General features: G+C 35.1%; 3 protein-coding genes and 1 long non-coding RNA gene across 5 annotated transcripts; 1 reads left to right on the top strand and 3 right to left on the bottom strand.

Moving 5' to 3' along the window:
* The first annotated feature begins 26,409 nt into the window (after positions 1-26,409).
* LOC129261209 (nuclear pore complex protein Nup54-like) lies at positions 26,410-58,994 on the top strand. The gene is made up of 13 exons (XM_054899269.2): positions 26,410-26,568; positions 35,778-36,008; positions 38,651-38,773; positions 39,786-39,845; positions 40,455-40,639; positions 41,073-41,260; positions 41,984-42,180; positions 43,862-43,916; positions 49,190-49,283; positions 50,929-51,036; positions 52,077-52,196; positions 54,258-54,368; positions 55,519-58,994. Exons 1-13 carry the CDS (start codon positions 26,478-26,480, stop codon positions 55,624-55,626), a joined length of 1,671 nt encoding a protein of 556 aa, XP_054755244.2. The 5' UTR covers positions 26,410-26,477; the 3' UTR covers positions 55,627-58,994.
* A 3,916-nt stretch (positions 58,995-62,910) lies between these two features.
* On the bottom strand, positions 62,911-83,202 carry LOC129261043 (uncharacterized). 2 transcript variants are annotated; one of them, XM_064114496.1, is made up of 4 exons: positions 82,811-83,202; positions 72,662-72,869; positions 71,815-71,976; positions 62,911-67,109 (listed from the first exon to the last, which is right to left on the bottom strand). In XM_064114496.1, exons 2-4 carry the CDS (start codon positions 72,778-72,780, stop codon positions 64,610-64,612), a joined length of 2,781 nt encoding a protein of 926 aa, XP_063970566.1. In that variant the 5' UTR covers positions 72,781-72,869; positions 82,811-83,202; the 3' UTR covers positions 62,911-64,609. The 2 variants fall into 2 exon arrangements, with proteins under 2 accessions (XP_063970566.1, XP_063970567.1); XM_064114497.1 differs by having other exon boundaries at positions 72,771-72,869; positions 82,811-83,196.
* A 13,030-nt stretch (positions 83,203-96,232) lies between these two features.
* Positions 96,233-97,685, bottom strand: LOC135157768 (uncharacterized). Its single transcript, XR_010296745.1, has 3 exons — positions 97,548-97,685; positions 97,036-97,155; positions 96,233-96,560 (listed from the first exon to the last, which is right to left on the bottom strand). It is a non-coding gene; the product is annotated as an uncharacterized LOC135157768 (long non-coding RNA).
* Positions 97,686-129,511: 31,826 nt separating this feature from the next.
* LOC135157739 (chondroadherin-like) lies at positions 129,512-134,008 on the bottom strand. Its single transcript, XM_064114504.1, has one exon. It carries the CDS (start codon positions 131,963-131,965, stop codon positions 130,229-130,231), a length of 1,737 nt encoding a protein of 578 aa, XP_063970574.1. The 5' UTR covers positions 131,966-134,008; the 3' UTR covers positions 129,512-130,228.
* Between the last annotated feature and the right edge of the window lie 10,171 nt (positions 134,009-144,179).

Below are 144,179 nucleotides of genomic sequence, written 5' to 3'. Positions count from 1 at the left end.
AATCTTTTAAATCAAATTTGGAAATTTTATTTACCAAAATGGCACTGAATAGAATGTTTAATGAAATAAGATTATTGTCAAATTTAAAAGATTGTATTAGTCTTTTTTTGCATGAATCTTCTCATTTAAAAAACAATAAAGTGCAACTTTGATGGTAGCTAGGACATATCTATCGAATTAGTGTATGACAGGCAAACCTAGGCCCCATAGCATACAAATGCAACATGCAATGGATCTTGCATGGAATCCTTGATTTTGATTGGCTGTTGATTATCTTCACGATGGTAGTTACCATTGGATGTCAAAGTTAATTCCCAATTTTTATGCAACGGGGCCAGGCCCAGCTAGGGTGAGGCAGATTCGCACTTTGTGGATTAGTTTCTTCTTGATGTTTATTTGGTATGGAATTTATGTGCCTGATCCCGATGAAAACATGCCTTTAGCAAGTTGCTAAAGAATAGCAAGCCGATAACGTTGCATCTTATGCGTCATATGATCGGTTGTCTCCTATCGGTTATCTCCATTATCTCCTAAACTTTTAGCTAAACCTTCCATATTTTCGATATTTTCAAGTGCACTTTTACTATTGATAGTGAAAACAGACTAAATTGATGCGGTATTAGGAGATGTTGTAAGCCCAATGAACCCTGCATATTTGAAACTCTGAACCAGGGGCGGATCCAGGATTTTCTAAGGGGGGGGGGGGGGGGGTAGGCACATTTTCCATAAGAAAATTTGAAAAGCTCCTCCCCCAAAAAGGTTTTCACCCAAAATTTAAGGCCATTTTGTCCACAAATAATTTTGACAAAAAAAAGGTTTTCACCAAAATGTCATTTTGTCTACGAAAAATTTGGACAATTAGTACAAGACAGAAAAAAGAAAAAAAATGTCCTCGCTTTCAAAGGGGGGGGGGCACACTTGTGTTAGAACGGCATATTTACATTACAACTTTAATTGTGCCTCTCAAAAGGGGGTCCACGGGCAGGCTGTCCCCCTGGATTCGCCAGTGCTTTGAACAACCTTTTTCATTTAATTGTGGGGATGTGGGGGATTAATTTAATGACGTCACATGCGAGCAACATCTCATGACATTATGTCTGATTGATTGATTTGGAAAGTCACCATAACATATATACATGTACAGTAGAATTAAAACAACAGGCTTGTACAGGATGGCCCAAGAAAGCTCGAAAGCTTATTTCCAGTGGGGCCCTCGACATGTATAAAATTACGATAATAAAATCGTTAAATTATACTATTTACACAAAGAAAACGAAGAAAAAAAATCAGGATTTACGATTAGCACTAAATAAGATATATATATACATATATACATAAACTCCTCAAAAAAAAGTTTGGAAATCTGACTTTGATCGATAATCCCTCCTCGGTTTTAGTGAATATCAATGTGTAATTAATAGCTCTAAATAGAACATTTAATTCCCTTTAAAATTATACCCTACATGATTATGGTTCACATGGAGGTGCAGTGCCTTGAAATGTGGGGCAAGGTCAAAATTCAAAAGTTGCAAAATGACAAAATATTGAAAGTCACTGTTCTTTTTCCCTTGGTGATGAGTGGGTTTCTCAGCGTTTTTTTTTACTTTGATCGATAATTCCTCATCATGTTTAGTAAATATCAATGTTTAGTTAATATCAATAAATAGATCATTTAATTTTCTTAAAAATGATACCCTACATGATATGATTATCATTCAACATGTAGGTGCAGCGCCTTGAAATGTGGGGCAAGGTCAAAATTCAAAAGTTGCAAAATGACACAATATTGAAAGTCACTGTTCTTTTTTTAGTGGTGATGAGTGAGTGTCTCAGCGGTTTCTTTTAATTTTTTTCATGCACCTTAACATCAGCATTTTAACATGGAATCAAACACACCTCTACACAAGCAAACACATAACAAACAAACAAACAAACAAACATGCATGGGTATTTCATACCACGACTCAAACCATGTTATCTCACTGAACCATCACTACAGTAGCAGGGGCTTGATTTGAATGGATTTTCATCTCTATTGACACAGACAAAATAATCTTGTTCTGTATTGACCCTTCATGATTATTTCTGCTCGTTTTGCAGCTTTTCAATTCAGACCTCATCCAACACTTTTGAATCCTGCTCTTTTCGAGATGGCATGATCATAACAAACATGGTATCATTTTAAAGAGAATTAAATGATCTGTTGAATGATATCAAATATGCATTGTGTAACATTGGGAGTTGGGAGAAAATAATGGTCAAACCCAGATTTCCAAACCTTTTTTTGCTCGTTTTGCAGCTTTTCAATTGAGACCTTATCCAACACTTTTGAATCCTGCTCTTTTCATGATGGCATGATCATAACAAGCATGGTATCATTTTAAAGAAAATTAAATGATCCTTTGAATGATGTAACCTATGCATTGTGCAAAATTGGGAGTTGGGAGAAATTAATGGTATACATACATATATATATATATATATATAGAGAGAGAGAGAGAGAGAGAGAGAGAGAGAGAGAGTTACCACAATACTACCTACAAAGCAAAAGTTGAAATGGCTGTTTCTTGTATTATCATGATTATAGTTATGTAATTCGGTAACTAGATTAAAGTTTGATTCGATATAATGGTTCGATCTATTGTGATAGATTTTATGCACGTGGTGCAAAGTAAGTTGTTTTGATCTTTTGTTGACTTCAAGAAAACCTGCTCTAGATAGTTCGGTGTAGCCAACATGGGTTCTTGGGCCAGAACAGTTAATGAATTTAACCAGTTTTCAAGTTTTGATCGAATTTGGTTATGCCACTAAACCAAGCAGCAGAGCTAGCACTAAAAAAGCTCTGAATAAAAGCAAAACAGAGAATACGCCTTGATTTCTGATGCACACAATTTTGATACCTGTAAAGAAATTTCAGACGTGCATTCGCCTTTTTTACGATTGATTCTAAGAGATGAAAATGAAACGGAGCTGGTCAGCTCAATGCCTAAATACTTTACAGATTCTTTCTTCTGACTTATCTTATTATTGTATGTCACTTCAAATTCAAATAACGTAGAAGAAAACAGAATGCTTTAATTGTAAAGATAATCTTTTATCAGTCATCCAATCGACACATGTAGACAGCTGTTCCCTAAGTTGTTCCTCAACAAATTTTGAGTTGGAATTTGAACAAAGTAGTATGCTGTCATCTGCATACAGTAATAGTTTACAGTCAGCTTGTATACAAATAAACATGTCATTGATATAAGTTGAAAAGAGAATTGGGCCTAAAATGCTTCAATGTGGAACACCACACGTTATAGGCATGGTTTTGGAACGAATTTCGCGGATAGCCACTACTTGATCATGTTGATGTCGATTTGAAGTAGAACTTGAACCATGCTAAAGTAGCCTGGTTAAAACCCATTATTTGTATTTATTTCAATAAGATGCCATGATTAACAGTATCAAATGCTTTTTGAACATCTGGGAGTACCATCCCAACGAATTGTCCCTTCGGAAATATTAGTTCTCCAAGTGAATAAGACATGTCTCAGTCGAAAAGTCATGTCGAAAACCAAAATGATATTCGTAAATTATATCATTTTCTTTAAAATATTTTTCGATCTGAACACATACATGACATACCACCTTTTTCTAGAATTTTGAATACTATGCAAGTTTCTCATGAAAATTTACTTGTTCTCACTGCTCTGATTATCAAAAACATAAGTAGGAAAGAGTTTTCGTTCATTATTGAATAATTGAAATCAATAAATTTTACATTAGTCCCACATGCAACAATCCCGTACAATATCTTAAGAGGATGAAAAAAATAATCTGGTAGACAAAATGTTCATAACTTTACAAACGGCCGGCATTTGCCTCCTCGCGAATTTGACCCCCAATCAACAACAACAAACAATAACAAACATCTTTCTTAGTGCTTGATGAATTTTCAATAACCCATCACTACTATTGTATTATTATGGTTTTTTTTTTCAAAACCATGCACTTGTCCATTGGCATTCTTTTCCGCCATCAAAATATTATGCTTCCTTTGCTCAGTCGTATAATAATATCTTCGTCAAATTAATGACTTCTTTTGAAAAGGCACCTCTTTGGGCTTCAATTCGACTAGTCGATGACGAATTCTGATAGTATCCTCTTCAACTTTTCACACTAAACAGTCGCTTAATTACAGAGTCCCTCTCCATAACAGACTGTGGAACCGAGGAGGAGGAGGAGGAAGGGGAGGATGGGGGGGGGGGGGCTACTGTTTCAGTAACCATGTACAACAACGTGAAAATGACCATCCATTTGTAACTTTATGCATCTTCAGCCTCATTGCCCACCTCTCTCGGCTCATCCCCCATTTAAATTAATTCCGCTACCCTATATAGAAAGTGCAAATATTATTTTTTTTTTTTTCTTCTTCTTTTAATTCATATTTATCATAAAATATAGAATAATTAAGTGAAATTCTAAATGTTATATATACATCTGTATCAGTATATTTATGTGTATATACGCCATAATGACTTATTACAATACAATATTATACAATATTAAATAATTAACACTTGTGTCCCCTCATTTGCCTGCCACCCCCCCCTCTCCCCCGTTAGTTAGGATTATAATTCCTCTGTTATCCCCTTTCTTGCATTGTGTTTGTTTTGTTTTTCCTGTTGTACGGTAATCAGGGGGATAGACCTCGATAGGCCAATGGCTTTTTGTCTTTCCCCCACATCCGCCGTACAGCGGAAATCATTGTTTATATTTACTGTGTTTTACTATCTGTTTATGACTACTTATACTTTATACTTGTCAATATCTGTTCTGTCGTATAAGAATTTTATTTGTATTTATGTATTTTTGTATTTTAAAGAGGTGTGAAATAAATGAATCTGAATCTGAATCTGAATATACCTGCATGCGCTTATGGAAGGAATGTGTTATACCCAGTTGACATTGATCTGGAGTTTGTCGGGAAAAGACGCTATTGTTAACGTTGCAAGCAAGTTCATCTTGATTGAAAGTAAAATGTCAGCACTAGCGTACCTACGGGGGGGGGGGGCAGGGGGGCACTCTGCCCCCCCCCCCCTGACGAGTCACAACCCATGCAAAAACGTATCTTTGCCCCCCCTGACGGACTTGAAAAACCTTTTTTGCCCCCCCCCCCCTGACGAGCTTTAAGACCTTTAATGACCCCCTGACGAGCTTGAAGACCTTTTTTTTTTTTTTTTTTTTTTTTGCCTGTCAATTTTTTTCTGGAACGAAATCCTTTATTTGTGATCGAAGACCTTTTTTTTTTTTTTTTTTTTTTTTTTTGCTTGTCAATTTTTTTGGCGGACGGTTTTGCCCCCCCTGTGGAAAATCCTAGGTACGCCACTGAATGTCAGACACTATTACAATCTGCAAATCTTCAAAATTATTTGTGCTATTTGATGTGTGTATAGTTGAGAAAAACAAAAGCAAAAGATGAATGCTTTTATAATATGGTTATTGTTTCTAGACTTCAAAACCCGTATACCCCGGCAAAACCCCCACGAATTTTGTTTTAAAGCGAGAGGAGGGAGGGGGTGAAAAGAAGGTTATAACACTACAAAATTATTCATGTACTTAAATTCTCTCTCTTTTTGTCTAAAAATAAATTTAAAAAGAAGATGAAAATGTTTGCAAGCTAGCTCATAATTTCCTTCCCAAAATAGTCAGAAAAGCTATCTATCTTATTTATTTATTAATTTTTTGGGGAGGGGTGTGTTTGACTTGTCCCATCCCTTTCAAGGTTAGCTTGTCTATTAGAGATATTAAAAGCATTACCTCGGGCCAAGAAAATGTACTTTGAATAGTAAGCAGAGGGAATTTCAACTCAAAATGTTACTTGCATGGGATTATTTACACGAATCTGGATTTACATCGTTTTGGTCTGGTTTTCACTTATCTTTGCTTCTTTATTTTTTTTAGCAGGTGTTACTGCATTTATTGATAATTTCAAAGCATGAACCAAAATAATCATAATGCATACAAAGAAATGAAAAAAAATGATAGAATTGCAAATTGTGAAAATTACATAATAGAAGAATAATAGATATACATGTATAAGCAATAACAAATAATCAAAATGCAGTGGCCAGCTATTGTAAGCAAAATGCTTGAGAGAATACATCTTCATTCATAAAGATGTAGAAACATATCGTCACTTATTTATGATTGTGTACTTATATATAGGCACATTCGTACCCTCAATACGATGCACTCAACTTACCCACTTTAATCCCATAAGAAAGACTTATTTATTAAACCACGTAATTTTGTTATTAAAAGAGCTCATATTTCAAACAAAAAAGAAAAGTATATATACCTCCTATTAGCCAAGAAGTGAAAAAAATTAGGATCGAATTATCAAGTTGAGGGAATCTGGATAGCACTCGATCGTATATCTTTACATCTAAAAGAAATTAGAGGCTTTTGATTTCAAATGAATATGGCAAAGTTAACCTTTTTCTTCTTTATCATTGTTTTTCTTCTCTCACCCCCCCTCTCTCTCTCCGGCGTAAATCCCGGGGGGATGGGGGGGATATATCCCCCCACTTTTCGAGGAGGGGGGGATGGCCTGTACAAACATCCCCCCCACTTTTTTACGAAAGAAATGGAAAAAAAAATCACAAGAGATAATTGTTTTATTGGTGAAAATTCTTCCTAAAATACCGCTTAACAAATAAAACAATATTATTAAATCATAAAATGCAAATAAAGAGCCATTTCACCATTTCCAAACGAAATACTTATGTCCTTATTATAACATTGAAGAGAAACCCCTGTTTCTTCCAATTCATCAATGTTGGGGTCTTTGGGAAGGGATTAAGATGGAATGTCAATTTTTTTTTTAATGTAATCTCTAATAAAACCATTAAACCATCATGAGGTAAAAATAAAGATAATAATATTGGAGGGGTATTTGCCATATGGACATACAGTGGCGTAACTACGGGGGGCATGGGGGCACATCCCCCCCCCCATCGGCTGACAAAAAAAACGGGGAAAGGGGGAAAAGGAGAAAAAAGGGAGAAAGGAAGAGAAACGTAGTGGGAAAGAAGAAAATATTATTCATTATAATGTTATATTATATTATAATTATGTTATGTTACATTACAACTTTATGAAACATAATTTGCCCAGGGCCTACGTCTTTTTTTATTGTTCCTGGTGCGCGCATTGTCTGTTTAACGAGATATATAATCCTGTTGTACTAAAACATCCCGTTTTCAAGTCAATATAAACCAAATATATTTCCTAGCACTTGAGTTATCATTGTTTAATGTAGTGACATATGCTTCTTTTTCATGACTCAAAAGTGATTGCCCCATGTTAAGGTCTTCGTATATATGAAACATTTCCTGTCCGTGATTACCTTCGCATTAGTGGATTGGTGAGATATGTCTGCTCTTCATGAATTCCTAAAATCAGTCCTTAAAATGTCCCTTCTTCTGATCTGAATATTAAAAATTTTCAGCTCGCGCTTCGCGCTCGCATCATTTGGTTAATGAAATACGTATGGTCCTAGTTAATTCCTACAAAGAAACCTTAGAATGCCCAACTTCAGGTCTGAATTATCTAGGTTTTCAGCTCGCGCTTCGCGCACGCATTGTTTAGCGAGACAGGTACCTATCAGGATTACACAAATTTGATTATATTGTCCCTTTTTAGGTGTGAATATAAAAAAGATTCAGCTCGCGCTTCGCGCTCGCATTATTTGATCAGTGAGATACATATCCGTTTAATGACATTGTTCTTAAAATGTCTCTATTAGGTCAGTATAACTGGCAACTTAGCGCGCACTCACTTAGTGATTCAAAAATTTTGCTGGTGCCCCCCCCTCCCCAATGCCGTGACCCACGATACGCCACTGTGGACATATCAATGACAATTCCTTGCATATCTAAAAACATGATTGCAAAAAAATGCCAAAATATTTCAGTCATCCCCCCATCCATCAACATGGATTTACGCCAGTGTCTCTCTCCCTCTCACTCTGTCTTCCTCTTCTTCTCTCTTCCCTCTAACATGTCTAATATACTACGTTGTTTAAATATACACTTAAGGGAAAGAGCTTAAAGGGTTATTCCAGGTTGAAAATAATATTATTTGAACAAATAAAGAAAAATCAGACAAACAAAACACTGAAAATTTGATCAAAATTAATAAGGGAATAACACATTTATGACATTTTAAAGATTTGCCTTATTCCCGTGGGAAACAGTTGGGCATGTCCTTGTGAATATTCCATGAACAAACGGATGATGTCATATCTCAACTTGTTCGTTTGTATTATTAGGGGGGCGTTTCTCAACATTTTTGTCCGACAAGTTGTCAGATCTAACAACTTTCCTTGATTCTGATTGGCTGATAGTCACGGTTACTATGGTAAGTCCTTTCATGAAACGCTCCCCGTGTTCATTCAATTTTTCACCAAGAACTAAAAGAATTGGATTGAAAACTGATTTAGTGCATTGGATATTCATTGTTGCAACTTACTTCATAAAAAAATCATTGAAAATTAGTTTAAACATTAATAAGGATCTAAGGAAAAATGGAAAGAAAGAAATGTATATTTTGACAGTTATCTTGGAATTGTACTTCTGAATTTTGTATGTGAAATTGATTATATGGGTGAAAGAAGAAAAAACTTATTTCATAAGAAGGGAGACAAATCATTCGCACATGTATGAAAAAATGAAACAATTAAAATTTCATATAATAACATAAGATAAAGGAAAAGTGGGGATGTAACATCATATTCCTACCTACTGAAAATTTATGACGACGTAAATTGCAGGTTTTCACAATATATTGCTATATTTTTAAAATTCAATAACTTCGCTATTTGTCCTCAGATTTTGATGAAATGTTCAGCGTTTTGCTCTGTGATTTTACTCATTTTATAGGGTGGTGTCGGGTCATTGGTTTTCTGCAGATTTAAATGTTTTTACCCCTCGTAAGTCTCTTTGCGGGGGCTTGCTTGGGGTTTGTGGGTATAGGCTATAGGGGAAGCGGCTATGGTGGGGCCAGAGGGGGGGGGGGGGGGGAGTGCGGGGAGGAGAGGGTCTTTAGGAGAAGGACGGTGTGTGTAGACGTGCGTATGTGGCTTTCTATCTTTATTTTTTTATTCTTTTTTTACTTTCTGCCTTATATTTCATAATCTTTCTTTCAGTGAAATGGAAACATGAATAGCCCAATTGAATTGATTTGAAAATGCACACATTCATGATAAACCTATTTTACTGGTACCTTGATATATTCATCCCAGGCTGACAAGGGTCTTTGTTAGGGCCTTTGTTAGTTATTTTGTATACATACTACATGATATTTGTACTGTTCAATGGTAAAGATCTAACTTCCTTGCAAGAATAAGTAAATAATAAACTCTCTATGCTTTGCATGTGGTTCCAGTCAAATAGGCAATCTGTTAATCCCCGTAAATGTAATAAACAATATGACACCCTGAGTCTTTTAATTATAATTTAATACTATTGAGATTCCTCAAGTTGAATAAAAAGTCTTTGTGTAACCATTGATTCAAAATTAACTTGGAAATTTCAAATACAAGATATATAGAGAAGAAAATATCAAAGAACATCGGTATCATATGGACCATATTAAGTTACTTTTTACCAGTTGATATATTGCGAATGTTGTATTCCACACTTGCGTTGCCTTATTTATCTTATTGTAACTTAGTTTGGGGAAGTACTCTTCAGTCTAACCTACAAAAAATGGTTGCAAAACAAAATAAAAAGTTAGAATCATATCTGGAGCAATCCCAAGATCAAAAGTTAACACACTTTACTTCCCTTAAAGGGGAAGTTCACCCTGAAGAAAAGTTTGTTGCAAAAATAGCGGAAATGATAATTATAAACAAGTGGAGCGCCTCTTGCAGTCTCGCTTTGATAAAATAATTATTCACAAAAAACACTATTCATATAATAATAATATAATACTACGTTCATTGACCCTAAATGACATTTGACCTTGATCAAGTGGAGACTTGTGCCAGATGAGCAAGATACTTCATTAATTACCCCTATGTCCATATTTCATTAAATATATCCATAAACCTTCAAAGTTGTGATGGCAATTCAACAATTACCCCAAACATATGGCCAAGGTTTATTGACCTTAAATGAACTTTGACTTGGTCATGTGACCTGCAATTCGCACGGGATGTTCAATACTACTTGATTACTTATATGTCAAAGTTTTATGAACTAGCTTCAAAAACTTTTAAAGTTACGCTGGTAATTCAACAAATACCCCAAACATGGCCAAATTAAGTTCATTGACCCTAAAGGACATATTTTACCTTGGTCATATGTGACCTGAAACTCAGGCAGGATGTTTAGTAATACTTCATTACCCTTATGTATAAGTTTCATGAACGAGGTATACTTTCTAAGTTATAATGACATTTCAAAAACTTAAACTTAGGTAAATTTTGATGTTGATTCCCCGACATGGTCTAAGTTAATTGACCCTAAATGACCTTTGACCTTGATCATGTGACCTGAAACTTGGGCAGGATGTTTAATAATACTTGATTTACCTTAATATGACCAAGTTTCATGAACTAGGTCCAAATACCTTGATGTCATTTCAAAAACCTAGCCTTGGGTTAAAATTTCAATGATGACGCCGCCGTCGGAAAAGCGGCGCGTATATAGTCTCGCTCTGCTATGCAGGCGAGACAAAAATATTGGTGAAGGTTTGGGTAAAATCCATGAAAGATTTAGAAAGTTAAGGCGACCGCACACCTTACGATTGGTCTGCGACCCGATTTCAGAATAAAATGTAGCAGGATTTGATGCTAACATTGAGACTAGGAATATCTTACTGTGTAATGTTCTAAATCATCGTACGAATATCTATGTTCAAATCTGTGACTATGCTATCATCCTTCTTAGAATAAAAGCGAATTTAATATCTAGTCGTAATGACGTCATAGCAGTCGTACGATTGGCTACGATTTGAAACTAATTTGGCCTTTACTCCAAAATAAAGGCTTGCAATCTTTCAAAATGGTTATATTAGTATTCTTTCAATTAATTTAAACCTCAAATAAAATGATATGTTCCATTCACACTTTCGGAAAATTAGCAAAATGTGATTTGTTCCAAAATCGGATCGCGAACAGTCGTAAGGTGTGCGATGGCCTTTATTAGAATTAAAGTGTTGGATTTGTGACGTCATAAACGAGCAACATGCCCCATATGTTATGCATGAATTTCATTTTTCTAATGATTCCAGACGATTACTTTTGTTTTCTTTTCATGATCAGATGTGAAATTGTCTAATGATATACAAAAGGTACAGTGAAAACCATTTTCAATTTTCAGAGAAAAGGACATTTCATAGATTTTTTTTACCACTCGCTATGGGGTTACATTCGTTATTCCGAAGGTTCGTAATTTTTCAATCAGAAAACGAAATAAGGTTCGTTTTTCCGAAGGCCATTAGTCCGAAAACGAAATCAGGTTCGTTAATCCGGAAGTCTGTTTGTCCGAAAATGAAAGTATTTTTTTGTAACAAAAATGGTGTTGTAATTAAAAAAAAATTATGCAATAATACTTTTAATGAACTCCAGGGAGGTCCTTGGAGTTGCGCTTGTCCTTATGGGTAGTGAGGGCAGATTGAAGCTTATTTGAGGAACTATGACGAACCTCAATGTCGGCTTCTCTCAAAATCCTCTGAATCTTGTGAGAGGCTGCTCCCAGATATGGAAGAACGACTCTCGCCTTGGGTTGTCCTACAGTGAGGGTTCCGCGAGGGGGAAGCTCAGTGCAGATCTTATGTGAGGGGTAGTTGTTACATTCCAAAACACGTTTGATATGCTCAAGCTCACCTCTCAGGTGGATCTGGTCACTAACCTCATGCGCTCGTTTGACTAACGTCTTGTTGATGGATCTCAGCACTGATGGGTGGTGGAATGAACGATAGTTCAAGTACCGATCAGTGTGAGTAGGTTTCCGAAAAACCTAATGGGATAGGGATCCCTGTGCCGTCCTCGTAATCTTTGTATCAAGAAAGGGGGTAGACCCCTCATTCTCCATTTCCATGGTGAACTTGATACACTCGTGTTGAGAGTTGAGGTGCTGTAAGAAATTGCTAGTTTCCTCAGCACCGTGTTGCCAAACCACAAAAGTGTCGTCCACATATTTAAACCACACTTTGGGTTTGTGGGTTGCTGACTAGAGAGCCGTCTCCTCGAAATGTTCCATGAACATGTTGGCTACCACTCACACTGGGGACAGGGGAGACCCCATGGCAGCCCCTTCCGTTTGCCTGTAGAATGTGTCTCTCCATCTGAAAGAGGTGGAATTGAGGCACATCTCAAGCAGGTCATGGATCTCTAGAGGAGACAACTGTGTCCTGTCAGGGTGAGTTCTGTCAAATTTCAATCTCTCAAGGATGATGGCGCAAGCATCCTTAACTGGTACACTTGTGAACAATTATAATATGATTCACCATTCTCTCTTGTTTTGTACGCCACGGTGAATAGGATTTTTGTTATGATTGTGCACATCAGGGTCACAGGTTATTTCGGATTAACGAACCTTCGGAATAACGATTTAACCTTATTTCATTTTCGGATTAACGTACTTTGGAAAAACGAACCTTAATTATTTCGTTTTTGGACTTAAAAAGGAACCTTCAGAATAATGAACCTGTTTTTTTTTCGGACTATATTTACAAATCTTATTTCGTTTTCGGACTAACGAAAGATCGTTTCCGAACTATATTAACGAACCTTCGGAATAATGAACTCTATTTTGTTTTCGGATATTAACGAACCTTCCGAATAACGCCACAAATGTTCGGAATAAAGAACTCTTTTCGTTTTCGGATTAACGAACATAATCGAGATATATATAGGCAATTTACGTGTTTCGGAATTACGAACCTTCGAAATTACGGAGTGTAACCTCGCTATGCATGACGTCACAAATCATAATTAAAATTCTAATAATTTTCTTCATTCTTTGACGGATTTTTCTCAAACCTTCGGCAATAATTTTATATATTTCTGCTACTTTTGCAATAAACTTTTTGTCAGGGTGATTCCCCTTTAAGCTGCTTACAACCTAATACTAGCAATGCTTTTATTTATCAATCGGCTTATATGCTTGTTCATTTTCTCATTTATTTGATACAAATCAGAATTTGTATAATACACGCTCCTCTTCATAAATACATATTTTCCAAGACACAGGACGTGTTCTTATATCCAAATAAAATTTGTTTTACAGGTAAAAAAAAGTTGAACAATTTATCTAAAGACATCTGAGAAATGCGCGATCGTTGAATTACTTTAAGACAAAAAAAACTTACGTCCGGTCCCATTGAGTACGATTTTGGAACGAGTGACGATTTATACTGTTTCATTTGATATTAAATGTTTATGAAGTTGCCTGTTTTGTTTTCATTTTTGTTTTTCTACGTGTTGCTTGTATGAATAAGTTTGTACATGTATTACTGCGTTGTCTTTGTCACGGTGCACTCGATCGTCACAAGCTTTTCTTACTGATGTTTTAATAATTTTACCTTTGGAAGTTAATGTTGAATTGCATTGAATTGATGAAGTCATTTGTCAGTATGTGTGTTTATAAATATTTGAATGCTGTTTGTAAATGTACGTCACTGTATGGAATGATCAATAAAAATGCTTTAGTTAAAAAAGAATTCTTATTTATTCAGTAAATTGATGTATATACATTATCCCAGTGAGCAAAATATATGGGGCCCATATGGGTTACTTGTGGGCTTATCAGGGCTAAAAATGTGGGCCCCATATGGGTTGCCCATGTGGGCTATGTATGGGCCCATCTGGGCCCCTTGTGTTTTTTGCACCGTACACCCCGTCTGGGGCCCATATGGGCCAGGGTTTCGCGTGGGGTAAATATGGGCAGGCCCACATCGTACCCATGTAAACCATATGGGGCCCATTTGGGCTATGTATGGGCCCATATGGGCCCCACTTGGCCAATCTGGGACCCATATGTACACCCTATGTGGGGCCCATTTGGGCCAAGTGGGTTTAGTGTGGGTTGAATATGGGCAGGCCCACATTGCTCCCATATGGGCCCCATATGGGTTGCCCATGTGGGCTATGTATGGCCCCACTTGGCCCATCTGGGACCCATGTGTTTTTTGCACCGTACACCCCGTCTGGGGCCCATATGGGCCAGGGTTTCGCGTGGGGTAAATATGGGCAGGCCCACATCGTACCCATGTAAACCATATGGGGCCCAGTTGGGCTATGTATGGGCCCATATGGGCCCCACTTGGCCAATCTGGGACCCATATGTACACCCTATGTGGGGCCCATTTGGGCCAAGTGGGTTTAGTGTGGGTTGAATATGGGCAGGCCCACATTGCTCCCATATGGGCCCCATATAAAAACAATACTGTGTTTTTATATGGGTCCCATGTGGGCCATGTGGGTCCACGATGTTTTAATCAATTAAAAAAATATATTAATTTGTATCATTAAGGTGACTTTATATACAACCCAATACTCTAATCCTTATCATTTTATCATATCCTATAATCCTACATTCTAACCCTAAATCCTAATCCTATCCTAATCCTATCCTACACCAATCCTAACCACTGAATCTTGTTATTGACTTCTATATATAGAGCGAGTTTGCTATACTTGACAGGCTATGGTTAATAACAATTTTCAATATTTAACCTTGAAAATTTTCTCCTGAAATTAAATGTTTTGATTTTTAATTTTATGGTAATAAATTACATACTTTTCTGAAACTTTTCATGGTGGAATCCTTGCATAAACATAAACATATTAATTGTTGTAGCCGTATTAGCTAAAATTTTGGTCATTTACTGTTGTAATGAATATTCATGAGTGCAGTCCAGATCGATCATCCAGTGATATTGAGCTCAGATGTGACCCATCTGGGTCCCAGAAGGCTTATCTGGTACATATGGTCCCAGATATAACCCAGATGGATCCCACATATTTTAGCCCATCTGGGTCCCACTTGGAAATGCCCATCTCCAGCCCAGATGATATTCATCTGGTACATATGGGCCCAGATATAACCCATATGGACCCCAAGTGGGCCCCATATATCTGGGCCCCATGTGGACCTACCCACTTCTAGCCCATATGGTTTCCATATAGGCAATATGGGTCCCAGATAACCCACATTGGACCCATATGGGTCCCAGATATTTTGCTATCTGGGGTGTTCTCCTTTGAAAATTCAAAATTTTTCTTTATTTTAAGATGCATTAACACGATTAGAACCTAACCTGTGAATTGTAAGATCACAAACATTTTTTTTTATCCGTAAGCTATTTATCATCAGTCGAATTAGCCGTATACATAGGGTACCCGATAAATCCCTAAAATCAACACTAAACATGTGATTTCTAGAAAAGGCAGGCATTTCAAAGCGAACTTTTATGGGGTTGAGTTCTCATCATAAGTGTATCAAAAAATGTGAAAATGAAGAAAATCTTTTTTTTCTTTTTCTTTTTCCCCCTTTTTTTTACCCCTTCGAGATTTACCAACAATGTGAAATATACCTTGATTACTATCTATGTCGAGCTTTAAAATACATGATCGGAATTTAGTGTCAAGAAACAAATGCAAAGGCTAACATACTAATTAACATTTATCAATCAAACATGAAAATAAAGAACGGATTTTGTCAAAAGCTAGAATTATTTATGAAAGATATAGGTTATTCTCATATTTGGGAAAACCTAAATACATTTTCTAAACGACATCAAGTTAAATCAGTGGGTACAGTTTTAGGAAGATAGATACTGGAAGATAATTATTGTAGTAAACTGAGAACGTATATAAAGACCTTAAACGTAGGCCCTACATAGAGAAATATTTATAACTAGACATTGATAATCTATAAGTAAGGAATTATTTGAAGATAAGAATTAGCAATAGTAAATTTATGACTGAACAAGGGCGACAAAAACAACTAGAAATCAATCAACGTACTCGCGCCCATCCTTAACCCGCAACGAGAAAAATTATGATAATATGCCTATACAATAGTGCCGTCATTTAGAGAACTGAGCTAATCAGGTTACTTCTTGTACATCATGCAAATAAAAGTAATGATTACGATATAAGTAAAATTTATGTAACTAAATAATTTGAGTAATTATAATGACTGACTATGATACATTCGTGTTAATAGATGACGCCATGGACGTGTTGTAATGACTTAATTGTAATATCTTGAAATCAGTAAGAGTTTAGCAAAATGTTTAATAATGTATTTTCTTTTCGAATGGACACATATTTTGGCGATTGCTTATATTTACTTGTTTATATATATATATATATATCTCTGTTTTGCCACGTTCATTATTTATAATATTTGACGACAATCCTAAACTGTGGATTTTATTTGAATAAATTGATTTGATTTGTAATTTCAATGTTCTTCAAAACATTTTTTTTAACCAACCGTGTTATTTTGTTTTGAAATCCTCCTAATATAGTGATATACCCCCCCAAAAAAAAAAAAAAAACACAAACAAACAAATTAAACAAAACAAAACAAAAACATACACACATTTTGATAGTTTTTCTTCTTTTTATGAAATAATTCCCCGTGAAGTGATGAGTTAACCATTCCCCTGCACAATATCTAAAAAAAGCGAGTGCGAATTAGCGTGAGCAGATTTTTTCCACGATATAACGGCCTATATTGTTCCCAGCCCCCCCCCTTCGTCTTTTTTTTTAATGTAATAATAATAATAGTTGGGCATTTATAAAGCGCCATTGACTTTCGGTTACATGCAAAGCCCGGTCTCTCTCTCTCCCACTTTATCTTTTCTCTTTTCCTGTCCACTCTTATTTTTTTCCATTTCCTCTTCTTTTTGTTTTCCTCTCTTTTTCCTTCCCCCCCTGATTTTTAGACCACCAATATGGGGGTGGGGGGGGGGGCGGTCCCTTCGGCCCCTGTATCGCCAATGTATACATACAGACCCATTCGATACACAAATGTGTGTGCTACCTATGGATTTATCATGTGTCTATCAGTAGATTAATAGTTCAAGTTCAAGTTCAAGTTTATTTTCCATTTCCATTATCAACATAAGCAAATACAAATCAAACATACATTATAAATACAAACAAATACAAAAGAAATATGATAACAATGATTACAAATCAATTGCAGGTTCCAAAATATTTGTAAAATAGTTTTGACACAATCTGATATGGAAATGAGGGGATCCACTAAAAAGCATTGCTTGTAGAGCGTGGATCCCCTAAGAAAGTATATTAAACATTTGAGAAATCGGACTCATTTGCAGGTGTAAATACAATAGGTTGAAATAGAATATTGGAAATAATAAAAAGATGGTGAGTAATAGCGAGAAATGATAAAAGATGACAGAGATATGGGACGATACTAAAAACTAAAAAGAAAACAAAGACATGACGAAGAATAGAGGGCAGAGAGAAGGAATAAAGCACTGAAAGGGGAGCGAGAGAGAGAGAGAGGGCATATATAAGTGGGGGAGAGAGAGAGAGAGAGAGGAGGAGAGAGGGAGGCACACAAACACACACAGACACAGATTATGTGGAGAGAAAGGGTCGGAAAGAGAGAGATAAGGGGGGGGGGGCAAGAACGAGAGTGCAAACGTGGATCAAAGAGAGTGTGACTTAATAGCGTGCTTACATAATACTAAAAAATATACGAACTAATTAATTACTTTGGTAAGACGGTAACATAATTTTTTTTAGTTTTCTCTTAAAGGAGTGGATAGAGGGGGCCTGTTGAACATCTGTATGGAGTGAATTCCAAAATTTGGGGGCGGTGAAAATAAAAGTATTTTGCGCAAAACGAGTTCTTAAGATAGGCAGATGAAAGTTATCGGCTTGTCTGGTAGGATACCTATGAAAATTGTTATTTTGAGAAAAAAAATGATTAAATGCCAAAGGAACCATACTGTTTTTATACATGAACATAAACTGCCCAAGCTGAAATTGGTATAAGTCTTGAACCTTTAAAATTTTGTAATCAAGGAAAAGCGGATTAGTGTGAGAACGGGGGTGTGAGAATGAAATAATACGAAGGGCTTTTTTTTTGTAAGAATAATATTTTGTTAAGTAGGTTTTGGTGGGTATTGCCCCAAACAAGGATCCCATAGTTGATATATGGTAATATAAGAGAAGAATATAATGTAAGTAGAGAAGTTACAGGAATAAACGTTTTCAACCTATTTATGATGCCTATATTTCGGGATATTGTTTTACAAATATTATCAATATGGCATTTCCAGGAGAGTTTGTTATCTACATGAACTCCCAAAAATTTAATTGAGGAGACACTTTCCAGTTGAAAATCTTCAATAAAAATGTCAAAAGTTAAGGAATCTATGGTATTACTGAATAAAATGTATTTAGTTTTTTGAAGGTCAATTGATAATTTGTTAGCTCTGATCCAATTCAAAATATTAGTTAATTCAGAGTTTATTATGTTAACAAGTGTAAGCGGATCATTGTGAGAGAAAAAAAGATTTGTGTCATCAGCAAAAATAATGAAAGATAAAATGTCAGATGCTCTGCAAAAATCATTTATATATAAAATAAACAAGAGGGGTCCCAGAATACTTCCTTGTGGCACACCACAACTAATATTACACATATTGGAGGAATGGTCATTAAGAAAAACAAATTGTTTTCTGTTAGAGAGGTAATTCCTGAACCACTCCAAGGCCTTCCCACGTATGCCATAATGCAATAATTTATGAAGTAGGATGTCATGATTAATAGTGTCGAAGGCCTTGGAGAAGTCCAGGAAAATACCGACCATGTGTGAAGATTTATCGACAGCATGAGCAACTTTTTCAACAAAGGATAATAAGGCGTGAATTGTGCTGTGCTTTTCTCTAAATCCAAACTGGAAATTTGAAAAAATGTTATTATCATTCAAAAATTTAATCGTTCGGGTATATATGAGTTTCTCTAGAGTTTTAGAAAGACATGGTAGTAGGGAGATAGGTCGATAGTTGTTAATATTCAGTCTATCTCCTTTCTTATAAATGGGAATGACTTTTGCAATTTTCATGAAGTCAGGAATTTGTCCATGAAGTAAAGACAAATTGAAAATGTAAGCAAGAGGATCAACAATATATGGAATTATAGTTTTAAGTATAACGTTATTGATATCATCATAACCAGAGCTTCTTTTATTATCAAGATTAGAGACAATATCCATAATTTCATAAGGGGATGTCGGGGTCAAAAATATTGAATTTGGATTGGGTGTGCCAAGAAATTCGGTAAATTGTTTATATGAGGGCGCTATATCCATAGCAAGGTTATTTCCGATCGATGAAAAATGGTCATTAAATATGTTAGCGATGTTGAGTGGCTGTTGAATAATCTCGTTGTTTGATTTAACTTCTGAAATAACATCTTTATTTTCTGAGACATTCATAGCTTGCTTGAGAATTTTCCAAGTGTTTCGCATATCATGTTTACGTTGTTGTAATTTATTTTCGAAGTATCTATTCTTTTCGATACGAATGATTTTAGTCAAATTGTTTTTATAAGATGTGTATTTCAATTTGGTATCTTCCGTTCCTTTTGCTTTATATTTATAATAAAGATTATTTTTTCGATTAATTGAACGAAGTATGGATTTGGTAATCCAAGGTAGTCTCGGGGACTTTTTATAATTCATCTTGTCATTTCTCCGTTTAGGAAGGTGAATGTCGAATTGGCCTAAAAGAAAATCGCAAAATTTATCGTAACAAGAGTTAACCTCTTCTATGTCATAAATACAAGACCAATCCATATTTTCAAGACTAGCACTTAATCTGTTTAAATTACTTGAATTGACGCTACGTCTTGAGGAACAAGCACCTTGTCGAAAAGACGGTTGCGCTAGTTTGTAAGAAGTCATAATAGGATAATGATCGGTGATATTAGACCAAATTATGCATGAATCAGGATGAGGTATAATATTAGAGAAAATGTTGTCAATTAGCGTAGCAGATAAGTTTGCGACACGAGTTGGTTTGGAGACAAGTGGTAGGAAAGAGGCCGCTAAAAAAGTTTCAACAAGCTCGTGTGCAATGTTATTGTTTGTAAATTTCAGTATATTTATATTGAAGTCCCCCATAATAAAACAATCCTTGTTGGTAAAAGTGGAACAATTTAACAGGTCAGATAAGTACGAGGTAAAGTCATTTGCATTGGAATTTGGAGGTCGATAAACGACACCTGCAATTACATTCCTGGCGCCGGCGATTTCAATTTCTATAAAAAGATATTCAATAATGTCATTGACAATTGAAATATTTTCGTGGACAGAGTAGCGAAAACTATGATGAATGTACAGAGCAACGCCTCCACCTGTCCTACCCTGTCTGTTTTTGTTAATGAAGTTATAGTTATTCAAAGAAAATGGAAGGTTGGTGTCCTGGGATAGCCACGTCTCTGTAAGACCTATAATAGACATAGGTTGTGGTGATGGGTTATTCAATATCAATTGTAAGTCATCGAAGTGCTTGCTCAAGCTCCTTATATTCAAATGAAGTAGGGAGAATGTATTGGGATAAAAATTCTTAACAATATCTTTATATTGGGAAACAGTTACGTATTTACAAAGGGAAGTATGTGCCGGGTCATTATGATCAAAGTCAAATTGCAGCTCTTCAGCCGATGAATTGATGGCATCAGCAATGAAATTATCATATGTACCTGAAGAACTTGTGAGGGTTACATTATTGGAAGGAGATCTAAACAATTCAAATAGTTCGTCATCTGTTAGAGTGTTAAAAGCGAAATTGTTATCCACATTGGCCATTGAGTGCTATGAATTAAAACCTGTAGAAAAGAATAATTGCCAGTATTGAAATCAAATGAGACATATTGTTCGTACTCTCGTTGATAGAGGAGTATAGTGCAAAGTAAAGACGAAAGAGGAAAGAAATATGCAGCGGAAACAGAAACAACGGTGGTGAATGACGGGCACACAAGAAATTGACAGACAAGATGATGATCGCAACACTTAACAAATCACAGCCAAGAGAGAGAGAGAGAGGAACAGGGGTTGGTCTTAAAATGTAAAAGAATAGGTTAAAAGAATGATGATGTAGACAAACTAATACGAAACAAAAACACTAAAAAAAAAAAAAAAACCAAGAAAAAAAGATGAGTAAACAAAGAATGCAATGAATGCAACAGAGAACGAGAACGTGTAAAACTGAGATAATATAAACTACGGATACCCCATGGGGAGAGAGAGCAAGTTTTTTTTTTTTTTAAATATCTATAACAAGTGCATGGACCTACTTGGCCCAGCATAATTATCTTTATAAGCAATTCAAACTGAAATTTTACAGAATGTGATTATACAACGACATGTACAATCAACTTCCATAAGGTTTGTTTTCTTTTCCTGGGGGGGGGGGGGGGGGTATTTCCAAAAAAAGGCATCTGCCTTATAGCATTGAACTCAAGTTGAAAGGATTAACATATGATCATTCAGTTGATGGGGAAAATATAACAATAATTTGTTAATTTATCAAGAGTAGAGCTGAGGATTCCTTTCGATTTGTTTAATACATTACACATGGTGTATTGTAGCATTGTAGATGAATTCATTAATAATTTTAGGTTAAATTAATCATGACAATTCTGACAAGCAAACAAAAGGTTTGGTTTCAACGCAATTTCAATAACTCAAAGCTATCGTACTTATGTCACAAAGCACTATCGAGGAATAATGATCACGCCAATATCATTTGGAACAAAACTTAATTTGAACAGTTCTTTGCATTATCACAACATTGATAGTTGATTTTCCATGGATTTAGACTGTGGCAAAGCATGTCTATCGTTCCCAATATATAAATGTGTTGAGAATGATAAATATTAATGAAATTCATTTGTCGTATTGGCAAAGGAAAGTTTTCGCCAATTAATAAGTAAGCTTTAGCTTTGCTTTCTGATTCATCTCAATACGAATTGACTTGGCATTATCTGGTTTATGATTAAATAAAAATGTATTTAGGTTAGAATTTAAATCAATTTGCAAAGCATGTCAATACAGTCTTAGTTTTGACCAATCTTCAATGCAAAAATAGGATCATATTTGTGATCGAAGAAATGTTCCTCGATAAGCTCTTGCTAGTGAATAGAGTTAAAATATAATTTGTTTGTGGCCAGACTACAATGCATCAACTAGTTTTGTGATCAATCGAGATGGTATCTCAATGAGATCTTGCATGGGAACTCCATGACAAACTTTGGTTGCAATCAATTTACAATATATTCCAATCAAGTCTTTTGAGCGAAATTATACTGCATCACAACAAGATATTGGTTGTCAACAATGTAAAGTGTATTTGAGTAAGATTGTTGGTTGTGAGCATTACTGCACAACAAGGTTCTGGTTGTGAACAGTCTAATCATAAGATCTTGGTAATGGATACTTTAAACTACATCTTGATCATGTCTTGGCTGTGATTAGTATACTGCTATTAAAAATATACTGCATGATGCTCGCAGCGAGAATCTCGTTGCGAACAACATGCAGCACACTTTCAATAAGTCAGTTTTGATCGATCATCCTGCATTTTCAAGAAAATGTTATTATTAATCTATAGTAATTTTACAAAAAAGATCTTAGATATGAGCAAAGCATATTTCATCACAACAGGAAGTTGGTTGTGATCGATCTACAATGATCTGTCTCATGACATCATAGATTTATATCAGACCACATCGCCTACAGAGATACTGCATATGGCCAATTATTAGTTCTACTATTTTATGTGGGTTGTAGTTTGGAGGATTCATTTGGCCCCGTATGGGTTTAATATGTCTCAATCTTGGCTTAGGCGATAAGCCACACCGCCCATATAGATACCACATGGAGCCTATATGGTTTTATTTCATGGATTCTAGGTAGAACCCAGCTGGGGCCAATATGGGTGTGATATGTTTCTATCTGGGCTCAGGCGATGAGACACATCGCCCATATAGATACCACATGGGGCCCATATGGTTTTATAATGTGGGTTCGTGGGAGGACCCATATGGGCCCCATATGGGTTTGATATGTCTCTATCTGGGCTCAGGCGATAAACATCATCGCCCCTATAGATGGCGCATGGGGCCCATATGGTTTACTTATTTTTTGGTTTCAGGTAGGACCAATATATTGGGCCCATATGGGTTTGATACGTTTCTTTCTGGGCTCAAGCGATCCCATATACATACAAAGTGGGGCCCATATGGTTTTACTTCGTAGGTTCTAGGTGGGAAGACCCATATAGGCCCCATATGGCTTAGATATGTCTCTATCTGGGATCAGGCGATTTCCATATGGAAACAACATGGGGCCCATATGGTTTTATTATATGGATTCGTGGGAGGACCCATATGGGCCCCAAATGGGTTTTATATTTTTCTATCTGGGCTCAGTCGACCCAGGAATATGCCACTTCGCCCATATAGATACCACATGGGGCCCATATGGTTTTATTATGTGGGTTCTAGGTGGGAAAACCCATATGGGCCCCATATCGGTTTTATATGTTTCTATCTGGGCTCAGTCGATCCATAATTATGCCACTTCGCCCATATAAATACCACATGGGGCCCATATGGTTTTATTATGTGGGTTCTAGGTGGGAAAACCCATATGGGCCCCATATCGGTTTTATATGTTTCTATCTGGGCTCAGTCGATCCATAATTATGCCACTTCGCCCATATAGATACCACATGGGGCCCATATGGTTTTATTATGTGGGTTCTAGGTGGGAAAACCCATATAGGCCCCATATGGGTTTTATATGTTTCTATCTGGGCTCAGTCGATCCATAATTATGCCACTTCGCCCATGTAGATACCACATGGGGCCCATATGGTTTTATTATGTGGGTTCTAGGTGGGAAAACCCATATGGGCCCCATATGGGTTTTATATGTTCCTATATGGGCTCAGGCGATCTATAATTATGCCACTTCGCCCATATAGATACCACATGGGGCCCATATGGTTTTATTATGTGGGTTCTAGGTGGGAAAACCCATATAGGCCCCATATGGGTTTTATATGTTTTTATCTGGGCTCAGTCGATCCATAATTATGCCACTTCGCCCATATAGATACCACATGGGGCCCATATGGTTTTATTATGTGGGTTCTAGGTGGGAAAACCCATATGGGCCCCATATGGGTTTTATATGTTCCTATATGGGCTCAGGCGATCCATAATTATGCCACTTCGCCCATATAGATACCACATGGGGCCCATATGGTTTTATTATTTGGGTTTTAGGTGGGAAAACCCATATAGGCCCCATATGGGTTTTATATGTTTCTATCTGGGCTCAGCTAGTCGATCCATAATTATGCCACTTCGCCCATATAGATACCACATGGGGCCCATATGGTTTTATTATGTGGGTTCTAGGTGGGAAAACCCATATAGGCCCCATTTGGGTTTTATATGTTTCTATCTGGGCTCAGTCGATCCATAATAATGCCACTTCGCCCATATAGATACCACATGGGGCCCATATGGTTTTATTATGTGGGTTCTATGTGGGAAAACACATATGGGCCCCATATGGGTTTTATATGTTCCTATATGGGCTCAGCTAGCGATCCATAATTATGCCACTTCGCCCATATAGATACCACATGGGGCCCATATGGTTTTATTATGTGGGTTCTAGGTGGGAAAACCCATATAGGCCCCATATGGGTTTTATATGTTTCTATATGGGCCCGGTCGACCCTGAAATAAGACCACATCGCCCATATATATAGATACCACATGGGGCCCATATGGTTTTTATTATCTGGGTTCTAGGTGGGACAAACCATATGGGCCACATATGGGTTTTACATGGTACATATGGGCCCCAGTAGGCCCACATGATTCCCATATGGGCCCCAGATACTAGTTGCTATCTGGGATATGTCAATGTTTGTAAACTTCATAGAATGATTGCTTAAAAGAAGAAAGCCCTTGAAACAATAATACTAAAAAACAAATGGCCGAAGCTGCAGGGTAGATTTCTGAATTGTTATGTTCAGTGGCGTACCGTGGGTCACGGCATGGGGGGCACCAGCACTGAAATTATGTCTCACTTAGTGCATGGGCGCGCGTAGCGCGCTCAATTGCCAGGTAGGCCTATACTGACCTGAAAGAGAAATTTTAAAGATTGTGCCATTAAACGGATATGTATCACACTGATCGATTAATGCGAGCGCGAAGCACGAGCTGAAATTTTTATATTCAGACCTAAAGAGGAGACATTATAAGCTATTTTTTTACCATCATGATACATACCTGTGTCACTGAACAAACAATGCGAGCGCACAGCGTGAGCTGATTTTTTGTGTGCATATATTGACCCCAAACAGGGATAGGACGTTTTTTTTAGAAATTCATGAACAGCATACGTATCTCACCACAGCCATCTAATGCGAGCGCCAAGCGCTTGCATATTTTGTTAGAATTACATTTAAAAACATGAAACACTTTTTGTAGTCATTGTATAATCATGAACATGATAAGTATATCATTAATCAAATATTGCGAGCCCGAAGCGCGAGCTGAAAATTTTGTTAAATTCAAACCTGAAGAGGGGCATTCTAATGCTTGCTCGCAGGCATTCACTCAGACCATAAGTATTTCAATATACAATGATGTGAGCGCGAAGCGCGATCAAATTTTCGATATTCAGACTAGAAAAACTGACATTTTTGGAATTGTTTTTTAGAATTCATGAAGAGCTAATATATCTCACCAATCCACTAACGCGAACGTAAGTATGAATTGGAAATGTTTTATATTCAGACCTTAAAAGGGGGTAATCACTTTAGGTAATCATGAAAAAGAAGCATATCATGCCACTACCTAGCTAAAACAATGATAACTGCATGGAACTATATGCCTATTTGGTGTATATTGACTTGAAAGGGGGATGTCTTAGTACACCAAGAATTAAACAGACAATGCAAGCACCAGGAATGATGAACACATAGGCCCTGAGCAAATTATGTTTCATAAAGTTATGAAAATTATTTTATTTATGTAATACCCGGTATAATATAATGTAACATACCGATACTATAATATAATATACAATAATTTTTCATCCCCCACTACGTTTTTCTTTCTTTCTCCCTCTTTTTCTCCTTTTCCACGTTTTTTTTGGCCAGCCGATTGGGGGGGGGGGGGGCACGTGCCCCTCATGCCCCCCCCCGTAGTTACGCCACTGGTTATGTTACTCTCAAAGACTGCAAAAATCTGCAAAAACTCAAGGCCCTATAATATTACATGTATATAAAAGGCCTTGCAAAATAGTGTCCCTGTATAGGGACACTATTGCAAAAGTTGTGCCAGCGCCATCTATCGAAAATTTCGAATAAACTTTGTATTCACAATATCATTCAAGATGTCGTTCAACTTTGGCGGTACGAACACATTTGGCGGGCAAAATAAACCATCTTTCGGTGGATTTGGTTCTACCTCAACTGGGACATCAGGTGAGATATTTTGTATATCATGACTCCATGTAAAATATATCAATAAGACGTCTAACTGTTAGGCCTACCAAGTTTTTTACTGTCATAGACTGCAAGAATTTGACCGGACACAGTCACCCGACCAAAAATGAGGCCCAACATGCCCGACGCCGTAGGGGCAGCTTCTGTGTCGATCCCGCTGTGCATGACGTTGCGTTGGCGGCGCTAACAACAGTAGGATGGGGGAACGGGTGTCCGGACAGTTTATATTTTTTCGGCCTTCTTTTTTGTCTTTGGATTGCACTAAAAATATGAATTCGATAGTTGTAATCATCTTCTATTTTGTTCTCTATAATATTTCCTAACATTTTGTAATAACATTTGATGAAACTTCACTTGTAAATTTTTCCAAATGATTTTCTAAATTGATCGTCCGGACACACAACCTGTCCGGACACACAACAACTGGGTTTACTAACATAACAGTAACAGTTCTGGATCTGGATGGTTGATGTATGATGGTGGGCCCCAAGTCTGCGCACCTAACAATTTGAGTTAAGATTTAACATGAATTTCTTCTTATTTCACAAAATCTTTCGGTTAATAGTGTTCCTTATATTATTAAGAGTAAGTGTACCAAATTTCTCATTAAAAATGAAAGAAAATATAAGATTTTCTTGAAAAAACCTCGGGCAGTCATTTTCAGATTGAAAAAAAAATGGTACCCCATGTCTGCACACTCATTCACTTTGCACACGATTCGGGGATTTTGATGACAAAGGCTGCATTTTGAGGCCGTCACATGAAATGCCCTGAATTAATTATTTTTCCACCATGTTGAGTCAGATTTTTTTATGAATACCTGTCTATGTATTGCATGTGTAAAGTTCGTGCTCGTTGCATATCTTCTTTTACTAGAATCGCGCAGATACGCGGGTGCGCAGACTTGGGAGACCGCGCAGACATGGGGGAACTGACCATATATTAAACGCCTGGTGTGTGTGGCTCACTCACACGTATTGCGAGGTTAGTAATAGTATTAGTATACTAACCTCGCACCATGAACCGCGTTTGGCAGTGGATTTCTAACTAGTCATGCTAGTAGGGACAGTGATTTTCCGTTTCTAAAAATGCCTTTTCCGTTTCAGAAAATCACAAATTCCGTTTCAGCATGTCTGAAAACGGAAATTCCGTTTCCCCATAGACTTTGTGTACATGAAAAAGTGACAATTCCGTTTACATTGAAAACCAATACGCAATGAGTAGCGCGATGTCAAAATGCTAGCGCTGGTCAAAATTTGCATCTACCAATGTACTAACATCGCTTTAAAATCCATTTTAATCGAAGAGATTCGAGCTCAAAAACTATTTAGAGAAACACAATCAACATTAATACATCCTCACCTTTCATATTATTAGCATTATTTTATGGTTTCATGGGATTTTATCGCTGATTTGGGGACTTTTCGGACATCGTATTGAGCAGTCGACGACTTCCGCCTATCCGCCATTTTGGATTTGTTGAATCACCGTGATCATTGTATCATGACCGAACGCAGAGGGCAGCAACACACGGCCGAATTCTGCCTTATATGCGGACGTCAGTGTAAACTAATTTGGATACGATCGAGTGATGGAGGGGCTCGAGTGCAGTATTGTTACGATTTGTTGATTGTCATGATTGTTGTTGCAAAGTGAGATCGTGTTTTTTTCAGTTGATATTCGTATTTTGTTGAGGATTTGGGATTCATTTCTGTTGATATTTTGTGCATTTTGAGAAAAAACAAGTTTTCTGTGATTTTCCGTTTGAAAAGCCGCTTTCCGTTTCAAAAGGCCGATTCCGTGAATTCCGTTCGTTTTCCGCGATCGCGGAAAATCACTGTCCCTAGTACTGTAGTACTACTACATGTACTAGTATACCCAGTTGTTGTGTGTCCGGACAGGTTGTGTGTCCGGACGATCAATTTTAGAAAGTCATTTGGAAAAATTTACAAGCGAAGTTTCGTAATTTTTTAGTACAAAATTTTAGGAAATATTATAAAGAACAAAATAGAAGTATTGAATTCATATTTTTAGTGTAATACAAAGACAAAAAAGAAGGCTTCAAAAATATAAAGTGTCCGGACACCCGACCCCCCATCCTACTGTAGTAGTGGGTCGCGCGGGCGCTAATGCAGTTTCGCACCGGTCGATTACCACTACCACCATACCTCACCACCAGTAACTGTTCACAAATGTCCTAGCAAGTCTCTCAGTCACATTTCGAGGTCCAAATATCGCGATCAGGAACGGCTGCATTTTGGCTTCGCTCTTGACATCGTCGTGCGAATCCTCAGTCATGGCTCATGCATCGCTTCGCTTGGTTTCGCCGTGCTCCACACGCAGGGTTGTAATAAAAAACGTTTTTTATTCAAAAAAACGAAAAAAACGTTTTTTATTGTTTTAAAACGTTTTAAATCGTTTTAAAACGTTTTTTTTTTCCAACGAACGATGAAATTTTCTGTAAATCAATTAAACTATACACCTAATACAGTACAGTTTAAGCTCTTGATGTTTTAAATACATTTTTGGAGTAAGTAAGATATAACTACAATTTTTTTTACTGAATTTCCAATAGAAAAGTTCATATTTTCCCCCAAATTACTCTAAATCATTGATATTGAATGCAAAAAAGTAAGTTGACATTTTATAAGTTCATTCCTCATACATATACATACATACTTTTGAGTCTTGTCAATCTATAGGGGTGAGAAGAATTTGCACAATGTATTAATGAAATAATCTATAGACTATGGGCTTTCAAAGCTTAATTTCATTTAATCAATATGCTTCATTTCATTTTAATTAATTATAGTATTATACAGATTTTAGTGTACAAAATAAAGTTTGCGTTTAAATCTATAAATAAAGTCCTTGAACTGCTTATTTCTTTAAAGGACAAGTCCACCCCAACAAAAAGATGATTTGAATAAAAAGAGAAAAATCCAACAAGCATAACACTGAAAATTTCATCAAAATCTGAAGTAAAATAGTTATATGCACATCCTGGTCGGTATGCAAATGAGGAGACTGATGACGTCATCCATTCACTATTTCTTTTTTATTCTATTATATGAAATATTCTGATTTTCACCTCATTGTCAAGTGATACAATGATTAATTTCTCCCTGAACATGTGGAATTAGCATTGTTTAATACTATGTGGTTCAGTCAAGTTGGTCCTTATTGTCAAATCTATAAAAAATGAAATATTGTATAATTCAAACAATAAAAAACAAAGGAAATAGTGAGGGATGGACATCATCGACTGGCTCACCTAGTTGTGCATTTCACTGTTTTGTGAAAAATAAGCGAAACTTTAAAATGTCATATTCTTATTTTACATCCGATTTTGATGAAATTTTCAGCACTATGCTAGTTTGATTTTCTCTATTCAAGTCAGCATTTTCCTGGGGTGGAATTGACCTTTAATTGAGGAATTCTGATCAAAATGTTTTTTTTTTTATTTAATGTTTGTTTTAACTTTTTCTTTAAATATTGTGCAGTTTTTTTGGTTAGTTTTAGTTTTTTTTTCAATCGTTTTTTAAAGTAAATTATTGGTCATAATTTTCCAATCATGTAAAACTTTGCATTGGCTTTTTAAATGAAATCACGTTATTGAGCAATTTGGGGTCTGATATGCACTTGTGTAATATCATAATCGCATACCCATGCATGCATCCCAAAAATAGTCTTGAACAATATGGCGTGGCACTGTCGTGCTTATGGATTAATCATATAATTTTTTTAGGGGGCCATTACAGTCCCCTGGGATTGTTAGGGTTAAAGGTCAAGTCCACCCCAGAAAAATGTTGATTTCAATCAGTTGAGAAAATTCAAACAAGTATAATGCTGAAAATTCCATCGAAATCAGATTTAAAATAAGTTACGGTACATGTATGACATTTTAAAGTTTGGCTTATTTTTCACAAAACAGTAATAATATCTCAGTGATATGCAAATGAGAGAATTGTGTGATGTCCCTCACTCACTATTTCTTTGTTTTTTATTGTTTGAACAATACAATTTCAGATTCAGATTTGATAATAATGACCTACTTAACTGAATCAAAAAAATAAAAACAATGGTATATAGTTCCACATGTTCAGGGAGGAATAAAACTTTAATTCACATGGCAATGAGAAAACAACGAAATAAAAAATAAATAGTGAGTGATGTCATCAGTCCCCTCATTTGCATACCAACCAAGATGGGCATATAACTGTTTTGCAAAATTAAGGAAAACTTTAAAATGTAATAACTTCATTATTTTACATCCGATTTTGACGAAATTTTCAGCATAGATTTTTCTTGGGATGGACTTTTCCTTTAAGGTTTGCAAGCTGACTATCTTATACTGAATCAAAGTACTTTCCTTCATCTTTACGAAGCGCAGTTTCACCTGCTTTTGTGTACCTCAAGAATACAATGTCAGTTTTACAGTCTAATTGTAAAATGTTATTATGCTTGTGCAACACTTCCATTTTATTCAAGTACTACATATTTGAGCTTATTTTAAATACATTGTAGCGTTTCTTCCTCTGTCTAAAAAGTGAGCAAAACACTCAAATGTTTGTTATAATGAGAATATTCTTAAAATGAAAGGGGTAATAGATTGATGTGCACAATGGAACAAGAGGATTTCAAGGAACATGACAAAGATGGAGAAAGGGGGAATAAGGGGGAAAGAGAGAGGAGAAAAGAGTGGTGTTGAGAAAGAGATTTAGTTAGAAGAAAATAATATACCTCTTAAGAAATAAAAGTATAAAAAAATATATTCATCTAAAATCACATCCATGACCATGCATATTTATTACACACAAGTCTATGAGGTGTTTTAAAACATGTTTTTTTTGTAAAAAAAACGGGTGTTTTAAAACGCGTTTTAAAACATGTTTTAAAACACACCGTTTAAAACGTGCCAACCCTGTCCACACGTGCACCATAATGTTGATATGGACTGAAGTTAGCAACCAAATCATGCGAACAAACTACCGGCATGCTGCAGTGCGCAGGCGAGTCTTTTGGTCGCTAACTTCAGTAGTGACAGTACCATTATCAACATAACGGCAAGCGGCGAAGCCAAGTGAAGCGATGTTGGCGTTACCGATCGCGATATCCGGAAAAGCAGTCGGTGTATTGACCTTGGAATGCGACCGAGACTGAGTGAGAGACTTGCTAATATCTAATATGGCCTAGGAATGGGATGTGACATTTGCCACTTACACATGTATGCATGATTTGTGGACAATTTTTTTAGATTCTACTGCCTGGTAAAAATGGTAATCGTCCGGTGCGAAACTGCAATAGCGCCGGTCGCGCGTGCTCGGATCCCATTTCTGGTGTCCACAACACACGACTTCTATGGCTTGATTTTTCTGTGCGCGGCGGCATGTAATGAACCCTTGGATGGGTGTGGCTATCCTGTACATGTAGGCCTAACATTAGATCTAATGCAGATTCGCCCTGCCGACTTGGAGTAGGCATTTCACTCGCGCGAGCGATCAAAGGAAGAAATAAAAAACAAGAAAGGGTGAAGAAATGATGGATGGAAGGAAAAAGAATGAAAGAAAGTAACAAAGAATGAAGGAAAGAAAGGGTAAAAAGGAGGAAAGAAAGAAAGGAAAGATAAACATAGGCTGGATGGAGTCAAGAATTAAAGAAATCAAAAAAAGAAAGAAAAAAAGAAATAGAGAAAAATATTTTTTTTAAGGAGAGAAAGAATGAAAGAACGAAAAAAGGGGAAATTAAAAAGAAAGACAGTAACAAAAAATGAAAGAAGAGACGGAAGAATCAAAGAAAGATTGGAAAGAAAGAAGGAAAGAAAGATACAAAGAAAACAGAGGAAGAAAGCTAAAGCTATCATCATAAATAAATTATCAGTTTATTTTTGGCCCAATTAAAATATAGCTACGAAAGAAAGTCAGAAACCAAGTGTATCAACACACACACAAATGCATATGTGGGGCTACCATGTATTCAGACGATATCACTCGAAACCCGATCTGTTTGAACTAAAACAGAAGTAAAAATTTCTCCTTTTACTGCTTACAACTGACAGATTTACCCCAATTTTTAGGAAATGTGGACATTATAAGAGCTTTTCATGAGTGTGAACTGAATTTTGACATTTCTGTGAGAGATTTCTGTCAGAGGTTAGCCAAGCTCCGGGGCCAAGCTTCGTTCGTGCAGCCAGTAGGAAATTTACCATGTGGGCTGTGTGGCTGGCTAGGCTATTATGTACACTGTATGTTACCCAAGTAAAAATTACATGCGATTCATTCTGTGTGTATTCTGTGTGTGAATGACAGAAATTAACGGGAGGAAAATAGTTTGCAATTTGAGTCATGGAATATTTTTATGTTTATGTTGGACCAGTGAATTTGACCATTTCTGGAAAAGTTACTGGCCCAACAAAGGTTTTTATTACTGGTCATGTCGGACTTATAAATCTTGCTATTGTTTGAAAAATTACCGGCCTGACAATGATATGTTTTACTGGTCATGTCGGACCAGTAAATCTTGCTATTTCTGAAAATCTACTGGCCCGACAGCGATTTTTACCGGTCTGGACCGTCGGACCGGCGCTAGTGTCGCGCCCTGCCTAATGCGTATGAAGGTTTCAAAAATTGGTTAATATAAAGTTTAAAAATTTAAGGTTTCTTACCAGACCGATCTCGTGTAGATCCCTCGATCCGTCAGTAGAGGCGCACGACCAATATGGGAGACTCTCCAATAAGGGAGACAATCTCCCATATTGGAGACTTGCTTTGCAAAAGAACAAAAGAAACAACACCAATAAGAGCATGATTTTTTCCACCCAAAATGTTTTCCCACTGAGGTCAGAAGCCCATTTGTTTTGTGTGTGGATGACAACAAAAATCCTTATAAAAACAAAAGTAGACGGTGAATTTTTAAAGAAGACGGTGAAAAGGGGTAATTTTTCATGAGGAATCTGCTTATAACATTTTGATTTGCCGCCAAGGTAATCCTTTTGCAGCAAATGTAAACAAAGAAAATTGGTCTCCCAAACTGAAGACTGTCTCTGAAATTGGATACCCAAATTCTTTTTAAAAGTCTCTGATATTGGAGATAATCTCTCTCATGGGAGACAGTCTCCCATATTGGCCGTGCGCCTCTACTGTCCGTTTGTCAACAAAGCAAATACAATAGGTCTGACCCTTGAACCGCTTCGTTATGACGTAGCGATGTTACAAAATGCTGTTTTGAAGAACAATTTTTAGATAAAAATTAATTTTTTAACAAATACTGAAATTTAATACGTGATTATGAATAATTATTATTATAATAATTATTTAATAATAATTGCTTGATTGTTGAGAAAATTTTTCACAATAAATCCGCCGCGCGAAAATTTTCAACGGCACTTGCTCACTGACTTTTTATTTTCAAATCTTGCGCAACTTTTGAGACCAAATTTGCGATGCCCGGGTACACGGTTACAAAATTACGCAACATTATGTAAGTGCATGTCAGACCCAAAACTGCTCAAAAATGTGAATTCATGTACAAATCATCCAATGCCAATAATTTAGCCAAAATTCATAAATGTATCCTTATTTCTACTTTTACTGATTAAACTTACTAATTTTGTCTTGTTTATCATCGGAATTAAGTCTGCAACAATTTTCATTAAAAAAAAAAAAAAAAAATCGATAAGTCGCAAAACAAAGAAATAGATAAGAAATTAAAAAAAACCAGTAAAATACATAAAAAAATCGGGATCTGCGAGTCTGAATAAAAAATTAGCAGTTTTGAGACAGTATGATAGAGCATATGTTTTATCTCATGAATGAATTACTATAATTCATTGTTATTAAAAAAATTAATCATACAGCCTTGTAGATTATATCCCACACTGCCACTGTGCAAATTTTCGCAGCGCTTGCGCAATCGAGGGCCAAGATCTCAGCTGCGCAAATGCCAATTTTCATTATTACTTTTAATAATTTTGATATAGAAGTCGGTAAATAATAATTATTTACTTACCAAACAGACCTCTTTCGGCTCTAAACGTTGGACGTGATCACTTAGCTTTGGGAGTGTGCCATATTTGGAAGGGTGTCAAATTTTCCGCCGTGGGGAATCCCTGCGGCAGCCTTTGCAGATTTTCTTGCGATAGATCGAACTTGTACGATCTCGGCAGAGATATTTCCAGTGGAAATCACTTCCCCCTTACGAATTTTTTTAAAATCATCTTTTGGAGTCCATAATTAGCGAGTGTCATAAGAATCTTTAGAAGTAAAAAACATTGATTTTACTGCTGGATTTAACCCCTGGAATATTTTTTTTAAGCAACTTGGATCTACTAAGTGTGCAGTTTGATAGCAGGTATGTTCATGTATCACATGCATGCAAGTCCCTTGCCTGTATGGTTCCCTGTAGCAGGCATGAGATTCCCCTCTGAAAAAAAATCTGATAAGTAGCCAAGGGTGGTTAAATTCCGGCCGAAGTCCGAGACTTCCCGGTCGGGGTTACAAGCTCTTGCATAGTAAAGAAATCAAAAGTGATTTTCCACGGTGAGTCTGCTTGATAGCTTTATCATTTGACTTAAAGGAGCAGTAAAAAACAGCATGAGAATGTTCTTGGGCAAAATATTTCTCGTAAAAAAAAAAGAAAAACAGGTTAATGGTGAAGTCGTCATCTTCCACTTTCCTACTTTTCTATGGCTTGATTTTTCTGTGCGCGGCGGCATGTAATGAACCCTTGGATGGGTGTGGCTATCCCGTACATGTAGGCCTAACATTAGATCTAATGCAGATTCGCCCTGCCGACTTGGAGTAGGCATTTCACTCGCGCGTGGAAATCACTTCCCCCTTACGAAATTTGGCAAAATATTTCTCGTAAAAAAAAAAGAAAAACAGGTTAATGGTGAAGTCGTCATCTTCCACTTTCCTTGATTGACTTGATACCTCCGTTCTCTGCATTACAGGCAAGCGTATAATGTGCTCGCCTTAGCGACACTCTTGTTCACTTGATTTTCGTAAAAAGGATACTATTCTGCTTCATATGACATAAAACTTGAATCTGAAATATCAACCTATTTTTACCTCGCTATTGCCCACTACTAGTATCCAATCTAGATTGAATGCTGAAGCAATACAGAAATTTGCCCCAAACTTTTCTACAGATAATCAATTCATATACTTATTATTTTCATTTTTAAATAGGATTTTCCTTTGGTAGTACAACTAAAACAACTGCTCCTACTCTTGGCTTTGGGACTTCTACGGCCCCCACCACCAGCAGCTCTGCATTTGGGTTTGGGATTAAACCCATAGGAACAGCTACAACCAGTACTGGTGGAGGCTTTGGCTTTGGGAGTGGTGGGCTTGGTGGAAATACTCAGACAACTAGCAGTGCATCGGGATTCAACTTTGGAACATCTACAAGCACAGGAGGTATGAATCAATAGAACAATTCTTATCTTTGAAAGTAAAGGGTACAGCTGTTTGGGGATTTTTAATTTACCTGTCGTACTTAATCTGGATCAGATATGAAGGAATATAAGAGGAATCTGCAGTGAAATTTCAGGTAGCATTTTAAGTATTAAATGTAATGCCAGCCCCCCTTTCAGATTTGATTCTATTTCTGGTACATGTATATCCTTGGATTGGAAATTTAACTTCTCAGCACTCTCCAACTGTCTGTAATCTTACTAAATGTTTAGATGCTTGATATTCTATCCTGTTTTTATTAGTCTTTTGACAAGGCCTTGTGACTTGGCTATATTTCTGCTCAAGTAGTGGCTTGGGTAACAATCATCAGGGGTCAGGAACAATTGGTTATAATAGGAAGCCTAAGTCAGGCTTCTCAAGGCTCTGTGGCTGAGCTTGCATACAGATCAGGGGCTTGTATTCACCCTGCATTTTGCAAAATAAAAGACATGGAACATTGTCTAAAGGCTAGATCAATCCACTGCAAACTGCTCACGTTATTGCCAGAATGAAGCCAAAAAGAAATCCTTAGTTTACATTTGAGTGACTAGTACATATATGTTAATGGTACTGTTTTTACTCCAGGCAACTTCAATTTTGGTAGTGGTGGCATCAAGCCTTCCACCACAAGCTTTAATTTTGATCTAGGTGGGTAAAACAGCAGCTGTGTAGTCCAGCCTGCCCTCTGTGAACCACTTTGTCTACCCCCCCCACAGTTTTGTTATAATACTTCTTCTTGAGTTCCTTTGCATCTTATGCTTTCTAAACTGTAAAGTTTCTTATTTTGTGCTTTGTTTTGGTAATTTCATTCATTTTGATCAAGGTGGGTGAAACAGCTGCAATGTAGTCTAGTATGCCCTCTGTGAACCACTTTCTTCAGTTTTGCTATATTGGTGCATTTTAGTTCCTTTGCATCAACTTGTATTTTCCATGGTGATGCTATAGAAGCTGAAAACTTACCGTATTTTGTAAAGCTTTATTTTGGTCATGTCATTCATCCAACATCACCAAAATATTCAGACACACACACACACAAAATGGCTTTACAAGTTGGTATTTTTTGTGACAATGTAGTTCTTTTTGTCTCGCCCACCAGAGGTGAAGGCGAGACTTAGGGATCCAAATGTCGTCCGTCCATCACAAACCTTATGACGCATAACTCCACAACCGTAAGTCACTTTTGAATCAAACTTAGATGGTAGATGGACTTGGGGGACCTGCATGTTATGCTGCTGTCGGAGGTCACATGGTAAGGTCAAAGGTCATTTTCAGATCAACGTTTAGGTTTACATGCAAGACTCTCTTAAGACACCTAACTCCGCAACCGTAAGTCACTTTTCAAACAAACTTGGATGGTTGATGGAATGGGGGGACCTGCATGTAATGCTGCAGTCGGAGGTCACATGGTAAGGTCAAAGGTAATTTTCAGGTCAATGTTAAAGTTTTCATGCAAGACTCTCTGATGACACCTAACTCCGCAACCGCAAGTCACTTTTCACCAAAACTTGGATTGTTAATGTAGTTACGAGACTTGCATGTCATGCTGCAGTCGGAGGTCACATGATAAGGTCAAAGGTCATTTTCAGGTCAACGTTAAAGTTTCCGTGCAAGACTCTTATGACAACTCTGCAAAGTTCTGTAAATCACTTTTCAACCAAACTTGGATGGTAGATGTACTTAGGGGACCTGCATATGCTATTGTGTTGGGAGGTCACATGGTATGATCAAAGTTCATTTTGAGGTCAACATTAAAGTTTATGTGCAAGACTCTTATGACAAGTGTTATTCCATCCCAGTCATTTCACAATGAAGTTTTGATACAATTCTGTTGCTTGCCCTCGCAAATCACTATATTTCTGGTTATTTTCATAAGTGGGCGAGACACAAAATCGCTTTTGCCTTGTTTATGTCTTGCAATGTGTTGCATGCCTGTACCTAGCATTCATAGCATTGTAACAATTTAAGAGTATTGAATTTGCTCCAGTCACATTTTACATTTATTCATTGGCAGTGATTCATAGTATCAAGTACAAATGATTTTAGTTAAAGATAATTTATTAACTATTTCAATGTTCAGAAACAAATATTTCCCACCATGAATGAGCAAGTTACAGTATATTGTACAGGTTTGTGTGATTTGGCTGGGTATTCTGCAAAGAAAATTTTCATAATTGATCATAATCAATATTAACTTGTAAAGTTTTACAATGTAACAATATTGACATTAATTGGATTTGTTTGTACGTAATTCTTCTTCATGATTAGTTGAATACATGATGCGCATGCAAATTATGCTTAGTCACACTGCTTTAATGTTATGAATATCCATGTTTGCATTTTAATAGCAATCCGTTGCAGTATACCATATATCCACTTTTAACATTTTTCTTTCTGATGGGAAGAATTTAATAGCTCATGGTGATTGTTTTATTCTGTCTTAAGCTTTTGAACTTCATTGTAATAATAATATAGGGTATTTATATTGCGCACATATCCACCTTGTTAGGTGCTCAAGGCGCTCCTATATTACCCGGCTAAGCTAGTTGTTCATAGCGCACACAGCTTTTTAAGGAATTACTTCCTACCGGTTGTAATCTTTTGTCCAGGGTTCGGTGCCAAGCCAGGAGGATCTTCTCTCTTTGGTGGGGGTGGCTTTGGTCAAACTGCTACCTCTAGCTCTAGCCTCAAGTTTGGTTTTGGTGGTCTTAACACAGGAACAACAACTACAAGTAAGTGTAAAACCCTTGATTTGAATAATCTTTACATTATTTGTATATTGAATTTGTCAGAACACACAACATTCCGTGACCCCAGGCATTGATTGATATTGTGCTCTTGCTAGTTTTGCATGGTTTGTACCTATCTCTTGAAGAAAATATTCATAAATTAAGAAAAGTAGATGTTTTCAAAGAAAATAAAGGAGAAAATTAGTACAGCATGTAACCATACATGTATAATTGACTGGATTGTGCCTGGTGAGACAGTATGTGCTGTATCCCTATTTTGTCAGGCAGGCTGGATTCGACGTTGTCTATGAATGTCATTTCGCTTTGGGTGAGTTATACCTTCTGACCCTACGAGGTTAATACTCTTCAACATGTGTAATCTAAACTAAAGCATTTTTGTCTCGCCTGCATAGCAGAGCGAGACTACAGGCGCCGTTTTTCGTCCGGCGGCGGCGTCGTCAACCTTGAAATCTTAAGGTTAAGTTTTCGAAATGTCATCATAACATATAAAGTTTATGGACCTATCTCATGAAACTTGGACATAAGAGTAATCAAGTATTACTAGTAATCATCATTACTGATTATCCTGCCTGAGTTTCAGGTCACATGACCAAGGTCAATAGTCATTTAGGGTCCATGAACTTAGACCATGTTGGGGGTGTTTGGGGGATTGTCATAACTTAAAAGTTTGTGGATATAGTTCATGAAATTTGGACATAAGAGCAGCAATGTATCCGTTTCAGGAACATGGCCAAGGTCATTTAAAGATCAATGAACTCTGGGCCGTGTTGGGAGTATATGTTGAAGTGGCATCGCAACTTAAGTTTATGGATCTAGCTCATGAAACATCGGCATAAAACTGTCTTGTTAAACTAAGGTTTGTATAGGAGAGATACACATGATATGCAGGGTGTTGAGTACACTTTTTTTCTTTTTTTTTACCAATCTCCAAGAATTTTTGGATTAAAATATAGTTCTTCAAATCATAGTTGTTACATTATTTCTTGGTATTTAGGTGGATTAGGTACTGGATTTGGTGCTCAGCCTCAGCAGCAGCAGCAGCAACAACAACTAGGTAGGTACAATAGTCATGTAGTTACTGTTGATGTAGATGATGATATTCTGCACAAAATTACCATAAGGCTGGCTTCTATGGTATTTTATAGAATGATAACCAGTCATTGCTCAAACTTTTGTTGACTGGTTCCCTGATCTTTGTTGTTTTACAGAGCTTAGAAATGCTCAGACCACCTTGTGTGGTTAATGTAGCAAAATGAAACAATATCTTTAAAATGCTTTGCGAATGCACATGCAGTTGTGCTCAAAAGTTAGTGAACCCCACCACAAAATGCACTCCTTCACGCTGAGTGTCGAATGTAGACAACAACACTACAATGTTCAGCGAGCCCAGAGAACAAACTTTATTGAATTTTATCACCTGACTTCACAATTTAATATCTAAAATATGGCAGAATTTGGAAGTTTTGAATATGTTCCTTATTTGGTATGGTTCACTAACTTGTGAGCATTACTGTGTATCATTAATTACCCCTGTCATCAGGTTCCGGCTTGCCTGCTTGCCGTGTATGCACAGTAAGTACTGTAGTTGGATTCATATAGCGATTACCATGAGAGAGTTGGAACCTGATGCAATGTCACTATTTTACGTCTCTTCATTATTCAGGTGTTGACAACAACCTTGTTCTGCTTGCTGCTGCTCTATCTGTACCCAGTATCTATGGAGATGAAAGGGATAATCTACTAGCTAAATGGAATCAACTTCAGGCATTCTGGGGGACCGGTAGTGGGTTTGTCAATCAGAATACCACAGTCAACTTCACTCCAGAAAACCCCTTCTGTAGATTTAAGGTTAGAATCAAGATATACATAGATTAAGGGTGAAACCAATCACATATCACTGCTATGATAACATAGAAGATTGATATACATTTTTTAAATTTTCATTAGTGAAGGGATGTAACTCTTCCATGCTACATGTTACCAAATTTCAAAGCAGTAAAGATGCACTTAAAAGAAATGTTAGTGAAGATGGGAACATATGTTTTGCTATTAAAGCATAAGCATTATTACACATAGATTTCTGTAAGAAAAAGGATATATATTAACTAAAGCATGAACGTTATCTTTTCAGTCAAATATTTGTGCAACATTTGCTGCTTAGGGCATGCAGAGATCAAAATACAACGTGTTCCAGAAAATCAGAGTTATCAGAGATTGGCATCACAACAATTATAAAATGATTTCAAATTGGCACTAATATTCATCATCCTAATCTGTCTAGACGGTTGGCTACAGCGTCAAGCCGACAGCAAAGACAAAAGATGGTCTGGTTGTCTTACACTTCAAGAAGAAAGACACTGAAATCAGGGCTCAGCAACAACAGCTGGTTGATTCACTCTACAGGATCATGGGCAGTAAACCAACTCTGTCTGTATGCGTGGAGGATGTCAGACCCCTTCTGGATGATAAGTAAGACCCCCCTTTGACTTATCTACATAACCTAGGGCCGTATCTGTTTTGATTTGTGTACTCATATTCCACCTTATATATTTTTCTGTATTTGAATGTTTAATATCCAATGGGAACAAATATCTGCATTGTGGATGCTTATGAATTCAGTTCAATAACTTCATTATGTGTTTTCTGTATTCCACTTTGACCATTCTTACTTAGAGATGTGAGGAGCTCTGTGCATGTAGCACTCACAAGCACGTTTATAGCTTACATTTTCAACTTTGTACTCATTCTCCTTACAACAGAAGGAATATGCTTTGAAAAAAACCCAGATTTTTAGTAGGTTTAGTAGGCAAAAAAGTGAAATAGCCTGAAACACTGCAGCCGCACTGGTGAAAAAAAAGGAAAAGAAGAATATACAGTGTACTGTGAAGTGGCAACAAAGGGTGGAGTTGTTTCAAATTTAACCTGAATTAAAAAAAGAGCCTATGCAAGCCTATTTAAAATGTATTTTCATCCACAAGATGTCATGTAGAATATATATATCCTAGATGATTAAAAGTGTATATAGAATATAGTATGAATAAGTAACATTTGCTCAAGTTGACCTACCATAAGTTGTATATTGCCCAGGTCAAAGCATTTTATTCAGAGCAGATTATGCAAACCAGTGTTATTTACATCTTCCAAGTCAATTTTTGCCTTTCTTCACGTTGTGCTTGTTCTTGTTTGTTATAGAGCGGAGGTAGTAATCTACATCTTGGAACGTCTTCCTACTGGTGCTACCAAACGCATCCCATCAACAGAAACATTTGCCTTCTTGAACAACGCTAAGATCAAGCAACAGCTTGGTAGTTTGGGGGTAGTTCACATGCAACCAAGACAAGCGTTGACACAGACTCAGTTAGAGAACTACCTCCAGAATCCTCCTCTAGGTGAGTTCAAGGAATGTTGGTCATGAGACCTTTGACATGCACCCAAGGCAAGTGATTTGATAGGTTCAGTAAGGACTCTGCCACCACTGGTTAATTATTTAGTTTCAATTGTTGCACACATGGCACAATCTACAAAATTGCATCGTGAAACTTATATGATGCCATTGATAATGCTAATTTATGTGTGAAATTTATGCATGAAATCAAGCTGTTTTGCTTTAAATCAATTAGTAGAGGTTTCCTTTTTTCAGATACACGTAATAGCAGATTTGCATTTTTGTGTATGTGTATTCTGACTCCAATACCCACTTTAACTCATACTTGGTCTCGACTCTACTCAGTAACTGGCCATGACTGCTTGGCTTGGAGTGACAAACACAACTGACTTTATACTAAACTACAATAGATCATTCAGTGATAAGGAAAGTATAAACAGATGGAGATGAACAAGGAGTTGTTCATCAAGGGGTCAATACAGTACTGTCAATATCTATACAAATGGTCTGGGGGATGGAGACATGATGAAAGTGAGCTTGGGAAATGAGATGAAAACAGCAATGAGGCATGAGGGAATGAGTGAATAACAATGATAGAATGAGAGGATGGTTTGATGAAGAATGAATTGTGTATGAACACAATGGCATTCTTGGCAAATCTGCTATTAAAAATACAATTATTCAATGATTTGTGTATGCATCTTATGCCTTTGGTATATTTTTCAATGAATAGCTGGCTCTACTTTTGTGATCTTAACAGTGCAAATAAAAAAAAAAAATGGATTTGGATCCCACAAAGATATTGTGTCATCCTGACAATGCATTTTTAGAAATAAATGGCAGTGAGAGTTTTTTTTTTGAGGGGATGGGGGCATTTAACCCTATCTAGGCCGGGGTATTTTGGGAGTTCATATGGCTGGGGGGGGGGGGGGCCTGGGCCCCCCTTGAGATCTCGGCCGTTGGCAGCGCGATCACGCTGAAAATTGGCACGCAGGTTGTCTGGGACATGATCTACAAAATTGTATAGTAGTTTATTTCATGCAAATTGCTTTTAAGAGATTATGCTAATTCATGCGTAATTAGTATGCAAAATCATACTTTTCCCTTTAACTCCCTAAATAAAGCTCCAAATGTTGTAATTTTTGGTTTAGAAACTCTTTGTGGTGTTCTTAGCAAGTGCACATGAAAAAAAAAGCGATATCAGATCAATTTCTTATGTATTGTTTTTTTTGCAATTATGTATTTCTTTGTTTTTGGACCTTTTGTTTTTCATTGTTTTTTCAATGAAATTTGTTGGGGACTCTTCTGAGATCATTAACAGCATGTAATAAATACATTTGGACCAGCAAAACTAAAAATAATCATACATTTATGATTTTTGGTTGAAAACACAATTTGCATTGACTTTGTACACGAAATCACGTTTTTTAGCAATTTTTGGTCTGACATGCACTTACATAATATTGCGTAATTTCGGAACCGCGTACGTGGGTGACAAAAAATAGGTCTCAAAAGTTGCGCAAGACTTGAAAGTAAAAAGTCAGCGAGCGGTGCTGTCAAAAAATTTCGCACGGAGAAAATATTGCGCGAATCGTTGAGGGGGGGGGGCGTCCGAGGCCCCCCCCCACGGTCTGGATAGGGTTAAATCAGAAACTTAATTTCAATTTTTTTTTTTTGCCTTTCAGGTTATGACCCAAGACTATGGAGGCAAGCCCAGCTTGATAATCCTGATCCTGATAGGTAAGTTATAGTATAAAATAAAAAGAGCTAAGGAAAATTCTGATAATTTCCATTAAAAATTGTCATATTTAGAGACGTTGAGGCACTATCATTGATAATGTCTTTCCCCTCATATATCTTCCATGAGTCTTTTCCCTGAAAATTTATTCTGAAAGAAGAGCATAGTTGAGAATAAAGCATTAAGGCCATGCTTCATCGTGTTATGACAAATGCTTGCATGATAGATAGAATAGATATTGAAAAAGTATGTAAAAATATATGTATTATTTCATGCATCATTATTTCAAAGACGTCATTTGGCATTCAAATTCTTTTCATGCATCGCTGTGCAATGCAAAAAAAGTGTTGACCAAAAATTGACATAGTATGATCCAGCAGTCTAGCATCATCATGATAGAGTAGGAAAATACTAAATTACCATATGGGCAATTCCATAGGTTGGTGGACATGAGCTCAATGTGTCTTTGTACATATAGCCCATCTGAACCGTAACGTGAGTAACCACTTTATCTGCACCCCTAGTAAAAACCATGTGTTCTTTATTTTTTTAATTATATACAAATTTGTCTCCCTAATATACTTCTTTGAAATGGATATAATCAACTTTCATAAAAGCCTTGTATGAGGACACTTTTCACTTATGTCCACTTTTCATTTTATGCATGTCCAAATCATGTAACATGAGTAACCGACACATTTCAAAGATTTGCCAGGAGCATAATGAAATTTCCCAAGTTTTGTTATTATACAAAGGATAGTCAGACTGCGTACTATGTTGTGATAAAGAGATGTTTAGTTCCTATCAATAATAATGGAGTTACAGTATGAGTCAAGGTGTCTCCAAATGTAACGTGGGTAACCGTGGAATAGCCCATATGATCTTTTAACCCTAACTAGGCCGGGCTTTTTTGGCTGTTCTGTTCCGGGGGGGGGGGTTGATTCAACCCCCCCCTGAGATCTTATCCGCCGAACGCGCGAGCGCTGCAAAAATTTGCAGGCTGGTAGTGTGCGATGTAATCTACAAGGCTGTATGGTAAAATTTTCCAAAATAATGAGATTTTATTTTATATGAATTAATTATGCTAATTATGCATAAATCATACTTTTTGCTCTAATTCACTAAATAAAGCTCCTAGAATGCTAGTTTTTGGTTAAAATATTCTTTGTAGCATTCTCAACAATCGCAATCGAAAAAAACTTCGGTTTGGAAATCAATTCCTTATGTATTTTATTGTTTTATGAATTTCTTATGTATTTCTTTGTTTTTCAACCTTTTGTTTTTCTTTGTTTTTTTTCACCAGATTTATTGCACAACCTCTTTGAAGCATAATTATGCTAAAATCAATTGATTTCAGCTGTTTAAAGTAAAAATAATCATATCTTTATGAATAAGATGAGAAAAGTCAATTTGCATTGACTTTGTACACAAAATCACGTTTTGGAACAATTTTTGGTCTGACATGCACTTACGTTGCGTAATTTCGGAACCGCGTACCCGGGCGTCGTAAATTTGGTCTTAAAAGTATAAACTCTGTGAGTGGCGCGGTCAAAAAATTTCGCGCGGCGGAATGATCGCAGAAAATGTTGAGGGGGGGTTGATTCAACCACCCCCGGCCTGTTTAGGGTTAAGGACGTTCCACAGTCATGTTAGTGCGCATCATGCTCTGCGCATATTTTATGCTGTGCATATTGACGTCACAATGGATGAACAGGTGATAAATGAGCTATAGTATAGGTATCAGCTGATTTGTCATGATTTGCACACAAACTGCAGATCCGATGTGTTATTTTATAAAGCTAATTAGCTGAAAATAATCAATGGACCAATATTTTCAAACACAACTACAATATCTGAATGCCTTATTCTGAAGTTCTGCAAAGAATGACGAATATGACTTGAATTTACCTCACATAGATTTAGCGTGTTTTTGATGCTCCAACAAAAGTGCTGATAGTTTGAAAACAAGCGCATGAACCCCTATTTTTGTCTCGCCTGCATAGCAGAGCAAGATTAAAGGCGCCGCTTTTCCGACGGAGGCGGCGTCAACATCAAATCTTAAAGGAAGGTTAAGTTTTTGAAATGACATCATAACTTAGAAAGTATATGGACTTAGCTCATGAAACTTGGACATAAGGTTAATCAAGTATTACTGAATATCCTGCCTGAGTTTCAGGTCGCACGACCAAGATCAAAGGTCATTTAGGGTCGATGAATTTAGACCATTTTGAGGGAATCAACATTGAAATCTTAAATTTAAGGTTAAAGGGATGGCCCAGGCTGAAAATATTTATATCTAAAAGAATAGAATAAAATTCACAGAGCAAAATGCTGAAAACTTTATCAAAATAGGATAACAAATAAAGAAGTTATTGAATTTTAAAGTTTATCAATATTTTGTGAACATATTTTTTGTGAACAGTTACATGCTCATCATCATGAATATTCATTAAGTGGGCTGATGATGTCACATCCCCACTTTACTTTTTGTTATGTTATTACAAGAAATCATAATTGTTTCATTTTTTCATACATATATGTAAATGATGTGTCTCCATTATGATGAAATAAGTTGCGGCAATAAATGACTAATGCACTTAATCAGTTGTCAATCCAATTGTTTTACTTCTTGGTTGAACATTTTTTAATAAACCTAATTTCATATAATAAAATACAAAAGAACAAGTGGAGATATGACATCAGCCCACCTAATGAATATTCATGAAGACATTCCTAGAATGCCTAGAACCGTTTTACCGGAGTAATGCAAATCTTTAAAATCCAATAACAGCTTATTTGTTATCCGATTTTGATCAAACTCTCACCATTTTGCTTTGTTTATTTTACTCTATTTATTGAGATACAAAATTCTCCAACCTGGACCATCCTTTGAAATTTCATCATAAATCAAGTTCATTAAACTTGGATATTAGGGTAATGAAGTATTACTGAATATCCTGCCTGAGTTTCAGGTCACATGACCAAGGTCAAAGGTCATTTAACCCTAATTCTCCCGCGGGGGGCCATAATGGCCCCCCCTCGACAATTTTCGCAATATATCTGCTGCGCAAAATTTTTTGACCTCGCCGCTCACTGACTGTTTACTTTCAAGTCTCGCACAAATTTTGAGACCAAATTTGTGACGCCTGGGTACGCGGTTACGACATTACGCAACATTATGTAAGTGCATGTCAGACCCCAAATTGCTCATAAACGTGATTTCATGTACAAATCCAATGCAGATTGTGTATTAGCCAAAATTCATAAATGTATCATTATTTCTACTTTTACTGATTAAACTTAATTAATTTGCCTTGTTTCTGATCAGAATTAAGTCTGGAACGATTTCCATCGAAAAAACAATAAAAAACAAAGAAATACATAAGAAATAAAAAAAACAATAAAATACATAAGAAATTGGTCTTGGTACCAGAATTTTTTTCATTCACAATTGTTAGGAATGCTACATAAAAAATATTTTCACCAAAAATAGCATTCTAGGAGCTTTATTTAGTGAATCAGAGCAAAAAGTATGATTTCATGAATAAATTAGCATAATTAATTCATATACAATAAAAATATATGAATTCAGTGAAATTTACCAATGCAACTGCGTAGATTACGTCATTCTCTACCATCATGCAAATTTTTGTTGTGATCGCGCAATCCGCGGCTGAGATCTTAAGGGGGGGCCATAATGGCCCCCCCCCCCCCCCCCCCCGGGAATGACAAGAATCAAAATACCCCGGGAGATTTAGGGTTAAGGTCAATGAACTTTGGCCAAGTTGGAGGTATTTGTTGAATTACCAATATAACTTTGAAAGTTTATGGAATCGATATAGTTTATGAGATATGGACATAGGGGGATCTAGTTCATAAAATTTTGACATAAGAGTAATCAAGTATCACTGAACATCCTGTGCAAGTTTCAGGTCACATGACCAAGGTCATTTAAGGTCAATGAACTTTGACCATGTTAGGGGTATTTGTTGAACTGCCATCATAACTGAATGTGTATGGACCTAGTTCATTTAAAAACTTGGACATAAAGAGTAATCAAGAATCACTGAACATCCTGTGTGGGTTTCAGGTCACATGACCAAAGTCAAAGGTCATTTAACGTCAATAAACTTTGGCCATGTTTGGGGTAATTGTTGAATTGCCATCATAACTTTGAAAGTTTATGGATATAGTTTATCAGATATGGACATAGGGGTAATCAAGTATCACAGGTCTTAGGTCACATGATCAAGATCAAATGTCATTTAGGGTCAATGAATATAGTATTATGTCATTATATGAAGGTTTTTTTATGAATACTTATTTTATAGTAGTTTTCAAAGTCAGCACTGCTGCTATATTGAATTGCGTAATGCAGGCGAGACTGCCAGAGGCGAGACTGCCAGAGGCGCTCTTCATGTTTAATGTTTACACCGCTCAAGTACACTTTTTTCTACAAGCATGCAAATTTTGGTGAAAATGACATGGATTTTGAATAAAGTGCAGCATATATTGTTACTTCTTAGATTTGTTTTAGAAATTTCAACTTTTTGAGATAATGTTTTTGTCATCTTTCACACCTTTCAAAAGAAATAAAGGTGCTGCTCCCTAAAAAGCAAACAAATAGCAATATGAAGGAGTTCTTTATGTTCTTTAAGGGCATTTGTGTTGTAACTTTTTGCCTCCAGTTGTATTTAGCTATTTGATTGCTAACAGAGATCTTAGGCAAATATTAAAACTTTAAATAATGATAAATTTACTGAACAATTGATTCACTTGTGCATGCATTAAAGTCAACAGAATACAATATGTAAACTAATAATGACTGTTACATGCACGTGGACACTAGTCTGCAGGCACAGACCCTGATTGAACCTTTGATCAACAAGTGTGTCTCCATGCAAAGACTAGCACATACAAAAACAAAAACTGTTTCTATTCAGGCCTTCAGTATGCCAGGCATGACCCTTATCTTGAGTGAAGGGTTTGCACAGCAGACTTCTTGGACACCAGCATTATCTTGAATACATTACATGTTAATTAAGAGCTAATAATTGGGCCATGTACATTTTTGTCAAATTCTGTTATGTAGTAAGAATTTTTTTTAATTTTTTAAATAATAAAATTGTGATCAGAAAAATGCAGATTTGATTATTACCAAAGCATACCAGGCATATTGTGCTATAAACAGTGATGGATGTGGATATGTCTTGAATAAGTAACTCCTTTAGTTTGTAATATTTTTCTCTTTCATTTGTGCGTAATCGAATTCTAGACTGATCCCAGTCCCACTTGTTGGATTTGATGTAATCAAGACAAGATTAGAATATCAGCAGCAAGAGACACAACAGCATCAAGCAAGACTGGATGTAAGCAGGGCTCCACACTAACCCTTTTTTTCTACTGGTCCAACCTGTTCATGTCGGACCAGTAGATACCCATTTTTTTCCATTTTTGCTGATCCAAACCTAAAATTTACTGGTCCCTAAAATAAAGAAAAGCATAAAAAAGACTTGAGTTTATTTTGCTGTCTTTTATTGATTTTATTCCCTCCACCCCCCCCCCCAAAAAAAAAAAAAACAGTACCCACCCACACACAACATTATTCATGAGAGCCATTTTTTAAGATACCAGAGCCAGTTTTATAATTTACAAAAGAGGAGAAAAATATCATTCGTATCAGTTTGATATATTTTACTGGTCATGTCTGACCAGCCTGACACCAAATTTTACTGGTCTGAGACCGTCGGACCAGTGCCAGTGTCGTGCGCTGATGTAAGTATGCTTTAAAAACAAGTTGACAATGACTGTCCTACCACAGTTACTCTTTGTATAATTGATAAATACATTTAGTATTTGAATTGTTTGGAAAAAAATAAGAGATTGATATTTGTAAGACTTTATCATTAATTGTTATTGTATCGCACATGTTATATTTTCAAGTTTTGTATTTTAGAAATTGGGCATTGAGACAAAAAAAAAATGAAGCAAACAGTTTCCTTTTCTTTGGTCATGCTACATTGTAATGTAACTTAACTTATTTTAAAGAGAAATTCCAGTAGTTGCAGTAAACACTGATTTCATGAGAAAGTCTGTAAAACCAGGCTTAATTGTCAGTATATCATCGAGGATCTAGATCTGGTACAGTGACATAAACTGAACTTTGTTAAATCTTGAAATCTACGCTGAAAAATGTTCAGACTGAACTTCCCCAACACAAATAAGCGCACATGGGACAGTGCATAATTATTGCTTTGAGCGTCGGGCCCGACGCTCTACCCGAATCCTGTGCTTATTTGCTGATTTCTCAGCAATTACACAATTTCTTCCAGAATCCTTTGGCACATGCGTTTTATTTATACAAACAGACACTTTGGTGGTCATTTCATTGGATTCTGTACGAACTCATTTTGATATCGTTACCAAAACTAGCATTTACCTTTAATATGAGGTGTACAGTAGGGATTCATAGCAACTGCTATCAAAACATTGCTTTGACTCTTGTTTGATGTTGCTGTGGTTTGCTGAGATACCAATAGAGGTATTTCTATGCAATTAAGTCCTATCATTGTCTTGAAAGTGATTTAGTTATGTGACATCATAAGAGGGGCATTACCCTGGTTCTCTTTTCCCTTTCATGTTTGTGGTCTTAGATTATTACACTCTACAGTGGTGAATCCAGGAAATCTGGCCTGTGCCCCACTTTTAAGAGGCACCAAAAACATTTGTTATGGGAATATGTCATGCATAGGCAATTGAGGGCCTTTTTTTTGCTTGTCAAATATTTCTTGTACAAAATGCCCCCCCCCCCCCCCTTTTGAAAATCCTGGAATGTATTCAAAGGGTAAATAAAAAAAGAGGCAATGTTTGATATTTCATTGTTACAAAGGCAATGCTCCTGTGTATATTGAAATGCACCATGAAACCTGCCAGGGGCATTCCACTTATCCCTTTCTAGAGATGCTTCCTCAAGCAGATTAAATGATTGATTTATTTGTACTTATTTGTTGATAGCTTGTAAGCAAAGACTTGGAAAAATTGCAAGAGCAGCAGGACACATTGCAGGCGAGGATAGCAGAGAATAAGAGAAGACATCTAGAACTATCACATAGAGTTTTACAGGTAGGTAATGGAATTCAGATGATGATCAACAAGAAGAAATAGAGGAGGAAGAGGATGTTGATAGTAGATGACGTTATTGGATTGAGCAGATGTTATGCCCATCAAAACATGGGCTAGTGTTTTGAGTGTGTCAATGTGTAAACTCTGCAAAACACAAATTTTTCTTGTTTTGTCCTCATTAATACAACAAGTATGCCTATGACAATGGAATGAAGTAGCATCAGAGATAAACTAAAAGATTTTAAGAGTTTTATGGTAGAAGTGGAATTGAAATGATTTGTTGTTATTCCTTCTGGGGCCTGTCTTTCAAAGAGTTGCGATTGAATCAATCGCAACTCTATCGAAATCCATCAGTGTCATCAATTTTTCTACAGGAAATTTGCACAATGTCCTTCGTAAACAAAGAGAAGCACAGCGAATTTTCAAGAAAAGAATTAATGCATGAATATACATCATAGGTAGAAAATCTTTTAAACAAACATGCATAATAATACATGTTGACGTTGCTGGCCGTCCATAGTTGCAATTGATTGTATCAATGGCAGCTCTTTGTAAGATGGGGCCCTGGTATTAACACCTGCTCTCCTGAGAAAAAATATAAATCAATGCATCTTCCAGATGAGGGCTAACATGCATCACAATCGATTCCAACATGTTTTATAAGTGCTCTGGAGCACTAGTACAGTGATTTCCCGTTTACCATTAACTCAAAATTGAAAATTTGTTTCGGTTCTTTACTTTTTGTGTTAAATTAATTGAATTTATCGTTGTTTTTTATAGGTTCTTGCTGTGTACAAATTTTATAAGTGACAAAACAGAATTTCCCTATTAACTCAAGTTGAAACAGGAGTAAAGGGTAATGAGATTTTTTTGAAACAGCAAATCACTTTCCCCCACACTAGGGATATTGAGTTGATTTTATAAACCTTGCGGAGTAAACCCCTTATGCTTAGAAGGTGAGAATGATGCTGATAAGGAAATAGAAAAGGGAGTAGATGATAAATGCCAGATCCTCATTTCTGTTTACCACTGATTATCAGGTCATGGCTCGACAGGAGGTCCAGAGAAAACAAGGAGTGTCCATTCAGTTAGAGGAGGAGCATCTTAGAACACAGCTTGAGGGACTGATGGCAGAGTTAAATGCTCCAACTCAGATGAAGGTAGGTTACAAAATGTGTATGACAGATCATTTATCATTTCATCTGGGAATTTTTAATCTAGTAACATGTAGCAAGATTTTTTTTATATTGTGAGCTGTAATATCTTTATTCAGTATAGACTTTTTCTTTCATTACCTTTTTTTTGTTTTCTTGAAACATGTCTGTATCCATATTTATTTCATGTGGTATGGAACATAAGATGTTCAGGGCTTGCCAGGAGGTTTGGTAAAATAATGTAAAGACATATTCTGGCTTTCACATGAGTAATGTTGCATGTTCTAATTGAGATATTAGTCAGAATTAATCTTGGAACCATGACATAATATCAGACGAGCTGTAGCATTTGTTTTAAGCTCACTATGACTGTCATAGTTATGCTATTTAGGCATATTCCGCCCCCCCCCCTGAGATCTCAGCCTTCGATCGCGCGAGCGCCGCAAAAATTTGCACAGTGGTAGTGTGCGATAACATATACAAGGCTGTATGGTTAATTTTTTTTCAATAATAAGATTTTTCATTTATTGAATTAATTATGTTAATTTATGTATGAAATAAAACATTTGCTCTAATCAACTATTATACTGCCCCAAAACTGCTAATTTTTTATTCACAGACTCTTTGTAGGATCCCAATCAAATGTACTTTAAACAAATTTGGTATCGCAATTTTTTCTTATGTATTTTACCGTTTTTTAAATTTCTTATGTATTTCTTTGCTTTTCGACTTTTTGTTTTTTATTGTTTTTGATGGAAATTGATGGAGACATAATTCTGATGATAAACAAGCCAAAATTAGTTAAGTTTAATCAGTAAAATTAGAAATGAGGATACATTTATGAATTTTGGCTAAATACACAATTTGCATTGGATTTGTACATGAATTCACATTTTTGAGCAGTTTGGGGTCTGACATGCACTTACATAATGTTGCGTAATTTCGTAACCGCGTACCCGGTCATTGCAAATTTGGTCTCAAAAGTTGTGTAAGATATGATAGTAAAAAGTCAGCGAGTGGCGCGTTGGAAAAATTTTGCGATGCGGATTTATTGTGAAAATGTAGAGGGAGGCGGAATCCCCCGGGCCTTTTAGGGGGCCTTTTAGGGTTAAACCCAAGGTTGAAGTTGGTCATTTGATTTGTGTGTTGAATTTAGAGCGGAGCAATGTTGCTGGAGCAGATGTCATTGAACCCTTTTAACACTAATACTCAAGGAGTATTTCAAAGCTTGTTATTACCAGGGGATGGGCCATTATGCACCCCCCCCCTTCCGTGATCTTGGCCATAGGTCTCCCGATTGCCTCAAAATTTGCACAAGGGTCAAGAATTATGTAATCTGCAAAGTTGTATAGATAAATTGATGAGAGTCCTTTTAATTTTTTTTAAATTAATTAATTTATGCTAATTTATGTGAGAAATCATAAATGTTGGTATTTCTCACTAAAATGAAGCCTCTGGAATAGCAATTTTTGGTACAAATGTCTTTCTTAACTCCGTCATCAATTCCTGAAAGAAAAAGATTGTGGTTATTATTTCTTAAGTATTTAATTGTTTTTCAATTTTCTTGTGTATTTCTTTGTTTTTCGTCAAGCTTTTTCAGATGCGTATGTATAGGTGTGTGTGAGAGGGAGGGTGTGTGTGTGTGTGGTTATTTTTTGCACTATTTGAAACAATGATGATACTTACTAGAAAAGTATTTACATAAATTGGAATAGCTCCTGATTTTGTCCATAGGGTTATACACAGTCATATGGACAAAAAGCAAAATTTCAGTAACATGTGTTTGGTAAATGCAATCTGACACCCACACGGTAGGTCTGATTGCCATAAATTTGGTATCAAAATGTGTGGGGAGGATCAGAGAATAAGTCATGAAATTTCTTTTTAAATATTGAGGCGTTAGAAAGTACCAACAAAATTTGATGGGGGCGTATTAGGATTAAGAACAACCAATTACTCACAGAAGATTACAAACAGTCACATGATGATATTGTGCAAAACCTATATAATATCTGTCCACCATGAAAACGTTCAAAGATCGTCTCATTCAATATCATTTTGTTTCAGGCTCGTCTGAATGAGATGTTATCCCAGATCCGTTTGCAGAGTCACCTTCCATTCAGTCGTAATAGTGAGCAGTATTCTATCGATTCTGATCTCCAGTATGAAATTAGACAGGTGAGTTTACACTACTCTCAAAGTGTTTTTCATGATACATGCTCGCATTGTAGCGGTATTAATGGGTTCTTACTGTGATGTCACTTATACGCATTTATCCTGAGAGATTGGTCAACCAAAATGTAGTCAACAACATTTGAAATGCTGAAGGGCCTATTTTTCTTGTAGAACTTGATTCAGCTGTCTTGTTTATGCCATGATTAAAGATTAACCACTGTTTAAAAAAAATATGTAGTGAAAGACTGATTGAGATCTTTAAAGAAAAAAAAGTATCGTGCAGAGTAGCAATTATGTGAGATGGGGAGCTTTTGGTCTCAGTCAATTGATATTTTGGTGGCAATAGTATAGAAGTAGCTTGTATTACACACACTTGGTCTACTTTCTCTTTATTATCATCCCACATGGTTTAGTCTGAATTCACCTACAACCAGTTTGTCTACTATCCATTTCATCTACAAACTATATTTAGTCTAATTGCCATTTAGTTCATGCACCATTTTGTCTAATTTCTAGTTACGCAACACTCATTTTGTCTTTTGTTATCTACAAAGTGCATAATGATAAGTAGACAAAGGGGAACTCGTGGCATTAGACTGAATGGCAGTTATACTAGATGGATATTAGACCAACTGTAGTGTAGACCAAACAGTGATTAGACCAAATTGATATTTAAATGGATTTAGCCCATGTGATATTTGACTGTATGTGAAGTAGATCAACTGCTTGTAGTCCCAAGTGAATTCATATAAACCTAGTACGTTGATTTCGTGTACAGCAAGGACTGATCTAATGATATTGTTTAGTGTGATTTCCTGTGTTTTGTGTTACACATACACTTTCTTGAATAGAAATTACTGTACTATATGTATAATATAGTTCCATCATTGTATAAAATAAAGATACAAATGTATTAAAATTTATGAGTTATCAGTCAACACTATTTTGATTTTAATAATTCTTCATCCCTCTCATTGAGGAATGCCAACTTTGATACACAAACCCGAAGTCATATTGAAGCCTATTTTAGCCCATATATTTGAATTTTTTTTTTCTTCATGTGTATAGTAGGGTGTACACACATGATTCTATGCACATATTCAGACTCTCATATGATCTCTAATTGTATTTTTGTCTATTTTTGAATCCTCAGCATCTGAAACAGCAACAAGAAGGTATCAGCCATCTTGTGGGTATCATCAAAGAAGACTTGGAAGATTTAAAACTCATTGAGAGAGGGTTAGAAGAGGCAACCAGTTGATCATACATCAATATCGACTCAAATTATGATGGACTCTTGAATATCTAAACCGCAGTGGACCACTCTTATGTTTAATATGACTAGATGGTGGTTGACAAGAGATGCAGCTCGTGAGGAACTGTTTGTAAGCTATCAATTTGCTAGCTCTCTAGTGGACTGCAACATATTGGGTCATTTTTTTGAAGCAGTTGACAAAGCATTCAGTGGTATATTTGTGGGGGGTTTCACATGACCATGTACACTTTATTGATGTTATCTTCATGCATGCTTTCATGGCCGAACTGAAGCAAGGCCGACACCGAATTTGGTGCAAGTGACTGTACATGTGATTGTATGCTGCAACAGATTGTTGATGCATAAATATAATGTGGTACTTAATATGCATTAGTCTTCTACAATTTGGACTGAAAGGAGATCAGAGACTCCCTGCCTGCAGAATCAAGCCAATTGAGAACACTTTGTGACTTACATGTATAATGTGGTGTTTTGTATAGTGCTTATTCATAGACATGTCACAGTCTGTTGGTGACTAGCAAAACAAGGATGAACAGGTTCAAGAAATCTGATACAAGCGATGAGATAGTCGATGCCCACTGCTTCAAGTGGCAGTCCACTAGTGAACACATAAATCAAAAGCTCCGTAATTCTACATACTGCAACTTATTGTACAGAAGGCAACACAAGCCACATGAATATTATGTATTGGTACTTTTGATTCCTTTACTAATGGAATGGGTTGCGAATTAGAAAGTATGTTATGCTTGTTTCAAATTTAGTCATAGATTTGGTGCGTCAATGTAGAGCCTTCATGGGATTGCTGAACCCTATTTTCTTTTTAAAACGGAACTTCCTATATCATGGTTTTAACTAGTATGTTCTTCAGGAGAATGAGCTAATTCTGGACAAAATGTATGATGCAGTTATAGGTGCCAGTTCATGATTAAAATTTGAGCAAACTGTTGACACTATCTCTGTGTAAAGCACGGATTGTTTGCTGATGTGTGATATCGGTATAAGTGCTGACTTGCGCAGCATTCTGGAAAATTGACCCGCCATTTTCCAGCACCTTATCTGTAATAGGGCTAGCAAGTTTGTGCAGGTATTATATTAAAGGTACACTTTTGATGAATTTTCCTACAAGGAAGTCTTTTCCACAGTTGGTTCATGTCATAAATCAATGTATATTTTGTCAAAGCAATTGAAAAGAAAAAGAGTCAATGATGAAAGCCAGATGATACCATCTCATAAATGTGTTATACTATGTGATACATACAAAAAAATATTGTATAAAATCAAGGGGATACTCATGCACTCATGGGGTATCTATTTTTTTGTTTTCAATTTTTTATTCAAGATTGGGATCTACATGTACCTTAGCATTCCAAGTAGTCACTTTAAGTAGCTGTAAAATGATTTTGATTAACTGTTTATGTAGTTCAGTCAATGCTTCACAACCAATAGTTCACAGTGCTCCGTTGGGCATAAGAGCTTTCTCAGGTGGGCTGCAGGGTCAGCCAAAGTAATATCCAATTAGAAAAAAATAAGTATCTGATGTTGTGTCATACATCTTTGATTCAACTCAACTGTTGTCATATCAATTGCAATTAAATTTTACCCCAAGGTAAAAGTGAACAATTTTTATAATCACATGGTAAGGAAATTTCAGTATGAAAATACTGAGGGATGAGGGTATGTCTGGGCCCCGTAACACAAAGGTTAGCGATTAATCGTATGCTTGATTTTAATGATAGTGGAGCGTTGTGGCCCAGTGGATTAGTTTGCGGACTTTGAAACAGAGGGTCGTGGGTTCAAATCCCAGCCATGGCGTAATTTCCTTCAGCAAGAAATTCATCCATTGTGTGCTGCACTCGACCCAGGTGATGTAAATGGGTACCGGCAGGAAGTAATTCCTAAAAAAAGCTGTGTGCACCTTAATCGGTTGCCTAGCTAAGCCGGGGTAATAATAATAGCAGTGCCTTTTTAAAGCGCCATGAGCACCAAAGTATAAGTAGCCACCATTATTATTATTATTATTGATTGCTAAGCTTTGTGTTCGGGGTCCCCTGGAGGTTGTCTTATGGCTCAGAGCATCACCATCCATTTGTTCTGTTTTCTTTAGTCTGCTAATTTTATCATAATTTTTCTCTATTTAGAATACTGCAGTGTAGGATACAAAACCGAGACTGGGCATAATAGACAAGGTTTAGAAGCACTGACCTAGGTTACCGTGGTACACTGTAATTACCGACTGTAAATGGCAAATTTTTGTGAAATGGGGCCAGAAACTTTATTACATGGGTTATACAACTATCTCCGGGTTCCCGTAACACAAAGGTTAGCGATTGATTGATCGTACACTTGATATTAACGATTGATCGTACACTTGATTTTAATGCTTGATTTGTACAGTACATTGTAGTCAATTGTAAAGATATTCTTCTGCAATGATTGCTAAGCTTTGTATTATGGGCCCCTGGTCAGAAGTTGAGGTTGCAAAGTAATATTAATTACATTATCATTCCACTTTTATATAGAGTGCTTTTATGCACATAAAGCCATTCAGATGTAATTAAAATACATCTGAATGTCTGTATGTGCTACGTATATTCCTGACATGCCCTCTGGAACATTCCAGAAAGAGTTTCAAGACTCAATTGCAAGACATACTGTATAGGCTTTTGAACCTTACTGGGAACTCATTTAACAACTGGGTGGAGAATAGAAAAGAGTGCCAAATGACGTGAGGCATCTGTCTACTTGAACAGTAATAACACTTTTGTGTGAGCAGAGGCAGTGAGATACAAGGCATTATAATGCAGAGGAACTCAATATTTCTAGTTGCCTCACTGAGGACAAATCACATTCTCTGACAGTTAATAGTTTTGTCCAACGTTGTGCAGACAAATTATGTCATGGTATTCAACATGAATTTGTGACATAGTGAAATTGAATATCATGACTCTGTCCTTGCAACTTTGAAAAATAATCATTTCTTTGAGTTGAACCGTATGTCAGTTTATCAACTTATCTTATAATGCCTTGATAAAAAATGTTACTGAGCTATTACCATGCCTGAATGAGGCTTATATATGCAACTTTACAAACTAAGTTCTACATGAACCTGAAAGTTTCTCTCTTTGTATAAGTTTTCACTGTGTAGAGATATGCCATTGAGTTTGTATAATCCACTTCATTGGATCATGAAATGAAAGCTTCATGAAAACTGTAATAATAAGGAATTGGAAAAAAATATCTTTGAAAAATACATGTACCGGTAAATAAAAGTAACAGAGTAAACTTGTTGTGTCTCTTGAACTGAGAATCATGTTCCTTTTGAAGATATGTTTGATATACACTCGAATACAGAAGTCTATTTTGTCTAATTGTAATTATTGTCGAAGTCAAAGTGCTTTGGTAGACTTTCATAAAGTTGTTGAGAGCCATTTTCTCTTGCTAAATTAGATTCTCATTATTCTTTTTTATTCCATGATCTCCTGACACCTGAATTAAATTGTAGATCAAAATTACTGTTCTTCACCAACTTCTGCATACCAAGTCCAATTTTGAACTGGGTTGTGAAAAACATAAACGGGGCTAAAGTCATATAGCACAAGAAAACATCTTTGAGACAACCTCCTGGTGCGAGTTATATGGACAAATTACTGGTGACCCGTATTTGTGCTCTGATACCCAATTTTTTCTCTTTAAATTTTGTATGAATTTTTTGAAACCCCTGATCACATTAAGACAAGATTTCAGTTGATTGGAATCTAAATGAATGAGAATCTGATTTAGCAGGTCACCACCAAGTTTAGTCATGCAATAAAGTTTTAACTTGTATACAGCTTTATGAACAACACCTAGACTGTGCACAGCATGTACCATTAATATCTCTTTCAAGTCTAATTTGAACAGATTTATGTGATATTTAGAGGTAATTCTGATAGTTTGCAACACTCTGAGATTTTAAACATTGTTGTTTTAGGTGTCAAAATAGGGATTAGGGTTCATACATGTGTATTAATGCTACAGGGAAATCCATCCCAAATAAAAAGTTTTTAGAAGAAAAAGAAAAATAGGACAAGTTTGTAGGGGAACAAACAATGAGAAAGTTATGGATTTTTTAAAGTTGTATAAATCAGTTATCACTTTACTAATGGAGACATGGTTGTCTGATGTCATAGTGATGTAAGGCAAGGGCCACTCTTCCATGTACTCCAATGCAAATAATGGCTTAAGTGTCATTTTGAAAAAAAAATCACCTATTATATTAAGATTGCTGCCCCAGGGTAATAGATTATGGTACTTTGGAGAAAACCACAAAATCCTGATAATTAAATACATGGCCTATGGGGATGTTGTCCTTGCCCCTTGTCATAACTTACTTACCAGTTGCCAATATGAATTTGTAGTCTTAGGGATCACTTCTTTTAAAGGACAAGTCCACCCCAACAAATACAAAGAGAAAAATCCAACAAGCAAAACACTGAAAATGTCATCAAAATCGGATGTAAAAAAGAAAGTTACATGACATTTTAAAGTTTCACTTAATTTCACAAAACAGTTATATGCACATCCCTTTTGGTATACAAACAAGGGTACTGATGACTTCACTATTTCTTTTGTATTTTATTATATGAAATATAATATATTCTAATTTTTTCATCGTCCTGTGAAACTAAGTTTTATTATCCCTGAACATGTGGAATTACCATTGTTTAACATTTAATGGTTCAATCAAGTTGGTCCTTATTGTCAAATCTGTAAAAATTGACATATTGTTTAATTCAAACAATAAAAAAAGAAATACTGAGTGAGGGACATCATCGTTTCATTTGCATGCAACTAAATTGTGCATTTAACTATTTTGTGAAAAATAAGCAAAACTTTAAAATGTCACAACTTTCTTCTTTTTCATCCAATTTAATGAAATTTTCAGCATTATTCTTATCTGATTTTTTTCTTTTGAATTAAATCAAATGTTTTTCTGAGGTGGACTGGACCTTTAATAAAGAATAACTTTACTATTGTTTGTCCGATTTCTTTCAAACCTTCACTTTTCTGTTACTTTTCTTCTTTCCCACACAACTTAATGACCCCAAGGTTGGATTCCCTTGTAATGTTGCATTTTTTCACAAATTCTGATATCAGAGGATGCTCCTCCAAAAAAAGGCTTTTCTGACAGAAAGTAGTACATGTAAATGAAATTATCTCTTAAATATTTTGTCTTGAGCTAAAGAGGAAATCCATGGTCACAAACTTCATCTCATTACCATCATCACAAAATTAAAGATACATAAAAATGAAAATTATTTCGTTGATATTTTTCCATTGTTTTTTTTCCTTGTAAAACCAACTTGCCATTAGTGTGGATTTCCACTTTTATATAAAGTCTAAATATTGAGTATTTCCCTGTCATGTTCTCTGCATTTTAATGCTCTAATGATGATATCAAGGAGGTTCTTTTTAGAAAGACAATCACACATAATGCACAGTACCAGCCAAAGACAACAAAAAAGCAGTCTTCACTTTGTTCCAAGGCTTTATATTTAAGCAAAGTTTTATGTCTTTAAATAAAATTTCTAGTAATTGGAATGATATTCCTTGATCTACAAACGTTTCCAACCAAATAGCAGTCATTGTTTTCAGTTATCACCATCCATTGTAGTTTTCCTATATGATTAGTACTGAAGACTATCATAGAATACACACTACATGTATTGGTTTCTTATTCAACATTACAGAATGTTAATAGAAAACACCCATTCCTTTAAAAACCAACTTGCCATCAGTGTGGACTTGCCCTTTAAAATAAAATGGAAGAAGAAATTTGAAGGTTTAAATATTGAACGTATCCTGCATTATTCTCTGCATTTTAATTTCCCTATGATGGAGTTCTTTCCAGAAAGAAATTTGCAGATAATGTACAATAACAGTCAAGGAAAACAAGGCTGCTTTTAATAGTCTTCATATTCATACACTGCTTTATATCAAAGAAAATTTTTATTTCTTAAACTAAAATTTTTGGTCATTGGAATGGTTTATTTCCAATTCGTCCAATTGCCAACTCGTCTACTTTCATTTGGTCTACCATCAGTTCGTCCACTCACCACATGGTCTACTTTCATTTAGTCTAATGCCATTACGTCTAATAACCAGTTGGTCCAATAGCCATTTCGTCCATATACCATTTGGTCTAATTAAACTGAAGTGTTAATTGTGCAAAATGAATGTAAAGAAAATACGTATAAAACCAACTGGTTAGTAGACGAAATGGTAATAGACTAGTGATTAGACGAAGTGATGATTGGACCAAATGGTTACTGGACTAAATGGTTGTTAGACAAAATGTTGATGGACGGAATAGCATTATGGATATTCCTTTTTCTTTAAAAGCTTTTCCACCCTCCGTACAATTTATCATTAAAAAAAAAAGCCATCTTTGTTCAAGTATACAATGTTTCCATCCATTGATTATAGAATACACACATACATAAATATGAATATAATTTCCTAATAAACATTGAAGAACATAGTACATGTACATGATTGAAACAGCTACTACAGAGAAAACATACATGAACATGTTTCTTTACAGTTTACAACTACCATTGAATGGTATTATCACCAGTGTGCCTAAACTAGGTTGTTCAAAAAGATGAAGGCCCACATTCTGAACTCACAAACCATGGTCTAAGACTATTAAAAGTTGATGCTAAAACTTTCTCGCACACAATATCATTATGTCATTACCATTACACAGTCCTTAATGTTAACTTAGCTCTTTCATGGAAGAAAATTAAAGCTGTAATTCCTAGTGTTAAACTGTTTGAGTACTGAATTGTGCTAATGAATCACACATCTCTTGCTGTATACGTCACATCACTATAGACCACCTAAGTTCAATACAGGCGACTAGCATTACTCTAACCTTGATTGGCATGTGTCAGGCCTACCAACCTGTATACATACAAAATGGGAGTGATTCATTTGAACAAATAGGAGTCACGGCACATTTTCCATAGATGACTGTACATAGTATCTGGGGAAAAAAGGAGTTTTATTTCCCTATATGATATAACATATTTTTAAAATTTCAAAAAAAAAGAAGAAAAAGATTAACTCCTTTGTAGTTTGCAGGCCTGATATGTGCCACTGCTTTTCTCCCATTATCAGAATGAATTGAGTATTATATTCATAAGCCTACATGTAAAAAATAGGTATTGTCTCATTGTTTTACACAACAAACTTGGAAAACAAAAAAAGAACAACACAAACGTGGGATACATGACTTGACATACATGTAATGATGTAGTTTAATATAAGGTTCAGTAATGAAAACAAAGGTGAAACTGGCATGGAACTGATTGGTTGCTTATCCAACTTTAATGAAAATATCCATTGAGAGATCATGATATTCTACTAGTGTTTTCTGGTGTAAGGCAGTATTATTCATTCAAATGACAATTAAACAGTCACTTTCTATTCAAGGCTACATGTATGGACAGTCATGTCATTATTTCTCTGCACAACTGTACACTGCTCCATACACTTGTCACAAACATGTACACGTAATGTCACATATTGGAAATATCATTGGTTTTACATGTGAGAAAGTTACAAACTACATTAATATATCAGTCCTTCCATTACTTATTTTCAGGGTTTTTAAAAGGTTTTTGAAGATAATTCTATGTCCATGAACACTTGTCAAATTCTTTGTTGGCCTACATGTACTGTGTTCAAAACAGTACATGTAGGCCAACAAAGAATTTGACAAGGTTTCATAAGAATTCATGGAATGGAGTCTTAAACTGACCAAAAGAGATACACAAACTTATATTTACTAATCAAGTAGATACTTTCCTTGCTCACTATTTTGAAAAATAAAGTTAGAACAATTGAATGCACGATTTATGCTATTAAACTTTAACAATTCATCATGGAAAAGAACTAGGACACAAATCATTTGAATAATTTCAAGAATTTTTTTTCTTCTAAATTTAAATAATTATTAAGAATATAGGAAACTGCATTTTTTTCTGCATATAAATGTCCTTTACATAGTTCCAGTATATATTTCATTGCAGTGTGAGATCACTTCAGAATATGCTTTCACAAAGTCATACAAAATGATTGAGAAAAAGAGCTGAATGTATCGGTGACTGTATATTCCTAATGTTACTCACGATAGGTACAGTACATGTAGTTATTCATAACATTTGGCCCAGAAAAGTAGCAGACTCCATGGGAAAAAATGATCGCTAACTTGAAATTTGATAATGATTCATTTGAAAAAAAGAAGGGACATACATGTCGCTTCTTTTTTTCCATTGTATAAATCAGTTCAAAATCTGTATAAGGGACATGTAGAGTTCACAACATGAATGGAGGATTGTTACTACATTACTTTCACAATTTATGATTCAAGTACAAATATGAGATTTGAAAAAAAAATCCCAAGCCAATCTTGTTTGGAAAAAAAAAGTTAAATCATAGATGAACAAGAATCGTCATAAACAGTAAGATAAAAAACTGACTGTAGATTCGCAAAGTAACATATTTTTGTATGCATATAATTTGAAAATGGTTGTTTTAACATGAATATCATCCACCATGATACTATCAGATAGGAGAGCCTTTTATTACAATGATCTGAAAATTAACAGTATTAAAAAGCATATCAATTTTGAAAGACAACACAAGGCTCAAGCAAAAAAAAAATCACAAACTGCAAGTCTCATCTGTATGGTTTATCCCTTCTTAAATATGTATTTATGAGTACTTTGTGATACTGTGATACCGATTAGAATAACTTGTAAACAAAGATGAATATCATATCAATATCTTTCTTCAGTTACAACAGTTCTCTTTCAAAGAAGTCTAGCTTTCTTATTTGGCAAATGGTATTGGCTCACGGTTAATGTCCTTTAACATGAACATGCACTTTATTTGCAACTGTCCAAATTCAAATAATTAGCTTCTAAAAAAGATCAGGTGTGCACTCAAAACTATTGGAAATAGATTCTTCCCTCTCTTTTGACCGATTAAATTGACCAAGATTAGATGTGTTTTCAAGACTTGTTTCGGGCGAGAAGAGGTTTGGGGTACCAGATGACAAAGGGCTTTCAAAAGAACTCTCTCTGGCAGTGGTCTTCTTACTCATCATGGGTGTGCTGGACATTTTCCAGGAGCGTGCTCTCTGCAGGAAGAGTTGTCGAAGGGGTGTGGCTTTTTGTCTGCTGTGGAACACTTTCAGAAAGTTTCCAGTGGTTGGGATCGGAGAGGGCCGAGACGAAATAATCGGATCGTCCGCAATCTGAGAGAAAAGACATGGAGTGCCTTGATCTGGTATTTGCTGATCGTTAGAGGAGTCATCTGTAGCAGTCCCCTGTTGGTTTCCATCACTCGGATTGTTCAGTTTCTTTCTGCTATGATGAAAGCTGTTTCTTAAGTGAGGGGTAGTGCTGTGGTGGATGGGCACCAGGTTCTCAGTATCATCAGTACATAGTCCATGAATATTTAGAGATCTAGGCTGCTGAGATGGAAGGAACTTTGGTCGCATTGGCAGTAAGATGGGGGATTGTGATTGGGAGAAGAGAAGTGGACTTTGGCTGTAATCACAAGATGATTGTTCACTTTGCAAGGAGGAATGTAAAGCTGCACTACTTTCACAAACACATTCATCAAGCTTCCTTCTTCTGGATTTCTTAGGTGATGGTTGTTGCTTTTGCTTGGAAGAATCTGAAAGAACAGTGCCATCATCACAAAAACAGTCAGTCCCATGATTCCTATTCCTTTTGTTGAAATCTTCATTATCGTCTTTAATCGACTGTGACTCTCTTTGCTCTTCCTTTGTATTTCCTTCATTTGTATTGCACTTGATATCTTGCACTGGATTTTCTATAATTTCAGAATCTTTTGCATAACATACATCAGTATCAGTCTGGTCTTTGACCAAGCCACTTGTTTGGGCTGTAGCATTTCCCCCTGTTTCTGTTATCTCATTTTGTCTTCCTTCTGTTCTTCCTGCTTCACTTGATCTCTTATTCTTTAGGGCTGTAGTAGTCCCCTTATGACTGTTAATGGTGCCACTGAATAAGCCTTCTGTGTGAGCTAGGTGTTGGCTACTACTGGAACCCCTTCCCCTTGACTGTGGTTGTTCGTGCTCTATGTCTTGCAAGAACTGATCCAGGGCTTCTGAGAAGGGCAGATCATCTAGAAATTCTTGGCTCATACACGTCCTAGAAGGGTCTACCTTATGAAAGCTACTGCCTTTATCATCCTCTCTGGCCTCTGTACTGCAACAGTCTTCTACTTTGAGAGCATTGGTGTCCAAGTTAGGTGATCCTCTCAGACTTATACTAGAATTCTCAATGGATTCCCTGTACGACCATCTATCAAGACTATTTTCCTCTAGCCACTTGTTCATGAACTCTTCACATTCTTGAATGGTAGATGAATCGTTGATTCCTACAGCATTCGGCTCAAGTCCTATCTCTCGTGAAGCAACTGGATGGAATGTATCCTTGCTTCTACCATTGTCTTTATTGATATTTGCAAGGACATCCTGCTGACATTCTTCAAGATTGTGTGTGGCAAACTCATCCTCACCATTATCTGTAGTGACTGCACAACTACTCAAACCATTGACCTTATTTCTACCACCTTCTTCCAGAAGATTGCCTTTGACGCACATGCCACACTCTGCCCGATTTGAATTTGCAACAACTAGAATACCTTCTCTAAATGACTTCAAATTATGCAAGTTATGTTTACTAATTTCTTGATGGTCGATGTCATCACTTGTGTATATTGGCGGTGTATATTCATCTTTATGTGTTTCCCTTGGGAAATCTTCTTGATATTTAGTGCTACTACTATCAATCTGATAAAAGTTTCTCTGATAAAGAGAACTATTTGACAGTCTACTACTAATTTTCTCCTCTGTGGTGGACATGCTCGTATCACAGCTTAGCCTAAAACTCGGGATACTACAGCTAAAGAAAGTTTCCCCTAAATGTAAGGTTGTGTTGCTACTTGTGGTTTCATCGCATGTTGCATCTATTCGTGAGCTGGTAACTTCAAAACCCGCTACACTGACCCCTCCCTTTTCAATGGTTTCTTCAGCATCATCATATTCCACTCTTTCATGTTGGTGCCCAGGATGAGATACCGGTATTACACGACAGATACCACACTCTCCACATGGAGCATGCCCTAACCTCTCGACAGTCTTTTGTAGATACTGCACAACAGTTGGAAAGTTCCATCGTTGAAAAGGGGAGGTCATCTGCACTGCTACCAAACTTTCATGATCCCTTGCCCTGATATCTGCTAGAGATGGACCAGTGAAATTATTCCTCTGAGCTGGGGATGTCTTGAAACCAAAGTAGAAAGGATGCCCAACGAGTGTTTTGATGATGGAATCATGGAGGAGATCACTGGAGCTTGCCTGATCTTGCAGCGTATGCTCCAAGTAGCTGCAAAAGATGTAAACAAACTATATGACAATCTTGGCAAAGAATTGTAAACCAGCTTGAACATTGGTCTATACATACATAGATCAAGTACTACAGCCTAGATGAATCAAGCCCATCAAGCGATAACAAAGTCACTAATGATTTGGTAATAAATCACACCTATACACCTGTATATGGAGTATTCGATGCACAATTCAAATATCCAATAGCTCGATTTACAATAGTTCTGTGAGTAAAATAGTATAAACAATACTATGTCAATACCTTGCATGACTAAATAAACCATATAAAGAGACAAATCTTGAGCTGAAAGCAGGCAAACTTGCATGAAAGAAAAATGTTAATAATTCAGAATTTACAAAAATTTCAAACTGCGGTTCTAAATTCTCGGCAAGCCCTTATAAGTAAATCACTGATTAACACATTTAATAACAATGCAACAGACTGGTTTACGTAAATCGATTTCTTTTCCTCTATCTCAGCTTGTTCTTAACCAAGACTTTTAAATTACGACCCCTAATTATACTTACAATTTCGACCATCAAATAGATGCAATATAATTTTTTTAAAGAGAGTATAATTCTTTATTCTTACTTCTCCTGCATTCTGTATCATATTTCACATTTCAGGCATTACACCGGGCAGTGCCAAGGCATAAAGATAAGATCTTTTTTTTTTCTCATCTGAAATAGTAGGGGTTATATACATGTACAGAATATAGTGTGTAACAACAAAAATTTACTTCGAAACAGTCCTGGGACTTGAAAAATATACAATATGGTGATATCTTTTTAACATATATTCTTGGGTTTAACCCTAACTAGGCCGGGCTTTTTTGGCTGTTCTGTGGCCGGGGGGTTGATTCAACCCCCCTGAGATCTTGGCCGCCGATTGCGCGAGCGCCGCAAAAATTTGCACGCTGGTAGTGTGCGATGTAATCTACAAGGCTGTATGGTAAAATTTTCCAAAATAATGAGATTTTATTTCATATGAATTAATTATGCTAATTTATGCATAAATCATACTTTTTGCTCTAATTCACTAAATAAAGCTCCTAGAATGCTAATTTTTGGTAAAAATATTCTTTGTAGCATTCTTAACAATCGCAATTGAAAAAAACTTAGGTTTGGAAATCAATTTCTTATGTATTTTATTGTTTTATGAATTTCTTATGTATTACTTTGTTTTTCAACCTTTTGTTTTTCTTTGTTTTTTCCCCAGATTTATTGCACAACCTTTTTGAAGCATAATTATGCTAAAATCAATTGATTTCAGCTGTTTAAATTAAAAATAATCATATCTTTATGAATAAGATGAGAAAACTCAATTTGCATTGACTTTGTACACAAAATCATGTTTTGGAACAATTTTTGGTCTGACATGCACTTACAAAATATTGCATAATTTTGGAACTGCGTACCCGGGCGTCATAAATTTGGTCTCAAAAGATGCGCGAGACTTAAAAGTATAAAGTCTGCGAGTGGCGCGGTCAAAAAAATTTGCACGGCGGAATGATCGCAGAAAATGTTGAGGGGGGGTTGATTCAACTCCCCCCGGCCTGTTTAGGGTTAAGCCACATCTATCAAATGAAAAAAAAAATTGACAGAATGTTACATTTGAGTGAACATTGTCTATTTTTGTTAAGCTCACAGAAATCAGTTTATGAAGAAATGCTCATTTTTATGCTGTGTCAAGGCAAAAACAAACTGACCATTCGGTACATTTCTCATACATTTCTTTTTCATTTTTAGCCACCTGAAATAAAGCAGATACGTTTAAACATTATGTAACAACTTTGCCACCCATATTGAAATCTTAACCCTAGGTAAGCACTACCATTCTTTTATGCCAGCTGGATCTGAGGAAATAACTGAATGTAAACAAGTTTAAATTGGACATCTCTAACATTTTTTCACTAAGTTTTTATCATTTAAAGTGGGTTTACATTTCATATTTCATTTAAAGGACAAGTCCACCCCAACAAAAAGTTGATTGGAATAAAATGAGAAAAATCCAACAAGCATAACACTGAAAGTTTCATCAAAATCAGATGTAAAATAAGAAAGTTATGACATTTTAAAGTTTTTTTTTGGTATGCAAATGAGGAGACTGATGACATCATCCACTCACTGTTTCTTTTGTATTTTAGTATATGACATATTCAATTTTTTCCTCATTGCCAAGTGAAACAATGATTAATTCCTCCCTAAAATTGTGGAACTAGCATTGTTTAATACTATATATGGTTCAGTCAAGTTTGTCCTTATTGTCAAATCTGTAAAATATGAAATATTGTATAATTTAAACAATAAAAAACAAAAGAAATAGTGAGTGAAGGACATCATCGACTGTCTCATTTACATGTCACTGGATTGTGCATATCACTGTTTTGAGAAAAATAGGCGAAATTTTTAAGTGTCATAACTTTCTTATTTTACATCCGATTTTGATAAAATTTTCAGTGTCATGCTAGTTTGATTTTCTCTGTTTATTCAAATCAACATTTTTCTGGGGTGGACTTGACCTTTAATACTTGGAATGGGAATCTCCACACTTTTCCCAAGCCTAAGCCATTTCAGAAGAATCACAACTCTGTGTAAAGCAGATATCTTCAGGATTGCCTCGGTGTGTTTGTGGAGGGGGGGGGGGGGGTTGCATTGGCGCTCTATGAAGTGTTTTGGGCAAGGAAATAAGTTCAAAAGGTAAAATATATCTTCAAATCAATCTCCCTAGCTAAAGTCCATGTGTTCTTCATAATTAACATTGACATTTATTCACATAGTATTGCCAAGTTCTGTGCAAATCATTTTTCACAAACTTTTCAAAAGTAGTGCTCATTCAAGTGGAAAGATTTCGCGACAGTTCTATCATCATTTGCTTATAGAGATCTGTACCAATGTTTTAATGTGGAAAATGCTTCAGGATATTACAAATATATAATTTTATAGGATTATTTTAAGTGTAAACTTATTTGGATACACACCGTATAGCCACACAATCCAGACCTCTCCCTTTTTTTACTCTTCTAAGTTCTCCCTTTTTCTATATCTTTTTTTCAGTTTACCCCTCCTCTTTTTCCACTTTTTCACAAGTTGAAAAATCATGGGGGGGGGTAGTCACCCATTCATTTCCTCTAATGCCACATCTTGCTCTACATCAAAAGTCATCAAGCCAACACAAAAAATATATGATAACTTAGTTCCACTTACACAAATCTTATTTGTTCTACATGTATATGTTGTACTATGCACTGGCGTAAATCCGTGTTGATGGGTGGGGGGGATGACTGAAATATTTTGGCATTTTTTTGCAATCATGTTTTTAGATATGCAAGGAATTATCATTGATATGTCCACAGTGGCGTACCGTGGGTCACGGCATTGGGGGGGGGGGGGGCACCAGCAAAATTTTTGAATGACTGAGTGAGTGACCTAATAGAGACATTTTAAGGACAATGTCATTAAACGGATATGTATCTCACTCATCAAATAATGCGAGCGCAAAGCGCGAGCTGAAATTTGTTTATATTCACACCTAAAAAGGGACATTATAATCAAATTTGTGTAATCATGATAGGTACCTGTCTCGCTTAACAATGTGAGCGCGAAGCGCGAGCTGAAAACTTAGATAATTCAGACCTGAAGTGGGGCATTCTAAGTTTTCTTTGTAGGAATTAACCAGGACCATACGTATTTCATTAACCAAATGATGCGAGCGCGAAGCGCGAGCTGAACATTTTTGATATTCAGATCAGAAGAAGGGACATTTTAAGGACTGATTTTAGGAATTCATGAAGAGCAGACATATCTCACCAATCCATGAAAAATGCGAACGTAATCACGGACAGGAAATGTTTCATATATACGAAGACCTTAACATGGGGCAATCACTTTTGAGTCATGAAAAAAAAGCATATGTCACTACATAAAACAATGGTAACTCAAGTGCTAGGAAATATATTTGGTTTATATTGACTTTAAAACGGGATGTTTTGGTACAACAGGATTATATATCTCGTTAAACAGACAATGCGAGCACCAGGAACAATTGAGACGTAGGCCCTGGGCAAATTATGTTTCATAAAGTTATGATAAAAATGTTTCTTATATAATGTAACTTAACATAATTATAATATAATATAACATTATAATGAATAATATTTTCTTCTTCCCCACTACGGTTCTCTTCCTTTCTCCCTCTTTTCTCCTTTTCCACCTTTCCCCGTTTTTTTTTTTGGTCAGCCGATGGGGGGGATGTGCCACCCATGTCCCCCGTAGTTACGCCACTGTATGTCCATATGGCAAATACCCCTCCAATATTATTATCTTTTTTACCCCATGATAGTTTAATGGTTTATTAGAGATTACATTCAAAATTTTTTGACATTCCATCTTAATCCCTTCCCAAAGACCCCGACATTGATGAATTGGAAGTATTTCGTTTGGAAATGGTGAACTGGCTCTTTATTTGCATTTTATGATTCAATAATATTATTTTATTTGTTAAGCGGTATTTTTGGAAGAATTTTCACCAATAAAACAATTATCTCTTGTGATTTTTTTTTCATTTCTTTCGTAAAAAGTGGGGGGGATGTTTGTACAGGCCATCCCCCCCTCCTCGAAAAGTGGGGGGGATATATCCCCCCCCCCCCCCCCGGGATTTACGCCAGTGGTACTATGGCACTGAGACACTTAATTGTTGTTACCTTGCTAATATTGTAGCATCAACCCCAATAAAAGGATCCAGGCATGATCCAAACACTGTCACCTCTCTAGAGTCAGACTGACTGGTTACTCTTAAAGTCAATCGATAGCGTTGGTAAACCTGATCACTCCCATACAGTTTTCCACACCTCTGACACTGCAACCTAGATCAGAATAAACAATGTGACAGCTAGAATGCAATTTACAAGAAAACAACAGTCACTTTACGTAATATTTTGCGTCTTTGTAATACAGAACTGACTTTACCTGACAAGGAGTATTCAATGTATTGCCATTGCTTCAGGTTAGTTGTAAAACAAGTTTAGACTCTTTGAAACCATTATTTTACCAATTTATCTTTTTTCAAACAATCTTTTTTTTCATCTGCCAACTCATTTTTATTGAATTAAGAGCTTGTTGGGAAATGAATAGACCAACCTCAAAGAGATCTTCCAGGGTACATGTTGCTTTTCAATTGAGAAAGACCTACATACATATCCTTTCTTTGATGTGCACTATGGAGGTATCAATTAGAAAAAAAATCAAAATGCAAAAAAATGAGAAAGCATTAATGATAAGTTTGACAAAAAATCCATCAAAGAAAAATAGTTATGAAAATTTTATCACATCACATCACAGCGGGTATCCCATATGTCATGTGAATACATATCTGTTTGATTGGAAACATTCCTCTTTTAGCTGTATGATGATTACACACATGTTATCACTTAAAAAAACATTATGGAGTTCACTACAGGGCCATCAAGGACAGCAGGTTTTATTTCAAGGCTGACTAGATAAAAACTGAAAATAATTGAATGAATCCAACAGTGTGAGATAGAGTCTTACTGGTTTGAACCACTAAGATGGTGAAGTTTGGTGTAACAGGTAACGCATGCTGGGTATATCACCTGACCAGGAAGAACATCAATAATAGTGGCTAGGATAAGATGTTTACCAGCAGCCATGTTGTCTGATCCATTAATAGATGCAGCTGATTTGAGTCTAATGATAAATTGCAAGGCTGAATCCTGGCTTTCTGCCCTATATGTTGTGCCTGAAAGTAATAGAAAACATCTGGAGTGAATCAAGGAATAATGTTCTGGACTTCCAGGAAAGTGTAAAGCAGTATTCTTTTCTCCTTACTCCTCTCATAATTGGTCTGCCTGAACCTGATCAAATTATGAGATTTTTTTTATCCCATTGGGCAAAATCATCTCTGCAGAATGTCTAAGGGGGTGTTGCAAGAGAATTTTGCAATCCAGTCAGTGTAAATATTCTGTTGCAAGTTTACAAATGACAGATCAATTTTGATTGCAGCAAAGCAGATTACACTGCTTGTTTCAAAAATCAGATTAGCAATCAATCACAAATTTACAATTAATTTCAAAACTTATGATTGATTTGGGGACCAAAAATAGACTTGCAATTGTTGCAAGTTGAGATTGAAACACCCCATAAGTCAGCTATGTAGTATACCTTATGTAAAATCTTATGCAATAAATGGTGTATATAACCGCCCTCTTGCATGGAAAAGAAGTGAGCGACCATGCTAGTCTCGATAATAAACTAGACTCTTCCTCATCGATGTTTATTCCTTTTTTTTTCTTTTAATGCATGGGATAAAACCTGTAGCGCAGAGCTGCTGACATCATAATGAATTGAACTTATTGTCAAATAATGATGGGATTAATATTTTTTACGATTATTATTTTCATTGTGTATATTTGTTTATGAAATGTAATGCAGTAAAACAAAATTATAGAGTTTTGTATATAGGACTGTAGGCTTAAAAATGTTCTTTCCTTTTGTCACCAAAATATTGAAGATTTATATAATATATAAATCTTCTAAACATTTATTCAGTGACAAAGAGGGACAAATGGAAAAGTAAATAGCATTTGGGCAATTCCATGGAAAATGTTCACTTTAGAGAAAAAATTAAGTTTCAGATTTCACTTAAGCAGTCAAATTTTCTTAAAAAGTAATCTATAAAGTCTCAATTTCCAATAGAAAAATCGCAATTTTGAGAAAATTTCTAGTTTTTTCCATCATAAAAAAAATAGAATAGTAAATTGCAAAATGTAAAAAATGTGGCTATTTTTTAAACAATTCATCTTTCCTGTCTCTACTTAAAGCAAATAAGGTCCCAGAGGTCTCTTTTAACTTTTGAATAGTTGATTAATGTTTAAATCAACAGAAAATCATCATTAAATCTTATGCCATTCATCAATTTTAGAGAAATATGTCTTCAGATTTGTGTGATTTCTTTACCATTATCAGTGTCATGTCCGTTACGTTTTTCACTTAAAGTTTTCACAGCTTACAGGAAATTTGTCTAAAGGTACTGCAGATTCAGATTCTATGTTAGAATTAAACCCCCTACCATGTGTAGCAATCATTTTCCCTTACCACTTCTCATTTTCATTAAAATGGCATAACGGACATGACAATTTGCGTAACGGACATGACGCCTTTTATATGACAAAAGGCAGCATTCACAAAAACAAAATATTAGGCTCAGTGTCACAGACTGAGGTCAGTCTCAATTGCTTGAGGATAGCTGGATGCAATAACTCCTAGAATCTGCATGTCATTCAAGCTATTTTTAGAAGTTGGTGAATGATGAAAGTTCAGCTCTTGTTCTGGTATATATTTCTGAGAATTAATGGTATGCCACATAATATTAGGATAAGATGCAGCTTGATCTGGTGACATACTCAGATCACAATCTGCATCATTTGTGTTTGAACAATACAATTGATTATCGTAGGTGTTTGCACTGACAGTTTGGAGCATGATAAAACTCCAACTTGTGAATTCATGAGATCATTGATGATATTGCTTCAAAGTATCTGACTTTCACCAACCTCTACTTCTTCAGTGATGGCACGCGCTCACATTTAAAAACATCATGTAACACAGATATCTGTGTTACATGATGAAGCTCTATGAATCCATGAATCTACAGTGGCACTTCTTTGCAATATCACAAAGCAAAGGGGCTGTGGAAGGAATGTGGCGTGCAATAAAATTAAGTCATCATAGTATTTTGGTCAGCCATAATCACAATTTGAATTATGTATCTTCATTTGTACACAAGCAGCACAGACAATGCAACAAAATTAGATACAGCCACATTTGTCAGCAAGCAAGATCGTAAGATTTAGAATATCCACTATTTTATGAAAGGATGATTATACTCAGGATGATATTTATTTTGAATGAAAAAAAATCTCAGAAGCGATTTACAAACATTCCGATTACCTTTCAACTCATACATAATCGATAATGAAAGACTGGTTTCCAGGTACTGCTATTAAATTTTAAAATACTTTTTAATATCATTTTTTTAAATCTTAAAACTGACATTAATACTAGTACATATTCTTTATCATAAAATACATTTCATAATATGTTCATCTTGGATTTATACAGGTCTGGTACATTTTGTTTTCTTCTCACAAAAAATGAGATTTGGTCTTCTCAGTGTGCCGTAGTGGTACGATGAACATTGTATTCTATATAAAATTATCATGTAGGCTATAGCTATAAAATTAAATGATACCTGCCAATAATATCTACATTTTTTCCTTAAGAATGTTAGTAAAGGTACTTAGCTGTTACATAATTACATTCATTATTCATATTTCTTTCATTTTGAAACTAAGAAGTGCTGATGAAGTTCACTTCGTAAGGGTGTCATGTCCGTTACGCTAGTGTATATTATCAAATAGTAAGCCATGAATAAAAATAATCTTTACTAGCAACTTTTTCTCCTTTAATTAGGTGTGGCGGATGGTAGTAACTGGAAAATACTTATTAACTGTTGTTAACTGGTGTAAAAGAAATTTTTCTAAATATTTTTTTGTTTTATAAATATTGTACGAAAAGCCCCCCTCTCAAATTGCAAAATAATGGGAGATATTACAGATTACCAGTTATGATGTGTGTCTCTAACCTCTAGCCTTAACATGTAAACAATTAGACTTGTACCATATCTTGTAATAAAATAATTATATTCACTTACAAAAAGTGGACGAAACTGTCATGTCCGTTACGCTTCGTGTGTCATGTCCGTTACGCTACATTTTGAGCTATGAATACAGAATGCACTGCAAAACTGTTGTTAAACACCATTTTATGGATAGAGCATGATCTTAAGGTTAAATTAACACCAACGTCAGGTGCATGCAATCTAAGAATTCACAGGAATTTTGATAAGCAATAGGAGGTAAAAATGCTCCGTCCATTTCGTGTCATGTCCGTTACGCTCACAAAGAGTTCAATTTCTCCACAACTGTTCAACGAAACGATTTGAAATTTCATGTGTATGTAACTGATACTTAAATGTGTCTGATAAGCTCAGTAACAATTATCAAAAGACTGCTAATTCTACTGTATAAACCTTTGAATTACAAAAAATTGTCTGAACGTCATGTCCGTTACGCTGGAATTGACCATTTATAGAGTTCATTGAGCTTTAAATGACATTTGATCTTGGCCATGTTCCTGAAACACACACAGGGTATTCAGGGATACATTGCTGCTCTTATATCCAAGTTTCATAAACTAAATCCATAGACTTTTAAAGTTATGATGACAATTCCACAAATACCCCTAACATTACCAAAGTATGCTGACCCTAAATGACCTTTGGTCTTGATCATGCGACCTGAATCTAGCACAGGATGTTCAAGGATACTTGATTGCTCTAATGACCAAGTTTCATGAACTAGATCCATAAAATTTCATGACAATTCCTCAAATACCCCCAATATGGCCAAAGTTCATTGACCCTAAGTGACCTTTGACCTTGGTCATGTGACCTGAAACTCACGCATGATATTCAGAAATACATGGTTGCTCTTATGTCCAAGTTTCATGAACTAGATCCATAAACTTCTAAAGTTATGATGACAATTCCTCAAATAACCCCAACAATGCAACATGGCCAAAGTTTGTTGACCATAAGGCTGGGTTCACATAGAAGTATACTATTCGGGTATACGGTGCACGTTTTCGAGGGCACGCGAATAGCTTGAATCGAACAATAGGATTTCCTAATACCGGGTCACATGAGAGGGCACTATACGAAAATGCCGTATAGCTGCGTATGGTATAATAAAGTGGGAATCGTACTTGTTCGATTTTCGGGCAGCGTATACAGACGTGGCAGGTGGTGTTCTGAATTTCCCTATAATATTTACTGTGTGCGTTGGTTAAATGAGGTAAGTTCAAATGAAATGATTTCTTGGTACTCATTTTATTGGAATTTCTTAGCACATGCCGTCATATTTAAGTTATCCAGCACTTCAGAGTTTATCTCATGCACATGCTGTATGATTTATGTGGGCTCTGCATTTTTCGTTCTGTCTTTTTTTACCTTGAAATGACTGAAAATACAAGGTCAAAAAGGTCCGCAGCGAAGGCTACTTGACCTATGTTGTTGTGTATCGATGAGTCATGTTTAATTAATTACTTAATTATTCTTATAATAAGTCGATAATAATGTGGAAATAGGTTTCATTCAAGAAAAGATTGTTTATAAAATGATTTATTTATTATTTCACTTTTGCTATGATTTCACAAAGCTGGGATGGGGGAGTAGAATCAAGCTCCCCCCCCCTAAAAATGACGTCATCAAAGAAAAAATAGGAATGATTGATAAAATCAATTAGGCTGACACAGGTTTGAAATCTTAAAATATAAATTTGGAAACATAGCTACAGTATTTCCAATAACATTCCTCAACCCCCCCCCCTTCCCCCAAAAATAAAATTTTAGTTTTTAGTGTGTAAAATCATATGGCTCAAATAAGCCCATCTCGACAGACTGGCTGAACTAACCCCATTAAAAAAAAATCATTAAAAGTTGTATTAAATAGAAGTTTAATAATTTGCAGAGGTGACTTTTCTGCTTGAAGTTAGTCCAAACAAGCTTATTTTCGAATCTTAGTAAGTTATGTAGAAAAAATATGATTTCTTTTTTTTTTCTTCAGAAATTAACTTCATATGTACTTCCTCAGCCTCGGCCAGTAGGAGAAGAGCCAAATCTTCTTCGTCTGAAGTATCCATTTTGAATATTAAAGTATGACACGCGTGCTACCTTTATGTGACCCGCCATGCCCATATAGCGTATAGCGAATAGAGAATATCGTATACCGTATACTTCTATGTGAACCCAGCCTAAGTGACCTTTGACCTTAAAGGGATGGTCCGGGCTGAAAGTATTTATGGCTTAATAAATAGAGTAGAATTCACTGAGCAAAATGCCAAAAATTTCATCAAAATCGGATAACAAATAACAAAGTTATTGAATTTTAAAGTTTAGCAATATTTGGGGAAAACAGTCGTCATGAATATTCATTAGGTGGACTGATGATGTCACATCTCCACTTGTTCTTTTGTATTTTATTATATGAAATGAGGTTTATTCAAATTTTTTCCTCCAAGAAGTAGAAAAATTGGAAGGACGACTGATTCAGTGCATTAGATATTTATTGCTGCAACTTATTTCATTATAAGGGAGACATATTATTCACACAAGAATGAAATAATGAAAAAATTATGATTTTATGTAATAACATAAGAAAACGGAAAGTGGAGATGTGACATCATCAGCCCACCTAATGAATATTCATGACGACTGTTTTCACCAAATATTGCTAAACTTTAAACTTCAATAACTTTATTATTTGTTATCCGATTTCGATGAAATTTTCGGCATTTTGCTCAGTGAATTCTACTCTATGTATTAAAATATAAATATTTTCAGCCCGGACCACCCCTTTAATCATGTGACGTGAAACTCAGGCAAGATATTCAGTGATACACTATTACCCGTATGTCTAAGTTTTATAAACTAGGTCTATATACTTTTGAAGTTATGACAACATTTCAAAAACTTAACCTTCACCTTGGTTAAGATTTCGATATTGATTCCCCCAACATGGTCTAAGTTCATTGACCCTAAATGACCTTTGACCTTGGTCATGTGACTTGAAACTCAGGTAGGACTAGGATGTTCAGTAATACTTCATTGCCATTATGTCCAAGGCAAGCTTCATGAACTAGGTCGATATACTTTCTAAGTTATGATGACATTTCAAAAACTTAACCAAGGTTAAGATTTCAATGTTGATTTCAGTGTATAAGGCATAGTCTTATACTTGTTCACTGCAACCATCCTGCCTTTGGGGAATCGACTACAGGTAGAACTATGTACATGGTATGCCAATGTTGTACAGAGCACACACTTTAAAAAATCATTAAAATATCACTTTTGTGACCAAAATTACTAATTTCCATACAGTTGCAATTTATTCTTCATAAGTAAATTGGGAATAATTTTTGTATTCACCAGAGCGCTCAAAAACTTGATTTTTGGGCATATTTTTGTATACGCCCTCTATTGGTGAAGAGTAATAAACTAATATGGCAAGAAAATTTTCATTTTTAGGTGGTCTGTCAACGACAGATCACCTATTGATTTCGCTAGAATTTTCTTTCTTTATTTCTTTATTCTTTATTCTTTATTTATTTATATTTCTTCCGTACACTTTTTTGTACACACGTTCACTCCAAATCGACATGGTCAATTTCCGTCAAATTTCTGTCAGTCATCAAGCCCTATGATTTCTAGTAAAATCAACTTTTTCAAGGTCATTAGGTCATCGTGACGTCATCCAGGCGCCATTTTGTAAAATCACATTGTCGATCATATCTCCATTATCAATTATCAAAAATCAATCAAATTAACATCACATCAACTTCAGGTCAAAGGTCAACAAGTCATGTCATCAAAGGTCACCTGGAGGTCACGACGCGCGCGTACGCGCTCGTCAAATTTTTAAAATGCTCAAAATCACTTTTTGACCAAAGTAAAGTACGTTTCAGGTCATTTCAAGCATTTCAAAAATTTGCGCGCGCACACGTATGCGCGCGCGTTTCCGCGCGTAACGCCTTCAACGCAACGCAGAAACGCAGTTTTTTTTATATCATTGCATTTATAATATAATTCTGAACGATTTGATACCTTGATCAACCTTCTACGACAAGTAATAACGAAATTATCACCCGTTAAACTTTGCAGCACGTGTGCGCGCGAGCTCTCACTACAGGCCATATATGGGCAAAAACATGTCTATTGAAAATTCACTGTAGCTCTTTAAAATGTCCGTTGACCCCAATTTTTTTTTCATATATCGATAGAGTATAAGTTGTAGATTTGATTTCATGTCACCATTGTCCCTCAATTTGATCATGACGTCATCAAAATTGCGCCTAAACTGAAAATTTAATTTTTTCAAAAATGACGTCATCAAATTTATGCAAATTTGATCATAACTCCGTGAATATTGATCATTTGTCGCCCAGATTTCGATATGTTGTAGTTTAGAATGTACTCTTTCTCGTCAGTTAACATGAATTTTCATTTTGAAAAACGCATCATGGTGTAAAATTGCGATGAAAAGAGGCATGTCATTTTTCCTCATTTTACGTGTAATCTCTATGGGACATGACTTTTTCTCAAAACTAGATTCTATATTCCTCTATTTCGTGAGCTATATCTCCATTTTTTCTTGTTAGTTATCCCTGAGCTTTTGGTATGATGTAGCTGAGATTCTAAGCTTTCGGAAGTGTGCCCTCCTTTTTTCAAGGTCATTAGGTCATCGTGACTTCATCCAGGCGCCATTTTGGAAAAATCAGGTCATTATCATATTTCGATAACGAGTCATCAAAAATCAACTATATTTGGTATACATCAACTTCACGTCAACGGTCAACTAAAAACTTCATCAAATTCCGCGCGCGCACCTCGACGCGCACATTAAAATTTTAAAATGCTCAAATTCGTTCCAAATTAATTTTCCATACGTTTCAGGCCATTTTAAGCATTTTGCAAAAAAACGCGCGCACACACATGCGCGCGCGTTTTCGCGCGTAATTGCATCTTCCAACATAGAATCGCCAATTTTTTTATATCAATGCACCGATAATATAATTCTGAACAATTTGATACATTGATCAACCTTCTACGACAAGTAATAACGAAATTATCACCTGTTAAACTTTGCAGCACGTGTGCGCGCGAGCTCTCACTACAGGCCATATATGGCCAAAAAAAAGGGGCAATTGAAAATTCACTATACCTCTTTAAATAGTCCGTTGACCCCAATTTTTTTTTTCATATATCGATAGAGTATGACTTGTAGATTTGATTTCATGTCACCATTGTCCCTCAATTTGATCATGACGTCATCAAAATTGCGCCTAAACTGAAAATTTCATTTTTTCAAAAATGACGTCATCAAATTTATGTAAATTTGATCATAACTCCGTTTATATTGATAATTTTTCGCCCAGATTTCGATATGTTGTAGTTTAGAATGTAGTCTTTCTCGTCAGTCTACATAAATTTTCATTTTGAAAAATGCATCATGGTGTAAAATTGCGATGAAAAGAGGCATGTCATTTTTCCTCATTTTACGTGTAATCTCTATAGGACATGACTTTTTCTCAAAACTAGATTCTACATTCCTCTATTTCGTGAGCTATATCTCCATTTCCTTTTGTTAGTTATCTCTGAGCTTTGAATATGTTGTAGCTGAGATTCTCAGCTTTCGGAATGTGCCCTCCATTTTTTGATCAGATGCCGGGATCATGCCCGTTTTTCGCTTGCAAAATTGGATTTGCAATTCTCAAATTTGCTTACGTGTAATCTCTATGGGAACGTGTAATCTCTATGGGGAATATCGTGGCTCAATGGATAACGCACTTGACTTGAGTTCTCGGGGGCGCAGGTTCGAGTCCTGGGGGTGAACAAGGTGATTTTTTTTTCATTTTTTTTCTTTTTACCACCTCGTACATGATCCTTTATGGTATTTAAAAGGTATGAAAGTTAAAATTAAGCAAGATTAAACAGATTATAATTACTATTTTCATATCACATGTATTTTCATATATCAAAGAGACCCTTTTCACAGTTCTTTATCATCTCCCGACTTTCACAAGTATTCCATCCATAATGAACATTCCGTTGTCATCATGAAGATCATATTGATCTCCTTGAACATGGTAATAGTGATCATGTTGGCGAGAATAAGGACAGACCACCTAATTCGTCCGCATGACGAATTGAAATCTAGTTTTATCTCTATTTTTAATTAAGAAAAAATAATTTAAAGAATAAAATTTACTAAAGGGCCAAGTTATATGACGAATGGGTGTAATGGACACTCCTAGTACCAATGAGGTCCAAACATTAGCATGTATGGACCTCATAGGCGACAATGCGTTAAAAACAGGTTAGAACTTCTAACCGTACTGTTTCCTGCACCCAAGTATGATATTACTCCCAAAATATGAGTATTGTCCTCGTTTGTTTATCATTTATTAAAAGATTGCCCATCAAATATATTCCTATTCCTAATTTGAATTTAATAAAATAAAGGGAAACTTACATTTGAGTCATTTTTCGATCTTTTTTTGGCAGTCAGTCCGGTCACCGTCGAGTGCGATCAAAGCGGTATGAAGCTGATTTTCAGATCACGTGATACGTGTGGTCATCACCTGATCGATCGACTATCCTTTTTTAAAGACCGCAACAATTATAAATTTTATTATAAAATATATATAGAATAAATTATTGCATAATATTATGTATATTTCTACAATTAAAAAATATTTTGTGATATAAATTTAATATTTGACGTAAAAATCGCTATTGAACAAAATATTTATTAAAAAATAAAAAATCAAACAAAATAAAAAAGCCTTGGACACAGTGCAAAAAACCGAACGATTTGGCCGCGTTGTTAACAACTATCGTAAGGGGCGCTTTATTTATAAATAAAAAAGAATATGCAGCTGTCTATGGCGACGTGGTTTGTCGCGAGATTTGAGACAAATCCGTGGGAATTCTTGAGAAAATACATCAAAAGAACCGGTGAGTACCGATTAAACATTATTAAAGTAGTAAATAGATTATACATACCTTGTACTGTTGTAGATTTAGTTTTTAAGGTGATATTAGTGCTTAGTTCTAAGCTAGGGAGGCCCAAACGCGCGTGAGCGGAGTCCCACTTTATTAACACGGGTAAGTAAGTATTGCGGTGTCGCCTAGAGTGGTAATGGAAACTGTCAGTGTAAAAAAATCAAGCATTTGTCCCAAAGAAAAAGAGAAAATAAGCCAAACATTGCCACCCTTATTTTGCCACACATGGAGATATAGCTGAGAACAAGGTAGGTTATATCATAACCTTGTTCATTGAATGAGTGCCTGTAGTGTACCGCACTTTATTTAAGTACTGTAGTGTAGATTCCCCACACTGCCACAGGCAGGATGGCAATGTCAACATCACCACTAACCTCGCAATACGTATGAGTAAATTGCACATTGCATCACATCTAGACGATAGTGCTTCTATTTCTAAGCGATGTCTGGATAGCCTCTAGCTCTTTCTGAGATTCAGCAATTTCGTCCTGTATACCGTGCCCCCGCACTAACGTTAGTAGTACCTGCATCGTATTCGCCACTCTTCTTGCGTATATATATGAGGCGCCGAATGTACCAATATTATATAGAACAATTATTTGTTATATAATCATTATTTATTAAATAATAACTATTATTTATATATAATTTACATTTTATTTGTAAATAACTACTATTATATAAAATATCATTTCTAATTACTTATATATAATTCCAAGTAATACTTCATTATTTGTAAATAATAATAGTTCGACATTCCATTATTTATAAATAATGATTATTTGTTTTTCATTATTTATAAATAATGATTATTTGTTTTTCATTATTTATAAATAATGATTATTTGTTTTTCATTATTTATAAATAATGATTATTTGTTTTTCATTATTTACAAATAATGATTATTTGTTTTTCATTATTTACAAATAATGATTATTTGTTTTTCATTATTTATAAATAATGATTATTTGTTTTTCATTATTTATAAATAACAATTATTTGTTTTTCATTATTTACAAATAATGATTATTTGTTTTTCATTATTTATAAATAATGATTATTTGTTTTTCATTATTTATAAATAATTTGTTGAGTTTTCCATTATTTATAAATAATGATTATTTGTTAAATAATGAAAACGTCTACTTCATTATTTATAAATAATTTTTTCGAGTGCACCATTATTCTCATTATTTATAAATAATCATTATTTAATGTTCGAGTTTTCCATTATTTATAAATAAAGATTATTTGTTAAATAATGAAATATCTACTTCATTATTTATAAATAATAATTTTGTTTCAATATCCCATTATTTATAAATAATCATTATATATAAACAATTTTTACAGTTTGCCATTATATACAAATAATCATTATTTATATACAAATAACCATTATTTATTAAATAATGCCATTATTTATTAAATAATGGAAAACTCGCTATAACATGCAAATGTGGGACCGCCCATGATATGAATATTCATGATGCGATTTCCTTTTTCGTGATTTTTCTTCACAAATTTTTGTCCATTTCCTCTTCATAATGACATTTCTTGTAGCAATTTTCTAGGGATATGGTCTGATTGTAATATTCTTCATTTTCTATATAACTTCGTCTTCGTAGAAATATCAAAAAGTGTAATTTTATACGATTTTTCCTACAGTTCACAATCCCCATAGGCGCGCGTGTATCGTAGGGACAACCGGTGAATCGACGGAGTGCTCTTCATCGAAATACTACGTTGGTTGGTCCCCGGAAGTGGCGGGCGGAATTTAGCCCGAATCCTCGATGGAAGTCGATCAAGTGCATATGAGCTGAGAGAGTGAAATATCAGTGTACTTGTACAGGCCCTTCTACTTTTTATAAATATTTCTTGTTGCTTTTTTTGTTAATTTAATTTTTCCTGGTGTAGAGATAAGTTTCAGTTCTAATAATGCACTTCAAATACATTTTGGAGTGTCTGTTTGAGGCGTTTGGGGCGATTTCACCCTGGCCCCAAAATGCTCGCAACGACAATACGGGGGCATGATGACCCCTAAATTTTTAAAAACTTATTTTTCTATTGAAAATTATCACAAAATTCACCAAAAGTGTGCACGAAAGCCTTATTTATAAATAATGAAAAACAAATAATCATTATTTATAAATAATAAAAAACAAATAAGATCATTATTTGTAAATAATGAAAAACAAATAATCATTATTTATGAATAATGAAAAACAAATTATCATTATTTATAAATAATGAAAAACAAATAATCATTATTTGTAAATAATGAAAAACAAATAATCATTATTTATAAATAATGAAAAACAAATAATTATTATTTATAAATAATGAAAAACAAATAATCATTATTTATAAATAATGAAAAACAAATAATCATTATTTGTAAATAATGAAAAACAAATAATCATTATTTGTAAATAATGAAAAACAAATAATCATTATTTATAAATAATGAAAAACAAATAATTATTATTTATAAATAATGAAAAACAAATAATCATTATTTGTAAATAATGAAAAACAAATAATCATTATTTATAAATAATGAAAAACAAATAATTATTATTTATAAATAATGAAAAACAAATAATCATTATTTATAAATAATGAAAAACAAATAATCATTATTTGTAAATAATGAAAAACAAATAATCATTATTTATAAATAATAAAAAACAAATAAGATCATTATTTGTAAATAATGAAAAACAAATAATCATTATTTATGAATAATGAAAAACAAATTATCATTATTTATAAATAATGAAAAACAAATAATCATTATTTGTAAATAATGAAAAACAAATAATCATTATTTATAAATAATGAAAAACAAATAATCATTATTTATAAATAATGAAAAACAAATAATCATTATTTGTAAATAATGAAAAACAAATAATCATTATTTATAAATAATGAAAAACAAATAATCATTATTTACAAATAATGAAGTATTAATACTAAATAGGTTCATTATTGCGGATTGAAATAATCGCTAGAGGGTATTCATTTGTCTCGCAATCTACTATGGTCAACAAGGAAATTCGTGATCACTCTCGCAAAAAGTGTTCACTGGCTTTCTAGGAAATTCGTGATCACTCTCGCAAAAAGTGTTCACTAGCTTACAAGTTCACGAGCTTTCGAGTGCCGCTGCAACTCTTTATCAAGTGACGAAAATTATCTGAAAACGTACTCTATTTATGTTTCATTTCATTTCATTTCATTTCGTTTATTTCCATTTTCAACAATTACAGTTTATTTTGTACATTTTAACATATAAATAACAAAACATATTTCAAGTATTCCTGTACAAAAATTATATTCAAGATTATTACATATCAGGTTGGAAATGGAGGAGGCTGCTAAAAAGCGGAGCTTGTAGAGTGCAGCCTCCTAATAACTATTCTTGTAGTTGCATAACATATAAAAATCATAATAACAACTAGAGCATGAACCAGTTAAATTAAAAGGAAATAGGGGAAATTAAAATAGAAAAGGAAATAAGAAAAAGAGAGATTAATGGTCTCCAGAATCCAGCCCCAGCACTCACAGACGGACCTCGTCGATCAACAGGAAAACGAAAGAGATGGAAAAGCGTACGTGACATGATAATCATGTTTGATTTAAAAAAAAAGACAAAAGTTTGAGTGATGAAGAGTTAAATTCAATGGTTATCTTGGAGAAATTTTTTGAACTTATATTTGAAAGAATTAAGGCTTGGTGATTCTTTGATGTTTTTATTAATAGTTCCCCAGAGTCTAGGGCCTTCAAAAGTAAAAATAGATTTTGCAAGGATGGTCCGGGGTAGTGGTAAATGGAATTCATCTGATTGACGTGTGGGATATTGGTGAAGAGTTTTGTTTTTGTTAAATGAAGAATTAAATATGAATGGTAACATATTATTGTTTAACTGATACATGAATTGACCTAAGTTATATTGGTACAGTGTTTTTATTTTTAGAATGTTATTGTTAAAAAACAACTCATCTGTGTGAGATCTCCAGGACAAGTTGAAAATAACACGCAATGCCTTCTTTTGTAAAAGTAATATTCTATCAAGGTAGGTTGAGTGTGTATTTCCCCAAACAATTGCTCCATAATTTAAATATGGTAAAATTAATGTTGAATAAAGCATTTTTAGGGAGGAAGTTGGAAGAAAAAACTTAACTTTGTTAATAACACCAATATTGCGTGAAATTGTACGACATATAAAGTCAATGTGTGTTTTCCAAGATAATTTGTTGTCTATTATGAGACCTAAAAGTTTTGTTGTAGTAACAACTTCAATGTCTTTATTGTCCAATTTGATATTAAATGGCAATTGTTCTAAAGAATTGCTAAAAAGCATGCATTTCGTTTTTTGTACATTAATTGACAATTTGTTAGCCCTAATCCATTGTACCAATTTATCCAGTTCAGTGTTCAGTACATTTATTAAAATATCGGGGTTAGGATGAGAGTATAGTACATTTGAATCATCTGCAAAAAGGACATAAGATAATATTTCAGAGGAGTTCTGGATGTCATTTATATAGATTATAAATAAAAGAGGGCCCAGGAGGCTGCCTTGGGGAACACCCCAGTTAACATTTTGTAGAGAAGAATTTTGTTCATTTATGCTTACGAATTGTTTACGATTTACGAGGTAGTTTCTGAACCACTCCAAGGCCTTCCCACGAACTCCGTAATTTTCAAGTTTGTAGAGCAGTATTTCATGATTTATAGTGTCAAAGGCCTTGGAGAGGTCCAGAAAAACACCTATTGTATGTTCAAAGTTGTCAATAGCTTTTGTGATTTTGTCAATAAATGAGAGAGTGGCATGAGATGTACTATGTTTTTGGCGAAATCCAAATTGAAAATCAGAGATTATATTATATTTATTCAAAAAATTTAATAATCTTGTGTAGATCACCCTTTCCATAACTTTAGACAAAGTAGGTAATAAAGCTATCGGTCTATAGTTACATACATTAATCTTTTCTCCTTTTTTGTGCACTGGTATTATCTTTGATATTTTCATATTGTAAGGCACGACGCCATTACTTAAAGAAAGGTTAAATATGTATACTAATGGATCAACAATATATTCTATAACATTCTTTAATAAAATATTGTCAATACCATCGTGACCACAGCTTTTTTTGTTTTTTAAGTTGTTCACTATATCTATTATTTCATTTCTATGTACTGGTACTAAAAATAAAGAATTAGGGTTTGGTTGGTGAATGAAATCCGTAAATTTTTTTTGTGTTAATGGTATATTGTCTGCAAGACTTTTTCCAATTTGTGTAAAGTATTGATTAAATATATCAGCTATACGAAAAGAATCATGAATTTCAACATTATTGTGCTTTATTGTTTTTATGCGTGCTTTTGTGCTTTGTTTATTTATGGCAGTGTTTATTGTTTTCCATGTTTTATTGATGTCGTGTTTGAAACGAATTAATTGATTTGTGAAATATTTTCGTTTTTCACTCCGCAATAATTTAATGAGGGTATTTTTATATGTAGTATATTTACGATGTGACTTTTCTGAGCGATTAATTTTATCGGCATAGTATAAGTTATTTTTGCGATTTATTGATCGTAATATAGATTTCGATATCCAAGGAAGTCTTGGACTCTTTTTATAATTATTACATTTACTGACCAATGGTACATGTCTATCTAAATTTGAAGTAAAAGTTTTCATAAATATATTATATGCTGTATTTGTATCTTGAGAACTGAATGCCTCAGACCAATCCGCGTCTTCAAGACCATCTTTTAAGCTCTGTAAATTATTTGGTGTTAGTCGTCGGAATTTATGTTGCGGGGTATCTTTTTTTGCTAACCTAAACGGAGTTCTTGAAAATATCGGGAAATGGTCAGAAATATCAGATAAAATTATTCCAGACTCGGGTAAAGGAGAAACATTACAAAAAATATTATCAATAAGGGTTGCAGATTGGTTAGTAACCCTAGTGGGTTTTGTTATCAATGGTAAAAAGGATGATGAAAGCATGATATCCAAAAATTCATGTGACCTATTGTGATTAGATTTAGATATGTCTATATTAAAGTCACCTACCACATAACAATCTTTATTATAAAAAACCGGATTTTGTAGAAAGTCTTGCAAGTATTCAAAAAAATTATTTGTGTTGGAGTTAGGAGGTCTATAAAATACTGCGATCATTATGTTTTTAGAGTTTGGTACCCGAAGTTCAATGATAAGAGATTCAGCAATTTCATTCATACAATTAAGATCATTGTGAGTAAAATATTCTAGTTGTTCATTGATATAGATACCTACCCCTCCTCCCCGTCTATTACCCCTATGGTTTTCTACAAACGTGTAACCAGGAAGTGAGTATAAACCATCAGATTCCTGTGATAACCATGTCTCAGTTAGCGCGATTATGGACATTTTGGTTTGTGAAGATGAATCGGATAAAAGGCGTAAATTGTCGAAATTAGAGCTCAAGCTCCTTATATTCATGTGCATTATTGAAAGTGTATTTGTAGATTTATCAAGAGAATTAAATTGATTTATTGTAAAGTAATTCGAACTTGGATAATTATTGTCGTTATTTTCATTTAAATCTGCAGCTAAATTCATCTCCATTGATACAAGATTTTCAAAAGAAGAATTGTTGTTAGTATTTTGGGTTTCGTTGTTCGGCCTAAACAAATTGTAAAACTCATCATCATTCAACACTGAAAAGGGGAAATTTTCAATCACTGGGAATTGAAAGAGAAAAACACGAAATGGAAAAGAGTCGCTTCCTGAAGAGACCGACGAGACCGCGTGCTCTGAGTGTCAGCGAGGCAAGGACCTGGAGAGAATAATAATTGGACAAAGAAAAACTGGTTACCGGTATACACATTCCTATGAAGAAAAGGAGCGCAAACACATGAAAAGTCATCAGGTTAACATTGGCAATTATATACGATGTCAATTGCATCGTAAATATTTTGTACTAAATAAGCATAAAAGAGTTGGGTGAGCTCCCGTGAATAAAACAAGCTGGGAAGCCTCCCATATAAAGAATAGAATAAGGAATGACACAAATTCAAATTACTCAGGGCATGCTTCCCAGAAAACTGAAAGAAGGTGAAAAGGCATTCGAATGTAGTTATGGTGTTCGTACATTTAAATAAAACTTCTACTCTTACACCTGGTATACAATTTGTTTGGCTTGATCGAAATACCGCTGAATTGATGAATAAAAAGAATGATCGTCTGAGATCCAGATCATGTTACACTGTACATTAATCATAGTTGATTTGTCAAAAACAAATTAACTAAAGCTATCTTTTTCTTATGTAGAATGGTTACTGCTTTTACAAATAATCATGTCCTATATACGTCCTCAGTGAACAGAGTAAACCTACATTACAATTACAAAGTTCTTTCCTCTTTTGACCTTAAAACAGCAATGTACACTTATGATTATGATCAGTAAAGATTTTTTTTTTCTTCTTCAAAAGTGGATCAAATTAAAACTCAAAGATTAAAAAAAAAAAAATATATATATATATATATATATAACACGAAGTTAGGAACCAATTTCAAAATTTGACCGACACCTATAAAACACATCGTTTATCATGTTTCAATTACCGGATAAATTATTTAGACAAAAAGAATGCTCTACTGGCTGCAGGTCATTTTCATACTGTAGAATTAGTAAATAAATCTAACTCAATTCATCATTGAACTAGCTTACATCTTCTGTCCAATACTGTTAGCAACAAAAAGAATGGTTATTACTTTAACATACTTCGTATTTGTAAACAGAAAAGTTAAAAATGCAAAGAAAAAAAAATCATCTGAAATGACCAGGTTCTTTCCTCCATTGGTCTAAAATAAATGTACCATGATTAACATGATTATAATTTATATTTTTATCAAAAGAGCTTGTGTTAATCATGTGAATGACAACGTCAATAAAACTGTAAGAAATTGTAATACATAAGGTCAAACATTTCTATGCACATGATGATATAAATGAATCAAGATTCAAAATCGAAGGCAAGTCTATAATGCACATGACCATCCGTTTATTGGATTGTGAACCCATCATGCCCATAGAGTATTATTTTGAAAAATTAAAACCACGAGGGTGAAAAAACAATTCCAAGTTTCAACCGGCACTAAGCATGTCCAAATTTTACTCAGTTGAAGTTTTGAATCTTAATTCAGAGGGGTTTATAAAAAAGATCTAGATGAAAATTTTCTTCTACTATCTTAAAAAAAAGATCATACAGTCATAGTACTATACTTTCTCTCCCATTGTATATTACGCATACATGCTTTCATGAAGAGCAAAATAAGGAAATGTTTACTCTACGGCCTATGTTAAAATTCTAAGTTATATCTTACAAAATCATTCACCTCTTTACAATGGTTAATTTTACTTAAATTTAAAGGAAAATGAGAATGATATATGAATACAAGCACCGCCAGGAGTTAGTCAAGTTAAGGATGTTCAATACTTAGAATTCCCGTAAATTTTAGCAAAAAGAGTCACATTTTTTCAATGCACATATGTTTTAATATAATTTTTTTGTGTGTGTAAATTAATAGGCCCCAGAGAAAAAATTATTATGCTTTAAATGGAGATGTAAGTTTTGATTGATATTTAAAAGAAAATGAGAATGCTATCTGGTTGCTACTTCCATCAGCATAGATACAGTACAGGTAAGTGCCTGGTATAACATTTACTGGAATCTTCACTGAAATCTGGTATCAACAAATGCGAAATGTTGAGTAAACTCCAGAAGTAAAACCTGTTTCTCATACGGACGAATTTTTTTCACTGGGCATAATTATGTCAAGATGTATAAGTTGAACCGTGGTATGCAATTTACTACATAATCATAAAAAGTCAAAATTTAGCGAATGATCATGTGAAAAAATTGTAGTTTACTCGCATCCAAATTAATAAGTTAATAAAATATGACTATGATGTATAAACAAATCAAATACATTACATGGGTGCTCTTGGATGAAGATTACTCGGACCAATTAGCCCATCGATCTGGCGTGCCTCCATTCCTTACAGGTTTGCGTGTTTGTAGCAAAATCTTGGTTCCAGTGACTTTGATCCTGGTTGCCAGGTTATTGTTCTTACGAATGTTGTATGCAATTGCTGCCAATCTTCCTCTTTCTCTTTTCATGCTGGGAGGCAAATCCGTACGGATGGAAACCCGACTGAAAGGCGTCGGAGGGTCCGATGCTCTGCTGCCAGGGGGGTCCGGCTGCCGGCGCGGTCGTCGTTCGTAGGCCTGAAGAAGCCGGTCTCTGTCCATCATGCGGCCGAATCTGATGATAATCGCAGGGGGTTGGCGGTTAGAATTACGATCTCCTCGGGGGGTTGAGGGCAGACGGTGGGCATTTACAAGAGGTATATGCATAGCTTCCTGCTTTGAAATGTTCATGAAGAAGCAAATTGTTTGATGAACTGTGTCATATATGTTTTCGTCAGTTGGGGGGGCCATTCCATACACCAACAATTTAAGTTTCCGATCATGAATTTCACCAAGGGTTAGTTTCTCATTTAGCTCCTCAATCTTCTTGTCTATGTTATTACGTAGCTGGGGCAGGTCATCTTTTTCAATGGCGAGTAGACGACCAGATGTACTTGTTAGGCTAGTTTCTATGTCAGAAATGACCTTTTTTGTTGCTTCCATTTCAGTTTTCAAATTCGTTATCTCATTAACAACCGTGTCAAGTTTGGTATTTACCTGAGAGGTGAAGCTGGTAAACATGTCTCTAATGTCGCTCATGAATGCCATTAATTCAGTAGGTACCGCGTTGGGGGTCGGCGGTCCATTTACATCGTGTATCGTGCTGGTGCTGGACGTGCGGGAGGTATCGGCGAAATTGGCGCCAGGCGTGGCACCCTGAGGCAACGTGCATGGCGTCATGCGTATCGTGGCTTGCGATTCCCAAGTTTTTCTGACCAGTTTCCCTCCTTTTAGACCCAGTATTGTTGGCTTTTTTACCTGGTTGCCCCCGTAGATTGTACTCTTTCTGTCTAACGTCCATTTTGGCAATATTTGATCCAAGTAGGCATGTAATTTTCCACCAAAATATAGTATGTTTTCAGGAGCTCACTCAAAAGTGCTACCGCTCTGTCGACATCGCACACTTATGTTATGTTATGTTATATCGAGGTTTTTTACCTGACTGCTAAGAAAGCACGAATGCCTGTGAGCAAGCAACCAGGGGACCGACAGCTTAAGGTCCTCTCCGAGGGACCTGGTAATGAGGATAAATGCCTTACCAAAGGGCACTAGCGCACCACTTGGGAATCGAACCCGGGTCACCGGAATCCGAAACCCCCGCTCTACCGACTGAGCTATACTAATCTCCATGACCGTACGCACGAACGCGAGAACAATAGGTGGGCATTGATCCGTTGCGTCGGTATGCGGTGTGGCCGGTAATCCGTATATGCAAATAAGCCGGGGGTATATGCAAATACGCCGTGGGTCGGCAATATGCAAATTAGACAAAATTGGCGGGCTGACTAGCTGAGCGGTCCCTCGTTCGGGGCCGGGAACGATCGGGTCGGCGTGCACTAGCTGCCAGGTAAGGGGGTATTGTGCTGTCGGATGGTTCGCATCCAGAAGTCGGGGATGTCGATCCCGCTGTCTCTGTTGAAGTTGTTAGGACAAAGACGTATACTAATAGCCTCCTTAATCCTGCGTGTATACCAATGTCTCTCTTTGGCAATGCAATGTACACCCTCCCAATTACTTGGAATTATATATAAATAATTAGAAATGATATTTTATATAATAGTAGTTATTTACAAATAAAATGTAAATTATATATAAATATTAGCTATTATTTAATAAATAATGATTATATAACAAATAATTGTTCTATATAATATTGGTACATTCGGCGCCTCATATATATATACAGTACCGGTATACTGTTTTCAAATTAACCGCACTGGGCTTGTATGAAAAGCCAAATGCGTAAAAGTTCACCCTGTATCGGGGGCTTGCTACAGGCGAACTATAGTTCGCCTCGCCTGTAGCAAGCCCCCGAAGCTACCGCCATTTTGTTTAATCCATTAGAAGCTAAAATAAGCCCTCATTAATATTAATTTCGCACGATGCTCCCTCGTCAACTGTGGTTTTGTACGTGTATTAGACAATACGCACATCAGCGCAAAGACAAAGGTCAACTTGGCAAATTCATTAATGTATTCATTTTGTTACGCGCTCGTGACGCGAAGGATTCAGCGAATCAAGCAAGCGCAAATCTGAGACGATTCGTTGCGCTCGATTTCACAAGCGATATCACTTAAAAACAAAACATTGTTTGTATTGCGTCTTATAGGCCTTTGCTAATTCCAAAAGGGAAGATGAAAAGAGTAGATCAAGTCGTGATTAGGTAAAGAGGTCTCTAGTGCTTTTGCCATCCCTAAATTGTCACATGTTAAGATATACAGCAATCTTAGTTTTTAACAAATGTAAAGAATCTCGACTCGACTTTTTTTTTTTTGGGGGGGGGGGGTGGGGGTGGGAGCAAAACATGGTTATTACAATTTGATGGTAATTTTCACTGGTTGAGACTATGGTTACTGAAAAAAAGAGTACATTTCTTGTTAGAAACAAATTTCGAGAAGCAAAAAAAAAAAATCTTTATGGATCCCCGTGCGTTCTTTCTTCATCTGGCGTCCGTTTCATAATGAATTACAGCTATTTACATCGCTATAATTGTGATTACCGTGGTAATTACCTTGATTATGATTGGTTGGTTATACCATCGTAGTTACCATACTTGTAACTCATGATGAAACGGGCCCCAATTTATCATGTTTGATCCTGTCCCCTTTATTCTCCAGCATTTCTTACTCTGGTTTTTTTTTCTTCCATTTAATCATTTCCCACTCAAAATTCTTTTGTGCCGCCTTTCTCCTACATATGTAGAGCTCATTTTCAAAAGGGGTTAGGTCCATTTTTCATCAAACTTGATTTTTATGTCTTAATGTATAGATTTTTAGTAGCTATATACAAGATGATACCATAGACAAGTTGAAATTCGTATTAAAAAGTGAACTAATATGGCAAAGAAAAATCACCTTTTTTCAAAAGGGGTTAGGTCCATTTCAGTTTAGTTGCAAAAGGGGTTAGGTCCACACATACTTTTTTTGGAAAATAATATCTTAAAAAATATGAAGACAAGTAGATTTCTTTTATACCCAATTTTATGTTCTCATGGTAGGGTATCATGAAAATTCAGTTTCGCATAAGAATATTGCAATATGGGAGAATTAAAAAAAAATTATTTTCTTGGAGTGGACCTAACCCCTTTTGCAACTAAACTTCTGAAGAACTCATTTGTCAAAAGGGGTAAGGTCCATTTTTCATATATTTTATTGTTTTCTGTCTCTAGACCTCTAAATTTTCAGTCACTCTGATGATACCAAAGAAAATTTGAAATTCAAATGAAAACGTAAACGGAAGTGGCAAAAAAAAAATCACTTTTTTAATAAAAAGAGATTGGATTCACTTCAATTTACTTGCAAAAGGGGTTAGGTACACAATGATATTTTTTTTTAAGTATATAGAAAAAAATTGAAGACAGGTAGATTTCTTTTATACCCAATTTTATGTTCACTGTTCACATGATAGAGTAGTACATCATGACAATTTAGTTTCTCATAAGAATATTGCAATAAGTGAGAATAAAACATGTTTTTTCTCGGAATGGTCCAAAGTGGCCCCAACCCCTTTTGCAACTAAACTCTTCATATATTTCCTTCTTTTCCCACTTCTTATCTGTCTCCTGGTTTCCATAAATCTCGTCTTATTTCTCTTCCACCCCTTTCGTTCCTACTTCACACATTCTAGCTCTCTTACCACCCCCCTCTAAATTATCTCTTCATATGTGCCCCTCCATTTCTTTCTCATCTCTTTTCAACCCACTTCTTATCACTCTTTCCCTCTCTTGATCTTCATCTCATTTTGAATTTTGCCAATTCCAAATCCCTCTCATTTAAGCTCTGTAAAAATACTATATGAACATAAATGAAAGACATAAAGGAATTCTCTGGTTAGTAGTGAATTTTATTATTAGCCATAAAAAAATATCACATTATCAGAGGATTAAGCTTTACCTTTTTCTTAAGCGTATGTTAATACTTTGAACCAAAATATTTTTTTTTTGTATGCTGGGGCAGCGATCTTGGGGAGGGGGGGGGGGGCACAGTTCCCCCTACTTCTTGAAGCACTGAAAAGTGCCTTTTTATGCAAGAAAAATGCCCCCTCACGAACGTGTACTGTGTCCCTTTCAGCTGACGAGAACCTGTTTTAGGTGTTACCAAGTGCTCTTCCTTGTATGCAATGTTTTTTACCCCAAAAATGCCCCCCCCCCCCCCGGAACGTGTTCTGTGCCCTTTCATCTGAGGGCCCGTTTCATGTGTTAAAGAGTGCCCCCTCGCCTTTTTATAAGTGCCCTTTCTCGAATCACTGCCCCCTTTTACCCAAGAAAAGTGCTCCTAAAGAACTTGTTCTGTGCCCCTTTCACCTGAGAAGGACCCGTTTTATGGTCACCATGACGATTGCCCTTTGAAACAAGAAAACAATATTCTCATTTCGATAATATACTTATGAAGGAAATCCTTTGTGCATTAAGTTTAATAATTCATGAGTGGGGGTATATAAGCAGTTCCGTACAAATTCATGTTGGATTTCTTGAATGAAAACATCTGTTACACCAGTCCTGCAGATTGAAAAAATAGAGAAAGAAAATCAATGAATTGAAATCAAAATTGTCGTGATTTATAAAACAAATGTTTTAAGAAAAGTGAGACTATACATATATATGTTTCTTCAACACATAACAGGAAATCTTACTTCTACTAATTATAAACTTGTACTTCTATAAAGCATATCACTTAAACCTGTTCTATGCAGTTTACATACCACTCTCCATTTATAACTACATGTACTCTATGAAAAAATGTCAGAGATTTCTCATAAACATGAATATATGAATCAACATATGTAAATTATATAAATAGTCAGAATTAAAGGTGATATGTTTTGTTGCACAGAATATTTTAATCTGTGATTAAAAACGACACTAACTATAATCTAAAAACAAAATTGAAATGGGGTTTTCAAAGGCAGGTCTATTTGTTGCCAAAAAAATGTGAACAACCTCCATTATTAAAAATATTCACTAATTAACTCACTCATATAACTGCTGTAGGTTGTATTTCTCTTTGTGGTCTAGTCGCTGTTCTATTAGGCCTACTTCACCAATTATTTATCATCATCAATCACCTCCATGGAAATTGTAAAACTGCATCATCCTATTGGACAAAATGTAAAATAACAAGATTTTTAAAAAATCGTAAATCTACGAATATGAAATATGAATATCACACTAAAGAATTAACAAAATGAATTTTGTAAAATATGAAAAATAAATATTGCTTTGTTTATAAACAAATAGGAAACAAAAAGGCCATTTAATTACTAGTAGATCAAGGACATGACCTTATTTTATAAATTTGCCCAAGGTACATAACTTTTGGCATTGGTTCTATTTTAGACTCGAGAGCCTGTATACTTAAGAAGTGTATATTCATTACAGATCCTACCTCTTTGTGGCTCGGATTATTTTTATTTAATGTAAACAGGGTTAACATTCACTGCATGTAATGTATCTGTAATTTTGTATGGGTTAGTTTAAATTTTATACCTGGATGAGAATCTGCAAATGATGCATGCACTTATGATCATCATCTTGAACCATATAGGTAGACCTCTACTGTTTTTCTTGTTCTTCAAACTCAACCTGTTTGTGAAAGAAAAGAGAGAACAATAATAAGAAGTGATCTTTTTCATGGCCGTATGTATAGGGGGAGGAGTTTGGGTAAGAGCTGGAATGTAAAAACCTTCATCAAAAAGAGAATTGCATGACATCCTTCAATTTTACTTTAGAAAATGCACAAAACGGCCCTAGGTAATATTGGTCCTCGCTTTCTGAATTTTAGGTTTCTCTAAATTTTTTCACATGTCTGCCCCCCCCCCAAAAAAAAAAAATCTGGATCTTTTTATTTCCGAATCTTATTTCATTTGATTTTAACATAATTTCATAATCTCATGCACTAGGTCTAGATCTATTTGTAAGAAAGTATAGATCTAGTCCAACGAGACTCAGTGCTGCGCGACAGCATTCATGTATCAAAATTAGGTCTAGATCTAGACTAACGATGGACTCTCAATCTATCTAGACCTAGAAAGTAAAGCTTCGGTTCTAAACCGAGATCTAGACCCTATATCGGTTTAGAAATTTTTGATGTCTGACTCTGACTTTTAATCCTGGCTAAGACTTCATTGCCATTATTGACCGAGAGTAGATCTAGATCTAGTCCTTGGTCCACTGACAGCTTCATACTCGTACATGTAAATGGAGTCGTTTAGGCCCAGACCTAGATCTAGGCCTAAATTACAGACCTAGATCATAAGCCCTGTGGGTAAGTGTCGAGGGTTGGGAAAGTATAAGTTAGACTACCTCGGGCGATGTTCGGCAGGCTCCACTTCACTACCGCTACACTCCGCTCCATCTAGTGTAGCGGTAGTGAAGTGGAGTGGAGCCTGCACGAACATAGCCCGAGGTAATGTTAGACTAGATTTGAATTAGGTAGGCCTAGCTCTTGATAGCATCGATGAATAAATAAAAAAGTAAAGTAGCCTAGATCTAAGTACAAAGTCAAAGTAAGTAGGGCCTAGGATTAAGAAGATCTAGGTCCTAGATCTATTGATAATAAGACAAACATGCAGAGCAGCATGTTATTTCTAAGACCGAGTCTAACTATATTTATAAATAACAATAAGAGTTAAAATGGGTGGGGGCTAAAAGCAGAAGCCTTGGCTTAAGTTATGCAAAATAAATTTGATATCTGAAACAAAGTGAGGACTGAGGATTGACACAATGACAGGCGTATCTTCATCCACACTCCGCTTCACAGTTTATTCCTGACTGAGTCTCGATCTACTGAAGATAGATGCAGATCTCCCTCTAGATCTAAAGTTACAGTGTACAAAAAGAAGCCTCATTCTTCTTGTTTTAATCAATCGTGGGCTCGTCCTTGTTGGAGGTGAACCAAACCCGGCCCGATTATCTCTCGATTCCCAGCCGGCTAGGAGCCCGTACAAAATACATGTGGTTAACACAGCGGCATAACTACAACACTCCAAGCAACATACAGGCTGCACTGGGCGACGATGACAATCTAACTTCAATTTCAAAGACCAAAATCTGCTTTCCTCTAACAGAAGAATCATAGCAAACTCTCTAATTTGTTAAAGAAATAACCTAAGATCACAAAATACAGTGTGAAATGTGTAAATAGTCCACTGAATTCATTTGGTTATATCAATTTATACGTACTCACCGGAGAGTTCGTAGGTCCATTTTGTGTGTGGAAAGAAAAGTTTCAGAATGAATAAATTAGATGACGTAATCGAGGTCAAATTAATAATTAATTCTGTAACACGATACCACTAGTATCGATGACAAAGAATCGGGGAAATCGCGTATTAATGACGCTCTTAGCCAATGAAAAGGCCGGATTATGAATATCTGCATGCTCATGAATGTCAATGAGGGCTTATTTTTGTCTTCAAATGATCGCGGTAGGCGGAGCCTAATCTCATTTGTTTTGTGCTGAACGCGCACGCAGCTTTCGGTCTAGTCAGGCCCCCGAAGCTTCGCCATTTTGTCGGAGACATTTGGGCAAATCCTAAGCCCATTTGCATATACATGAATAATTCATCAGTTCGCTGCTCCACACATCCCAATAAACTCTTTATATGACGCGTAGCAGAAAGTAGAGATCAGCGTCACGCATGCGCATTGAGCGAGGTCAACTTTGCGTTAATTATTCATGAAATTTAATATATTCATCAGGTGATTAATCTACTTCTTACTACTATTGACCAATCAGCGTTCTTCACTACAATGAGTCATCATGCATGCATCGTTTTTCAATCCGGTGTAGCGGCGGATACCGTATCCGCCGGCAGATATGGTTCTAAATGGCCGATATCGTTTTTAATCGGAACCATATCCGCCGGGTTTGACGCGGCTTGATGTTTGCAGATTCGGTTCCTCGGCGGATTTGGTTCTATTGATTATACGTGTAATAATGATTTGGACAGACAACCTCGGCAGCGCGCGCATGCGCGGCTCGGCAATGTCGATCGCAATGCATGGGGGGGGGGGGATTTTCGTCCGCCTTTAGTGAATTTTTATTCAGGGGCGGATCCATACGTACAGCTTTTGACAAAGGGCTCGATGGGGGTGAGGATTAATAGGAGAAATAATGTCTCGATATGTATTACGTAGACCTAGCTGACACATACGCAAAACTATGCTATTTATTATTATAAGATTTTGATGAAATTTTCATCATTTTGTTTTGTGAATTTTTATACTATTTTCAGTCCGCAGTATTCATCGATCTCTTTAACTGTGCTTTTTCACACCATGTTTAGTGTCAGTTTGCCAGACTGTTTGGCGAAAATTTGCACCCCCATATAGGCCTATAGGTTTTTTAAACTACAAATTTTTAGAAAAATTTCAACAAGTTAAAATTTTCGTATTTCAAATAAATGATTCAAATTAGTGTATGAAAATATTTTTTTTGCTGTTAACTCATATTATTGCTTGTAGAATGCTAATTTTTGGTGAAAACGTAAATTTTTTATTTCTAACAAACATAAAAAAGGTATGTCAGAACTTGATTAATTTCTTATGTAGTTTATTGAAGGCCTATTTTTAAATTTTCATGTATTTTTTTTTATTTGTTTTTTTTTATTATTTTTTTTTTCAATGTTAAGGAATCTGAATTAATTTATTTGATTTTATTTGATTTTTTGTTTTTTTCTGCATCCATGGAACATTCGTATAATACATTTTCCATAACATAATAAACATAATATTATGTTAGCATTTTTGGCATGAATCATAAATAAAGTGTACTAAAAAAATTATTCCAGACAAAAATTATTAACTACCAAATTATTATATGATATTCACAATTTGCAGGAGAAGGATTGTCATCATGAGCAGATTGCTTGAAGAAAAATGACAATCCCAAACTAAAACTTATTAAACCCAAACTAAAACTAATTAAATTAACATGATTAATTTATGCATTTATAAAGCAGAATGGGCATATATATTTTTAAATACGAAACATCAATTCATGCAATATTTTTAGTATGAAGATGAAGATGATAAAGGTGAGGGTGACGGTGATATGATGATGATGATGATGATTGAAGGGGACCGGAAGATCACCCTGACAAAAGTTAGATAGGCCACGTACTGTTTGGTGCTCCCTAATTTACCTCTCAGTCATCTAATTTTAAGATCAATATGGGATCTTTAGTGAAACATAATTTCTCCTTTATATCTTTTGTTTCTTTTACTTTACCTCCTCCTGGTTTTCATCTCTTTATTTTGTTTTGCCTTTCTTTCTGTCCCTGCTCATTTCGCCCCTTTTGCCTCTTTTCCAGTTTCCTATATCGTTCTTGCACATTATGAATATATCTGGGGCGTATACGCGTGGGTAATATAGCACCAAAAAGGAGAAATAGAAAGAGGAAGGGGAGGGAGAGAAAAATAGAAAAAATATACGAGAAAATGTGGAGGAAATAATAGTAATACATTGGAATTTCGTAATTCAAGAATTTCATTGGCAGTGATCATTATTTAATATACAAATTTATACAAATACTGATTTTAATTATCGAAACTGCCATTGCTTGTCTTTATTTAATACTCTGTATTAATCATAATTGATGCATATTGTGCCCAATTTATCCCCAAAATTGTGATAAGAAGGACTTTTCATACTGCAATAAATTAATAGGTATAAAATAAATTAACAAATGCATGTTATTAGACTACAAGCATTATCATATCATGGGGTAAATTCTTTGTATACTAGTAGTGCAGTAGACATTGAAAGTTGAATGAAGACTAAATGTGGACTATTTAAAGACCCAGACCAGACCCCAAAAGTTGACAAATCAGTCAAATCGAAAGCTATTAATTCAAACTAAAAACAGAAATGCAAGTTTTATGCAGTCATCGCTTACAGCTGAATATTTTGCTTAAGAATAACTCCAATTATCGGGTTTCGAAAATATACTTTCTTGTAAATATGCTTTCACCGGCCTCGCACCGAGACCGTGACGTCATGTAGTGTTAGAAGTGGTGTAATTCCCGCGTAGAGTTGTAACAAGAAAATGGGTTATTTTCCCCTTTCAGATTACGCATTTTATTTCTTCACTTCTATCACATAGAGATATCATAAATATATTTTTCTGCTAGCTTAAATTGATGAAATCTACCGCTTTTTGACTAGTTTTCTCGTACCACGTGACGTATGTGAATGAAGGATATCGCGATAGCGCAAGAACGATATCTTCCGAAGAGAGTGGCCTTTCTTGGTACTGAATCCGCCGGAGTAGAACACGATCCGCCGGTGGATTTTGTGCCTAGAACAGTATCTGCCAGGCGCAGGATCCGCCGGTACACCGGCCGTGCATAGAATGCAGTTTACATGCAACGTACACTAGCACCGCAGCCTGACACTTTTCTTAATCTTGTTTAACCGGAGATGGGGGGGGGGGGGGGGGGGAAGATATTTACGAACTAGTTTATTTCACAATAACAATGCCAATATAAATAATAATGTATTTCAGTTTGAACGTTTCACTTACTGGTTTTGTAATTTGGTTCTTTCATTTTAAAAAATATACGACCTTTCTCTGCTGTTCTCCACATGCAGATCAGAATCACTAGCGGCATGTTTCACATCGCAGTGTAATCGTTAGTAATGATATAGTAAAAACTAATTCTGAATCCAAAATTTCTTTAGAAAATAGGATTGGATTTAATTAGAACCTATTTATTTTCTGTAATTAATAGTGTTTTTTTTACTCTAAGCCTTTCCAATTATTGATAATGATCATTTAATTCTTTTTTTTTGCAGGGGGGGGGGGGTAATCTAATTTCTTTGTGTTCACTCTTTTTAAGAGCACATATAAGTGACATGTCATTACCAAACTTCATCAGTTTCAGGCAGGGCGGATCTAGGATTTTACCAAAGGGGGGCACATTTTCCCAAGGAAAAATTTGACAAGCAAAAAAAAAGGGGGGTCTTCACTTTTAGAAGGGGGAGACACTTTACATTACAATTTTTAATTGAGCCTGTCAAATTGGGGGGGGGGGGGGGGCGCACTGATCGGCTTTGCCCCCCCCCACACTCTGATTGGCCTAATCTTTGTCTTTAAAAGTCATCTCTATTCATCTTATTCCTCTTCCCCACTCTTTATAAATTGTCTCTCCCTCATTTATCCCCGCCTCCTCTCAAAATAAATAAAGAATAAAATGGCCCTTTATGGTTTCTCCTTGTTGGTAAATTGTCAATTGGCTCTGTCCACTCTCTTGTGCACCCTATGCCCCTTCACATTATTATTATAATACATTATCTATTCTTTTAATCTCTCTTCAGCTCTCTCTTTGCCATATCGCACTCTCATTATTAAACCACACACACAACTCTTCCTCTTATATTTTCCACCTCTCAGCTCTTCTCGCAATTCATTAAAAAAAGAAAATACACTGGGTGATTCCAACTTTGGCGTTGGTGTTCGTAGCACAATTTAGTTCTTCCTTCCTCCAAAACCTAATGTGAGTTTACAAAAATAATCAAAATCACATTAATAGCTCAACATCAAGTGAGATGAATCTATGAATCAATTTGATTGTAATTTTGGTGCTGTGATGATGATGTAAAACTTCTAAGACGCCACACCAAAAGTTCAACAGCAAACTTGAAATCACCCATGTATCTTTCTCATTTAAAAAAAAAAAAATATTTAGAAATTCTCTATCACATCTCCATAACAGCCATGGATCAAAAATTCTTTAAGGGGGGGGGGGGGTTATTTGCCCTCCTCCTTAAAGGTCCTGGTTCTCAAAAGGATTCTTTTCTATTTTATTTTCAAATTTATTCATTTTTTTAAAATATCTTTATATATTATTTGTTATGTTTTTTAATGGGGGTGATTTTTACAGAGAAAACCTGCAACTACCACCCCCTCCAACCTTGATCCATGGCTGCAAAATGTAGGTCTCATTACTCTTAACTTTATGCTGCTTGTTCACTATTGCTCGTCCATTAATTCTACTAGTACTTCCAGTGTCTCCTCAAATAACTTGATTCACCTAAACTCTCAGCTAAAAAGAATTATAGAAGACTTGTTAATTCAGTGACAATGACAAAATTATTATTTCAATTCATTTTATTCCAAATACATAAATCAGGTAACAATTATTTTCCTCTTGAGTTTAAAGATCAAATTTTGATCAGAGCTCGTTCCCATCTGCTTAAGATGAAATGGTGTGAAAGAGACTACTGTCCTCACAAACACAGATGCAATGTCACATGCCCCCCCCCCCCCCGAATTAATTGATCATTATTTTTGTTAAAAATTCTTCATTGCCAAAATTGTTACACAATTTCATGTACATATTGTATTGCTGCATTTTTATTTATTATTCCTGTTATGTCATTGTAATAAATTTATTATTCTAAGTATTATTATTATAAACATTATCATTATCTACATCCATAATTGTAAAAACTACTGCTACAACTAGCAAGTATAATTACCCCTGAAATAACCCTATCCCTCTTAGATTGTTTATGGGTTTTGTTTGGTCAGTAGTGTGGGGGGGGGGCGGTTACAACACTCTATTGTAAATACACGCAGTAATTCAGTTTGATATAGGATGTTTGGCATATTGTCAATGCATTATTCCCTAATTCTTCCTCCAGAAAATTGTTATTGGAATTAAAAAGCAAACCCTTAATTTGGTCTTGTATTTCTTGAGTATCTAAAACAGAGGATGTGAAGCAGAGTCATGTTCCATATCTGTTGAAAAAAAAACACAAAAAACGACAGAAATGTTAGCAATTCAATCAAGCCATCATAAAAAAAAAAAAAAAAAAAAAATATGTATAAAAGTTTAATGATACCACAAGCCGAATGAGTCACCTTTACAAAATCTGGTGTGGATTGAAGAATTCATGAGTGGGTAGGAAGCAAATAAGTTGATTACATCTGATTTTCCACTTGCTTAGCCTAGTATATTCTGATTTTCTTATTTAATTTTGACAAGCTAGATCTACCGGTAGGTGATATTAATTGTCCCCTGAAAATATGACAGGTGAAAATTATTAACACTAAAAAGAGTTTACTAAACAATTATCTTGTAAATTATTGAACATGGGTATTGAAATTTGAAATGGATTTTAATATAACCCTTTTAGGACAATGAAATCATTGGCATCTGGACTCATTTTTGGATAAAGTCATTTGGTCTGTAAATACATGAAGTCATTCAGTTTGATAGATATATAGGATGATTTTTTTTTTACCTTTTTGAATCAGGAGGGTCCTGCAGCTTAATTCGGTCTTGTAATCCTCGAGTCTCTAAAAGAGGATGTGAAGCAGCATCATGTTCTATGTCTGTTGAATAGAACAATACACACAGACCGAAATGTCAGCAATACAAGCTATTGTAAAAAAAAAAAAAAAACACATAACACTTGGACTATAGTGTATATATCTAGATCTAATCATAGACTCTGACGTACATAGATCTGGAACTAAATGTAAGTAGATCTAGATCTACATTAAAAGTAGATTTAAATTTCATTTTTGTTAAACCTACCATTCTGCAAAATTTCAATGTTATTGTATCATACAAGTGTTAGATCTAAACTAAAGCTGTCTTGACCCAGGGTTTTTAAAATGGTTTCATGACATTTGCTCTGACGACAAATGCCCCGATGGAAAATCTACACGTTAGGCCAAACAAAAGCTAACCTCCAATAAATACATCCTTAACTTAGACCCTGACTCAGATGTCTCAGTGACTGAATAATACAAGGCCTAGGGCTAGGCCTAGGCTATATAGATTATACATGAGGTCGCTTTGTTGTAGGCCTAAGAGGCTAAGTTTAGTCTAGGTCTATAAACCTAAGCTAGAGAATAGATAGGATAAGAGGTAGAAAAGTTTTCTTTTAGCTTTTTTAGCCAAGACCTGTAAGTTAGGCCTATTATTAACTTTCAAGTTTAGAAGAAAAAAAAAAACATGAAAAGAACTAGAAATAAGTTTGGACTTTGCCTTTGGGAAATGAAACATCTTTATAAAATTAAAAAATCAAGGACTAGGCTCCGGTCCTATTGATATGTGAATTCAAAGAAGGGAACGGGTTAATGGAGTGAATGTCTTTCTATAGAGTCAATATGGATGCGCGATAGATCCCAGACAACGTCGAGCCTAAACGTTATAGGGACTATATCTAGTTCTTTCCTAACCCAGGGGTTGTTGTTGTTGTTCGGCCCGCGGGCCGGAGCTCCGTGGGTTAGTTCTTTCCATGCCTGCCGAGATCTTGGTTGGTAGGCGTCGAAATTTCAGAGAAACTGGCCCAAAAGTCTGGCGTGATAATTAATACGAGGTCTCAAATGGTAGCAGATGGAGATTTACATGTAATCTAGCCTACATTTTTAGCTCACGACGATGGAAATAGTTTGAGTTTTCGCAAGTCGTTTGCTTCCTAATTGTTCACTTTTTATAAACACAAATTAATTCATGTTGTACCCAGACTTCTCAAGATCCCATATAACATTAGATCTTTTGATTTATTTTTGTAAATGAATTAAAATTCAGCGTTAATCTGACAGTACTCACCGAAAATCTTTCAAGGATATAATCTTCTTCTTTGCGGATGACGTCATCTTTCAGCCTTTAATTAAGCGGAAGTGACGATGGGGTCAAATTATGACGTACGAATTTCAATAGAAAAATACATTATTCATAAGGTAAGATCCAATCAAATCACAGTATCTTGCGAGTACGCAAAGAAAAAAATAAATGATTCATTAGAAAGGGTGGACAGGTGGACAGGTGAGCAGGTGGACAGGTGAGCAGGTGGACGTGTTTTCCACAAAGCTCCAATATTTTACATTTTCACATGGTATCGTAGCCGTATTTCCATACCTTCTATATATCGGACTGTTACTCTTGGTTCATATGGGGCGCCGAATGTACCAATATTATATAGAACAATTATTTGTTATATAATCATTATTTATTAAATAATAACTATTATTTATATATAATTTACATTTTATTTGTAAATAACTACTATTATATAAAATATCATTTCTAATTATTTATATATAATTCCAAGTAATACTTCATTATTTGTAAATAATAATAGTTCGACATTCCATTATTTATAAATAATGATTATTTGTTTTTCATTATTTATAAATAATGATTATTTGTTTTTCATTATTTATAAATAATGATTATTTGTTTTTCATTATTTACAAATAATGATTATTTGTTTTTCATTATTTATAAATAATGATTATTTGTTTTTCATTATTTATAAATAATGAATATTTGTTTTTCATTATTTACAAATAATGATTATATGTTTTTCATTATTTAAAAATAATGATCATTTGTTTTTCATTATTTATAAATAATGATTTTTTTTTTCATTATTTATAAATAATTCGTTGAGTTTTCCAATATTTATAAATAATGATTATTTGTTAAATAATGAAAACGTCTACTTCATTATTTATAAATAATTTTTTCGAGTGCACCATTATTCTCATTATTTATAAATAATCATTATTAAATGTTCGAGTTTTCCATTATTTATAAATAAAGATTATTTGTTAAATAATGAAATATCTACTTCATTATTTATAAATAATAATTTAGTTTCAATATCCCATTATTTATAAATAATCATTATTTATAAACAATTTTTACAGTTTGCCATTATATACAAATAATCCTTACTTATATACAAATAACCATTATTTATTAAATAATGCCATTATTTATTATATAATGCCATTATTTATTAAATAATGGAAAACTCGCTATAACATGCAAATGTGGGACCGCCCATGATATGAATATTCATGATGCAATTTCCTTTTTCGTGATTTTTCTTCACAAATTTTTGTCCATTTCCTCTTCATAATGACATTTCTTGAAGCAATTTTCTAGGGATATGGTCTGATTGTAATATTCTTCATTTTCTATATAACTTCGTCTTCGTAGAAATATCAAAAAGTGTAATTTTATACGATTTTTCCTACAGTTCACAATCCCCAGGCATAGGCGCGCGTGTATCGTAGGGACAACCGGTGAATCGACGGAGTGCTCTTCATCGAAATACTACGTTGGTTGGTCCCCGGAAGTGACGGGCGGAATTTAGCCTGAATCCTCGATGGAAGTCGATCAAGTGCATATGAGCTGAGAGAGTGAAATATCAGTGTACTTGTACAGGCCCTTCTACTTTTTATAAATATTTCTTGTTGCTTTTTTTGTTAAGTTAATTTTTCCTGGTGTAGAGATAAGTTTCAGTTCGAATAATGCACTTCAAATACATTTTGGAGTGTCTGTTTGAGGCGTTTGGGGCGATTTCACCCTGGCCCCAAAATGCTCGCAACGACAATACGGGGGCATGATGACCCCTAAATTTTTAAAAACTTATTTTTCTATGGAAAATTATCACAAAATTCACCAAAAGTGTGCACGAAAGCCTTCGTATTTCACTTTTAAAACTCCAAAAAGTGCCCAAATGACAAGCTTGGTCGCTTCGCTGTGTCGCTTTCAACTTGAGAAAGTTTACGCGTCTGCTTCCCCAGGACCAAAATCCAATTGAAACCAGTTGGATTTCCAACTGGTTTCAATTGGTTTCAATTGGTTTCAACTGGTTTCAATTGGTTTTAACTGGAATTTAACAATTTCCAGTTGAAACCAATTGAAACCAGTTGGGCAACTGGAAATCCTAACTGGAACCAGTTGGGTAACTGGAAATGACTTCCAATTGGAAATGATTTCTAACTGGAACCAGTTGAGTAACTGGAAATCCCAACTGGAACCAGTTGGGCAACTGGAAATCCTAACTGGAACCAGTTGGGTAACTGGAAATGACTTCCAATTGGAAATGATTTCTAACTGGAACCAGTTGGGCAACTGGAAATCCTAACTGGAACCAGTTGGGTAACTGGAAATGACTTCCAACTGGGAATGATTTCTAACTGGAACCAGTTGAGTAACTGGAAATCCCAACTGGAACCAGTTGGGCAACTGGAAATCCTAACTGGAACCAGTTGGGTAACTGGAAATGACTTCCAATTGGAAATGATTTCTTACTGGAACCAGTTGAGTAACTGGAAATCCCAACTGGAACCAGTTGGGCAACTGGAAATCCTAACTGGAACCAGTTGGGTAACTGGAAATGACTTCCAATTGGAAATGATTTCTAACTGGAACCAGTTGGGCAACTGGAAATCCTAACTGGAACCAGTTGGGTAACTGGAAATCCTAACTTGAACCATTCAGTTGTGTAACTGGAAATCCTAACTGGTACCAATTGGGTAACTGAGATGACTTCTAACTGGAAAGATGGGTAACTGGAAATGAATTCTAATTGGAACCAGTTGGGTAACTAGAAATTATTTCCAATTGGTTTCCAATTGGAAATTTTCCAGTTACCCAACTGGATCCAATTGAAACCAGTTAATTTGCATATTATTTGCCAGTGTGCACAGATTAATGTTTTATGAGATTAATCATCATTATCAATGTATCTATTTAATTCTTTACAATTTCAAGTACCACACTTTTTAAAGATAAGTATTTAGAATACTTAGCAGTGAAAACCATGTTCATAAATGTTATAGATTATAATTAAAACAGATTAAAGGGTAATTAGTACACCACTAACTGTTACCAAATTACATCAAATAAAAGTACATTATATTTGAAGATCTTCCATATAAATATATACACATGAAAGTCTGATTTTATCAATGCCCTTTACATTGGTATTAATAGACATATAACACTGCTTCTGTGTTGGCATGAGAAATAGTTAGTGCAAATGCTAATTAATTTGTAACTAATTAAGTTCGTTCCAACTGGAAGTTCCAATTGGATCCAGTTGGAAACCAATTGGTTTCAACTGGTTCCAGTTGAAACCAGTTGCCTCCAATTGGTTTCAACTGGAACCAATTGAAACCAGTTGCCTCCAATTGGATTCAATTGGTTTTAATAGGGAAATTGGAACAACTGGAACCAATTGACAACAATTGCCAACTGGTTCCAGTTGCCCAATTGGTTTTAACTGGAACCAATTGGCAACTGGTTTTCAATTGGTTTTTAACTGGAACCAATTGGCAACTGGTTTTCAATTGGAACCAGTTGTTCCAATTTCCCTATTGAAACCAGTTGGCCAACTGGTTTCAATTGGTTTTGCCCTAATTGGTTTTAACTGGATTTTGGTCCTGGGTCCCCCCCCCCCCCTCCTCCGAAAGAAATTCTGTATACGGCCATGCTCTAAAGAGCCTGGTACATTGATTTATGTATACTTCATTTTCATTATTTTTATCTCATTATCATCATGGCCTTACGCAGAATTTTTTTCCGGGGGGGGGGGGGGGGGTGGGGGGAGCAGCTAGTCGCGCGTAAACTTTCTCATAAAAATCTTGAAAAAGCGAAGCGACCAAGCTTATCATTTGAGCTTGGTCGCGTCGCTGTCTCGCTTTCAAGATTTTTTTGAGAAACTTAACGCGCGTCCTAGCTGCTCCCCCCCCCCCCCCCCCGGTAAAAATTCTGTGTAAGGCCATGATGATAATGTGATAAAATTAATGAAAATGAAAAGTACATATAAATCAATGTGCCATATATGCTCTTTTGAGCATGGCCGTTCACAGAATTTCTTTCGGGGGGTGGGCCGGGCAGACGCGCGTAAAAGTTCTCAAGTTGAAAGCGAGACAGCGAAGCGACCAAGCTTGTCATTTGGGCTTGGTCCCGTGGCTGTCTCGCTTTCAAGATTTTTTTGAGAAAGTTTACGCGCGTCATGCTCCGGCCCCGGCCCCCCTGGAAAATTCTGCGTAAGGCCATGTTGATAATGAGATAAAAATAATGAAAATGAAATTATACATAAATCAATGTGCCAGGCTCTTTAGAGCATGGCCGTATACAGAATTTCTTTCGGAGGAGGGGGGGGGGGGGGGGGAAGCAGACGCGTAAACGTTCTCAAGTTGAAAGCGACACAGCGAAGCGACCAAGCTTGTCATTCGGGCACTTTTTGGAGTTTTAAAAGTGAAATACGAAGGCTTTCGTGCACACTTTTGGTGAATTTTGTGATAATTTTCCATAGAAAAATAAGTTTTTAAAAATTTAGGGGTCATCATGCCCCCGTATTGTCGTTGCGAGCATTTTGGGGCCAGGGTGAAATCGCCCCAAACGCCTCAAACAGACACTCCAAAATGTATTTGAAGTGCATTATTAGAACTGAAACTTATCTCTACACCAGGAAAAATTAACTTAACAAAAAAAGCAACAAGAAATATTTATAAAAAGTAGAAGGGCCTGTACAAGTACACTGATATTTCACTCTCTCAGCTCATATGCACTTGATCGACTTCCATCGAGGATTCAGGCTAAATTCCGCCCGCCACTTCCGGGGACCAACCAACGTAGCATTTCGATGAAGAGCACTCCGTCGATTCACCGGTTGTCCCTACGATACACGCGCGCCTATGCCTGGGGATTGTGAACTGTAGGAAAAATCGTATAAAATTACACTTTTTGATATTTCTACGAAGACGAAGTTATATAGAAAATGAAGAATATTACAATCAGACCATATCCCTAGAAAATTGCTTCAAGAAATGTCATTATGAAGAGGAAATGGACAAAAATTTGTGAAGAAAAATCACGAAAAAGGAAATTGCATCATGAATATTCATATCATGGGCGGTCCCACATTTGCATGTTATAGCGAGTTTTCCATTATTTAATAAATAATGGCATTATATAATAAATAATGGCATTATTTAATAAATAATGGTTATTTGTATATAAGTAATGATTATTTGTATATAATGGCAAACTGTAAAAATTGTTTATAAATAATGATTATTTATAAATAATGGGATATTGAAACTAAATTATTATTTATAAATAATGAAGTAGATATTTCATTATTTAACAAATAATCTTTATTTATAAATAATGGAAAACTCGAACATTAAATAATGATTATTTATAAATAATGAGAATAATGGTGCACTCGAAAAAATTATTTATAAATAATGAAGTAGACGTTTTCATTATTTAACAAATAATCATTATTTATAAATAATGGAAAACTCAACAAATTATTTATAAATAATGAAAAACAAATAATCATTATTTATAAATAATGAAAAACAAATAATCATTATTTATAAATAATGAAAAACAAATAATAATTATTTGTAAATAATGAAAAACAAATAATCATTATTTGTAAATAATGAAAAACAAATAATCATTATTTATAAATAATGAAAAACAAATAATCATTATTTATAAATAATGAAAAACAAATAATCATTATTTATAAATAATGGAATGTCGAACTATTATTATTTACAAATAATGAAGTATTACTTGGAATTATATATAAATAATTAGAAATGATATTTTATATAATAGTAGTTATTTACAAATAAAATGTAAATTATATATAAATAATAGTTATTATTTAATAAATAATGATTATATAACAAATAATTGTTCTATATAATATTGGTACATTCGGCGCCTCATAGGTTCATAGCTGTTTCTCGATGTTTTGGAAGAACTTTTATTGAACTGTGAGTCACCTATTGCTTCATTTTTGTGGAAATTTTCGTTATTCTTCTGTTGGGAACTGTATTTGAACATTTCTTTCGCGCAAGCAGGCACCTGTCAACTGCACCATACCCACTGGGCAATTTGTTACCGATTACCAATTTTACCGGTTATTACCGGTAATATCACCCGGAAATTTGAGTAACACCAAATATTACCGTTATTACCATGTTATTACCGAAATTATAATTCCTGTTGATACCTGTTACTGTTATCACCCTGATGAAACCTACATTTACCTAGTTACAACAGGGTGATGAGGGGTAATAAGGGTAATGTTGAATGACTTTGATTGGTTATAACATTGCAAACTTTAGTAATAAGAGCAATCTTACAGCAATCCCAGCGAAATTTTCAAAGTCCAAAAAATTACTGTTATCACCCTGATGAAACCAACATTTTACCCAGTTACAAACAGGTTGATAAGGGGTAATGGGTAATGTTGAAACGCTTCCATTCCCAGACAGCAAAGTATCTGGATCACATACGGTTCTTATCTGGGATATCTGGGTCCCATATGGGCCCACATGGAACCCAGATGAAAACATATACTTGAACCCACATGGTGCCCAGATAGGACTCAGATGGAAACGAGACCTCCAACCCATGCGGAACCCATTAATATTGGGTAAATGGAGTAATATCAGATGGTAATATCAGGAAAATGCTGGGAATATTAGTTACTCATGAATATTCATTACTACAATAAATGGCCAAAATTTTAGCTAATATAGCTGTAATAATTAATGTGTTTATGTTTATGCAATTATTCCACCCAGAAAATTTTCAGAAAAATGTGTAGTTTATATATCATATTAGTCATAATCATGACATTAATTTTAGAAAAATGTTTTAGGGTTGAATAATTGTTAACCATAATTTGTCAAGTGTTGTAAACTCGCTCAATATATAGAAGTAAATGACAGGGTTTGGTGGATAGGTGTAGGATAGGATTAGGATTAGGATGTAGGATTTTAGGATAGGATAAGATGATATGGCTTAGAGTATGGAGTTGTAAAAATGTGCTTCAATGACCCTAATGACACTAATTGTTTTTTTAATGAGCCGACATTAATTGGGTAATATTGGGTAAACAGAGTAATATGAGGTGGTGATATCATTAAAATGCTGGAAATAGTAGTTACATCATACTGAGAAATATTGGGTAAATGGAGTAATATCGGGCAGTAATATCATGAAAATAACTGGAAATATCGGTTACATCATACTGGGTAATATTGGGTAAATGGAGTAATATCGGGTCCGGGTATAATAACGGGGTAAGATTGGTCTACTATTTCCCCGTTACTACCCACTGGTGTTACCGTGGTAATAACTACGTTATTACCTGTTACAACCCGGGTAATATCGGGTAAAATGCCCAGTGGGTAGCAACGCCAACGGTTCTCGCGTCATCACCGAAATCTAGGAGCCCATCGCGCATCATCTTCTGATGACGTCACAATAACTGATCACCTGTTCATCTGACTTTACTCTAACAAGTTTCTGATTACGAGATAAGTTTTACATTGAGACGTCACTAATTAACATCATCGATGGCCACTAATAAGTTCACTCGTTTGGATGATGAGGTTTCCGCTAAGTCCATGGATGAGTCAATCACGGAAGCAGTTTCCTATGCCGTTGCTGCCTCTGGTGCCCGACCGAAAATAAAACAAGACAAAGTGAAGAAAGAAAACTTCAAGCCACAATCTAATATTGGTCTCAACAATGAGCAGCTGGCCGACATCGTCAGGCTTGTGATGGAAGCGATCCAACCGGTCATAACTCAATCAGTTGTGGCCGCTGTCTCTACGGCAATGAAAGCGGTGATGGAAGAAATAAAGTCCGTTCAACCTACACCTGCTGCTCCCGGCGCTGACCAGAGTACCGGTACTACGAGATCTCTTCGTTACGAATTAGACAAGTTGGAGCAATACGGACGGCGGGAGAACATCAAGGTGTACGGGATCCCGGAGAGCGCCAACGAAGACACGGCGGATGTCGTCGTCAAGCTGGGAAACCAACTTGGCGTCAACCTGGAGCGATCAGATATAAGTATTGCTCATCGACTTCCTGGTGGCACTAAGGAGAAGCCTGCGGGGATAATTGCCAAGTTTGTGAGGCGAGAGCGCAAGGTGGAGGTGATGAGAAAGAAGAAAGTGTTGAAGGAGAGGAACCAGCCGGTGTTCATTGTGGAGGATTTGACCCCCTTAAGAGCCAAGCTGCTGAGGGTTAAAGAGCAGATGCTTCAACGGTCCAGAGAACATGGTCTATTGATGGACGGATCAACTGCTTGCTGAAGGATGGTTCTAGACAAATCGTTGAATCACCAGATGACCTATTCAAGATTGGCTGGACTGAAGAGCGTATGAAGTCATCCGGCCTGTTTGATACCAAATAGGAGCTCACCGGCCCGGCAGAGGATAAAGCGAAGCCAATCCGCATAACCAGTTTAAATGTTTGTGGAATCCGTACAAAACTTTCTGAAGGATCTCTGGAAGCATTCATTCAAGACTTCGATATAATTTGTTTAAGCGAGACAAAGGTTGATTTTCTTGATGATTATCTTATTCCAAATGGTTATTCATATATTCCTAAAGTAAAGAATAAAGCTAGTAAAGTACCACATGGTGGCATTCACGGTTTAGGTGTCTTGGTCAGAAATCATATTGTTAGTCATATTACAGTTGTAAAAAATGTAACGTCTGAATCCATTTTGTGGTTGAATATAAGTGAAAATGCTTATGGTTTTCCATTTCTTCTTGGTGCTGTATACATTCCACCAGAAAACTCGAAGTACAATAATGATTCTATATTTGACGATATCTCAAATGAATTTGTATTTTTGAAGAACAAATTTGATTTGCCATTTTGTCTTGTTGGAGATTTTAATGCAAGAACTGGTGACTGCAGTGATCTTTTAACTGATGAAGATCAATTATTGATCGACATTGTGAAGAGTTATATCGATCAGATCTTTTTCATGGAGCAGTTTGCTCAGATAGGAATAATAAGGATAAAGTAATTAACAACCACGGAAAACAACTCATTGAACTGTGCAAATGTTTCAAAATGGTAATTCTCAACGGAAGGTCAAAGTCAGATAAATATGGCAATTATACATGTGCGAATTCTAGTACAATAGATTACTGCGTTGCTTCAACTGATTTGCTGCATATATTTAAAGACTTTTCTGTTGATATATTTGATCCTATGTTATCTGATAAGCATAGTCCCATATTACTAACATTAAGTACCGGTATGTATAGAAATGCAGTTTTTAACGTAAAACAATCAGAAGGTTCTCAATCAAAATGTGTCAGTAAAGTTAAATGGTCTGGAAGTTTAGCGAAAGACTTTCTTTCAAAACAGTATTGATGCAGATGCGGTTGATAGACTATACAAAAAGTTGAATAGCATGCCCTCTCGTGAAATTATGCAAAAAGAATTAGATTATCTAGTGTCTACCATCCAACAATTATATTTAGACGCCGCAAAGAATTGTGATATGGTTAAAACTTACTCTCATAAGAAGATAAAAGTAAACAGAAATAATCATTCTAAACCGTGGTTTGATAGTACTTGTAAGAAAGCACGTTCGGAGTATTTTCGCCTAAAACATTTATTAAAATCTGAGAAAATTTTAAACAGGAAACAAATTTCGGAGGAATTGGTAGACCAAAAACGCATCTATAAGAAAGTGGTTAAAAATGCCAAAATTCAGTATAATGAGATACTACATTCAAAATTGCGTAAAACTAAATTTAATCAGCCTAGTGAATATTGGAATATGCTCACCTCCATGAATGCTAAAAGGAATCAAATTGACATTGACCTTGACACACTCGAACAGCACTTTCGAAATCTTAGCCAGACGCTAAAAAATACTCAGGATTTTCCTTTACCAAACACTGTCGCAATAAGTTCACTGAACGAATATTTGAACAGACCTATAGATATCGACGAATTGGTCGCGCAAGTAAAACGTTTAAAGAATGGTAAAGCATATGGTGTTGATCAAATTCTTAATGAATTTTTGAAAAACTCAAGTGGCCGTTTATTATCTTGTATTGTTCTTTTATTTAACATTGTGTTTGACACCGGTGTAGTTCCCACTGATTGGACAATTGGACTAATTAGACCTCTGTATAAAAAGAAAGGAGATCCAAAAGACCCGAATAATTTTCGAGGCATTACTTTGCTTAGTTGTCTAGGTAAATTATTCACAAGTATTCTGAATAAAAGGTTAACAACTTATCTTGAAGGCAATGATATACTTGGTGAAGAACAGGCTGGTTTCAGAAATGGTCATTCGACTCTTGATCATATTTTTGTACTGCATTCAATAATTGATTTGTACTTATCTGAGAGCGAAAGGGTATATTGTGCATTCATCGATTACAAAAAGGCATTTGATCTAGTAGATAGATCGGCTCTTTGGTTGAAATTAATGAATAGCAATGTTAATGGAAAGTTTTTCAAAATTATATATAATATGTATGGTCAGGCAAAATCGTGTGTAATAAAAGATAACGAAATATCTTCCCTATTTGAATGTAATATTGGAGTTAGACAAGGAGAAAACCTATCACCTATGCTCTTTGCTCTCTTTCTAAATGACTTCAGTTGTTTTATCCAGGATAAATGTCATGGCTTGAATGTTTTACCCAAAAAAATTAATACACATGCTCGACAAAATGAGATACAAGTGTACATGAAGTTGTTCACATTGCTTTATGCCGATGATACTTTGATTTTAGCTGAATCTCCTGATGATTTACAAACTGCCTTAAATGCGTTATATGAATATTGTAATATTTGGTCTTTACATGTCAATTCAGATAAGACAAAGGTTGTTGTTTTCTCTAGGGGTAAAGTGCGGAAATTACCGTCCTTTCATTTCAACAATCGTGAACATCAGTAGTTGATGAGTATGTATATTTAGGAATAACCTTCAATTATAATAACAGATTTAAAAAAGCGCAGACGAAACAATTGAACCAAGCCAGAAGAGCTATGTATAGTTTGTTAACAAAGTCTTATTCATTGGACTTGCCTATTGATATAATGTTAGAATTATTTGACCAACTTGTTATTCCAGTTCTTCTGTATGGCAGTGAAATCTGGGGATTCGAAGTTATACGAGATCTTGATATATTTCACATGAAGTTTTGTAAGCAAATTTTAAAGTTGAAAAAATCAACAGCTAATTGTATGGTGTTAGGCGAACTAGGTAGATATGGTCTTGAAAAATATATCTCTAATAGAATGATTAATTTCTGGTGTAGTTTAGAACATGCTGAGGAAAACAAATTATCGGGAATGATATATAGAATTTTGAAGGTTTTGTATAATGAGAACGTATATAAATCTTCATGGATTAAAAAAATTAAAACTACTATCGATATGCTAGGAATGTCTGATTTATGGTATACATGTGAAACCACAAACAGTACTTGGATCAAACGTACAATTGATCAACGTTTAAAAGATTGCCTCTTTCAAAATTGGTACTCGAAAATGTATGATAATCCTCAATGTATTAATTATCGGATCTATAAAAAGTCTCTTGAATTAGAAAAATACATGATTGTTTTTCCTAAAAAATATCGTATATGCTTTTCTAAATTCCGCTGTGAAAACCATCGTCTACCAATAGTTACAGGGAGGTATGAAAATGTTGAAAGAAATAATAGAATTTGCAATCTGTGTCAATCACAACTTGTAGGCGATGGATACCATTATTTGTTTGTTTGTCCGGCTTTTTCAGCAGAGAGAAAATTATATTTAGACAATTACTTCACAAAGAGGCCTAACACTTACAAAATGGAAAATTATTCAACACAGCTAAATTAAAAACACTTCTAAATCTGGCTAAATTTTGTAAAATAATTATGCTTCGCTTCTGATAGAGTAATCAAAGAATAGAAGTATTCATTTATTTCGTTTTATTTGTCTTTTAATAATTTATCTTGATTACTATATAGATATAGATATCACATATGTATTATTTGATAAACTGTTTAATTTTTGTATTTAGTTTGCTGCTGGTGCCTTTGTACGCATCATGTTTTACTTTTTTTCTCTTAGTTCTAAAATTTAGTAATTCAAGAAATAATTTATTTATATCTTATTATGTTATCATAATATTTCAGTGAAATATGTGGGTTTCTTGTTTGTATTTTTTGTTCGTATATATTTTTTGTAAATATGTTTAAATTCAAATGTAAATATGTTTCAAATGTTGTTATGTTCTCCAATACCCGTTGGGGTGATCTGAGAATAAATATTACTGTCATTACTGTCATTACTGTCATTACTGTCATTAGCAATATGCAAATGGGGGCTTAGGATTCGGTTCAAATGTCTCCCAGGGGGTGTGGCCGAAAGTGGTAAAATATACGCTTATCACCATGGAGCTTCTATGGAGTATCTGTACGTTATATGCAAATGTTATTTAAATGAGGCTTTTCCGCGGGTGCTACCTTTCCGTCTATACGTATTTATTAGTCTATGGGTCTAGTCAGGGTCTAGTAATATATTATAAGGTCTTCTGCTGTGCAAACCCTTCACTCGAGTAATGGGTCTGAATTGCAGCCTACTCATGCCTTGTGTACTGAAGGGCGTTGTGGCGTGCGCCTGTAATCCAAGCTGTGGGGAAGTTACAAATTGATGCAGAGGTTCGAGCCCTGGGGGGCGTTTCATGAAAGGACTTGTCGGACGTTTTATCCGACAAGTCCCATTTTATCCGACAGTTACCATAGTAACAGTACCTCTCAGCCAATCAACATCAGAGAAAGATGTCAGATCTGACAACTTGTCGGATGAAAATGTTGATGAAACTCTCCCCTGGTCACGTCTTTCGGATGGTGACTTTAAAGGACAAGTCCACCCCAACAAAAAGTTTATTTGAATAAAAAGATAAAAATCTAACAAGCATTTCACTGAAAATTTCATCAAAATCGGATGAAAAATAAGAAAGTTATGACATTTTAAAGTTTCGCTCAATTTCACAAAACAGTTATATACACATCCTGGTCAGTATGCACATGAGGAGACTGATGATGTCATATCCACTCGATCACTATTTATTTTGTATTTCATTATCTGAAATATGAAATAGTCAAATTTTCTCCTCATTGTCAAGTGATACAAGGATTAATTCCTCCCTGAACATAGGGAATAAGTCTTGTTTAATACTATATGGATCGGTCAAGTTGGTCCTTGTCAAATCTGTAAAAAGTGAAATATTGTATAATTCAAACAATAAAAAACAAAAGAAATAGTGAGTGATGGTCATCATTTGCATGTCACTGAGTTGTGCATATCACTGTTTTGTGAAAAATAAGAGAAACTCTAATGTCATAACTTTTATACTTAACATCCGATTTTGATGAAATTTTCAGCGTTATGCTCGTTTGTTTTTTCTCTATTTATTAAAAAAGGGGGGGGGGGGGGCTTCAGCCCCCCACTTTTTTCCAAAACCGTGTACAAAACAAATTGACCATAATGATTGTGATTTTTAGCATGGTCAGCCCCCCCCCACTTTGAAAACCGTTCCGCGCCCCCTGTTAATTGTGTGCATTTGTTCGAAAGAAGGTATAAGGACAAGTCCACCTCAACCATAAGTTGATTTGAATAAAAAGAGAAAAATCCAACATTCATAATACTGAAAATTTCATCAAAATCGGATGTAAAATAAGAAAGTTATGACATTTTTAAGTTTCGCTTACTTTCACAAAACAGTTATAATTATGCACATCCTGGTCGGTATGCAAATGAGGAGACTGATGACGTCATCCACTCACTATTACTTATGTATTTTATTATATGAGATATGAAATATTCTAATTTTCTCCTCATTGTCAAGTGAAACAGCAACTATAACTCCTCCCTGATTTGGAATTAGCAATGTTTTAATGCTATATGGTTCAGTCAAGTTAGTCCTTAATTATTGTCAAATCTGTAAACAATGAAATTTGGTATTATTCAATTAAAACATTAAAAAACAAAAGAAATAGTGAGTGATGGACATCATCGACTGTCTCGGCATGTCACTGAGATGTGCACATAACTGTTTCGTGAAAAATAAGCGAAACTTAAAAATGTCATAACTTTCTTATTTTACGTCCAATTTTGATGAAATTAAGCGTTTTGCGGCTAGTTTGGTTTTTCTCTATTTATTCAAATCATCATTTTCTGGGGTGGACTTGACGTACAAAAATCTAGAGACAGTAGACCGGGGATGCGTACTTTTCCGCGCCAGCGAGAAATAATCTGCTGCATCGGGGGCATCTTACTGTGCGTTGCAGGTTGCAGGTTAAGGTTTTGTTTCAATCCTGAAATTGGGGGGCCACTAGCTTTATATAGGCCGCCGGCCTACTGATAATGCAGTGTCTAGAATCTAGGATGCCGATCTCCATTCACCCTTTCACTGCCTTCATCCGTGCACTCATCCCAGCATCTTTCTTCTATTTTTTTTTTTTTTATTTATTTTTTTTTAACAAACAAGTGCACACCTAGTTACCAATAATGCATATAGCATTTCCATTTATTTGAAAGCAGGATAAAAGAGCATTGTAGATTAAATGCCTTGCTCACGGGCATAGGTGCCGCGGCCGGGGAGCGCGGCCGGGGATCGGACCAAGGAGATATCACTGATATCTCCTTGATCGGACTTTCCATTAGTCTAGTTCTAGACGATTTTAAACGAATCTTTGCACCACGATATAATACCAAGGAGCTTCCAATTCCTTGATAATACGTTCTATTCCGTGCGTACGCCCAGCCGAGTGTGCGCGCAAAACCGAGAACCTGTACTCCGAGGAAACCGAGAACCTGTACTCCGAGGAAAAATTTTTCCTCGGAGTACAGGTTCTCGGTTTTGCGCGCACACTCGGCTGGGCGTACGCACGGAATAGAACGTATTATATCGTGGTGCAAATAGATTCGTTTAAAATCGTCTAGAACTAGACTAACTTTCCATGTATATAGCCAGGCGCCTTAGACCACTCGGCCACGGCACCTCTATTGAATAGCGCCTACGATCGATCGATCCATTTAAGCTTATTCTTATCTCAGACAAGTAGGCCTACGTACGTACCCAATAGCTTATACGATACCGCACTGTATTGTGCACAACCAGACGTAGACAGATTCGTGAACGCACCTCATTATGTGCTGCAGACTACACGCTGTGATATGCAGTCAGTCATGATAGTCATGGTGGCGAAGACACTGTACATCGTAGCACTGTGGACATTGTTTTGTACTTTTGCCCAAGGTATGTTTCATTTCCATAAAGCATTTGATATACGTATACTCCCGGTGTACACTCACAATGATATCTCATATCCGTTTTTGTTTACTGACCATCCCCCCTTCCCCGGGCCTCCCCCATCTCTTTCTCCCAGGGGCCCGTTTCTCAACACCGTCATAAGTCTAACTTCTTGACTAAATCGGAGATAGTGAGCTACTTGTCCGCTAACCGTTTCACGAAGCCCTCTTTACCAAGATCGGGTACAACAACCTCACTAAATATTTATGACACCTCCGAACCTGTCATAACTTCTTTCTTAATGACGTAGTGGCATCACGTGGGTAGACTATGACATGCAAAATTGCCTCGAAATTTGACAATTGTAATCTTACGTAATCATTCATAGAAGTTGAAATTACATTGCAAAACAGGTGTGATAGATCATTCAATAATAATTGTTATGCACAGAAACTATCAAAACTGTTGGTAAAACGCAACAAAACCACTCATTTTAAAATAGTAAAGTAATTGAATCGATAAAGATTCTACCACGGCAGGTCATCCATAACTGGACTCGTATTCGTCGTTTTCAAACACTTATCAACATTTTTGATAAATTCTATCTCTAATTTATGCAAAGAATTTGTCAAATCGTGTGTTTCGGTATGTAAAAAAATAAAAAATAAATTAATTTAAACTATATTTTGATGATGTTTGGAACCATAAATAAACGTATAATTATCATTATTTTACAAAGATAACAATTGTGGTTTACTTTCGTAAACTATCAAAATTTACTATCCCGGGGATACCCATCTCATTGTCCCCATGTGATTTTTTAGTCATGAAATGATATATTCATAATTTGATTTTCTCAGCAATTAGATGCTCAAGTCTTCATGGTTTAAGTATGCATGGTTCATATTTTGCCTCTGCTATTATTTTTATTAGATGTATTTCCAAATTAATCACAATAATTGCAGTTTTATCACATTTTTGCTTTTCAAAAATTATGCTATTTTGTCACTAAGGCTACGTCTCGTCTGCTCTTTCTACCGATAGTATCGATATCAAGGGATTCTAGTTAGGAAGCCCTTCGTGAAACGGGTTTAGTAAGATTGGAACTAACTCCGTGGTTGGTGGATAAAGATATGACTAACTTGTCCAGGTGTTGAGAAACGGGCCCCTGGCCTTAGCTCGCTTTTGCAGGGACCTATCCACGGAGGATTAGTCTATTGTATACTGGGGGTGCTAGCTGAGCAAGTACCCCCAGTATCAATAGATAATCCTCCGTGGATAGGTCCATGCGCTTTTGATCCTATATTCATACCCCTAATTACCCTCTCATTAGGTGGTTTCAAACCGCCTCGATCACAAGAATCCCCGTTAAATTACGAGAACATGTTTAGGCTAAAAAATACCAATTAATTATTCCTGCATTCACACCGCCCCGAAACATACCCTTCGGGATAAGTTCCTGAAGTTACGAGCATGCGCAGTATGGTCTGATAAGCAGCAAGGCGCGAAATTCAAAATCACTAGCCCAGCAGCAACCCATGCACGGCGCCGCACCCAACGACACGCTGGGCTAAAAGTTCCCGTAATTTGCTTTCAGACCGCCAAAATACCCACGACCTTGGAAAAATCCCCGCGAAAGTTCTCGTAATTTCGCCAAGTACCTACTATTTATCAGGTATTTTCTTTCGGGAATATTACGCGTAGTTTGCTTTCAGACCGCCAAAATACCTGGTATTTTCTGATCGGGGTAAATTTCCCGATCAGAGAATACCTGGAACTGGCGAACTTCGAGGCGGTCTGAAACCACCTTCTGGCTCCCTCTTTCTGCCTCGATCGCTCCCAATTCGGACTTATCGCATTTCCGAGGAGGAAATCTCTTGACTCAGAAATTATTTGCAATTGTTCTTGCGCGGCAAATCTTCTGATGATCTGCTGTCCCCGTGTCTATCAACTTTCGAAAAAAGCGATCAGCTCTCTGCGATTTTAATTGCATTTTCAAAGGAAAGGCGATGCGCTATTAATGGTGAAAACTCCTTATTATATCTCATCTCATTTTCATTGGTCTTTAATTCGTGCCATTTTGCAATTTTGTGACTTTGGATTCTGGGACCAATTGATATTTGAGGGGCCATAACCGCTTTGTGATTAAACAAGTTCAAGTTCGTCTTTATTTATCTATATTGCCTTGGAATTTTGTTTCGTTCACAACTTCAAGTCAATAAACATGAAAAATGCCATTAATAGTTAATAGAATTATACACAGTGAAGTGTTAACATTATATCCAAAAAGTTACTTTACTGCCTGCAAAGAGGTTTTAAATATATTTTCAACAATTAATACGAGCGTAAATCGCGAGCCGAATTTTTTGATAAACTGTCATGAAAAGAGAATTTTATGAAGTCATAAAATTAGCATAGAAGATGTTTATTACACACCAATCAAAATGCAAGTGCGCAGCGCTAGCTGATATGTTTTGACAATCAAACCTGAAAAGGGATTTTGTGAGAACTTTTTGGAATATACACGAAAAGCATAGGTAATCAAATAAAACAATAATGATAATAATCAAATAATGCGAGCGAGCAGCTCGGGCTGCAAATGTTGATATATCAATAAAATTGACATTTTCACAGAGCACTTTTTGAAAATCAATTTGCAAAGCAAACAAAATAATGAAAGCTCAATCTCCGAGCTGAAATGCGTTTAGTACATTAACTTCAAAACTTGATATTTTCAAGCTTTATCAGCCTATTTATTGAACAAGATATGTATGTCATCGAACATGCAATGCGAGCACGAAGCGCGAGGGAAAATTTTATGTAGTGACATGGAAGATTTTAATTTTTTTTCCAAGTATTCCCCTCGCCTTATTCACTCGTCTTCCTCCTCTTCTTTTTGCTCTTCCTTTTTGCTCTCTTTTTCTTGTTTTATTCCTTTCTCTCACCCCTTTTTTCTGCTCTGCCAATAGGGGGGGGGGGGGGGGGGGGGGGGCTCGCCCCCTGGATCCGCTTATGCCTATGGCCTGAAACTGAAAGAGTATCTTCTAGATAATTTGATACGGTATTCATTTGGTATGCATTAACGCTTGCACGTATATTTTTACTGTGATTTCCGCCAAAATAAAGCGCTGCTGCATTGAATGAATCCAGACGCCGATGCTCTCATAACAGTTAAAGGGGAATCCAGCCTTGGCCATAACATGTTGTGTTGGGAAGGAGAAAAATAAATTAAACAGAATGGTGAAAGTTTGAAAGAAATCAGACAAGCAATAAGAAAGTTACAGCTGCTTTAAAATTGAGATCACTACTACTATGTAGATTTCAAATTGGCAACTGGGTAAGTAAATTATGACAAGGGGCAAGGACAACTTTCCCATAGGCCATGTACTTTATTATCAGGGATTTGTGGTTTTATCTTAAGTACCCATTCCCCTTGGGCAGTAATCTAAATATAACCCAGGTAGTATATTGTTTTATGTCCTCATGAAAGAAAATTATAATTTGAAATAAAACTTTTGGGAAAAATGACATTTTAGCCATAATATGTATTGGAGTACATGGAAGAGTAGTCCTTGCCTTACATCACTATGACATCCCATATGCGGCCAATTTGAAGTGTCCATGGGTATAGTGATTACCAATATTTACAACTTTTGAAAATTAATAACTTTCTTGTTGTTTGTCCAATATTGTTCAAACTTTCACCTATCAACTTGTCTGATTTTCCTTATCCTTATCCTCATTTGGGTTGGATTCCCCTTTAAATGTCAAGTCCACCCCCAGAAAAATGTTGATTTCAATAGAGAAAAATCAACCTAGTATAATGCTGAAAATTTCCTCAAAATCGGATGTAAAAGAAGAAAGTTTTGATGTTTTAAAGTTTCGCTTATTTTTCACATAAGAGTTGTATGCACAGCTGGAAATGGAAATGAGACAGTCGATGATCTCCTTTACTCACTACTTCTTTTCTTTTTATTGTTTGAGTTATTTAATATTTCATTTTGACAGATTTGGCAGTATAAGGGCAACTTGACTAAACCATAATTAAAGGGGAATGAAACCCTAGAAACAAATGGGCTTGTGTGGAAAGAAAAAATCAAAGAATAAGATCAAAGAAAGTTTGAGAAAAATCGGACAAATAATGAGAAAGTTATGAGCATTTAAATATTGCGATCACTAATGCTATGGAGATCCTCCTATTGGCAATGCGACAGATGTGTGTGATGCACTGATCTCTGATCAGTGGTGTGATGTCACAGGTGAACAACTTTCCCTTTGATGGACTATAAAATACCCCCAAAAATGTATCTTTTTGCTCTTTCTTATGGTAATACAAACTCTTTATCCATAATATCTTCTTTGAAAATCTGTATTACAAGACCTCCGTTAGAAAGAAATAATGATCTACTGCAGACCTGCCAACCTCTAGGAATGAAAAACTGTATTCTGTGATTAAAAAAAATGTATTTTCCCCCAAAAAAGTGTATTTCATAATAAAATGCTTGGCGCACTCGCTCATCGCGGCGCTCAAGCTGCATGCAAACTAAAATGCGCACTGCTCTTGCAGATGAAAAAAACAACAACATTAAAACATGTATATCTTCACACTGGTTTTAACAAAATGATTGGCAAAAAAAGTTACCTGAAATTACATTGATCTATTAATCATATTTGTGTACGTTTTATGAAATAGAGACATATAGAGATTATTCTTCTCAATAAATTACGATTTAGTAAAAAAAAAAAAAAAACGTACTGCCGTATTTTGGTTGCAAAAACGTACTAAATACGGCTAAAACGTACTGATTGGCAGGTCTGCTACTGGTAGATGTGATAAAAGAGGCATTTTAAGTTAAATATATATAAAAGCAATGGGAAAGTTCACATGTGATATCACACATCTTTGTCGCATTGCCAATGGGAGGACCTACAGTACAATAATGATCTAAACTTCAAATGCTCATAACTTTCTTATTATTCATCCAATTTTTCTCAAACTTTCGTTTATCTGTTTCTTTGATTTTTCTGTTTTCACACAAGCTATCTTGTTCCAAAGGTTTCATTATCCTTTAAAATAACGCCATTCCACATGTTCAGGGACGAATGAAATCTTTGTTTCATTGATTTTGATAATGAGGAGAAAATTATAATATTTCATATGACAAATAAAAAAATATAGTGAGTGGATGACGTCATCAGTCTCCTCATTTGCATACCGACAAGGATGTGGATAACTGTTTTGTGAAATTAAGCGAGACTTTAAAATGTCATAACTTTCTTATTTTACATCCAATTTTGATGAAATTTTCAGTGTTATGCTCATTAGATTTTCCCTTATTCATTTCAACTTTTTGTTGGGGTGGACTTGTCCTTTAACATATTTGCAAATCCCTTTTCAATGAAATTAACTTGATAATTGACACTTAAAGTGTTTATTAAACTATTCCAATGCGATTGAAAACGTGTTTTGCAATGGATTTTAATGCAAGTATGCAACCCTTGTAGGATTATGTCATCGACACCTGCATGGCCATTCACGCCTCACTTGGGCGCAAATCAAAAGTTACATCACTATAAAAGAATAACTACTGAGTACTGATTATCCAAGCGTGAAGACAAACCACATAGGTATCAAATTATTTGGGAGTTTCTCTTTCTCGCCATCCTTACATTTTGAATTTGATTGTGAGGTGTCAATTTTTTTTTTACTCACACTGTGTAAGATTGAAAGAAAATATTCGCCTAGTTGCACATTTCGTTAAAAAAGTGTATAGAAAATGACTGAGAAGGTTAAATTTGGACAATATATGTAATGAAAGTAGAAAAGCAGTTTATCAACAACTTCATATCTAGGCTTATTTTGGAAAAAAAAAATTGGCTCATCGAGAGATGAATTTATATCATTGTGTATTAGTTGTAAAGTATTAGTTTTATACTTGTAAATTCAGGATTGAGTCTCGAGATGACGAAAAATTTAAACGTACGGTTTTATAAAAAAAAAGCAGAAGGAAATTGAGTACAACATAATAGCCAAGAAACAGAGTAAGCTTACTTGACATTTTACGAAATGGCGATATGTTATGAATTAATTTAATACAGAGTTTTGACAGAGAGAGAAAAGAAACAATCTTCAGAATACCGATTTATGACAATAATAGTCACATCTCTGAGAGAAATGACAAATTATAAAAAAAAGGTTACAACCTCGGGCGACAACAGCTTTCCAGTGTACCACCCCTGGTAGTCCGATTTCCACTTGGTCAACTGATTACGGTGCACTACGGCAAATGAAGAAAGGAAATACCGGTGTTAAACCTATAGAGTGGATATTAGGCAAAATGAGTATTGCCAACTAATATGGGTCGTGTTGTCCAGTGGTAGGGCATTGGGTTCATAATCGCAAGGTTGTGAGTTCGAATCCCCATTCGATCTGCCATTGTCTCCATGCACTTTGATAAAAGAAGACCCTATATACCGCCCTTTCACACAGTACCAAAATCGTAATTTGAATGATAATTCCAGTGAAAAATAATGCTAATGACGAATTTTTAGCACGTGTGAAACCAAACTAGAATATGATTAGAATCACGAACGCTAATCATAATCAAGAATTCAATTTTTCTTCCGATAAATTCCAGCTAAGTTTCACTCAAATTACGGTACGAATTTTAAGTCTAAAGGTATCACAGGCCTAATTAATTTCCCATAGACTCGTGTGTTAGAGTGGCACTTAAACAAAAATAAAAAAAAAATAAGGAGGAAATTCGAGGGTTGAATGTTTACTACCAGTGGATAGGATATATGTCTGACATTCCATATCTGACCAGAAAAGGGTACCTCGACCGGCTCATTTTAAAGATAAATCGATATTTATGAAGACTACACCTGACAGGATCAAATTCATCACTTGAGAGAGTAAAATGACCCTAATTCTTCCGCCAGTAAAAAATAGTTCCAAAGTGGTGATATATATCTTTCCAATTTGGAAAAAGGAAGTTCAGTAGGTACTCTCCCTAGAATCAATGTTAGATTGTCAGTCATATTCATTCATTTTTGTCAATCAGCAAATCAAATTTAAAAATATTTTTTATTGAGAAAAAAAAAAATCGGCATTTATGAAGACTACACCTGACATGATCAAAGAAAAGAGAAAAAATGCTGGAAAAAATGAAACAAGAAAAGAAAAAAGAGAACAAAAGAAAAGAAAAAAAAAGAAATGAAAAGAAAAAAAGAGAAAAGAAAAAGAATAGGAAAAAAAGAGAAAAAAAAATAAATAAATAAGAGGAAAAAAGAAAAAAGAAGAAAAATAACAAAAAAAGAAAAGAAAACAGAAGAAAAGAAAAGAAAAATAACAAGCTGTTGAAAATGAACAAAAGCTGTGGCAAAAATAGTCAGTCCTGACTGGTTGCCAACCAAGGAAAGAAGAAGAAGAAGAAGAAGAAGAAACCAGCTATTCGAGGAGCAGTTTAAAATGGAGCTTTTTATCAAAACCACACCATGCCATGCAGCAGGGGGAAATCTCAGGGGAAATTTCAAATTTACAAAACATTGCAGACAAGATATGTGTTATTGACCATTAAATTGGCTTGTTATTTGTCTGATTAATATACATTAGAAATGATTACATATGCATCATATTTTGAATATTCATGAGTGACATTTTTTGAGTGAATGATCTTACAAGCAGGACTATTTTATGAAATATCATAGAACTAATAAAACAAGTTGGACATTTTATTTGCCTTTTGTCATATCATTGTACATACATGTACAGTACATGTATGTATTAACAAACTGCATATTAAGATGATATGCTCATATTTTGTAATAAATACCTCCTCACATCGCACATGTAGATGATTACCAGTTCAGAATTTTATTTCCTGCCCATCCCGTTTTGATGAAACAGAACAGAGAGCCCCAGAAAAAAAATCAAGATTCACTTCTATGTTGAAACTTTTTCAATGTTGCAGAATTTGTCAGAAGGCTGCACAAAGTAGCCCCCGAGAAAAAAATAATTATTTCACGCCTGGTACATGTAGGTTTATAATAATCATTTTTCCCAGCTTCATTCTCATGTGTATAAAGACCACTCACAATATTTTTATTAACATCAGTGATAAAGAAAGAGAAAGCAGTATGTACAGATCACATTGCATATGTAATAATAAACAAACTATTTTATTCTGTGTTTGTTGACTCCTTGAACCCAGTTATCCAAGTACAATGCCTGTGGTATAACACAATTTGCAGTAGTCAAAGGGATACTCAATACAAATTTCATATTTCACTCATATGTGTGTAAAATACAGTGAATGAATGCCAACATCGATATAAACAATACATAATTTGACTTACTGCTAACATTACATGCTCTTGAAGATGAAGTATTAGTAGTACCACATTGAAGTGTGTCTATCCATTCTTTGGCTAATATTGTAGTACTCGTATTAGAACTATCGTCGACAGTCTTCTCTTCCATTTTCTCTACAAGTAGATCTATAGTAAATTTTGTATGCCCACCTTTATTCCAACTCCAACAGGTGTAAAGACCAATCATATCCTTAGTAACATCACTGATAAGAAGTGCATTATGTGAAAGTATAGAAAATGCTTCTGGTAAGGTGTCTCTTACAGTGTTTAGTTGTTCCCCTTGAAATGTGACTGACCAGTAAATGTCATTTGATGTTATTATTGGGCAAGGTAACTCAACCATTTTGTCACCAACAAATGAAAGAAGAGTTTGGTAGGGCCGAGAGCACAGGGGTGGTCTGCAGGTGAGGTTGTTCTTGGCAGCAAGGTCGACCACTGAATAGTTGGCATAAGCTAGAGGTTTGTCACATTTTATGGGTGTGTGTGTGTGTTTCAGAGCCAAAATAGATTTGATGAGGTCACAATCACATGACCAAGGATTATTTTCTAATTCAATTTGGATGCTTTTCAAAGGGAAGGTCAGTAAGCCGAAATCAATCTGTGTAAGTTGGTTGCCTTGGAGGCGAAGATCAGTCAAGTATGTCTGATGCCGTAATGAGCCAAATTCGAAGAACAGAATATGGTTGTAACTTAAATCTAGAAACCAGAATTGATGATGCTTGTCAAATGAATCATTTAAGATCTTTTTTACTTTATTTTGAGACAGATAGAGACTGTATGCCTTGATGCTTCTTGGCAGACAATATTTTGGGATGGTAGTCATGGCATTGTTGGACAAATCAAGAATGTTCACATTGTTTATTAACACAATTTGGCAGCTGTCCCCAAGGTTAATAGAAGAGAGATTTAAAAACCATAGATCTGAGAATTGCAAAATGATTTGTATACTTGTGTTTCTCACAAAGTGCGCACGAAAAGCCAAATTTTCATTAAGTTCCAAGTAGCGTAAATTTTTAATATCTTGGAAGATGCTGAAGGATGTGTTTGAAAATGGTATAGCAGGAAAAGATATGCCCTCAATATCCTGATTTGCTGGAAACAGGTGATTCGAAATGCGTGTTACAGGATTTTCACCTAAATATATAAATTTTAATTCCAGAATGTTTGAGAAAAGACCAGAACGAAGGTGCGTTATGCGATTCCTTTCCAGCTTCATTGACATAATTTTTCTTAAACCAAAAAATGCTGTAGGATATATATCAGCTATGTCATTATCATTCAAATCTAGAAAAATTAGTGAGGATGCTGATGTGAAAGTGAAATTGGGTATTGAGACGATACGATTCTTATTCAGGTAAAGTCCCACCAAATTGGGAGAAATGTTAATGTGTTTGAAATCAGTTAAGTCGTTGTTGCATGCAAATATATTGGTTCCTGATAGCTCACTTGAATTTGAAGCTCCAAAGGCATTATTGTTGACGTTTATATGAAGGGCTGAAGTAGAAATAATATCAGTGATTCTGTTGCCCTCTGCATTGACATAAATGAGTGTACTGTCACCAAAGATGTGATTCAAGTTTAAATGAGATAAAAGGTTGTGACTAATATCAATGCTTCGGAGGGAGTGCAAGTTGGGTGTATTAATCTCCATGAATAAATTAAATGACAAGTCCAAGGATCTGAGATGGGTTAGAGTCAAGAAGTCCTGGGAGTTGATGGCTCTGAGTCTGTTATGGCTTATATTCAGCTCATTAAGTGAATAAATGGAACGAAGGAATCTAAGATCTGAGATTTCATTTTTGGCCAGGTCTAATTTGACTAGTCTTGATGAAGAGTCAAATGTTGAGTTTTCTATTGTGTGAATTATGTTTTCTGATAATTGGAGATATATAAGTTCAGGAAAAGCTGTTAAGTTCGATAATATTGATATTCTGTTGTTATCGAGAATGAGCCCAAGAAGTTGAGGAAGGCGAATCAAGGTTTTGTCATCCAAACATGTGATAGAGTTTGAAGACAGTTTTAGCCATTCTAGGTTTGGCAAATTTACAAACTTTTTAATGTTCTGAATTCGATTAGAAACCAAATTAATGTATTGTTAATGATGATGACCATCAGTGCCAAAGTCAACATCCTTTATTTTATTGAAAGCAGCATACAGAAATTCCAGGTTAGGAAATGATGAGATGTAAATATCTTGCAGGTCATTCATATCAACATTAAGAATTTCTAACTTTGTATAATTCCCTCCTTCAAATAATTCAAATCTTGACAGGCTGTTTTTCGGAACAATAAGACTTCGTGGTGTACTGAAGAAAGAGTATGATAATTGAATAATCTCATTGCCCTTTAAATCGATTGTATCTATGTTCGGAATGTTAGTAAAGGCAGGTCTTTTCACAACTCTTATATTGTTTTCTTCCAAAAATATATGCCTGATGTACATCATATTACAGAAGGAAGAGACATCTACAATATTATTGTGGCGGAGTTTAATTATTTCTAGGAAAGGGACACTAAAAAACACATTGTCACGGATGCGTCTTATATAGTTGTATTCAAGCATAAGTATCTTCAGGCTTTTCATCGTTTGTAATCTATCAACGTATTCAATATTGTTGTTGTTAATGTTCAGATGTGATATGGCATTAGGATATGCAAACATCGTTGTGTGAAGGTCATTGATAGCATTTCCCTTCAAATTCAAAATGGATAATTTGAACGGAATTTTTGGTAGATTTGTGAGTTTATTGTATGCCAGTTCAACTTCTGTAAGGTGTGATGTATTCTGAAGTGTTTGATGATTCCACTCTGCCAATGAGTTCCGCATGACAGATATTTGTAGAATGACGGGTAATGAACCAAGGTATGGAATGCTCTGAAGGAAGTTAGAGTGAAGTTCTATGAGCATAAGTTCCCCTGCATCATCAAAGACTTGCTTCTCGATGTAGTGTAGATGGTTATAGGACAGAAGAAATTCCCTCAACCTGTATTGGCATGGGAATGATTCTCTGTATAGCGCGGTGATGAGGTTCCTGCGCAAGTTAAGTACACCAACATAACACGGGAGATCCTTTGGAACATCTTCTAGAAAACGATCTGTACATGTCATTCTAAAATTCCCACCCTGCTGCTCACAGTGACATGGATCCTGACATTGTGAATTACAGCCCCTTCCATAAACAGTTAGTAGAAATATGAAGATATACATTGTTGTTCTGAACTTTTGAGAGAAGTAATATCCTGGTGGAAAAATAAACATGTCAATGAAAGATTGGCAATGATAGGGATCGTCTATTTTCTCCTGCGGAACACAGATATCAACAAATGATAATCAAACAGTCTTCATTTTCTTTACGTATTGTATCACTCTCTTTTCCCATGAAGAGCACTGCTTTTGAACAAGAAATAACTACAAGTCATCATTATATGTATCGTCAAGAGAGTACCAGTTACAGAATCCTGAGACTAATAATAATGAAAAATAATACATGTGACTTATGAAGTGCCGAGAGAGCTCGAGGTGTACAAAGAAATTACCAGGTGAACAGAAAGGTTGAAAGAACACTTTTGAAGAACTCGACAGAGATACAATTTTCATGTACATTCGAGAAGAATAAGCAACTGATATTGATTAGAACAAGCAAAAGTTAGACAAAACAGAGCTCTGTGGGAAATCAACCACTTAGCCGTGCAGTACACCAAACAAGAAAAATAATGAAATAAAAAAAATAATCATTAAAAAAAAAGGAAGCGATACTTCCCTCTTTAAGGTTGTAATTAGCTCTGAGAGAGAATAATCCAGAATTGTATGCTTCCAGCACTCTCAAAGTATTAACTTTCTAATTGCAGAAGGTGAGTGCTTTTAGTGTATTGAATGCATGTACTTCCGCTAAAATGCAGTGTAAAAGTAATGATAATAATTGGCTTTTACATAACACAACGCTTTATCAATCTACGACTGCTTGATTATTAAGATACTTCACAATAACTGAGTGAAGCCCGCTTTGATGTTCGTTTGTACGACAAATACCCCTCAGGATATGATACAAAAATGACATTGGCGGATAATTAATTGAATGAAATTTCTTTTGCTTGCATTATGTGCATGGAGGTGATTCTGATTATATTAGAGCGTGATCGGTTCATCAAGGACGGACATTTGATAGATTTTCAAATTTTGAAGGCTCGTAACAAATTAGGAATAAGATGAGCTAGGTTCATTTGTCTGTTTGTGTTTTATAAAGGTCGGACAAAGTATACTGCATGATAAAAAAGTTGGCTGCCATGGTTACCTACAAAGAAAAGTTTCCACTGAACGATAAAAGAAGGTGTTTTCGAAATGTTGGTACATTTCTATTGTTTCTAAGATAAGATAAGCATTTATTCAATTCAATTTGCATTTATTTCATTCTCGATAAAAACAATTATAAAGCAAGGTATGATAAACAATATATTTACAAGCAAGAGTAAAAATGAAAATGAAATGGGGAACTGCATAAATAAAGCGAAGTGGCCTTGTGTAAGCGTAGTTCCCAAAACATTAATAACATGACATGGTATAGAGAAACAATAAGATAAAGAATTAAACATGATATATATAAAAAAAAGACAGAAAAAAAACAACTTAAAAAGGTGTCAATCTACAAGAAAAAAATAACTATACATATTTAAGATATAGGAACTGCTTCAGTTCTTTTTTTGAATGACCTAACAGACTTGCTTTAAATTACATCTCTAGGGGTGGAGTTCCAAATTACAGGGAAATTATGTCTTACACATTTCATTACGTTATTAGTTTTAACTGGCCATAGGTGGAATGAATCTTTAAAACGAGTATTGTGATTATGTATCCGGTGATTAAGGGTAAACATTTTATGGATATTAAGAGGTAGTTTATTCTGGAAATAAAAGAAACCAATTAATGCAATAGAAAAATAATACAAATCATAAATATTAAGAGACTTTATTTTTCGAAACAGTGGGGCAGAATGGGCTTGATAATGACATCCCATACATATGCGAAGGGCTTTTTTCTGCAATTTAAATAATTTTTCTAATTTCGTTCGACTGCAATTGCCCCAAACAACAACACAATAATTAAGATATCACAACATGAAAGAATTGTATAATAGTAATAATGCAGAAGTTGGAAGGGAGTCTTTTAACCTATATAGGATACCAACACATTGAGATACTTTTTGGGTGACTTTTTGAACATGAGTGTCCCATTGCATATTATAGTCTATATAAACACCTACAAAATTAACACTATTTACTTTTAATTGGAACTTTGTCTATTTCAAGCAACAAATTATTGAGTGAATTAGAAATGCAAGACTGCCTATGGAAAATGGTAATATAATTAGTTTTACTAGGATTTATTAACAACCTGTTTGATTTGAACCATTTTGTAACTTTATCTAATTCAACATTGATATCATTTTGTATATTAATATTATAAGGTTGGTTGTATATTAAAGTAGTATCATCGGCATACATAATGTATTCAAATTTATTTGAGGAATATATGAGATCGTTGATGTAAATTAGAAACAATAGCGGGCCGAGAATAGAACCTTGCAGTACACCATGGGTGATACTGGAAAAGTCTGATGAACTGTTATTAAAAACAACATATTGGGATCTATTAGAAAGATAACCTTTGAACCAAGAAAGTGGTAAGCCCCTAACCCATAGTGTTCTAATTTGGAAAGAAGTATTTTGTGATCGACAACATCAAAAGCTTTAGAAAGGTCCATGAAAATTCTTATGCAAAATTTATTAGTATGAATAGATGTCAAAACTTTATCTTGTAATTCTATCAAAGCGTGTGCAGTAGAATGATTTTTTTTCTAAACCCGTATTGTGAATCTGTGAGAATTTTATTGTTTAAACAAAATGAATACAGTCTATTGTAAATACACTTTTCAAGCAACTTAGAAATAGACGGTAGAATAGATATAGGCCTATAATTATCAAATTTATGAGGGTCATCTTTTTTAAATACTGTAGATGTCTTAGCTATTTTCAACTTATCAGGGACCGATCCTGTAGAGAGAGAGATTAAATATGAATACCAATGGCTGTACAATATAGAAAATAACTTTTTTTTCAATAAATTAGTACTAAGATTATCAAATCCAGTGGAATTGCTACTACTTAATGAATTATATATTTGAATGACCTCATTTTCCGTTATAAGATTTAAGAAAAAAGATTTGTCAATATGATCAATGAGAAAATCTTTATAAGAAGTGTCATTAGGAGAATTAATTAAAGATGTGGTTATCCGTCTGGAGGAGTTTATAAAATGTTGATTAAATTCAGTCGCTATGTGTTGTGGATCACAAACCTTTTCCATCCCACTAAAAAGAATTCAGGCAAAGACGTTTTAGGTTTGTTTAAAAGTGAGTTTATGACTGACCAGGTCTGTTTTGTATTGTCTTTGTATTGCTATTATTTATTAGAAAAATATGTCTTTTTTGCATGCTTTAACATAGTATTCAATTTATTTCTATATCTTTTGTATTTCCTTTCATTATCTAATGAATTATTTTGGAGAAAATGTTTATAGTAACGATTTTTCTTTTTAATGCATCTGAATAAATACTTTGATATCCATGGTTTATTGAACATCATTTGGTAGGTTTAGATTTGAGCAAAGGAAAGTTATTATCAAACAATTGGATAAAACGAGTTATAAAAACGAGTATGCATCATTAACATTTGTAAAATTATAACGACTATTCCATTTTTCCTGGTAAAGGTCATACTGAAAATTTCTTATATTATCATCTGAGTATTTACGAGTAAAGCGAGTTGTATTAGGTTGATGGGAATTAGCACTAGAACATTTGGAGATCAGAAAAATTGGTAGATGATCACTTATGTCTGAACATAGACTACCAGAGTCAAAATATGAATCCAAAACATTGGTGAATATATTGTCAATAAGTGTAGCTGTATTTAATGTAATACGAGTTTGAGTTTTTTATAATTGGGAATATACCTAGTACAGAATTAAGCCGAAGGAATTTGTTAACAGTATCATCATCTTCGAATAAGTCAATATCAAAATCACCAGTTATATAAATTTTTCTATGTTCAGTGCATAATTTGTTAATAACACTATCGTAAAATTCGAGTAATAAATCATAATTTGATCCCGGTTTTCTATATATGACACCAATAGTATAATTTTTTTGTTTTTTATCTAGAAAATCAATAAATGAATATTCACAGACTGAGTTGATTTCTTGGTTGAAAACTATATCATTCCTTATAGTGTACTGTATATTTTTTCACAAAAAGTGCAACTCCCCCACCTCTTCCGGATAATCGGTTAACATTTAGAAAATTAAAGTTATCTATGTGAAAATTGATTAAAGTATCATCCAAGTTTCAGAAATTGCTATAAAAGAAAAGGAATGAGTAATCATGGATAGGAATTGAGAGATATTGTCAAAATTCTTGGGTAAACTGCGAGCATTAAAATGGATAAGACTAAAGGTAGAATTTTTTGAGAATTTCCCGTTAAACTCTGAAGGTCGAAAACATGAATATTCAGAGGAATTAAATACGTGCAAGTCAGGATCAACATCTTGTAGAGGGTCAGACCTAGGTTCCATAAACGTAATTTATAGGGGTAGCATAATAATGGAAAAAATATGTATTAATCGGTAAATTTGAAGCAACATTGTCAAAGGATTTATAACTATATATATATGTATACATATCTCAATAGTAATGCATAAACTATCTTTGTAGAACATCATTATTAAGTAGAATACACCTACGTAAAAAAAACACAATATAGCAACATTTAAGCAAAGCTTGAAAATAACAAAATCGGGGGGGGGGGGGGCAACAAGAAAGCAGTTCTATATGCACTCCTGTATGTGTATACAACAGGATAACAGTTGGGGATGACAAATAAAGATAAGTATAAAACACACTTTTTGATGAGTTTAAAAGTACATCGAGGTTTCAATGTCCATTAACTTGGCAGTATATTAAAACAATCAAAGATTAATGGCATAACGTAAAACAATCATTAAATACTAACTTATAGAAACATCATCAGCATGTACAAATAAAGTAATTGTTGAGAGAAATAGTTATTCCATATGATTATGATATAGATACCTTCCTTTGTATCTTAATATAATTTAAAAAGTATAATAGTTCATAATATATGATGGACAGAAAAAAGGCGTATATACATCAAAAGTTAGTATCAGGTTTCATATTCAGGCTTGATAATGAAAAAATAAAATCATTAAAATAGTTATACTGAATAACATTCATGAGTGAAATACTCTATGTCATTAATCCAGATATTAAAAATGTTTTGTCAATAATCTTTTACATGTACATTATTTGGATAGATTATATTGAATGTCAAACGATGTTCAGGGAACAAAATGCATATAATGTATGTACTCATTTCTTAACAAGTCCGTTATCCACTACTGATTCATTGCATCTAGAAAACATGAAGATAACATTATTTGATTCGTGATTCTTTAAATGATGAGAGAAAAAACAGATAAAGATAATGAGATATAAATGTATTTCTATATATATCTCTTTGCATATGATATTGATAGACTATAAAAAAATAAATCTTTAAAAGAAATATTATAAGAATGAAAAAGAGTGAATAGTGTGCCATATTTATAAATCATGATATCAATGGCTGGAGAAGATAATAAAGAAACATATCTAGATAAAGAGTGTATTGTGTATGTATTGATTTTGATATAAATGATTATGATAATATAATGAAGAAAAAAAATACTTTGATAATTAAGTAGTGTATTGTCCATTTATTATAATGTATATGACTCATAATAAAGGAACATATCATACATCATACACGTATTTATTTTAATGTGTATGAATCATAATACAGAAACATATCTCGATGATTGCGTGTATTGTGTATGTGTTTGGTTTTATGTATATGAATAAAGAAACATATCTTGATGATTAAAGAATGTGTTGTGTATGTATTGATTGAATGTATATAAATCATCATATTGATATGTAAAGAAGATATAACAACGAAACATCTTAATGTAATTCTACTGTTGCTGATGATATGTAAGACAGACAGTTATCTAATGATTATTTTGTTACAGGTTTACAGCATAATATTTGAGTTACAAATAGAACTGTTCTGTAGCTTTAGGTCATATAGACATAATTGTTAGATATAATGTATATACATGTAGAATAATAATCGTCACCATCTGGTTAAATGGTGAGAAAAATATATTCTCATGATTTTGCGTGTGAGACAAGAGTTAACTATGATGATACGTCAATAACTATAGCAATAATTATTGTTGAATTTTTTTCTCTTATTCTAAATATACATGCACAATTCTGTCGTGTCTTAATCATAATCCGCTGCTGTATAATAGTAACTATTACAGCACTATTCTTTTGCAAAAAAAAAAAACTTTCACTGCATTTACAATGACATATACCATATAGTAAAGTTATAACATTGAAAAATATATATAGGTTTTATGTTTATCTTTTGTAATTGTCTTTCTTTACTATCAGTGAGATATAAGAACAGTGGTTAATGCATTACCTATTAAAAAACAAGTACAAGGTACATGTACTATTTAAAGGACAAGTCCACCCCAACAAAAACTTGATTTGAATAAAAAGAGAAAAATTCAACAAGCATAACACTGAAAATTTCATCAAAATCGGATATAAAATAAGAAAGTTATGACATTTTAAAGTTTCGCTTCATTTCACAAAACAGTTATATGCACATCTCGGTCGGTATGCAAATGAGGGAACAGATGACATCACTCACTCACTATTTCTTTTGTATTTTATTATATGAAATATGAAATATTTTGATTTTCTCGTCATTGTCATGTGAAATGAAGTTTCATTCCTCCCTGAACACGTGGAATTCCATTATTTTAACATTTTGTGCTTCAGGCAAGGAGGTCCTAATCATCAAATTCGTAAAAATTGAAATATTGTATAATTCAATCAATAAAAAACAAAAGAAATAGTGAGTGAATGACATCATCGACTCTCTCATTTGGATGTAACTGGCTCGTTCATATAACTGATTTGTTAAAAATAAGCGAAACTTTGAAATGTCATAACTTTCTTATTTTACATCAGATTTTGATGAAATTTTCAGCATTGTGCTTGTCTGATTTTTCTCTATTGATTCAACTCAACATTTTTCTGAGGTGGACTCAAGTATCAATTAAAATAAAAGAACTAGACGTTCAACTTTCGCAACATTATGATACGAAAAGTGATGTCTCAAGGAACAAGTGAATTACACAAGAAAGTCTCATGGACTATTTAATGTTGAGCGTCTATACAGTGCGTCCCAGAAAAAAATCGAAACCGAGATTAAGCCATGATTTATCATAGCTTAATCACAAATAGAATAGACAAATGACCTACCAATGTAAAGCTTAGAATATCCCCTTTTATCTGATATTACTTAAATTATTCCCCATTCACGCATGAGTGAGCAAAAACAATTTGAAGAAAGGATTCCAAAAACTCATTTGGCGGGGGGTATCTCAATTTCAAAAAGAAAATCACATGCCTAAAAAGTTCAATATCTGCTCTTTTATTTGATACCTTTATAAAAAAAAATGGTCAAGAAGTAAAAAAGTTATGTTCCCTCGAAACAATGCTCGTGTTTCCATAATTCCATTAAATAAACGTGTTTTCACCGGTTTCCCACAGAAGCTTTCGCATGGTTAACAAAAGACTTAATGCATGGCTGATCGTCAACAAAACGGAGTGTCAAGTGAGTTTGAACGCTAGCCTGTAGAACCTCTTAATTTTATTTCTTTTTGAAACCCAGATACAGCCCGCCAAATGACTTTTGGTATCCCCTCTTCAAATCGTTTTTGCTCACTCATGCGTGAACGAGAACTAATCCAAGTAATTCCAGATGAAAGGGGAGATTCTAAGCTTTACAATGGTAGGTCATTTGTCTATTGTATCTGTGATTAAGTTATGATATATCATCGATAAATCTCGGTTTCGTTTTTTGTGGGACGAACTGTATAAGTTTAATTTACAAAAGGTCAAGATCTTCTTTACATCTTATGATTTTCTTCTGATTCGTTGCTGAATTTGACCGTGGGATGACAAAGATAAAACATAAAACAGTGCAATTGGTTGTAAAACCATCGTCAAAAGCCTAGACTTATCAATACACAGTATGAAATAGAAAAAAAAAACAATAACGTCAACTGAACGTTATTAAAAAGAAATATACATGTACATATACAGTGGAGGCAAAAGCATGTGTAAAGATGTAGCTAGAGAGGATAAAAGAGATAAGAGGGGACAATTAGGTAGAGGGGTGACAGACTGACAGGTAAGATGGAACAGGGTAGTATAAGAAGGAAAGAGAGCGGCGTAAGAAATCGGCAAAAGGAAATAGTATATTGCATAGTCTATCACATCAAAAGCACAAATTTTACATGAAAATCAAAGACTAAAAAGTATTAAAATTCATTATGTAAGTTCATAAGTGACATTGTCCCTGCCTTAAAATTCTACTATTGATTAAACATATTTTGATATTGCACATCATAAACCGCTATATTGCCATCTTCCACTCTCAAATTCACCCAGCACTTCGAATCCAGTGTATACAAAATATATATTTCCATTCCTGTATGTCTACTATTATGATTTTTTTAACTAAAAGAAAGAATACTATCATTCTATTTCCATTATTATCAGGGGCCGCTGAACGCTTTTGAAAGTGGGGGGGGGGGGGGGGGCCGGGGGGGCCGGGGGGACTGACCACGCAAAAAGTCATGTTTATGTTTTTGTACACCGTCGGTTTTGGAAAAAGTGAACCCCCGCAGCCCCCCCCCCCCGTTTCCGCGACCCCTGATTACAAATATACTATTACATTATACTGTTATAGTATTATTATTATTATTACTACTACTACTTAGTACTATACTACTATTACTACCACTGATTAGTCCATTATTTATCAAAACTATTGTCAAAATAGATCAAAAGATATAGAGTTAAACATCAGGAGTTGAGTTGTACAATCGTATTGAGATGGGTACGAAGGAAGTAAACAAATCTATTTGTACGGCTCTTCAAATCTTATATCTAAACAACTTAACATTGACCAATTATTGTTAATGTAAATAACACTCCTGTCTCTAAGTTATTATGTCGAGCACAATAAATTGTAAACCAATTGAATATCTAACTTCTGAGGGAATCACAAATATTTTTCATCATGGACGGACATTTAACACACATCAGGAGTACCTTATTAGAAGTTATTATTAATTTTAGGGGGAACAAACGCTAATATTTTGATGATTTGTAAATTTCTGAATATGATTGAACAGAATTGGTTGCACAGTCAAGTTGATGCAAGTTGATGCAAGTTGATGCAAGTTGAACCAACTTAAATGAAATTGTAGCATGCTAGACTTATTTCTCAACCTACATGACCTATGATTGCTTTAATCAAATGTTCTAATGGACATTGTCTTCTTTTTGAAAGATTGACATGGTACTAAATGTACATGTAGCTGATCAATCATGAATCACGATATTTCATGATTATACTACATGTAGGCGTTAATTTCCCAAGAACAAATATGCCTTTAAAGTCTATTAATTGATTTCTTTTCTGCCCCAGAAAGATCAAATCAAAAAGATTAAAAGGTTGCTGATCCCCGATGCTTGTTTGGTGGATCAAGTATGGCCACAACTTGTCAGAGGCTCTCCTGACTTGCCCATTTGTAGATGGAGACACCATAACACCAACAGCAGTCATGTATTTAGACCCTGACCGGATCCCAAATTGAAATTGATAAAATCATATACCAATCAAAATCTTATTAAACTTCTAAACACAGCAAGTGGTGAATATGCATAAGGCTTATATTGTCCTATCCACATTCCCATAAATTTGTCAATTTCACAATATAGCTCTGATGTGGGCCTTTAACCTGTACATTTTTTTTGGTGTAACCTGACCCCTAGAGAGTCACTACAGAGTTAATGATCCTCAATGATGTCTAGATGTCCGCACAGCAAACTTTTTTATTTGCATATACGGATCATTCCATTGTATCACCAGTGGGTATCATCTTGCTGTAATGCCCTTTTTCCGGCCGTGATGAATGTTCCGTCCGTGATATGTTTTCATTGAGTTATGATATGACTAAAATGTATGGATTTTAGCCATGTTCAAGTATAATGATGAACAGTGTATTGTGAGAATGTTTGTTGACAGATTAATGTTAAGGCTGCAAGAATAATATCCAAACCAAATTGGAGTAACTTTGACAACAATGAAACTAGAGTGAATTTAATTTGAGTAAATATGTCCGTCCGTGATGAGAAGTAACATCAACCCCGTGAATAAAATGGTATATTCCAGTTCTTTCGGGATAATCAATCTTCAACCTGAGATATCAAAGGTTATTTTAAAAGCAGTTCTGGTAAACAAAAAATCTATAAAAAAGAAAAAATAACCTCAATGTTATAATGGAAATATACAAGTTATTGGTACTGAGTTTCAATACTCAAAGGAAGTGTGTCTTTTCAGTAACCAAGAGACACAGAAAATTTCACCCTGACATGTATATCTCACACAGAAGCTGTTGGTCTACTTCTCATAGGTCTCTTAATACCCAGGGGCGGTATTCTAAACATTGTCTTTTCCTGAATATTTTATGGGGGTGGGGGTCATATATACAATCTTCGTGGAAGTGTGGTAGATGATTTGTGACAATGTGACGCAATGAAGGTGTCAAATTAAAGTTAATGAGATACTCACTTATGTAGAATAAAAATTACATGAA

Source organism: Lytechinus pictus, unplaced genomic scaffold (assembly GCF_037042905.1).
Source record: "Lytechinus pictus isolate F3 Inbred unplaced genomic scaffold, Lp3.0 scaffold_19, whole genome shotgun sequence".
Classification (NCBI taxonomy): domain Eukaryota; kingdom Metazoa; phylum Echinodermata; class Echinoidea; order Temnopleuroida; family Toxopneustidae; genus Lytechinus; species Lytechinus pictus.
Note: the sequence above shows the minus strand (reverse complement) of the source record. Positions and strands in the feature narration are given on the sequence as shown.

What these genes read in the sequence shown, in the direction of transcription:
- LOC129261209 (XM_054899269.2), top strand. Translation starts at nt 26,478, where the DNA reads ATGTCGTTCAACTTTGGCGGTACGAACACATTTGGCGGGCAAAATAAA. An exon ending in ACCCCTTCTGTAGATTTAAG is followed by an intron (nt 40,640 to 41,072) that starts GTTAGAATCAAG and finishes TAATCTGTCTAG; the next exon opens with ACGGTTGGCTACAGCGTCAA. An exon ending in GATAATCCTGATCCTGATAG is followed by an intron (nt 43,917 to 49,189) that starts GTAAGTTATAGT and finishes ATCGAATTCTAG; the next exon opens with ACTGATCCCAGTCCCACTTG.
- LOC129261043 (XM_064114496.1), bottom strand. Translation starts at nt 72,780, where the DNA reads ATGGCTGCTGGTAAACATCTTATCCTAGCCACTATTATTGATGTTCTT. An exon ending in CATCTTAGTGGTTCAAACCA is followed by an intron (nt 71,977 to 72,661) that starts GTAAGACTCTAT and finishes ATTCTGATCTAG; the next exon opens with GTTGCAGTGTCAGAGGTGTG. An exon ending in GATGCTACAATATTAGCAAG is followed by an intron (nt 67,110 to 71,814) that starts GTAACAACAATT and finishes CATCTTTTGCAG; the next exon opens with CTACTTGGAGCATACGCTGC.
- LOC135157739 (XM_064114504.1), bottom strand. Translation starts at nt 131,965, where the DNA reads ATGGAGATTAATACACCCAACTTGCACTCCCTCCGAAGCATTGATATT.